At 59.2% G+C, this 119,570-nt stretch overlaps 2 protein-coding genes across 2 annotated transcripts; one reads left to right on the top strand and one right to left on the bottom strand.

The window, feature by feature from the left end:
* The first annotated feature begins 11,194 nt into the window (after positions 1 to 11,194).
* LOC107539817 (maestro heat-like repeat family member 5) lies at positions 11,195 to 29,895 on the top strand. The gene is made up of 24 exons (XM_087825196.1): positions 11,195 to 11,276; positions 12,748 to 12,896; positions 13,814 to 13,900; positions 14,621 to 14,737; positions 15,093 to 15,221; positions 15,332 to 15,472; positions 15,754 to 15,903; positions 16,035 to 16,157; positions 16,279 to 16,355; positions 16,917 to 17,052; positions 18,219 to 18,314; positions 18,936 to 19,040; positions 21,792 to 21,927; positions 22,089 to 22,183; positions 23,470 to 23,619; positions 24,262 to 24,416; positions 25,389 to 25,533; positions 25,833 to 26,017; positions 26,360 to 26,497; positions 26,703 to 26,814; positions 27,050 to 27,193; positions 27,703 to 27,876; positions 29,070 to 29,225; positions 29,767 to 29,895. Exons 1-24 carry the CDS (start codon positions 11,195 to 11,197, stop codon positions 29,893 to 29,895), a joined length of 3,111 nt encoding a protein of 1,036 aa, XP_087681322.1.
* Positions 29,896 to 46,415: 16,520 nt separating this feature from the next.
* ADGRB1 (adhesion G protein-coupled receptor B1) lies at positions 46,416 to 117,375 on the bottom strand. The gene is made up of 31 exons (XM_087825528.1): positions 117,278 to 117,375; positions 104,485 to 105,480; positions 94,194 to 94,355; positions 93,238 to 93,348; positions 92,626 to 92,790; positions 92,192 to 92,356; positions 91,659 to 91,823; positions 91,116 to 91,280; positions 90,811 to 90,912; positions 90,042 to 90,148; positions 89,627 to 89,821; positions 89,378 to 89,446; positions 88,603 to 88,711; positions 86,752 to 86,895; positions 86,186 to 86,261; positions 85,888 to 85,990; positions 84,804 to 84,847; positions 71,840 to 71,981; positions 66,540 to 66,643; positions 64,497 to 64,599; positions 63,679 to 63,829; positions 63,181 to 63,250; positions 61,795 to 61,861; positions 59,981 to 60,066; positions 54,875 to 55,046; positions 52,819 to 52,914; positions 51,064 to 51,118; positions 48,318 to 49,000; positions 47,677 to 47,712; positions 47,385 to 47,468; positions 46,416 to 46,878 (listed from the first exon to the last, which is right to left on the bottom strand). The coding sequence occupies exons 2-31, from the start codon at positions 105,251 to 105,253 to the stop codon at positions 46,681 to 46,683; spliced, it is 4,698 nt and encodes a 1,565-aa protein (XP_087681654.1). The 5' UTR covers positions 105,254 to 105,480; positions 117,278 to 117,375; the 3' UTR covers positions 46,416 to 46,680.
* Positions 117,376 to 119,570: the final 2,195 nt, after the last annotated feature.

The following is a 119,570-nucleotide window of genomic DNA, read 5'->3' as shown; positions in this document are numbered from 1 at the left end:
TGTGGCCTAGGCATCATCATCCCCACTCTCTCTTATCCCAGGCACTATCATGTCAGCTCCCCATGGGCCCTGCTTCCAGGAGGCTCCTTCCTGGAATAAAAAGATCTTTAAAAAAAATTTGCTGACCAGGCAGCTCCTACCTCTGGATAAAGCCCAAATTCTAAGCCAGCTTTCCAGGGCCCCACCCAGCCCCCTTGTCCCCGCCTCCTTGTGCTGTGCACGCCTCTGTCTCTACCTCCATCTCTTTCTTGCTCAGCCTCATCCTGCTAAGCACTGTCCTTCCAGAATCCCTCGAAAGCAAACCTCCGTCATCCTCTCCCAAGGGCCCTGCCTGCTGCCTGGCTCTCACCAGCTGTTTCCTGCCACCCACCTCTGTCCATGGGTCCTGCTCCAGACTGCCTCCTCCCTCTGACTTGCACTCCTTGCCAGAGCCCCAGACCTTGGACACAAGCCCCACCTCAGTGACCTCTGAGCACAGCCCCAGAAGAGGCTGGGGCTGCCACGTGTCCCTCTCTGAGTCCCTTCCCATGTCCATGGCTGGGCCCCAAGCTGGGCTCTGACTTGAGGGAGGAACCCCAAAGGCTTGGGGGGCTCAGCTGGAAAAGGCAGGGTCAATCCCGGCCACTTGGGCTCAGGGCACCCAAGGGAGGGAAGTCTTGCATAGAGGCTGTACCCCAATATAGCAGTTACCCAAAGAGGGAGTGAGTTCCTCATCCTGAGGGTAACCAAATGGCTCCGGAGGGATGGTCCATCAGGAACCTCTGAGACCTTTCCCGGACACCGCCTTTCCCTGCCTCTGGGAATCCCACTGGGGGTCACAAAGCTGCCTGTGATACTCCCACTTCTACCCCTTCCACAGGGAATGGCCGCCATCTGCCAAACTCCTATTCATCCTCCAAAGCTCTGCTCCTGTCCTCTCCTTGGACATCTTCGTGCACTGTGGTGTGACCTCTGTGGGCCCTCCCCTCCTCTCCCCTTCCTGGCACCTGTCTGGTGCTCCCTGAGGACAGAGACCCCCCCATGCCAGCTCTGGGCCCCCCTCCTCCTGCTGTGTGCTCACCTCGGTTCTTGGAGGGCCCTTGGTTCCTGGCTCCTGCTGCTGGCTTGTCTGGCATCTCCTGTGCCAGAAGTCTGAGTGTGAAGGAGGCTATTTTTAGCCTCTGTTATCCCCATAATTATCTTGTCTCTGTTTTGTCCTGGTGCTTGGTTCTGTTGGAAAATGTCCGCCTGTCTCTCTACACTCAGGGGAGATAGGGATGAGGGGATCCCACAGAACGGCCTCTGCTCACGGCCCCCGGGGGCTCTGCCTGTCCACTTAGCAGAGGCCAGGAGAACCTTACAGGAGGTTCTGACACCTCCCAGCCAGAGGGACTGGGCATGGGATAGTGGCTAGGGGCTCCAGACTGGGTCCCCCTAATGTCCCCACAGTCTCAGAAACGGGGCTGGGCTGGAGGAGGTGCCCTGGAACCAGCTGTGCAATGAATTCTTATGACAATTCAGACCAGGCCCTGGGGAGTGGAAACACTGCTTTCCCTGGATGAAGCAAGAGCTGTGGTCCACTTAGAGCCCTACATCTCCTGGAGTCCCGTCCTCAGTAAGGAGGGGCCCTGTGTGGAAACTGTGAGGAGACTCTAACTGTAGTTTGCTCCATTCAGCATGTGCAGTAGCCAGCCCATTGCCATGGGGCTTCCCCAGCAAGGACAAGATGGGCGTGGGTACCTGCACTGCAGGCTGAGCTTCTCAGTCTGTCATTTGCTGGAGGCAGGCATCTAAGGAATGGGGGGCCTGGAATGAGGCTTCTCAGCCAGGGGTGGACAGGTGATGTGCTTGAGGATCTGGGGCCAGGACCCACCCAGGACTCCAATTCCAGGCCCCCAGACCAGAGCACTTCCCTCAAATCTGCCTCGTGAAGCTGTCTGTTTTCCCTGCTCCCAAACCTCCTTTGGCTCTCCTTAGCCCGGCCTACAAGGCCCTTTGTCTGCTCCCCACCCACCCTGTGGCGGCCCACACAAGGGAATTCCAAAAGCTCTCCAAGCGGCTTTGCTTGGTCACACCTCCCCCTGACCAACCTCTTCCATTATCTGTAGATGGTTCATGGGCTGCCTCCTCCAAGAAGCCCCCGTTGATATATGCTGTCATCCGGGTGAGCCCTAGCCTGGACAAATTGCCTGCATCACAGCCCTGCTCCGATCCCTGTAAGTCTCCTCACCCCAAGAACAGGAGAAGGCCCCCCAGGCTGGCACTTGGACCCTTGGGACACTCCTCACAGATGCTGGCCTGGCCACCCCCACAATGGACTCAGTTACCCTGGATGGGCCTGTCCTTGGCCAGCAGTGCTGTTCTGCTGCGGGCACTGGCCAGTCCAGGGCTGGGCCAGGGCTGGGCCTTCCCTCTACCTTTACTTCACTTTGGATGCTCCTGTTTGAAGTGGTTGTTCTGTTTACTGCCTCCTTGCATTTTCACTCTTTTCCCTCCCCCTGCTATTCAGGTGTTGCTATGGGAACGAGGCTGTGGCACCCACAGCATCTTTGATGGGCAGGTTTCAGGGGCACCTGTGTGTCTCTGCTCTCGGACATGTGTGTGTCAGGATGTGTGTGTATGTGTTTGTGTGTGTGTGTGTGGGTGTGTGTATGTGTCAGGGTGTGTGTGTATGTGTGTTTGTGTGTGGCAGGATGGGTGGGAGCCCTGGGGTTTCATCATCGGGATCAGGAGGTCCAGAGAGGGAGGTGGTCATTAGAAAGCACATTCAAACATCCCCACTGGGGGCAGAGCCCTGTCACTGCCACCTCCCCTCTCTTCCTGGCTCCTGTTGACATCAGCCTGGTCATTGCTGTCCAGGAAGGCCACCGCAGCAGCCTCAGCCCAAGCCCCACCGACATAGCTGCTGCCCCTCCCCTTTGGCCTCTAGGGGGCTGGGCACCCCTCTTCCTTATGTAATTTCAGGAGCTCATTTCATGGCACTGGGGCTGGGCCTCAGTGTTCCCAGCAGTAAGAGGGTGAGCGTAGCTGCAGGCCATGGTCACTATCAGTCTCAGTGCAAATTCCCTGGCCCCTTGGTGCCCTTCCTCCCACCTCGGTCTCTCTATCTCTGCAGTGGCAGCACCCGGCCTTTTGTCAAATCGTCTGGGGACTGTGCAGAGGATGGGGGGAGCCAGGGAAGGGTCTCCCATGGTGGAAGGGAAAGGGCTCAGCTGCTCAGTGGTGGCTGCCCCAGGCTCCATGCCCCCACCTGTCTGCTGGCTTCCTGCCCATCTAGGAGCTCAGTGCCTGGAGTACCAATGAGCTGTGTGGGTGGGAAGGAAGTCTCAGGGAGGTTGGGCCTCCTGAAGCTGCCACACTCCTCCCTTCCCACCTCCCTGCACTTCCCAGCCCAGCCAGGAGGCAGGCCAGGGGACTGAGGGGCTCTGAAGAGGCAGAAAGTATAGGGGTCCCATCCACAACAGAGTCCTGGGCTCCACTAGATCAGGCTTCCAGGGCAGGGCCATGCCTCCCCTTAAACAGGGCAGGGTTGTGCCTCCCCCCCACAGATAGGGCAGGGCCATGTGTTCTTCACACCTGACAAGTGGCCATTCTGATCTCCTTGCCCAGAGGTTGGAATAATTCCTGTACTGGGTGATATTTTGGATATATTGGGTTAAATAAAATATATAACTAAAACCAATTTCATCTCTCTTTTTATTGTGGCCACTAAAAAGTTTAAGTTACATTCATTTTACTTCTGTTGTCTGATGCTGTCCACCATGCCCAGGGTAGAGAGGACAGGGCACCTCTGGGCTGAGCTTCCTTCCAAGGGTGGGGCTAGGGCCCTGAAGGGGAGGCCCAGGGAGGGCAGCAGCTGGTTTGCTGATCCTGACTACCCTAGGGGTTCTCTGGGGCTCTGGTTGCCCCAACTGTCAAACAGGAAACCATGGGGTCCCAGAGGGCTCTGTGGTCTGGAAAAGGCTCTGCCCAGGGTCCGAGATGGCCAGAGTCAGCACGGAGGTGCTGGTCCAGAGTTGAGGCCCAAGCAGTTATCGCCAGAGAGTGACTGAAGACACCCCAGGGAGGGGGGCCTGCAATCAAGTCCTGGCAGTGATGGCTTCTAGTGCCTGAGGCCAATTTCATGCTTATCCCCACACAGGATGACCCTCCAGAATCATGACTGGGCCTGTGCCCTGATTGGCCTCCTGGAGACACAGACCAGAGGCTGGGGCTTCCTCTTAAAGAGGCAGCAGGGAGAGGATCACCCCCACAGAGAGTGGTGACCCCAGGCGGGTGCCCTGGAGTGCGTGAACACCTGCACTCAGGCCAGGGAAGCCCCGCAGCCATGCACTTACTCGCATACCATCCCTGCGGGTCAGAGCCTTCTCTTTTGCTGTGGAACCTTTTCTTTCCTTACCAATTGGCCAACTCCTATGCATGCTTCAAGCCTGAAATCGAATGCCTCTTTCTCCGGGAGGCCTGCCCTGATTCTCTCAGGCAGAAATGGGCTGTTTCCATTGGGTACCAGCCTTTTTGAATGTCCATCTGATTGAGTGTGTGCCTACCAACTGTGTGCCTCCCAGGGGCACAGACTGCTTCTGTGACCTTTTTTCCCTTTCCCAAGCTCTGGTTGCTCAGTCACCATATTGTGACTAAATAATTGAGTCAGATGGTGACAGGCTGTCTTGGGGAGCCGTGGGCTACAATAAGACTTAGAAAAGCCTGTGTCATTCCCATCCTATCTCTCCCCTGCAAACAGGATCCATCAAAACTTGAGTTCTGGCCCGGCCGGGCGTGGCTCAGTGGTTGAGCATCCACCTAGGATCCAGGCGATCGGGGTTCGATTCCTGGTCAGGGCACATGCCCGGGTTGCAGGCTCGATCAATGACTCTCTCATCATCGATGTCTCTATCTCTCTCTCTCCCTCTCCTTTCCTCTCTCTGAAATCAATAAAGATATATTTAAAAAAACAACAAAACCCTTGAACTCTGTGCAGACTGTGGGCAAGGGAGCAAAGTTGTGGTGAAATGCACAACCCTGACCACAGCAGCGTGCAGAGAGCGGGTGGGACTCCCAGCAGCAGCATCTGTCAGACCAGGCTTGGTGACCGCTGCACCCAGGGAAAGATTTCTATGTACCCGATTCCAGGTCCCCTGACTCTAGTAATGACAGGTGCACACTGTGGGGTTAGGAAGAGTTCTGGGGACATAAGAACACCCAGTGGGCAGTGCCTCCTAGGCAGGAGCCCTTGAGAGATTCTCAGTGGGGAGTAGAGGTGGGGGTGGCCCTTCTTCAGGCCCCTCAACTCCTCCATCTTTGCCCCTTCCTATGGCTCTTGCTGCCCCAAGGGGTTGTTCCCTGGATGGAGCCTCTTCTCCGGTACACTTGGTCCACCCCACTTCTCCTTGGGGGGGGTGCCAGAGTCCCCCTCCCTGAGGTCCCTCTGCCTTGTTCACCCTGCCTTTCCCCCCACCAGGGCCTCTGGGTTCTACTAGTGCAGCAAAATCTCCCCATTCTGCCTGCTACCCCTACTCTTCTCTCCTTCCCTCTTATGTGAATTCCCCACCCCAACCCTCCTAATGCCCACCCCGCCCACCTTCAGCTCCCCCCGCCCATTCCTCTCACTTCACTTCCCCAGAGAACACTGGGTCCTCTGCCCCTTTCCAGCCTCCGGGAAGCCTTCCCAGGCTTTGCCCTGCTCTGTGCCCCACCCACCTCTATGGCAAGGGCTGTCACCAGCTTCCTCAGATCTCTGGATCACTTTTCCCTGGTCCCCAAACCAGAGTGAGTTGGCTACACCGTGGGCACCTGAGCTCCCTAAGACTTGCCCTTTAAGCTCTGGTCACCAACTAACATCTGAACTCAACCGTAATGGACCCTTTCATCTCCATCCCAGGGTCCCCTGAGCATTTGTCTCACACTGGGCCCTGTCTAGTACCTCCTCCTGGGACCCCTCCTTCCGGGCTGTGTTGATGACCTGGGGCAGAGCTTCTTCCCACCTCCCCTAATGGTCCGGACATGAAAAGGGCCATTCAGGGTCACATTGCCCAGTGTAGCCTGGGGAGGTCCTGTTCCATCCATTGGGATCTAGGGATGTTGTAGGTCTTCAACAAGTCCCCCATGATATTTCCTGGGGCCAATTCTGGCCCCTCTTCCAGGGCAAAGGGTCATGCTGCCAAGTCCAAGGGGTTTGTGGGGATTGGAAGAGCCCCTTGTGTCCCTATAGCACCTAGACCCTGGGCTGGGCTGCATGGGCACATCTGTCCCCATCTCATTTCACCCTCTCCCCAAATACCCTCTAGAGGTTAGAAGGCATCACGTCAGTCTTTGGGTGAGAGTGGAGAGCCCCCCACAGCCTCCAGGTGGGATCCTGCATCTTGTGACTTTTTCTCTGCACTCGGCTTTCTGGGGGCCTGGCCATAGCCACTGGCCACTGACCTGGCCTCAGGTGGCTGCCAGGTCCAGCCTTCCTGGCCTTCAGAGTCCTGGCTGCACCTTTCTGGGGCCCAGCATGGAGGCTCTTATGAGAGAAAGCACCAAAGTACCCTCTTGTGTGTGTCACCCCCTAGGTTCCTCGGGGACCAAATCCCTCACCCACCCCCTCCCTGGTGGCTGCAGTGGCCCCAAGGGTCCCCTTCATATTCTTCTCTGCTCCTTCCTTGCTCACCCCCCTCAAGCCTGAGCCCCCCTCCCCACTGTGCTAGGTTTAGCCTAGTCCAGTCTGTGTCCACTGGACGAAGGGACTTCTGCAACTCTGAGATCTTCTCTGCCTCAGGAATGGAAACCCACTGTGGGTCAGAGACTTGTTTCCTCGAAAGCATCCCCAATGCCAGTAAGGGCTCACAAGCCTCTCCCAACTGGTGGGCAGGAGTTTGTCAGAGGAGAAAATTCTTTAAAAACTAAGACTGGGCAGGGGAGTTACCTACCAACCCCAGCCTGTTATGAGGAAGATAGTGGGTCACAAACTTGGACAGATAGGAGTCTAAGGACCACCCCCAGCGACTTTGGCTCACGGAGCTCCCCTGTTGGGGTGAGTGTTGGATTTACAGCCGAGTTTTTAGACCCGTCCACCAGGGAGGGTGCAGTCCCCAGAGACCCCTATAGGTAAGGCTGGCAGTTGGCCCTTGCCCTCAGGGGAGCTGTGTCCCCTGGGTGTCCATACCCTGTTATGTTCTTGGGGCACTCAGGGGGGGAGTGGGGTGGGGTGGGGTCAGGAATACAAGGAACTGTGGTTCTGGAATGACCCAGTGAGCCCAAATCTGTAGAATGAACTGAGGCCAACAACACCCCAATGGTGGTGCTGGGGCCATGCCCTCTGAGGGTCTTCCTGGTGGCAGTTGGGAGCGCCTCAAAAGAGGAACCTCCAAACTGAGGCCTGGGTGGGGCCAAGGGAGCCTTAGGGGGGACAAGACCCATCTTCGGGGCCCTGCGACAGCCAAGGTGGCACCCCAGTCTGGGGCCCTGTCTGGTCAGGAGGCCATGTGGCAAACTGAAGACCATGCTCTTGAGAGGTCTCTCCTGCTGGCTTGTCCGTTGGAGGGCGGAACCCTGCGGCAGTGGCTGTTGGGACAGGGCCAGCTAGGCAGCCGGGATTTGTGGACTCGCTTTCTCAGGAGCCAAGTACCCAGGGAGCCCTGGGGATAGGACTCGCTCACAGAGGGGTCTCTCAGGAGGTACCCACCCCCATCTCCACCCCCACCTGCTGGCAGCTGAGCAACCCCCCGGGAGAGCTGGCACTGTGTTCCCAGTATTTCAGGGTCCCCTCCCACAAGCTGCCCTCCGCTCCTCCTTGACTGAGGACTGTGCTCAGGGAACGGCACCCTCCCCTCCCCTCAGGGGCCTCCCCAGCCAGCACTGGAGACTTTGACCATGGCCTCTAGTCCTGCTTGCTTTCTCCTCAGTCTCCCTGAAATTTACAGGCCTCTGGTGACCTCCAGACGACATTGAGAAAAACCCCATACAATTGGGCCTGTGGGGAGCCAGGCTGTCCTGGGTCCCACCCCTAAGAACTCATCCATGTCCTTAGAAGTCCCTCTGGCTGTGGCCATTCATTGCTGGGCTCAGAGAATAACTTTTTTGCTGTCCTGCATCCAGTGAGACTGTCCAGGGCCAGTGGGATCCAACCACCCTGCAGAGTTGCTGAGTGACCTTGGGGCCAGCACTGCCTCCTTGACCTCAGATGTCAAAAGGACACCCTCAAGTGTGCCCACAGGCCAGAGAGGCTAGTCCATAACCTCCCCCAACTTGAGCCCCTGCCAGGCCCCAAGGCCTGACCCCTTCCATCTTCCCCTGGGGTTCCCCAGGCAGCCAGGCCCTCTGGAGCTCAGAACTGGCAGGGCCCGCCACACCAGCTCCCCCCTCAAGGGTGTAAGGCAGGGCTCGCTGACTTCTTTTTTTCTTACCTTTCTTTTAAGCCTCATATCTTCTTTAATTTTAAATAAGGGACTTTTTTTCCCTGATAAGGGCAATCCATGCTCATTGCAGACAAGTTGGACATTTTTGAAAAGGGTACAGGAAGAAAAATCTCCTGGAACCCCAACACCTAGAGATTAGTCTTAATTTAAAATTAGAATCTCATGACCTTTCCATTCCCTGTAGGAGGGGCCCTGAGCAATGTCCACATCATTCAATAGTCTTCAGAAACAGCGTTCTTACCCTTCCTTCCTCTATTTTTGAATACCTATGGCTATTTTAAAGCCATGAAGAACCGTTGTGAATTTTTTATGCATTTCTCATTTTTTCCAAAGATTATATTTCTTGAAGTGGGATTCTTGGCCAACTAGTGTGCATTCCTGGGGGTCTGAGCCACATCCCCCAGAGGGAGACTGTTATCTTTATAACCTTTTCAAGGATCTTTTTAAAATGTTTTGGTTTTTTTTTAAATTATTGATTTTTAGAGAGGAAGAGAGAGGGAGAGATAGAAACATCGATGAGAGAGAAATATTGATTGGATGCCTTCCACATGGCCCCCACTGGAGACCAAGCCCACAATCAGGCCATGTGCCCTGACCAGGAATCAAACTGGCGACCTCTTGGTGCATGGTCAACACTCCACCACTGAGTAACACCAGCTGAGCTCAAAGATCTTGACATGAGTAATGCTTTTTGTGCAGGACTTCTGTGTGTAGCCTGGAGCTCCTTTTTGATTTGACTTAGGGCATATCTGAGTCATTCTCCAGGCACCTGGCCCTGTCTTTAGGAGGGCTCTCTTCCCTGGTGGAGCTTACAGTCCAGGGAACAGACAGCAGGCACTGCCAATACTGGGGCGTAAAGGGCACTCTAGGCAGGGGTGGGTGGGGAGGGCAGAGTGAGGTTAGGGGTGAAAAAGTGCAGGGGTGCAAGGGGCAGTGGGGAAGAGATGTCCAGGCAATAGGGCAGCTTGTCAAGGGTGGTGGAGGTGGTGGTGGGGGGGTCGGTGGAAGAACTGAAAAACCCTTGTGGCCCTGGGGTGGTGTTGGTGATGGCAGTGGACGAAGCTCCAGGGTCCTCGAGGCTGGGGCCAGGAGGGTGGGTCTCTCACCTGGTGGTGGTAGCAGGACAAGGGAGGTCATGGCAGGTAGAGGGACTGAGCATGCTGGGGACAGCGTCCAGTGAGAGAATAGCCCACACTTTCTATTCCCCCAGCAGCTTCCCCAGCTGGCGGCTGCTTTCTCTGGCCAAATTGTCCTCCATAGGGTCTGAGTACCCTGGGCCTCCTTAATGTCACCTCCTGGGGTTCTCTGTCCCTTTCTTTGACTTTGGATTTCCTGGAGTTTTACCTCACCTCCTCCAGGAAGTCCCCCTAGGCTTGTTCCTACTGTTATTTCCAACAGCCTGGCCTTATCCCAGGCTCAGAATGGATGACAATGACCTTTGCTTCTTCCATGAAAAGAGTTTTGGGGGGCTAGTTTGCAGAAGGGGTTCAACCTCCAGAGAAAACTGTCTCCTCCAAACACATCCACAGCCCCCCCAGCTGAAGCCAATAGCCAGAGTACAGGTCACGAGTGTCTCTGTGGAGGCAAATGCCCCTGCGTGGGTGCTGGGACGCTCTCAAGGAGGTGCTACCGAGGCACACAAGCCCTAGCTGGTTTTTCTTAGTGGTTAGTGCACCGGACGATGGACTGAAGGGTCCCAGATTCGATTCTGGCCAAGGGCATATACCTCAGTTGCAGGCTCCATGCTTGGCCCAGGTCGGGGCAGGTGCGGGAGGCAACCAATGTGTCTCTCACATTGATGTTTCTCCCTCCCTCCCTCCCTCCCTTCCTCCCTTCCGCTCTCTCTAAAAAGCAATGGAAAAAATATCCTTGAGGAGGGGGAGGGAAAAAAAAGTCACACAAGAGTGAGGCCACTGGGTGGGCAACAGGAAGCTGAGGGTGGAGCTCAGGAAAGAAGACTAGCGTGGTCAGGGCTGGCACGCGGTGGTGTGAGCCCTGAAGGGGCTGGATGGAGGGGAGACGGGGTTGGCCAAGCAGACAGCCTTGGGGAGTCGTTAGGACTTGGGTTCTGGGGGAAGGAGCAAGAGGGGTCACAGGGATGCCAGGACCCTGGTGCAGCTGATGGTTGAGGGGGTGCCATCCCCCAGGGAAGAAGCAGTGGGCTCAGGGACCTGAGGGGGCACACCTGCAAGCTGCCACCTGGCCCAGCCCCGAGAGGGGCCTGTGGCTTGTAAGAAGCACAGATCTGGCCTGTCTAATGGAAAGAGGCCCCACCATTCCCTCTGGTGAAAGCTGGGCAGGATGGAGGTTCTGGGAGTGCCGAGGGCAGTGGATGACCCAGGCTGCCCTGGTGTCAGCAACGGCCTCTCAGAGCACACAGCCTGCCCACTCTTTGACTGGTCCTCAGTGCCTCATGTGGCTGGCTGCCCCTCATGGTGGCCCTTTGCTTGAGTCGTGGATGTAGGGACAGTGGGAGGCAAGTGTGGTTGCTGCCATATGACTCAGGACAGGAAATCACAGATCTTCTGGGGCGGGGAGTCTGGAGGGATAGGCTGGGGCCGAGGGGATTTGGAGGTTGGCAATGCCTGAGGGGCCTCAAATGTGAACTCAAGTAAGGAGCCTTGTCCTTCCCTCCTTTCCTAGGTGACACAGAGAGCTCTTGGAGCTCGGTGACTTACCGTGGGGACTGGTAAGGTTTGGGGTGACTGACGGAGGTGGAGGGCCTGGTGTGGTCTGGCCCGTGCTTGAGCAGTGTGAGTGCTGCTGTCCTGGATCCCTGTCCCAGGAGGTGCCACTCTCCATGGTAGCCGAACACAGTGATGGCTTTCACCGTCCCTACTGGAAGTCTAACTGCTTGTCACCCCGAGGAGGAGGAGCTGGAGGAGGAAGAGCTAGACATCGGTGAGCGCCGTTGGGACCCCCACAGCCCATGGAGCGCCCTGGGCGGGCATGTCCCTGGCCCCTGGCTCTGAGATGAGCCTCCTCTCTGGCCTTTGTTTTCTGGTGGGAGGAAGGCACACCTTAAGTCTGCCTGGGCAGAGGGACAACTCCCCTCTGAGGTCTTCTCCTGATACTGTATGTGTGGGGCAGTGGGCAGACAGAAACTTCCAGAAGGGCTTCAATGAGAGAGAGACCGGTGGGGGGCGGAGGAGAGAATAAGCTGTCCCTCTGCAGCCTTACAAGACAGGTGAGGTTTGCTGCAGTGGCTCTCCCACACCCCACTTTCAGCACCATGAAGGTCACAGCCATCCCTGTACCCAAGAACTCAAGAACCAGAGCTGCCTGGGGTACCACCTGCACCACACATTGCCCATCCTGCTCTGGGGACGCAGGCCCCTCCTCGAGAATATTAACAACACAGGTGTTTTGTGGTATTTGGTCCCAGTGCTCAGTGCACAGTAGATCTTCTAAAAGTTTTGACCGAGTGATTGAGTAAATGAATGGCTCCAGCTGGTAACAAATGGGTCAGTGTCATCAGCGAGGTGGCCTGGCCTTGCACTCACTATGTGACGTGGCCCTGGCTGTGGATGTCAGCTGGGGGTTCCCAGAGCAGACACTCATCTCTGCTGTTGCTGGCTTGGGTGTAGGACATTCTAGGACATACAAGGCAGGCTCCTCTTTAAGACACCCACATACCCAAGGCAAGGGGCTGGACAGGGAGGGGCAGGGAGCGATAGGGTGGGGCCCACGCTGCTCCGGACACAATGGGATACTGGCTTCACAGTCTTTTTTTTTTTCTGATCAAAGGAGTATTGATTATTTTCACAAAGGTGTTGGAGAGTGTGGCACCCGTACTCACTGCTACCGTCATGAAGAGCCCGGGCTGGGCTCTGTGCAGCCCCGTTGCCGCCCTCAGCAGCATCTCGTTTGGTGCCCACCTTGTGCTGCATTCACAAAGCCCTTCCCTACCGGGGCTCACAGGCCGCAAAACCCACAGTTGGCTCGGGACGCTTCCAGTTGTTTGGAAATTCAAACATAACCACCTGGAATTTATTTGGGTGCAAGGAGTAGGTTAGGGACCCAGGTTGAGTTTTTGTCCCAAATGATTAGCAATTCCTTTGGCAGAGTTCTTGTGGGCTGAGGTTTCCCGTTGTCTTTCCTGGGCTACGTTCTGAGCTGTCCTGGGGCACTGCTCTGGCTGGTCACCATGCCTCTGGGCTCTCCAGCACCCCGTGAGGTGTCTGCCTTCTACATTTGCAGTTTCCTGGCTACTTTCACACCACTTTCCCTGCAAATGCCTTGTAAAAAAAAGCAGTTCAGGCTGGTGTGAATTAGGGGTCCAACTGCACTGGGAGCTGGGAGGTCTAGGGCTTCCCCTCGGCGCTCTCAGCACAGGCTGCAGGCCCTGCCTCTCTGCTTCTCTACTCTGCAGACCTCCCAGAAGGAGCGATCATGGGCGAGCCTCTGAGTGACAGCCCGCTTTGGGAGACAGTGCTTGTTGGCAAAATCAGGGCCATGTCAGTCATGGAGAAGAGCCTGGTGTTGGAGGCTGTCCATCAATGCCTCCAGGAGCAAAACCAGGTGGGACCTGGGGGACCCTCACCCCACTGCTCTCTGCTGCTCCAGGACTCACAGGGGGCTCCCACCAGCCTCTGAGTCCCTGAATCCCTGACCTTCAGCATGTGCGTGGAGGAGCCAGTGGGGCACACAGACCCTGACATTTGATGCTAAGACGCCACTGTCGGTGTCCATCAGCCAGGAGTGGGCCTGGTGCCACACGGAACCAGACACACCTTGCTCCTCCCTTGAGGCCTCCAGAGCTCCTGAGGACCTGGTGTGTCCAGCCCACTGCTGTGCCCCAGGAAGCCTGGACCCAAGAGGGACCTCCTGTGATTGCTCTATAACCAGCACTGGGGACCCAGCCCCGCTCCTCCCCAATGCCCCCCCTCTTACTGTGTGTTGTTCCCTCCCACTGTCCAGTGTGAAGGCGGCTGAGCTCCTGGGTGGGTCAGGGGCTGTATCGGCCCCTCTCCTCCACATTCCTGCCTCAGATTCTCTGGGAGTCTGAGGCTGACAGACAGGACTGAGGGGGAGAAATCACAGCAGAGCACGTGTGCTTACACAGGGAAATAGGCTTCAAGCAAATGCACACCTAGGCTCTGGGGGCCCTCTGCTGAGCCAGGCACAGGGAGAGCTGTCTAGTCAGTGGAGACAACCTGTGCAAAGGCCCTGAGGTCAACAAGACAGCAGCACAAAAGGGTGGGGATGCTTTCAGAGATGCTGGCAGGGCCAGTTGTCACCGGTTCACCAGACAGGTTAAGGGATTCAGCCTCTGTCTTACGGGTGGGCGGCTCCAGGGTCAAGCACAGGTGAGTGTGGCCAGAATTTCACCTAGAGTGAGCCCTGCAGGGCCCTGTCTGTCCTGTGCACTCTGGCTTAGACCCGCCAGCCGGGTGGAGCCCACAGGCTTGAGCACTATGCTCTCAGTCTGCCCGCAGTGCATCCTGGAGGAGGAGGTGTCAGATGCCGGCATCCGGGAGCTCCTGGCGTCCTTGAACCTGGACCTCCAGCAACCTTTGGAGAAAGTCAGTACCTGGGAGGGGCTGCCTGGGGCTGGAGAGCCTGGGGAGGCTGTGACTGCTCAGGTGCCACTCGTCCCCAAGTGACCGACATTACTTGAAGCTCCGTGTGCACGGAAAGTGCCAGAAAGGCATGAGGAGTGCCGTTGCCATGAAGAGGCTCTGCTCCTACCGTGGCTGCTTCAGGACACTCACCCCAATCAGATGGGCCAAGCTCAGTGGGAACAGTGGCCTTGGGGGCACCAGTTCCCTGTTCACCCACTTAGCACAGGTGTCCCGAGCACTGTCCACTAGCTGCTGGGCCCCAGGGATGTGGTAATGGCCAATGGCCAGGAGAGCAGTGCAGGCCCCACCCACGGGAGACCCATGAGAGGGTGACGTCAGCAAGGCAACTTGGGAAATGTGCCCCATCCGAGTTGTGTGGCCCAGTGTAGAAACTACACATTTTCATGAAGAGAAAATAAAGGGGAATTCTAGAATATTCTGAGTTGGCCTCCTGTACCCACGTGAAATGTGGTCATGGCCTGCCTCCTGGTGCCTGAAGGGAGTGGGCGGGAAGTCTGATGTGGCCAGAGGGCTCCATTCAGGCCAGGCTGCAGGCAGCACTTTGGGTGGCTTGAGTGGGCCTGGGGCCACAGGAGCAAGATGGGGCTCAGCCCCAGGGGCTGGGGGCTGGGGGCTGGGGAGGAAGACTGAGGCCCGGACAGCTGCTCCATCCCCCTCTAGACCTTCCTCTTCCACCTCTATGGGCTGATCCTCAGAGAGTGCTCCAGCGTGGACCTCGTGAAGAAGCACCTGGCCGGCCTCCTAGAGCTGTCCCACGAGTCCTCCAGCCAGAGGGCGGTAGGTCGGTGGACTTGGGTCCCCAGCCCCTAGGTCTAACACAGCCCCTCAGAAAGCAGCCATACTCTGTTTGTTGGCCCATGGACCTCCCACCCTTTGAGCCATAACTGCAACTCTCTCAGCACCCCTGCACTTTGTCCATAAACTGGGGCTGGTGCTGACCTACAGTGACCTGGGGACCTGCCTGTGCAGTGTCCCAGCTCCATCCTGCCTGGCAGCCCCTGGGTGCCTGCTTTTCAGGGCATGGTGGGCTCCCCTGCCTGCTTCTGCAGGGTCCTCAGGTAGGGTGGGCAAGAGAGAGCTGGCCACCTGGGGCATTGCTGCTCCAGATGCTCAGGGGTCCTCTGGCCCGCAGGGCATTGCGCTAGCTATCGGCATTACGGCCGCTTTGCACATGGAGGTGGTGTGGGCCATGCTGGAGCACTTGGGCCGCACCAGGTTCCTGAGGTCCTCCCACACAGCCCCAGACAGCCAGGTAGAACAGGTGAGCGGAGACAGGAGGGGCTGGAGACCTGGAGAGTGTGACTTGCCTGCTCTTAGCCTCAGTTTGCTCATTGGAAACAGGGTAGTCCTTGTCCAACCCCCCTCCTCGAGGGGCTGGAGTGTGGGACTCATACCTTCTCTGTTCTTGCCTTGGCCATGAAGACGTGGGCCTTGTCCCCAAGGCCCCAAGCCTATGGGCCAGAGCCTCCAGCTGGGCTAATGGTCCAGGCCATAGCCTTGTCCTTGAACCATGTATGTGGCCTGGGCCCCAGTTTCCCTACCTGTACACCTGGGATATGTTGAGTGGCTCCGTTTTGCCAGCCAGCCCATCCCAGGCCCCTTGCTGGGAAGAGCAGATAAGCTGCAGATGCTTAGAGGAGGGTGCTGCCTGGAGAAGCAGCGGTCAGCTAGAGGGCTGGGGATTGGGAGGAGAGGGCTTCCTGGAGGAGGGGCTGGCATTGGGCCTAGGACCACAGCCTGGGCCTAAGCGAAGGGCTGACACGCTCTGCTCCTCGCCACCCTCTTGCCCACAGCAGCTGGACCCCAACATGCACTGGAAATGGGTCAGCAGCACCTCCCTGCTCTGCTATGGGCAGATGGCCGTGCACGCTCGGGAGCAGATCCTGCCCTGGGTGGACAACATCGCCTCCAGGATGGTGTATTACTACTCGTGCAGCAGCTACGTGAGCCCTTCCCCGAGGAGTAGACATGTGTCTACTGTGCTGGGGTGGGCTCTGGGCTGTGTGGCAGGATGTCATGGAAGATCCATCTGCTCCTGCTGACTGTGTCCATTTGTCCATCTGTGCATGGACAGGACAACACCTTGAAGATGAGCTTCCTTTCGGCAGCATTCATGCTCATGAAAGCTCTCAAGGGGGAGAGCAGAGCCCAGAGCTACAAGTTTACTCAGATACCAGAGCTGATCCATTGTCTACTGGTGAGCGACCCCAGGGGCCCTGCCCACCCAGCAGGTGTTTGCAGGGACCACCAGGGGCACAGGAGGCTGAGCGGGCTGGGCCAGGCTCCACACCATGTTGGCTCCCACTCTGCCCTCCCAGTGCACCCTTCAGAAGGAGCCCAACTGCCTAGCCAACCTCTTCCGGCAGAAGACCATACTGGTCATCGCGGGACTCAGGTAACCCCTCTCGGGGTCCAGGAATGAAGACAGGCTAGGTCCTTTGAGTATGGTGTGAGGGTCAGTGTGTAAGGAGAGGATGTGCGTAAGGGTCATAGGGGGTGCGGCTGGCATCAGGGACTAAAACAGCACTGGGCAAGCTGAACCAGGGGCCACATTCTACAGGGACAGACTTACTTTATTTCTTGTCCAAGAAAGGTTAACGTTGCCACAGGCTGAGCCCTGACCCTGGCCACAGGCTGAGTCCTGATCTCATTCACAGCACTGACACTGACCCCAGAACTATCCTTAAAGTTTTCTCACAAATAAATATCAATGAACCCAAGAGAAGTGAGTGAATGAACTGGGTTGGCCCCTCCCAGCCCAAATGAGCTCTGTATCCCCCACCAGCATCCCGCCCTCACCTCAAGCCAGAGTCTAAGGTCTTTTTGTAATCCAGACCAGTGTCCCCATTTTAAGTTGTGCAAGCCTCTTCCTGCCGGGACTCTGCTTCAGCCAGGCCTTTCATTCCTAGGACACGGGCTGTGCAAAGATGTCCAGAGTCTTTCCTGTTTCTCCCAGCAGCCTGCGGCCCAGTCTCAAGCTCATGGTCAAGTCCAGGATCCTGAATACCTGCTTGCAGAGCCTGTACCAGCTCCCACCTACAGAGACACTGAAGAGATGCTTATCTCCACTGGAGTCAAACCCAGACGTCATGGTGACTGCCCTGTCCCTGGGACCATCCTGTCTTTCTGGGTGGTGGGTTCTGGGTGCTGGGCTAGTTTGTCAAGCCCTTGCCACATATGTGAGTGAGGGGAGCAAAGGATATAGCTCACAGAGACGTTCTCCTCTAGTTTAGAGTGTTAGGTTTCCCATGAGGCCCATCTTCTGCATTAAACCAGCCTAGTGGAATGAGTCCTCCAACCTTTCAAAATTAGGTCAGCTACTCTAGGTCCTTTGTGTTTCCATATGAACTGTGGAGTCAGCTGGTCAACTTCCACTCAACAGCACCCTGGGATTTCGATTGGGACCACGCTGACTCTATAGGTTGACTTGGGGATAATTGACAATGTACTATTGCTCTGGGCCCTGATCCGTGAACTCAGCATATGTGGCCAGGTACTTAGGCCTTCTTAGTCCCCTCAGCAGCGCTTCCCAGTTGTCTGGGTACATTCTTTACCCATCTCTTGTCAGACTCTTTCCTATGAATTTTGTATTTTTTATGATGTTGCCAACAATGTTAAACGTTTCAAGCCCCATCTGCTGCTGCTGGTGTGTGAGCACAACTGATTTTCCTACGTTGATCTCGCACCTTCCTGCACCTCACGAACCTCACTTAGCTTTTGTGCAGAGGGACTTATTCACGGTCCCTCCCACAATCTCCAGCACCACACAATTAACATATTTACTTATTCAACAGTCACTTAGTGACTCCTAGTGCCAAACGCTGTGCTGGTCTGCCACCTACCACCATGGTGAGTATGGGGCAGCAGGTCTGTGTGTGGCTTTGGGCCAGAATTCTGAATATCTGGGGACATCTGCCAAAAAATGTTCCTGGGAAGAACCAAGGTGAAAAGGAAAGAATGGAACTAACTAACCCTCAATGGAGGTGTTTAAGGCAAACAAAGCACATGAGCAGCAGAAGGGACCTGTGGGACAGAGGTGGCGGGAGAGACACGTGTCTAAGCAGCCTGACCTCCGCCCCCAGCACTGGGCCTGGGGGGTGCTATCATTAGCCACCCAGGGCCCTACAGGGAGGAGTGGCCAAGCCCTTACCTGGGACAGTTTCCCAGGCACCTAGTAAGGGATGAATGAGGTGTTGGCCACAGGACTGGCAGGCCAACCCCAGGCCATGCAACACCAGGCAGCTGTCTGCCCCAGTAGGTGCTGTACCAGAAGTCTATGCAGGCACTTAATCTGCTCCTCCAGACCTTCATCTCTCAGAACAAGAGCATGGATGAGGTCTGCTTCATCTTGCAGGTGAGGTCGGGGGTCAATGTGGGATGCAGAATCAGGGCTCCGAGTGCCTACTCAAGTCCTGGCTTTGGATTGTCCAGGGTCTGCTCAGGGTGGGTCCCAGGTTGGCAGGCTTGCCCTATACGCTGACCCAAGTGCCCTGGGACTCTCTCTTCTCCAAAGGGCTCTGCTGGATGTTTCAGAAGAGCCAAGGACCCTGCAAGGAGTAGGGTGGCCCACTGACCTTACCCTCCAATGCCCTTTAGGGCAAAAAGAGTCTCAGGAATGGTCTCAAATACCCTGGCTTCCCTCTCCACCCAGCCCCACAGCTGCCACAGTCCCAAGGCCACTGAGGCAAACCCAGAGATCCACCAGGCACTGCTTGTCTGCAGAGCTCCCCAAGCCCAGGGCAGTCTCCACATTCTGGAGGCTGTCACATGGCCCCAGACCCAGCCTCACCCGAGGGAGCTGAGCTGATGGACGGGGCAGGGAAGAGTAAAACATCTGGTGGGTCAGGACCAGCTATAGCCAGCCCTCCCATCGCTTATGTTCAAGCAGCCATACCCAGGGCCGAATCTGAGCTCAGTGGTGAGAGCAGGCCCGTGGGGCTGACCAGTACCTCGGGCTCTCCTCCCTCCTTTCCAGCACACAGAACCGTGGCTGAAGTCAGACAAGAGCCATGAGCGCAAGAGGGTGGTGCAGTCCATCTTCCTGTTTCTGAAGTGTGTGGTGGACTACATGAGACTCACTGTGAGTCCGCCGACAGCTCGCCGCTGGTGGGAGGGTGGCCAGGCCATGGGCCCAGGAAAAGGGAGGGGCAGGGAGGCCCCCACGACACTCTGCTTCTACTTGGGGTACACCTCCCAGCTGCAGTCAGTATTTACCGAGCATCTAGATGGCGATGTACAGTGCTGGAGATAAGACACAGGCCCCACCTGGGGAGCCCCTGGTCCTGGGGGGAAGGTCACAGTTCAGACAGGGTAGTCTGGGGAGAGCTTCGCGTGGCCACGTGGCCTGTGAATAAGACTTTAAGGGAGGAAGGGAGGGGAGCCAGATGGTTGGCGTTCAGCTGAGGCCCAGAGGTGAGCGCCACATGTGGAAGACCCAGAGCCACCAAAACCATCCTGAAAAAGGAACCAGTGAAGGACTGCTACTGCCAGACTTCAGGACTTAGGGGGAAGCTTTCGGAACCAAGACCATGTGGTGTTGAAAGAAAGATGGACAAATAGATTGACAGAAAAGAAGAGGGGTCAGAAACTAGGTCCCTCTGTGGGCAGTCCATTGATTTTCAGCAAAAGCAGTGAAGCTACTGAACAGGGAAAGGGAAGCACTTTCCACCAAGTACTGAAATGTGCAGAGGCCCAAGGGGAGAACCTCACCGGTCTCACCACTAACAAAACCATTCAGGATGGACCACAGAACTAAACGTGGAAGTGAAGACCATGAAGTTTCTAGAAGAAAACAGAATTTCTCTACAAATTTGGGGTAGGCAAAGATTTCCTAGACAGAATGTAGAAGGCAATAAATATAAATAAAATATGGATAACAGATTTCATCAAGATTAGAAATGTCTGTACCATCCAGACACTATTCAGGGAATCAAGAGCTGAGACACAGACTTGGCCAGCGTGGCTCAGCAGTTGAGCACTGTATGACCCAGGAAGTCAGGGTTCGAGTCCCGGTCAGGGCACAGGCCCGGCTGCGGGCTCGATCCCCAGTGGGGGGCGTGCAGGAGGCAGCCGACCAATGACTCTCATCATTGATGTTTCTCTCTCTCTCTCCCCCTCTCCCTTCCTCTCTCTGAAATAAAAAGGAAAAAAGAGAGTCGAGATGCAGATGGGAGACGATAACAAAAGATGTGTGTTAAGGATAAATAAATTTCTACAATGCAATCAAAGGATAAACAACCCAGTTAATTTATTTTTTTAATCCGCACCCGAGGATATTTTCTCCATTGCTTTTCAGAGAGAGTGGAAGGGGGGGAGAGAGACTTCAGTGAGAGAGACACATCGATTGGTTGCCTCCCGCTTGCCCACGGACCACCGGCCAGGACCAAGCCTGTGACTGAGGTACGTGCCCTTGGTCAGAATCGAACCTGGGACCCTTCAGTCCACATGTGATGCTCTAACTACTGAGCCAAACTGGCCAGGGCAACAACTCAGTTTTGTTTTGTTTTTTAAATATACCTGTATTGATTTCAAAGAGAGGAAGGGAGAGGGAGTTGAAACATCAATGATGGGAGTCATTGATCAGCTGCCTCCTGCATGCCCCCCACTGGGGACTGAGTCCTCAACCTGGGCATGTTCCCTGACCGGGAATTGAATCGTGATCTCCTGGATGCTCAGCCACTGAGCTACACCCAGCCAGGCTACAAGAACCCAGTTTTAAAACAGGTAAAAGCTAAACAAGCATTTTACAAAGCACATGAAAATGAATGTGCCCAACCTGATCTGTCCTAAGGTGATGCAGAGAAAGCCATGCTGGGGCATCACCACTTACCACTGGGAGGCTGAAATTAAAAGGACTGAGCAGACCAAAAGGGGATAGGAATGTGGGGCCACTAGGAATGTCACACATTGCTGGTGTGAGTTAGGAATGGTAAGGCCTCTTGGGACAACTTTCAGTAGTTCTTACCAAGCTAACCCCTGCCAATCCTGGCACCATGTGGTTCTATACCCAGCATTTACTCAAAAGAAAATTTTAAAAATCCATAAAAAATACTCTGAATGTGCCCTAACAAAAAACTTAAACCCAAGCTTCCAAAGGATCAATTAACTGCCTGTCAGAACAAAATTCAATAGAATACTCACAGTGTCCAGCATACAGTAAAAAATTATGTGATGTGGTGACGAAGCAGGAGTAGTCACCTGTGATTAGGAGAAAAGACAAAGATGATGGAATGAGACAAAACTTTAAGACAGCATTTATAAATATGTTCAAGAATTTAAAGGAAAATATGAATACAATAAAAGAATAGGCATGAAGTATCAAAAGATAAAAGGTAACTATAAAAAAACCAAATGGAAATTCTAGAAACTGCAAAATACAATATCTGAAATGAAAAATTCACTGCATTAATTTCACTGAAGCTCAAACACTGCAGAAGAAAGAACTTGATGGGACGATAGAACCTCTTGAAACTGAAGCATATAGAGAAAAAAGAAAGGTTAGAAGAAAAACAAAGTCTCCATGTCTTATGGAGCACTATCAGGTGTAACCAGAATCCCAGAAGGCGAGGTGAGAGGATTAGGACAGAAAGAAATAGTTGAAGATATAATGGCAGAAAATTTTCAGATTTGATGAAAAATATAAACCCATTTCTCCAAGAACTTCAATGAACCCAGAGAGATGAAGGGCTTTTCTAGGGCTGGAACAGGAGCCAGCGCCTTGCCCACCGGACCCTGAGCACAGGAATGGACTGAGAGAGTTGAAACACCGGGGGGAGAGTGGAAAGGGCGCCAAGAGGCCAGGCCTGGCTATGCTCGCTCCCACCCCCCGCAGGAGGAGGCCACACCCTCCGTGCTGGGCCATCAGCTGGGCCTGCTGATGCTGCTGTGGCAGGACGAGGACGAGGGCACCAGGAGCCGCTCCCGCCAGTGTGTCTGCCTCCTCCTGCAGCTTCTCACCCAGCGGAAGGGTGAGCTGTGAGCAGGCTGGGTGGGCGGCCGGCAGAGGCCCGTGCCCCACTCTTCCCTGGGAGCGGGCCAGGCTCCTGGTTTCTCAGGGCCTCACTGTGGTCTGTAGTGAGGGTGCCCCTTCCCAGGCTCCACAGGCCTCCTGACCGAGTGTCCCACACAGGGAGCATGATGGAGTTCATATATCTGAATAAAATGAAGAATTTTGAAGAGAGGGCCCACAGAGAATCAGATACGAAATTCTACCATTTGGTGCAGGTAGGGCCTATAAGAGCTGGGGGCTGGTTGCTCCCACAAAGCCCCGTAACTTCAAAAGCGTGGGATCTATCTGATCCACTCACCTCCCCCGCCCATTTTATGGCCAGGGCCAATGGAGGCCTCACACGACCTGGGCAAGGGAGCAAGTTAGGTATAGCCAAGACCCTGACACTCTTTCCAGGGAAAGTCTCTCTCCCCTTACAACCCTGTCCCTGCCTCACCCACCTCCAACTTGGAGGTGTGACTGGGTCCACTGGAAACTGCAGATTCCTTTCTCAGCACCCTCTCCCTTTCGGGCCTCTCCTTTGTAGTTCTTCACTAAGTGACAACTTGTCTTGGTTCGTCAGGACTGTCTTGATGGTAGCACTTCCCGTCAGTCCCAGGCACGCAGAGTAGCTGGCCTCCCATTCCTCTGCCCACCTTCCCCATGCATGCATGCTCTTCTCAGGCTCAGCCCTCCCTTCACGTTGCAGTAGGAGTTGAGGGTTTGGGTTTGAGTCTAAGCTCTGTGCCTAACTGACCAAGTAGCCTTGGATAGGTCAGTCAACCTATTTGTGCCTCAGTTTCCCCATTTTCCAAGTGAGGTCCCTGAGACTGACATCCAGCCCCGTGCTCAGGACAGGGTGTGATAGGAACGGCGACCCCTCAGAGCAGATGGACGTCCCCTGGGAGTACTTCCCAGGGAGCCTGGTTTTACAAGCCTGTTGTCTTAGGTGGCACCCCCAGAAACAGAACCTGGGACAAGAGCTCCAGTACAGTTGACCAAGGACAAGGACGTGTTCTCAGGAGGAGGGAGTGAGGGAAGCAGGACAGGGCAGGAGGAGCTGAGTAGGGCATGGGCTGAGTCTGACCATGGGGTGTGCTGTGGCATGAACGGCACCCCTGGGAGTTGGTCCCACCGTGAGGTTGGGGCTGGGCTTTTGTAGCCCGAGTCAGTCACTGGCTGTGCACTGCAGGCTGGGGGCAGAAGATGCTGGACTTGGGCAAAACTGCTTGCTCCCATCATCCCCAGAGCAATACTCCAGAGAAGGGGCAGCTGAGTCTGTAGTAGCTACACCTGTAGCCCCCAGGCAGTGGTCCGTGGCCTGCTGAGGCAAGCTAGGCAGGGCACCAACAGCCTGTTGGGGGTAGGGGTCCCTGCAAGGCTGTGACCTGGCATTTGTCCTACCTCTGGGTTAGGGCAGAGCCTCCAGTCCTGTCTCCAAGCCCACATGCAGGAGAGCCTGGATGGCTGCTGACCAGGGAGAGTCTCCTGCTGGCCGCTCAGCCCAGGCCTTTTGGCACAGGCCTTGGATGAGAACCTGACCGTGGCCCAGCACACGAAGCTCATCCTCACGCTCCTGCATGGGCTCTGTAACCATAACCACCTGTACTGCGAACTGGCCTCTCACCTCCTCCTGATGGTCTTCGAGGACCACAGCATCAAGCCAGAGCAGGTGGGTACTGGGCGCCAAGGCCTGGCAGGCATCCCCCTCCCCTCTGGCCAAGTGCCGTGGTGGGTCCCTGCAGGTACTGGACCTGTTATGGAAGGCATGGGGTTTCGGGGAGCAGGATTGCCACACGTCCAGGGCTGCCCATGTGTATGTGGGAGCGTACCCCGCCTCTTTCTGGAGACCCCCCTGAATCTGGGAAGCAGTAAGTCCTGCTCCTGACCATTGGCAGCAGATGCCCTACCTGCCAGCAGGGCCAAGCCTCAGAGATGCCTCAGGGGCTCTGTTCCACCCTCCTGTCCCACTGGACCGCAGGGTCCCTGGGCCCTCCTCACTCTCAGTCTTGTTCAGAAGGAGAGAGAAATTGGCCCCACCTGGGATTTCACTTTCCTCAGCCTGGCTTGGCCAACCTAGTCCCAGGCCCACAGGACATTAATGTTCCCCAGGGGCTGCCAGGTCCTGTCAATATCCCTGGCCCGTTGAGGTTGATTCCCATTTCAGCAGCTGTGAGATACAAGCTGCTCCCACCACCATGCCCATCGGGCCCTGCACATGCTGTGGAGATCGCACAGGGCCAGCTGTACAGAGGCCCACACGCAGCTGGAGGGGCTGCTCTGAGGCCCTTTCCTGCCACCCCTCCCTGGGTAGGTGGCCGAGGTCCTGCAGGGCTTGTTCTGGGAGATGCCTGGCATCATCTTCAAGAATACCCTACAGACTGTGATGAAGGCCGTGACCGTGCTGGGGACCCAGCACACGCAGGAGACAGTCGACGTGATGCTGTCCCTGTGCCACCCCTCAGAGAGGTAGGTCACCTGCATGCAGGACTCAAAGGCAAACACCTGGCCACCATCCATGGTCCACTCTCCAAGTCCATGGTCGCTGCCTGGACAGACTCTTGCTGGAAAGACGGACGTGCACACAGCTTCAGCCTGACAATACCCCCTTTCCTAGACTCCACAACCAGAGGTCCCCGAAGGTGTCCGGGGCCAAGGGGGCCATGGGGGCTGAGAGGGCTGAGGGGGAGACTCCAGCAGCATGGAAGTGTCCCTCAGACTCAGGGAGCCCCAGACACCAACCTGCAGAGGGGCCAGATGTTAGCTGGGTGACATGAGGATACTAGCCGGCCCCCAAACAGCCCCCACCAGCTACCCCGGGCCCCAAGCACATATGGTCCCAGCTGCCCCTCTGTGCTGGTGGGTTTCCAAGCTGCACGGTCTATGGACTGAGGACCAGCAACAGCATGGAGCAGGCTAGAAACGTGGTCTTGGCTGGCCAGCCCTGCTGAGTCAGAAGCGCATCCTAACCAGTCCCAAGTGGTGTGTGTATACTATTAAGGTTAGGAGGCGTGGGGACCTCGGTGCCTCTGGAAGCGTCTCAGGGGGCACCGGCTGTCTTGCACCACAGGGTGTTCTCAGGTTTGCAGACCCAGGAGCGCCTCTCAGGCTGCCTGAGGGGTGAGCTCTGCTGGGGTCCAAGTCCACTTTTGGAGTGAAGAGACAGCATGTAAAGGATGGATTTGCTCAAGTCGGGGTCGCATGGTGAGGGGGTGTGAGAGGGAGTGAGGCTCACGTCTGGGGAAGCTAGCCTGCACTCAGAGCTTTGATGAGGGGCCCAGCCCAGCTGGTCAGCTTCCTAGACCCCCAGATGGAGGACTCACCATGCCTGAGGGGCCTGGCCACTTCCCTTTAACATCCTGCTTACCTGGGGTCGTGTCCCGCTGGCCACTCTGCCCAGTGTGGCAGCCGGCTGGGGGAATGGACTCCCTGCTTCTCCAGGCAGGTGGCACCCCTGTGGAAGGCCCTGGCCACCAACAACCAGCTGGCCCGCAAGGTCGTTACCCTGCTCTACATAAAGCTGAAGCTGCGGCCGCCCCAGCTGCTGGTCAGGCTGTCGGAGCAGGCAGAGCTTGTTTCCATGCTGGTGAGAGGCCCCATCTGTGCCTGCACTGCTGCAACCGCCTCCTCACCCAAGGGCCCTGTGGGAGGCCAGGGTAACCCGGCTGAGGGTCTCATAAGTAGCCAAGGTCTCTTGATGCTGAGTCCCAGGGTGGGACCAGAGCCACTGGGACTCTCCCAGCCCAGCCAGGTGTAGGTAGCGGGGTCTGGGGACAGGACAGCACTGTGGCTGCTGCTCCCAGCTCCTCTCCTCACTGGTGCTAGGCCCCATGAGGGGACCAAGGCTCGTGCCCTGCCAGGGCCCTGCTCTGTCTCCCCCTGCAGGCCCTGGGCACTATTTACGAACTCCTCTACATCCAAGAGTATAAGGCCATAGTGCACTGGGCCTTTGCGGGGATTCTCCTGGGCCTGCTCACACAGCTGCACTACCTGTTTGAGCTGGGTGTGGTTGAGGACATCATAGACTCCCAGGAGGACATCCTGGAGATGAAGCCCCTTGGCCCCTGCAGGTGAGATGTGTGAAGGGCCTTGGCACCCAGCCCCCTCTCAGGACTCCAGCCCACCCTCACTCTCTGGTTCCTCCCACACATACACAGAATGCCTGGTGGGTACCAGGCCCTGGGCTAAGTGCTGGGAACCCAGAAAGGAATGAACTCTAGGGGCTTGCAGTCCAGAGTGGGGAGCAGGGGGCAGAGCCGTCTACAACTGTCAGGAGGGAAGATCCTGAGAGAGGGGGAGCTTAGAACGTGAAAGCTTGCCAGGCCCAGATGTGAGAGGGCAGGTTGAGGAAGCTGGTGCCACCCTATGCTCCAGGTGGAGAACTGAGCTCAAACACCCCCACTTGCCCCTAGCACATGCCTAGAGGCCCTAAAGGGTCTCTTCTGGACCACCAACCACTGGGAGGTGTTTGCCTACCTCAAGCTGCTGAGAGGCTGGGAGCTCTTTGAGCACCTGGAAACCTACACAGAGGGGGTGACCCTGTTGGCCAGGTAAGCACTAAGTCTGGGAGGGGCTTTGCCCCAGACTGCACCCCTGATGGGGTCCCCTCCTACACCCCACAATTGGGACTCTGCACTTCAGACTCAGTTGCCTGGGCCATCTCCCTGAGTGAGCAAGGTCTGTGGGGAGAGGAGGGTCCCCCTGGCCAAGGACAGAGCCCTCAGGGCTCCTGTGTTGGTCTCTTCCATCTGACAGGGCCATGGCCCACTATGACTGTGAGGTCAAGGCTGTTTTGGGACAGGCGGTCATCTCCCTGAAGAGCTCTGAGGAACGAGACAACATCGTGGCCATCCTCCTCATCACAGAGGTCAGCCCTCCCTCTGCTCCTCACAGTGCCCTCTGGCCCATAGGAAGAAGGCCAGAGAACTGGACTTCCATTCCTACCCTCCAACATAGAGGCAGCCTAGCCATGCCTTCCACGTCAGACCTACTGAAAGGTCATCTTACATCTCACCCCACTACCTCATGCTGTGCTGTATGCAGGCTGACTTGCCCTGGCAGCTGTAATTAACTTGTGGGCTGACTGTACCGACCCTACTCAGTTTCTCAACAGTCAAGAGCTCACCCAGTACATGTCTCGGAAAACCATGGACAACTTACTGAGCCTGGGCCTGAGCAACCCCAACAAGCTGGTGCGGGCCGCGAGCCTGACAGGGCTCAGCAGTGTCCTGATGCAGCCTAAGAAGGTGAGAGGAGGAGATGCCCACTCCCTTCCCGGGAAGGTTTCTGAAAGGAGGAGGCATTTGAAAAAAGCCTCCATGACAGGTGGGGTTGGAAGGGGTGGATGGGGAAGTCAGGCTGGGGGCAGGAGAGGGTTGAAGTGTTTGGGGGACCCTGCTGCACTGCACAGGGCTGGAGATCCTAGAATTTGAGTGGGAGGGAGCTCTGAGGTCACCGACTTTGGCCTCCTTTCCAGGTAGGAATCCCTTACCTGCGTCGTTCACGCTCCACCCAGTACAGGAAAGACTCAGAACTCTCTGGATGGGGCGTCCTTTCTTCGCCTGCCCCCGGGCCTCCCACTGTATGTTCTGCCCCAGGATGCTGCCCGAGGGCTGGGGCCGACGCCTCCTGTTGAGCATGAAGGGGAGGCGGCGGGCGGCGGCGAGGGAGCCTCAGCCAGAGGAAGCGGTGCTGGCGGGCGCGGGAGGGCGCTAGGAGGAAGGGCGCGCAGGCCAGGCGGCGCGTCTCCCCGCAGGTGGCCCTGCTGCGGCGCCGGCTGGCCGCGCTCCTGGACAGCTTCCTGCAGCCCGAGCCGGAGCACCTCCTGGGCCTGATGGAGGTCGCAGGCGACGTCCTGCACCGCCTGGGCCCGCGCGGCGGCGCCTCCAGCCTCAGGATCGCCCAGCACCTGCGGCTGCTGTTCGAGGCCGTGAGACCCCGCGCGCCTGCGCAGCAGCTCGCCCCAGCCGGCCAATCAGAGCAGCCAGATCTGCCCCCCCCCCCCCCCCCCCGGGATTGTGGGCAAAGTCTCCGGGGCAAAAGGCGTCAGTGGGAACCTGCGCGGGAAGGAAGGCTCTGCGAGGGCCCAGGCCGGCGCAAGCCATCCCGAGCCGCGTGCGCCCCTGGCGGAGGCCGTGGGCCGGCGAGGGGCAGCCGTGTCTTTAGAAAGACGTTTGGGAAGCTACGTGGACAGTGGGGGGATGGTGGCAAGTCAGAGGCTGGAGAAATGATTTCAGGGGCTCTGAGCAAATCAGGTGAGGTCAGGGTGGAGAAGCTTAAACCAAGGCAGGCAGGCAGGCTTCGAGATGGACCTCAGGGATTGCTGGCTCATTGTGGGGAGGGGGGGGACCTCATTTGGGGTGGCAGATGGGGGACTGATGCTGCCCTTCCTGGAGGTGAGGAAGAGGGAGGTGCGTCCTGGTGGGGGGCAGATGGTGCTGCCCTTCATGAAAGGGTCCTGGAGACCTGCGGTGCTGCTGTCCCCAAGGCTGTCTATCCATAAGGCTGAGGAGGTGGGGCCCGGAGTAGGACAGCCACACACAGTCTTCACCACAACCCAAGGACAGACACTGCTGGTGGCCCCTTTTTACAAAAGGTGAAACTGAGCCACACACTGAGGGAGCCTTGCCCAGGATCACAGAGCTAGAAAGTGACGGATCAGGCACCAGGGTCTGTGCTCTAACCCCCATGCTGGCTTGCCCCGAAGTGGCGGCGAGGCTGCTGTCAGCCTGAGGCCCCCAGAGAAATTGCAGAGGAGAGAAGCCAGGGAGAAGGGGCCAATCCTGGAGAAGGCCACAGCCATTGGAGGGGTTGGTGAGGGGAGCAGGGACAACCAGGAGAAAAGGCAGCCCGGCTGGTGTGACTGGCTGTGGTGTCAGGTGCTGGGGGTGTGACCTGGGCAGCAGGGTCCATGGGATAGAGGGGTGGAATCTGTTGGCCCTGAGATGAACAGGGGTGGATGTGAGGGCGAGTACTGGCCACTGCAGGTCACTGGGCCAGAAAGGAAGGGGAGAGATGAGGTGGTGGCTGGCAGGGCGTGTGGCCAGTGCCGGTGGGGCTGTTTTGGGGCTGAGGGCTCCAGTTTGCGACTTGGCTGAGGGGAGGCCTGTCTGTCTTCTGCAGGAGCAGGAAGATGTGCGCGGAGGAGCCATCCTCCTGTACGGAGATGTCATCTACAGCGGTGGCAGGAAGTATCAGCAGGCGCTCAAGAACCATGCCTTCCAGTCCCTGGTGCCGTTGCTCTTCCACCTGACCGACTCCTGTCCCGAAGTGGTCATGGTGAGTGGACAGCATCCTCCAGACAGTCCTGGGGTGGCCTGGGGCATGGCAGGCAGCTCTGAAGAACTCAGCCTCAGTAAGTGGAGACCAGGGTGAGGCTGTCATCCTGGAGAACCCGAGTTGCCTGACCTTGCAGGCAACCAACTGTGCAGGTGGAGAATGGGAGAGGACCTATCCAGGGCGGCAGTTTCCTTGGCTCCGCCTGCCTCCAGCTTCTCCTCTACCCATCCAGGACTCCGTGAATCTCCCCACTACACATATAAAATCAGCCTCAGGAGCCTGGCGTTCAGGGCTGGGGTGCACACCATGTTCTGCTGCAGGGTCCCCACCCCAGGGAGAGGCGCTGTTCAATTCCTGCAAAGATTTATGGGCGGCCCTGTTGCTACCAGCCACTTCCCAGGCCCCCAGGCCTCCTGGGCCATGTGTTTGTGAGGCGCCTGTTACCTGCTGGGATACCCCTTCCAGGTGCTCCTCTTGAGGGAAGCTTTACAGGGGGGCAGTGGCAATGGGGAGGGTGACCTACCTCTCTGGGCACCCACAGAAGACCAAGTTCACCTTCCTGCGCTGTGCCATCTTGCTCAAGTGGGAGTTTCGGAAGCAGCTGTTCAGCAAGTTGGCATGGGGCCATGGCCTGAGTGCCGAAAACGACATTTTTATGTGCATGGTATGAGGCTGAACCCTCCCAGAAGGGCAGGGGTGCTGCAAAGGTGGAGATGGGCTGTGTGCAGTCAGGGTCCTCTGGTTATCAGCTCACCCCCACGCTGGGGAGGGAAGCCCAGATGGGGGTGGAGCGATGCAGGCCTCCTTGGTGATGTCAGCTTGGGCCCTGCTCCATGCCTCTGGGAGGATGATCTCTCAGCAATGGGCTCAGGACTCCCAGGTGGACCACGTCGGAGATCACCCCCACTGTGCATCTTGGATGGGGAGTCCCACTTGGCTACTGGGCTTGTCTGGGGAGGCTGGGTGCCCACTGATGTCCCAATGCAGACATGGGGAAGGCCCTTAAGTTCCCGGAACCCCAAGTGGTCGAACCTCAACCCCACAGAGTCGTGGGCTCTCATCCCTGATGACGGGATGTGTGTGGAGGTGGAGTGAACAGCATGGGGAGAGTAAGACACACCACAGCTCTGTTTTCTGGCAGCCAATTGATTTCATCCCTGAGTGGAAAAGCAAGCTGACCCTCTACCCTTCCGTCAGAGCTCTTGGGGACTGCTGGGGACTTGGCCAGCACACCTGGTTCATACAGATCTCAGTGGGGGTTCTGAGGGCTTGGGGACCCCTGCTGAGGCTGGGAGGCTGCAGATGTTCCTTGAGAGGTAGGGAGGGTGTTCTCAAAGGTGGAGGGGGCACAGGTGCCCAGGGAGAGAGAGGCTAGCTTCTCAGGAACCCTGAGAGCTGATCTCATGGGACCCACCTTCCTGGGGGTCAGGAGCCAGCCAGCCAGGGCACCTTCTCAGACTCTCCCGGGGGTGCTTGGGTAGTTGGCATCAGCCTAAAACTGTATATGGATTAAGAGCTCCATTTGCGCTCTGCATGTGGGTCCTTGGCCAGTTTTTTGTATTGAGTTATTTTTGCCCCATTTGTGACTTGTCCTTTTACTTTGCTAATGGGGTCTTTGGCTGTGAAGAAGCTTTGGATTTTAATGTAGCCAAATGTATTACTTTCCCCTGGTTTGTGCTTTCGGGTCTGATGAAGAAACGCCTTCCTAGGAGCAGTACCTGCAGAGGTGGGACAGGGGGTCAATTCTTTTGAGCTCTCTGCCCATGGAAGTGGAATGCTGGTGACCCATGCACTGGTGGCACTGCAGGGAATCCAGCTGCCACTGGAGTTGATGACAGTGCTTCATCTGGAACTGACTGTGCACACGCTGTGACTGTGCAGTGTGTTGTCAGGATCTACCAGGAGACAGACAGATAGTGACTTGAGCGGGGAGGGGTTACTGTGAAGAAGTCACTGCAGCGGGATCGGAGGGAGCAGGGATAGGCCAACAGGAAGTAGAGAGAACTCTGGAGGTCACAGGAACAACAGGAATGACACGTGTACATGCTACAACAACAAGTGAGATGGGACGTACTGTCCTGGATTTATAGTAGCCACCACCTGAGGGTTGAGCAGTGCCCAGAACCCCTCTCCCCGGGCGACAGCAGGCCTTGAGAAGGCAGGGCCCTGACTCGCTCAGCAGCAGAGTAGTCTGTGGGGAGCAGAAATTGCTGGAAATGAGCTCCTCCCTGAGATGCCAGGAAGAGTGGCTCACAGGGAGGTGTTGCAGGAGATCCCATTGAAAAACTGTCCTGGGGGTCCAGGGGAAAGCTGCTGCCCACCTCCTGGGGCTGGCTACTGACCCTACAGGGTCTGGGTGCTTTTCAGAGAGAGTGGAAGAGAGGGAGGGAGGGGGAGGGACATCCACTGGTTGCCTCCTGCACTCAACGTGACTGGGAATTGAACCCTCAACCCTTTGGTGTGTGGGCTAGCGCTCTAACCACTGAGCAACACCAGCCAGGGCTCTAATTTGCTCTTAAAACACCTGCTGATCTTTTTCTATCGATGGCTATCATTTTCATCTGGTTCCTCTCTCTCATGTCTTTCACAAGCCTGCTTGTTGTCCCCCCTAGTGTCTTGTTCTCTTCTGACACATTCCCTTCATCCACAAATGTAAGTGAGAAAAAAAATCCTTTGTTCTCTCTAGCAGGTGGCCTGCTTATCTGAAATTCCTGAGGACCCAGCCTGGGTCCTATTGGTTAGGTTTTCTGATGCCTGGTCATGGTGGGCTTCCTGTCACTTACCTGGTCATTCTGGATTACAAGCTTTCTCTGTGTTTGTCTACACTAACTTCTTGGCTCTCAGGTAGCACAGGATTCGGGCAGTGTAAATTCAACTCCAGGTCCTCACGTTGCTCTGGGCCATGGTCACCGTGCCTCAAGAGACATTTCTGTTCTCTTGTTCTGTGGCCTCTCTCTGCCTGCTCTTGGCGTCTTTCCAGTCCAGGTTCTTGAGGTCCCTCCTTCCACCTCTGCCTTCCTGGGCCTGAGGGGTTGACCTTCTTCCTGACAGTGGTCCTTTGGGCGGCCAAAGTGGACACTTACCTCAACTTGGGGAGCTGGCCAGCACATCAGCTCACATGCTTGGGTCTGGTCTCATCCTATGCATGTCTGCCTTCGGTGATCTCCCCTAGGCTAGTTCAGGTAAAGACTTTAAAAACGGTGTTGTAAATCGATACTTTCATCTCAGAATATTTCTGTGCATGGAGAGGTACCTCTTCTACCACTTTATTTAATATCCAGTTTATTAATCTTGTTAGTTTATTAAACAGTCCACCTAGTAAAACATTAAATAGTCAACATTACTAACATCACATTTGCCCATTACTAAGGCAATTCATGGATTTAACAAAGTAAATTTCCCTGGGCATTTATTTACATATCACTTCCAAGCTTATTGAAACACCTCTGAACGCTTAATTAAAACCCTAAATTTAGCTGCGGGAGCCTCCCGGGCTGTGAATAAGATGGGCCTTGGTGCCGCCAGGCGGAGAAGGATGCCTGAGCGTTTCTGTTCCTGTTTCCTTCCCTCTCCTCTGGTTCTTCCTTCCCCACTGCAATTGCAAGTGGCAGACGAGCCAGTTCAAACAGGTGTGGACAGTGAAATAAACTGATTATAAGCCTGAAAACGCTTAGAGGACATAGTCATAGGAAAGCTTACCCCAGAAGTTCAAGTGAGGCAGCCAGCCCGCCCCTCCATACCCCTGTTCCCCTCCATAGTGCAGCTTTATCTAGGCCTCGAGGCTGTCCCTCTCCTGGATTGGCTCTCCCCTCTTAGAAATGGTAGTCACAGGTTCCCCGTTGCTGCGGATATGCACCCAGGAGAGTGAGCAAGGCGGGCAGTGGTGGTCCAGTCCTGCATGCTGAGAGCCCAGGGACCTTCCCTGCATCCTGGTGGCTCTGGACCTGTAGCTGAAACTGTGGGTGGAATGGGAACCAGCTGTGTGGGGGAGGGGCAGAGGCAGCTTCCTGGAGGACATTTGGGACAGTGTATGTGTGTGTGTGTATGGGGGTGAGGGTGACATATGAAAGGTCCTGGATCCCTTCGCCCAGGCCCCCACCCAGGATGGGGCAGAAGAAAGGACCAGTTCTGCAGAGTTCTCCCTACCTCACCCCTGCCAGAACCCCAGCTTCCAGGCCTTGGACCTAGACCCCTGTCATGGCTTTCCTCCTTTCAGGCCTTGGGACTGCTGGGCTGCAGTGGGGGCCTCAGGCAGAGCTGGGTCACAGAGGCCAGGAACTATGGGGGCTCCAGGCTGGCCACTGACTGCGTCTCCCCCTCCCCAGGTGGAGAGCAACTTTGGCAGGTGCCACCAGTTTCTCCTGCAGGCCTCCATCTACCTGAGGAGCCCCCACAAGAACCTGAAGCGAACGGCCATGAAGTTCATTGGTAGGTGCCTCTTCAGCGGACTTGCTCCCACCCAAGATGCCCATCAGGCCCCACCCACTCCCCAGTGGGCTGGCCTTCAGGGTGGCCCATGGGTTCCATCAGCCAGGCTCCGGTCTCCTGTCATCTCCCACCGCCTCCTGTGCAGGGGGCATTCTGCAGGACTACTTCACCAACCTCTGCTTCTACCTGAAGAAGGGCGACTTGAAACTCTTCAGGAAACGTGAGCGCAAGTCTGGCCTGTCTGGCCTGGGTTCTTCTTGTACCTACATGGGCTGCCCTGCCCCGGCCCCCCCCTTGTCCCCACCCCCTGCCCAAGCCTTGGCTGGAGTGGCGGTGCATTCAGACCCTTGATATCCGTTACAGATTTTGAGATCCTCAAGCAAGAGCAGGACTCTGTCAGCCGAAAATTCTACCAGAACTTCTTGAATGATGTCATTGAACTGTCCCAGTATGTGAGCCAGTGAGTCTGGCTCCCACCTGTGCTAGATGTTGTGTTATATTGTGTAATTCTCTCTCTATTAAACACGAAAGAGTTCCCCTAGCTCTCTGGGGTCTCCCTGCCCTGAGCCCTCCTGCTGTCCCCTCCATGGGAAGCCTGGGAGGCCTTCCCTCCTGACACAGACTCTAACCAGTCGCGGACCTGAAGGGTATCTCCTAACGCCAGCATGAGCCAAAAACTCACCCGCTGGCTGCAGCCCAGAGCCTTGTAGGACCTTGATGCCCTTCCCCCTCTCCCTGGCCTTACCAGATCTTGCAATCCCTCCTCCCCAGCATCTAGAACCTCCCATGTGCCTGCCCTAGTCCCGGGCCCCCAGCCTCCCCTCCTGTGCCCTCCCCTCTCTACCCCCTAGCCCAGAGCCCGAGCAGAGCTTTCTATCCCAGCCCACTCTGTCCCATCCTCAGATCATATTCAAATCTGGAACATGGCCCTGAGTCCCTCAGGGATCTGTCCTTGCCTTCCTCTGCCCCCCGCCCTGATGTCTCCTCTCCTCTAGGATGCCCAGCTGTGCAGTGCCCGGGCCTTTCCTGCCGAGGGCCCTCAGCCCCCTTGCTCCCTGTGGCTGTAAAGGGGATGGCATTTGTGGCCACGAGGAATGTTGGGGCATGTGGTAATCACTGTACACATGAACCAAGTGGAGGCTGATGGTGAGGCCCTGGCGCCGTTCTCGCCCTCACAAGGACCACTGGCCTCTCAGACTAAGAAGTGAGGTGCACCCACACAGCTATCCAGGGCATGTGTGATGGGCCATGTCAGAGGCCCAGAAGTCACCTGACTTTTGCCTCCAGCCAGGAGAAGGATATGCTGGAGCCCAGCCTGATGGGCATCACTGGGTGTGGGTCAGGATGGGCAGAGCTACAAGCCTGGCTGGGCAGAAGGTGCCATTTGAATGAAGGCGAGAGGCCTGATGCCTAGGGGTCCAAGAGGACAGATGAGGGGAGGGCTAGCTGGAAGGGTGGGGGTGCGGGGGGTCAGGCTGGGAGGCTGAGAATGCCTGCCTGGGTCTGGGCCTGTGTCTGCCCAGGACACAGAGCTAGTGGGGGTGCTGGGCAGGAGAGGAGCCCATGCTATCCTCAGGGGCCTCTCCCTGCAGGTGGTTGGGATGGGTGGGGGCAATCTGAGCTGTGGTGGGGCATCTACCACATAGGTGCAGCCGGCCAGGGGGAGAGGCAGGAGGGCTGCACTTGGGAGTCCCAGCAGAGGACACTCAGACTAAGCAGCTGGAGGGAGAGAGGGAAATGGGGGCTGCCTGGGAGGTTACAGGAGCCAAGAACAGAGTGGTAGTCAGAAAGAAGGGGTGGACAGCTGTGTGGGGCACTCTCCAGGTTGGGGTAATGAAGGTGGAAAGGATCAAATGTCTTTGCTAGAACACTTTGGGGGTTGGCAGGTGGGAACAGAGCCATCATGGAAGTTTGCCACCTCTGCAGGGGCAGACTGGATGCTCCCAGGTGCCTCCCACTAAAACACAACCAGATCTCCTGATGGTCGAGGAAGGAAAAGAAGCTGAAACTGTGAATATACATTTGTTTCATAATCACTAACTGCAAACCAGTAGTTCTTCAATTTATGGGCCTTCTTGATAAGACATATTGTGCAGTGCCTTGTCGTTATATCGACTGAGCTAGAAACACAGAATGTAGTTTCACGTTTTTAAATGCACTGCTGTGCTGGAATTTGAAAAAATTATTGACACTTCAAATAATAAAGTAAGCTTTGTTTATTAATAATTTAAAAGAAAATACAACTAGACCTGGGGAAAATTGCAATAAATGTGCTTTTTAAAAATAATTAAAAAAAAATTCCTCACCTGAGGATATTTTTTCCATTGCTTTTCAGAGAGAGAGAAAGGGGGGAGAGAGGGACTGCACATTGATGTGAGAGAAACACATCGATTGGTTGCCTCCTGTACTCACCCCCACTGGGGCTGGGGATCGAGCCTGCAGCCGAGGCATGTGACCCTAGCTGAAATGAGGACCTTTCAGTCTGTGGGCTGACATGCTAACCACTGAGCCAAACCAGCCAGGGTGTAAATGTGCTTTTTAATGCATTGCTGGCATGAGAAACAGTAGGCAATCTCCATAGTCTTAAAAACAAAAACAAAAAAATTAACCCAGAGTGATGAGCAGAAAACAACAGAGAAGCCCAGGGCCACCCAGGGTTGATGATGGAGCTGGGGCTGGTGTAGGGGTTAGGTTTGGGGTAGGGGCTGGGGTTGGGGTTGAGGCTGAGGTTGGGGTTGGGGTTGGGCATGGGGTAGGGGTTAGGTTTGGGGTAGGGGCTGGGGTTGGGGTTGAGGCTGAGGTTGGGGTTGGGGTTGGGCATGGGGTAGGGGTTAGGTTTGGGGTAGGGGTTGAGGTTGAGGCTGGGGCTGGGTTTGGGGCTGGGCATCAGGCCTTGCTCTCCCAATCCAGGGAGGAGGGAGTGTGGAAAAACCACTCCACTTCCAATGCCCAGCCTCTGCAGTGGACTCTGTTGACAGCATTCCCTTGACCTTTCCTCTCCTTTGTCCTCTGGCCTTGTGTGTGGTACCTACCTATTAGACCACATGTTCCGAACAGCAATTCTTTGCTGTTCCTGAATAAACCCATTTTGTTGGAGAAATATCTGGCTGTCTATTGGTTTAAGGTTCAACAGGGAAAAGGGGATTAAAAATAAATATTTAAAAAATGTAATCACTTAAAAAGATCAGGAAAGGATTTTTAAAAACTACAGTAGAAGCAAAAAGCAAGGAGAAACAAGATGGCGGCGTAGGTACCAGCTGCTCCCGCCGCCTCCCGCAACCACATCAAAATCACAACTAAAATACAGAACCACCAGCACTCAGAGCCTCCTGAGATCTGGCTGCACAGAAGCCCCACAACCAGGGAGCTGAAGCAGCCCCGAGACCGGGAGGAGAGGGGGAGACGCGGGCAGATCGGGGCTGAATGGAGACGTGCCTCGACCCACACCTGGTGCCCGCGGTTGAAACCTGGGAGGGAATCTCGGCGGGGGAGGTTTCCCAGAGGACTGAGGGTCCCAGCCCCACAGCAGGCCCCCTGCCCAGGGCTCCAAGGCTGGGAAGAGACGTCCCACACCTTCGGGCTGTGAAGCCAGCGGGGACTGTCCCTGAGAGCTGCGGAGGCTGCAGGAGCCGCAGCAGCTCCTCTTAAAGGGCCCGGCACGGACTCACTCGGACGTGCTCTCTCCGAGCCCAGCGCTGGGCAGCAGCCTGAAAGGACCTGGGACGCTCAGGGAGGAACTAACCTGCCTGGGACCCGGGACACTCGGGGAGGAACTAACCTGCCTGAGATCCGGCGAGAGCTGGAGGGGCGGCTTCCTCCCAGGCAGAAGGGCTGGTGGAGGCCATGGCTCCTGTGGCGAGTCCTCCCCGCACACAGCCGGCAGGCAGGCGCCATGTTTGAATCGCCAGCACCTGACTCACACCCTTGGCCCCGCCCCGTGACTCCCGGAGGCCCCGCCCCTCCCCACCTGCAGCTCATCCAGGCCATTTCCAGGGGCTTTTCTGTGCAAGTGGCCTCTCCAGCCTCATGCTTAGGACTTTCCTAAAATCTCTCAAACAAGCAGCAGCTGCCCCATACGGCTTGATAAGCGGCCCCAGGCCTGGCACTAGCCGCAGCCTGCATTGGTTGATAGCTTGGCCTCTCCTGGACACCCCAAAGCCCAGCACAAGTAGCAGCCAACTATGGTTTGCTGTGTAGCTCATGCTGGGTGGCCCTGGGCAAAAAACTGGCAGAGGCTGACTTTGCACCTCCCTGGAGGCCCCAGAGACAATGCACCTGGTAGTCAGACCTGACCATGCTGGATTACAACCCTACCACATCCACGAGTGACACACTCAAGGAGCGCACTTGGTAAACACCAAAGCTCCACTGAAGTAAATCCTGCTCCATAGGGGTGTCTCCAGCACAGCAGCTCTTTGGCTGTAGTTGCAGCTGGTCCTCACAGCTGATTGGCCTGGGGGGTGAATTCCTCCCAGGGACGCCAACAGCAACCAAGGCTCAACTACAACAGGACAGTGCACACAGCCCACACAGGGGAGCACCTACCTAGAAGGCCCAGCTCAGGTGACTGGGGAGGCTGAGCCTCTGGACCCTACAGGACACCTACTACACAAAGCCACTCTACAAATTCCAGGAGACATAGCAGCTCTACCTAATACATAGAAACAAACACCTGGAAGCAGCCAAAATGCAGAGGCAAAGAAACATGTCACAAAGGAAAGAACAGAAGAAATCTCAAGAAGAGGAACTAAATGAAATAGATCCAAGCAAACTAACAGATAGAGAGTTCAGAATTTTGTTTATAAGGATGTTTAAGCAGACTGTTAGAGAAATAACTGAGAAAATTGATAACATAATAAAGTACCAATTTGAAATGAAGGCTACAGGAACTGAAATGAAGACACTGAGAATCAAATCAGCAATTTGGAACATGAGGAAACAAAAAACACCCAACCAGAAGAGCAAAAAGAAAAAAGAATCCAGAAATATGAAGATAGTATAAGGAGCCTCTGGGACAACTTCAAGAGGCCCAACATTCATATTATTGGAGTGCCAGAAGGGGAAGAAAGAGACCAAGGAATTGAAAACCTATTTGAAAAAATAATGACAGAAAACTTCCCCGACCTGGGGAAAGAAATAGACTTACAAGTCCAGGAAGCACAGAGGGTCCCAAAGAAGAGGAAGCCAAAGAGGCCCACAGCAAGACACATCATAATTAAAATGCCAAAGGTTAAAGACAAAGAGAGAATCTTAAAAGCAGCAAGAGAAAAGCAATTAGCTACCTACAAGGGAGCACCCATATGACTGTCAGCTGATTTCTCAACAGAAACCTTGCAGGCCAGAAGAGAGTGGCAAGAAATATTGAAAGTGATGAAAAACATGGAACTACAACCAAGATTGCTCTACCTAGCAAAGCTATCAATTAGAATTGAAGGTCAAATAAAGAGCTTCACAGATAAGAAAAAACTAAAGGAGTTCATCACCACCAGACCAGCACTACAGGAAATGTTGAAGGGTCTTCTTTAAGAAGAAACTAATGGACAAAAGAATCTGACGAACTAAATAGATCCAGAGACACTGACGCATGCAACAGACGATCATATTTCAGAGGAAAGAGGGAAAGGGGGTGGAGGGTGGGAAGAGATTAACCAAAGAAGTTATATGCATATATGCATAACCCATGGGCACAGTCAATAACGGGGTGAAGGCCTGGGAAGGGGGTGGGGGCGAAGTGGAGGGGACCAATTGGGGGAAAAAATGGGACACCTGTAATACTCTCAACAATAAAGATAAATTAAAAAAACAAAACAAAAAACTACAGTAGAAGCAGAACAAATGTAGAGCACAAAGTAAGACAAGATGGAGAAACAGCACAAGGCTCTCAGAAATACAAACAGATACAGTGGTGCCTCGGTTTTCAAACCTCTCCGTTGACAAACATTTTGGTTTACCACCGCCGCAAACCCCGAAGGAAATGCTCGGGTTTGGAACACGCCTCGGAAGTCGCACATGCACAAGGCTTCCGCTGAGGGCACGATCCCGAGGCCCAGCTGTCCGCTGTGGACCCCTCAGTTTTCGAACGTTTCAGAACTCGAACGGTCTTCTGGAACGGATCCCATTAAAAACCGAGGCACCATTGTTATTAAAACCTGAGATTTTCTGATTGGAGTCAGGAAGCCCAGTTGTAGGGTTACATGAGACACACCTGAAATCTGAGAAGAGAACCATGGAAATGCTGTCTAAGGCTAGTTAGGGTGTTTACATTGATATCAAACAAGATAGGCACTCTGCTGTCCCCTCCACCGGTGACCTTGCCCCCTGACATACACCTGGAGGCAGGTGCGGCCAGTCTATGACTCTCCCAGCATGCTCTGGTGGATCTGCTTCCCCAGCGTCCCTCTCAGCCCACCCAGCTGTCAAAAGAGCAGACTCACGTGCGTGCCTGTCCTGAGCCAAGCCTGATGCAAGCCACGGTGACTCTGGACTCAGAGCCAGGAGAAGGGCAGGGTCAGGAGGTCAAGCAAGCCTGGAGCCAGCACAGACAGCATCTGGCAGCCATGGGGTGGGGGCTGGGAATCGGGGGGGGAGTGTCTCTAAGGCTGGCCCCACATCTCCTTCCTGGAGACTCGCTGGTGACTTAGGGTGGGCCAGAGCCTTCTCTGGGTCCAGAATTGCCTGCGTTTCTTTAGGGGTGGGGCTTGAGCAGAGCCTCCCCTCCTGCCAGCAGGGAGGCCTCCGCCAGCACTCTGCTGCACTGTTGCCCTCCCCAGCCCGCACGCATGCCAGCAGCAGCCGCCTCCAGCCTGTGCTCAGGCTGCCCGCCTGGCGCTCACATCCAGGGGAGCCCAGGCCTCTCCTCAGGAAGCCTTGGCGGACACGCTTCTACTCTGGCGCCCTGCCAGTTCTCAGTCCCATCACCAGGCCATGTCTCCTCCTCTCCTCCAAGGAAGCAGCCCCCAGCACCTCCTCTCTCCTCTCTCCTGTCCTGGTGTCACAGGCCCACACGCTCATCCACCCAACAGCCCCTCAGCTGCTCCCCCTCCAAGGAGCTCCCCCTCTGAGCCTGGGAAGGGTCTGGGAGGACAGAGGCGGCACCGGTCAGTGGAGGAGGAAACCATTGCGGGGACAGGGCCCCAGACGTCACAGGCAGCTGAGCTGTCCCAGAACCCCTACTTACAGGCCACCCCCACCACCATCTGCTTCTCAAGAAAGTCTGGGTGATGGAGTGGAGGGAGGGGATGCGGGTGCTGCCTCCTGCCTCCCGACCCCCTTCCTGGGCGGGATCCATATGGTGTTCCCAGGGAGCCATATTGAGCCCAGCAACACCTCCTCCGCCTTCCCGGATGGCTGGGATCCGCCCTCGCCACGCGGCTGGCTCCCACTCCCAGTCGGGTCCCTGCTCACTGGGAGACCAGGCTCAGGGTGCCAAGAGAGGGCATGCAGGAAGCTCACCCTTCCCTCCTGGGGAGGCCCTGCCCACATGTCCCCTGGGATTTGGGGAGGAGTCTGAAATTATCCTAAATTGCCACACATTAATCCAAGTTTCTAGGCTAATAAATCTTAGGTTTTATCATTCTAAATTCTGGGACCCTAGGTGCTCTTTGTCCAGGACCTGCTGTCCCCAGGTGGGCTCTGGGCATCTAGCCTGGGTCTGACTTACCAGGACTCTGACTTACCAGGACCCCGCCCCCGCCCCCACCCCAGGCTAGTGGCCCTCTGGGGGAGGCACAGCCCCCACCAAGAGGGAAGGTTCTGGAGCCACAGCTGGGCGGCTGGCATGAGCGGGATTGTCTCCTCGGAGCACTAGCTTCTGGCTCTGCCCAGGCCTTATTTGAGCCTGTTCCACTTGCGTGGGGCAGTGACTGGCACATTCACCCAATGCTCACAGACACCCCTCCCCTCCTGGTTATTTTTAGGACCTGAAAGAATACTCCTGGATCCTGCTGCTCCCCACACTTGGAGAAGTGTGGAGTCACTGCTGGCCCTGGAGGGGTCTCAGTCACCCAGTCCTGCTCCCACAGAGGGAAATTGAGGCCCAGAGGGGAGGGGCCTGACCAAGGTCAAGGACTTCTGCTTCCGGCCAGTCCCGCTGCCAAAAAAGTAGGGCCCAGAGGCCACAATCAGTTTGCCCTGTGCCAGAGTCTCACCTACCTTTGGGCCTCTCTGTGGCTACTCTGAACAGACCTGGCCATGGACACAGGGACAGCACAGTGGGCGCCTTGTACCAGGGGTCCTGCAGGGGCCAGAAACACCCCCACACCTCCACGGATCTGCAGGCAGGGGCCTGAGGGACCCCCACCATGTAAGGGGCCTGAGTCCTGCCTGGACCACTGTCAGGGAGTGTAGTAGGAATGTGGTGGGGGCCTGTGTGACCCCTGCCTGTGAACTGTGAGCTCCAGGTTTGGGGGCAGCTCCAGGCAGGGCCTTGGCACCCTCCCAGGGCCCGATGGTGGGGCCTTCTCAGAAGCATGCCTGCAGCGAAGATGAGGGCAGGGGTGAAGGGCCAGGGCCCCACACACTACATCTGTCAGAAAGAACTGCTTGGTCACCTTCCCGGGCAGGCGGATGGCTGAGGAGGGGTGGGGGCAGTTTCTGGGCTTTTTAGGAGGGACATCAGCTGCTCTGTCACCTCAGTGGAGCCACATGGGGAGCCCTCATTGGAGGACACTCAGGAAGCTATAGGAAGGTGGCAGACTCCAGGCCCGTGTGCCCTAGGCACAGCCCTGGTTTCAGGAGGTTACAGCAAGCTGGGGCTGGGTGGAGCCAGGCTGGGAAGAGCACGCCCAGCAATGGAAGTTTCTGGAACAAGCCCTGGAACAGGAAATATACTGTGGATTTGCTCTTCTCTGGGAAGAAGCCCCTGTGGGAAGCAGGGCTTGAGGAGCTAGGGGGAGCCTGGAGGTTCTGTCCAACATCTTGAATGAGGCCAGGAGAAGCCAGCAGAAGTGTGTGTGTGGGGTCACTGGGTGGTATGGAGCAGCCCAGGTGGCACTAGAAGAGTGGTCCTTCGGATGCAGGGGCCCGCACAGGCCTGAGAACAGTCTGCTGATTGGTCAGGAACCCCTCATACTGCAGCAGGAGGTGAGACTGGATGAGAGACTTCCTGACAGCAGCTGTATTTGCTGTTGGATGGGGCCAAGAAGTGGGGTCAACACAGCAGTGCAAAGGCCTTGCCAGAAAGAACCTCTGCCTGCCTAGAGGCAGGGCTGCTCCAGGCCGGGACTGGGGGACTTCCTGGGCCTCCCTTGTTTTTTGGCACTCTTTGCGTTGGTGACAAGAAAGGGAAAGAGCAGATGGAAGTCAGGTTAGGAGGAGCTGCCATCTCAGGACTGTGGATGCTGACAAAATGCATGGTACTGTCAGCTCCAACCCCCAGGTGACTCAGAGATTCTAGTCATCATCCTTATGCATCTTTCCTTCCTCCATCCATCGAGTCATCCACCCATCCTCCAGATGCTCCCAGTCTGTGGGAGTGAGGGACAGGGCGACCTGGTGAGATCCTCATTTTCAATCCAGAAGCACCACCGTCAGCAATGTAGATCGTGGTGGCTGCCGTTGTGGGCATCAAAAGGACCAAAATCATCACTACCACCATCTCTAGCTCTATCACCACCACCACCACCACCACCACCACCACCACCACCACCACCACCACCATCACTATCACCATCACCATCATATCATGATCATCACTACCATCATCATCATCACCATCATTATAGCATCACAATCACCATCATCATCACCATCACCACCATCACCATCATCATCACCATCACCATCATATCATCATCATCATCATCATCATCACCACCACCAAGATCTGCAGCTTCAGCTCCATCCACAAAACCATCACCACCACCTTTGGCCGCACATCTTTCTGCCCAGCATGGTGACCACCACCATCCCTCAGCCCCACACCTCTCAGTAGGGCATGGTGGTATTACTGATGGCAGATGAAGGTGGCAGAAGAGGTGGTCTTAGCGCCATTGGTCACAGGTTGCCAAGGAGGATGGCCATCTGTGACTTGTACAAAGATGCCAAGACAATTAAGGGAACGCAAGGTTGAGGAACATCTCTCTGGTGGTCTCGCCAGCTCCGGAAAGGAGTGGCTTCTGGTGGAGGGAACAGCAGATGGGGATGCCACATCTGCCCTTGGGTAACTTACCCACTGAGGGGAGGATCCAGGAATTAGAGCCAAGAGGGCTGGGTTCAGACTCACTACATGTGGGACACTGGCAGCATCATTTAACCTCTCTGTCTTGGTTTCCTCGACTGGATGGCATCAGGATCCCTGCTGGTCCAGCTGTCTGAACAGCTGGATGAATACAGAGGCAAACTTGCAGAACTCCTGCCATTGTTCTGAGCATCTCATGGCCTCTGGACCAAAGCACTGCCCTGAACAGGGCTCACCACAGGAAGGTGATGGAGGGCAGGCCCAGCCAGACAGGGCTTAAGGGTGCTGATGAATCTTGTGGGAACCTTGCTGGTAGGCTTCCTGTGCTGTGAGCTAGGGAGGAGACAGCATTTTCTGTAACTAGTCACTGAGCCGGGCAACCAGGGAGCACTGAACAGCTGTGAGCACAGGGCCCAGACAGGACAAAGGATTTGGTCTCTCGTGGAAAGACAGAGCCTTCTTGGAGGGAAGGACAAGGATCGAGGGGAAACTGGAGTCTGGTCACATTCTGAGCTCTAGCCCTGGTCACTCACACTCAGCCCTGACCCTGTTCAGATGCTGAGCCCTGACCCTGGTCACCCCTGCAGAAGCCCAGTCTCCCAGACGCTGGCCAGGAGCTCTGTGCTGCCTCCAGCAGGACTTGCTCCACCTGGCCCTCCTGTTCCTGGTGCCCTCCAGCTTTGGTCTGTAAGGGCTGGCGGGCGAGGAAGCCAGCACAGGCCACTGCCCTCACCAGGAACCCCGGGGCTAGAGCTAGAACAGAGCGTGTGTGAGACTGAACATCCCAGGAGGGCCACAGGAAATGTGCACACGTCACAGTGATTCAGATGAACCATAGCAAGCCTCAGCTGGGTCAGGGCTTGCTGGCAAATATCACCAACTATCATGGTTTTTTGACGTGTTCAGAATGGTGGCTTGAGACTGCTCCCTCGGAAAGCGCTAGTTCCTGGAGCTCCTCCTGCTGTGGCTGGAGGGCTTTGCACCAGCTCCTCTTGGCTGCTGCATGGCCACACTCCCCTCCCTCTCTATTGACATCTCATCTATGGTCACTGCCCTCACTCAGGCAGGAGGCAGCGCCCACCCCATCCCAGCTCCATCTGCTGGTGAAAACTCTAGGCAAGGTTCCCAGGAGCTGAATGCTGAACAGGGAGTGATGGGTAGGTCATCGTGGGAACCCCATGCCAGGTAGCCCCTTTCAGCTTGGCTTCATTGTTTTCATTCTGAATGAAATGGGGGGTGGGGCATAATCTCCAGGCACTGGGGCCTTCAAATGACCCACCTGCACACTCCTTCTTTGGCTTGGGGCTTTTGTCCACTGCCCTTGGCTGCCTGAGGCCGTGGGGGAGGGGCCTGACCAACCCTCTCTTCCAGCCTCTGGGCTCCCTGGCTGGGCTCCCTGCAGCAGCTCAGGCTACCCCCTGCTGGAAGCACGGAGAAGAGGCAGGACCAGTGTGCGTTTCTGCTCCCTGGCTGCTTTTGCTCAGAAACGGAGAGATCATGGGCTGTGAGCCAAGGTGGGATGCGGCAAAGGAACGAAGGATGGGTGGGACGGTGAAGGGGGTCTGGCATGTACCCTGCACCCAGGTGTAGGAGAGCAGCTCTGGGTGTGTTCACATTTGTCCCTCACACCTGCCTCTTTGACAGTGGGGACCACCAAGGCCTGGAGGCAGGAACCTCAATGATAGGGGGTGTCCTGGGACCTAAGAATGTGGCCCAAGTCCAGCCTGTCCTGGCCCTGCCCCAGGAACAAAGGAGGTGGTGGGGGGACCGCAGTGACACAGAGGAGGGCAGGGGCTCTGGAGAAGATGGTAGCGCCCCAAGGCCAGCCAAAAGGAGTCATCGTCCCAGGGCTCTGAGGATCCCTCCCTCTCCCCATGTCTGCCATTCTGCATTTCTTTTATTGTCTCAGATTGCCCTCCTGCAATGACTCAGGGCCCAGGGAGTCAAATGCCTGCCGCTTCGAGTCTTGAAGACTGAAGAGGGAGGTGTAGGGGGCCCCTCAGCACCCTAGATCCCCCATCAGGTTCCCTCACAGCCCTTCTAGGAGACTAGAGGCTGCCATGGCCCATGGGGGAGAGAGTGAGTCCTGACACTCAAGCAGGGTGCAGGGCAGAGTAAAGCTGAGGTGCCAACCAGGCCTCCCCAGCCCTCTCTACTGGCGGAGGGACCAAGGCTGGTAAGCAAAGCCCAGCCCCAGCCTGAGGGGCCCTGGCCTGCGTGCTGCCCAGAGGAAGGCCACACAGAGAGGACGTGGGTTTTTAATTCTTTTTATTGAAGAAAAGAAAAGGAGAGAAAAAATAGATTCCCTGCCCCTGCTTCACCCCGGGGTGGGCCTCTAGTCCTGGCCCTGGGGCAGGCAGAGAGAGGGCTATGCCCCCTGCCTGGGACCAGGAGGCCCAGGCCCTGGGAGGGAGTGGGGGCTGGCTGTTTCCCAAGGGATGGGGGTTTCTAAAAAATGGTGCCAGGCCGGCCAGGCCAAGCAGGCTGATCCTCTGTTGCAGAGGCTCAGGTGGGCATCCCGGGGGTGCTGGCCACATCCAGCCTGGCCATTGTCTGTGGCTGCCCATTCGACCACCAGACATTCGACCACCAGGCTGGGTCCGAGGAGGGCACAGTCTGAGGCACCTTCTGGCCTCTGGGGCCCTGTGCCACAGGGGCCACCGCTTCCTGTCCCGTCTGTGGTCCCAGCACTGCGAATCTCCGCCTGGCCACTGTCTGAGTGCCCTGAGGCGGGGCGCGGGCCTGGCCTGCTGCCCTTGAGTGTGTCTGTGCCCGTCCTGCGTCCTGCGGCAGAAGTGGGCAGAGCAGCATCCCTCCTCTGTGCCTGGTGTGTGGCCACCGCCTGCCCACTCAGACCTCAGTCTGGAGGTCGATGATGTCCTGGCCCACCAGTGGGATGGTGGCGCCTGACTTCTCCCACTCCACGCTCCGCAGCTCCAGTGGCGATGGTGGCAGTGGCTCCAGCTCCTTTTTCACCCACGCGGGTGGCCCATGGGCTTTCCGGAGGCTCTCCCAGGGCCGCTTGTTGGGCGTCTGCTGCTTTTCTGGCTGTCGGCCAGCAGGCAGTGGACGGGGTGGGGTGGAGAGAGATGGGGAGGGAGAAAAGCATGCAGACAGGAGTCGGAACCACAAGGAGGGACCAGAGAGGCATGGGCGGGGCAGCAGGAGGCCCAGCACTGGCGGGAAGGCCAGAGCAGAGCCTTCCCCAGGCTGCACAGGGGCTGTGGCACCGCTACCACGTTAGGGTCCGGGGCAGCCTGCAGGGAAGGGCAGCTGGAGGCCCTTGTCTGCTCAGCACCCCTGGCTTGGCTGTCCCCTCCTTTGAGAGGCAACGTTGCCCAGGCTGCCCCGGCTCCCCCTTCTAGATGAGCCTCAGTCCCTCCTGGGTGCATCGTGGGCTGGGCCAGGCCAGGCTAGCCAGGGAAAGTTTGGACGAATGGACAAATGAATGAAATGGGGTCAGACGAAGGAAGGAAAAGGGCTCTCTCTTGGCTGCCCTGCCCCACACCCACGGTCTCATTCCAGTGCCCCAAGACCCCACTGCCCCCAGACACCTCCTTGTCCTTGTCCGAATGCTGCAGCTTCCGGTTCAGGTCCTGGAACATGTCCTGGTGCCGCTTCCGCGTGTGCATGATTTTCTGCAGGGGGAGGAGGGCCAGAGAGTCCTGAGCCTGGAGGGGGCTGCCATGCCCCACCCCCGCCCACCTGTGCGCAGACTCCTGGTCCAGATGAGGGAGGGTCCTCTTCCCCCCCACTCCCGGCCTGCTGGACCAGCCTGAGCTGCCTGGTCAGGGACTCAGAACACACCTGCCCCAGGTGTTTGGGGGAAGGAACATGAGGACCCACCTCGAAGTCCAGTTCTGCATACCGCGATTTCCGCCTCTAAGGGGAGAAGGGGTTTGTGTGCATTTGTAATCAGTTCCCTAAAATCTCCCCAATTTCAAGTCCTGGCCTCTCTTTGCCTGAGGATGGGGTAGCAGGAACCTCCCTCATCCCATGCATATCCCTGGGGTGCTGCACCTGGCTGCTCCCCACCCCCCAGTCTCTGAGTACATGTCCTACAGGCTGAGAGAGGCTTGGGGGTCAACTTCAGGTTTCAGGCTGATCTAAGGAGCGACTTGCAGTGAACATCCAACCACAGAAGGGGCTAGACCCGAGCAGGTTCAAGTGCAGGCTGTGGGTCCTTGAGCCTCTCGCAAGGAGTGAGACCACTCTCTGGGGACCACCTGACCAGAGGTTGTAACACAGGCAGCAAACTCCCCATCACGAGGGTGCAGCAGGGCCAGGGGGTTTGCTGGGCAGCAGATGCCATTCCCTCTGGGCAGAGTAAGGACACCTTGGTTCTAGGCCAAGCCAATGGGACTCTTCCAGCAGGTGACGTCAGGATGCTGGCCCCCCTGATACTGGCTGCCAGCCCAAACCTGAGGAGCCCAGGATGTCACCCCACCTTTGCTGGCTACAGCCCCCAACCACCTGGCAGCCCTCACCTCCAGGGAGCTCACGGACAAGGTGGAGACGCTCTCATTCTTGGTCCCAGCCCCTGTGCCGGGCCCCAGGTGGGTGGTGGGCTCCCCCAGGCTGGAGGGCACCGGCTCCAAGGTGGGCGGTGGGGGCAGAGGCTGCTGGGGGGGTGGAGGGGGTGGAGGGGGTGGCGGTGGGGGCTGGGCAGGGGGTGCCTCAGGGGGCTGGCGGGAGGGTGGGCTGCGGGCAGGGAGGCTGGCGTCGGTTGCCATGCTGAGGTGGATGAGGCGCGTTTGTGGCATCTGGTCGATGTGGATGCTGTACTTGGGTTCTTCCTGGGGCTTGGGCCGCAGTGTGGCTGTGGCCGTGGGCAGGATCACGTAGCTTGTGTCCAGGGCCTTCTCCTGGGCCCGGCTCAGCTCCGAGTCCAGCTTCCTGAAGATGTCCCCATCACCCACGAAGGAGGACTTGGGTGCGCGGCCCTTCTTGAGGGTCAGTGAGTGGTTGGGGAAGTCTGGCAGGGGGCCGCCGGGGCAGCGGGGGGAGCTGTGTGTGTGTAGCTTGGACACGTTGGCTGGTAGGCTGTTGAAGTTGGGGGGTGGCACCTTGGTGTGGGCCAGCTTCAGCTTCTCCTCCTCGGGCAGTGAGGGCCGCTTGAGTGTGCCCGTGATGGTGGCTGTGCGGCAAGCTGCGATGTCCTTGTTCAGCACTGAGGGACAGGTGGGGGGTAAGAGTGGCCTGGCCAGGACCCCACTGGGCACATCCCCTCCTGTGTCTGGTGCTGCAGTAGCCAGGGTTCCTTTTGTACTTTCAAACAAGGCCGGGACACAGGGTGCCAGTGTGAACCCCCACAGCAAGACAGATGACCACCACCCACACACTGCTCTTCTAGGAGCTGGGTGGCCTCTGATGGTCCTGAGGTGACTAATGCTGCCCAGATGTGCAGGGACACAGCTCCTCAATGTGGGCAGGACAGCCTGTTCCAGGGGGCCCAGCGCCCCAATCTTCTGTTCAGCTGCAGGGGGGCCAGGCTGCCATGACCTCTGACCTGGGCTCTGGCATGCCCCCCCCCCCCCCTTTGATCCTACCAATCACTTCAGCCTTGGCTGGCCCTTGGAGAGCCCAAAGTTGCCAGGTCCGGCTGCCCACCCAGTCCCACTCAGGCCCATCCTCAGGAAGCCTCTCAGACCGCAGCCCTCCCCACTGACCAGGTGGCCTGGTTCCCATGCCACACCTCTAACCAGCCCCAGGACCAGAGCTTGTCAGCAGCCTCCCACATCCCATCTCATCAGCACACAGCCTCCGAATTGCAGGACAACGGTCACGCTCCTGCTACAAGTCCGAGCTTCTCAGGCCACCCTCCCTGCCCCTTCTCTTCTCCACACGCTGGACACCAACACTCTGCCCCCTCGCCTGCAGCCCTAACCTCCACTCCATGTGGCCCAACAGGGGACCTGCCATCTTCTCAGCCAAACCTGTGCCCCACCAGGGTCAGAAAGGGCCCCATGTTTGCTGCCTCCCTTGCTCCCCCCTCCCATCAAAGTCTCAAGCGCTGTGTACCAGGCTATGTGCCGCCCATGAACTCAGCATACAACCTAAACTCCTTCAGGGCGTGGCCCCTTGTTGGGATGCCTACCCCACCCTGTGCCTGCCCACACAAGGACCCTGCCTCCCACACGCTCAATGCTTGGTTCTGTTTGTGACACCCCTTCCTAACCATTCCCAACCTCACAGCCAATAGTCACTTGTTGTTCAGGAGACCTTGGGTCAGGCTGGGCTATCTTCCTAATGAGGAAGGAGATGGAAGCTCGGAGAGGCCAGTACCACCCAAACAAGGCCAGGCCAGGCCCCCAAAGCTCCCAAGTCTTGAGGCCACCTCTCAGGGAGGTTGGCTAGATAACATGACCTTAAGAGGGAGCGGCTGCTGTTCTTATTCAGTCCAATCCAGAGATCACCTCCTCCAGGAAGCCCTCCTGGGTTTATCTGGCAACAGCTGACACATCCCACCTGGGGCTGTCCCAGCAGCTCTCCAGGGCTGTCTCTAGAGACGGTGTTTCTCAAATATCTGACAGACAGAGGGTCACCCCCCAGAACAACTGCCAGTCAGTGCCTTAGACCCTTGGCTCACAGAACAATGGCACTTGGGTAGCTTCCTTTCACTGGGCAATTAATTCCCTTCTTGCCCTTCCTTCCAGGAAGCTCAGCACTAGCCTAGGGCTTAGCAGTGGGTCCTTCCTCTTTTCCTGTGCTCCCACTGATTTCCCACCACATGAAGATTCACCTTGCTCCTTCTCCACGGCTGGACTAACAATGAATGAAAGCAACACAGGACACGAACCCTCAAGGGAGAGCGGGCAGGGGTGAGAGAGGGGGAAGGTGGGGCGGGGGACAGAGCTTGCTCAGCCTCACTGCCACTACGAGGAGGAGGGTGGAGGCGGAGATGGGCAGTGTCTGGGGGTGCTGAGGACTGGGGCACAATGGGAAGAGGGTGGGGCTGGGCAGGGAGGCCCCAAGCGGTCCTCTCCAGGGCTGAGAACTCTACCAGCACAGATGTCCCCTGCCCCACAGACTGCCTGCAAACCAAGGTCTGTGTTAGGCCCAGACCCTGGGGAGGGCCCATGTCTGCCTGCTCAGGCCAGGGCTCCCAGGGCAGCATCTCCTTGGTCTGGGTGGGCTGCGGGAGGCAGGGGTAGGATGAGGACAGATGAATGAACAGATAAACGAAGAAAGAAAAAGAAGTGGGCCCAGGCGAGGGCCACCTGTCGCTCTCACCTGTCAGGCGCTCACCTGATCTACAGGCCAGATCCACATCCTTCTCAAAGTCCGTCTGCAAGACAGAGACAAGGCAGGTGAGGGCCTGTGGGCCAGTGGGCAGGGCTGGGCTGCTGCCCTGAGCACCACAATGCCTGATGGCTGGTGGGGAAGGGTCACACTGGAGCTTCAGCAACACCTTGGAGGAGCATGTGTGCCCGCGCGTGTCTGTGTGCACACTCCTGAGGGCTAAGGGGGTCCACACATTCAAGGGTGCCCATGTGTTGATGTGTTCACACAAAGTGAACTCCTGGAGAGTGGCCACGCCCTGAATGCTCGCACCATGTGTGCATGTTCACGTGTATACATGAGTGCACACGTGCATGCACAGGCATTATGATGTGTGCATACGTCTGCGCACATGTGCAAATGTATGCATGTGTAAGCAAGTGAGTGCATGTGTGCACACACACATGTGAACACATTCTCCCTCCAGGGTGTTCATGGATTGGCTGGGAAGTGGGAGGCCAGTCCCACCATAGCTCAAGCATGTTCTTGCCCCTCTGGCCTCAGTCTTCCTTGCCCCATTTCCCTGGACCTCCAGTACAAGAACCCCTTTGCTGTCCCTTACATCCCTCCAATGGGGCACATATGGCCCCCCACTAGAGGCCCCTGCTGCCCAGGTCACCACTTGCTAAGGTGTGGTGCCTAGGGACCTGCCCCATGTCACCCCTTCAGTCCTTGCCACAGCCCTGGGGAATGAGGAAACTGAGGCACAGCAGGGCTGTGATGCAGATGTCCAGTGCTGGGAAGGGCACCAGCTGCCCTTTGAGCAGTGGCCATGGTCCCTACCATTTACAGCACCTGCCCCACCCCAAACTAGGAGCTGGGGAATCCGACTGGGGCCACCCCCAGGCTGATGTGTGGCCTCCAGTGGGGGTAAGGACCCTTAATCTCAAACCTGCAAGTTCTTTCCCTGAAAATGCAGAGGCCAGGTTAGCAGGAAGACCACAAAGTCTGAGGTCAGAGGTCAGGCCAGGAGCAGTGTCAGGGGTCGAGGACGGGACTCCTCCACCTCAGGCTCCGCCCTTACCCCAAAGGTGGCCAGTAGCCTACCCAGGCTGCGGCCAGCATCTGCTGAGGCCCTGCCTGTGACCCTAACCACCACCACAAGGTGGCCAAGCACCCCAAAGACCGAATGAGCACCTCCTGCCTGCTAAGCTCACTGCCTACCGGGTGTGCACTGGTGGGCAGCAACCTTGAAATGACAGTGTAGAGAATTCACCTAGGGCACTGCTGGGGCCGGAACAGGCAATCTGACGGGGAGTCAGGGAGAGCTCCCTAGAGAAGGTGGCGTCTCAGTGAACACCTGCAAGGTGAGCAGCAGGAGACGGCGGGGTGTGCAGGACGGCATCTGGGGCTGGAGGATCTAAGGTCAGGCCTAAGGGGATCTGGCTGAGGACAGAACCACAGCAGGGTGGGGGGTGAGTGGACAAGGGAGAAGCCGAAGAGGACAAGGCTGAGACAAGGGCAGGGACACCCATAGGGTGGTGTCTGACCAAAGTACACTGCTGGTACTAGGGGGTGGACACGGGCTGGATACCAGCCCCACCCAGACTCTCATCAACTCTACCTGCCCATCCCCAAACCCTAGACCAGAGATTTTGCCCTGGGGAGCCCGTTTCCTCAACCTCAATCTGGGCTCAGAGTTCCTCCTGGAGGGGTTTTGAGGTCTAGAGAGCTCAGGCAGCCTGGGCCCCCAGCTCCGAGCCCTACCATGAGCTGGGCGTGGCCGTTCTGGAAGGAGCCCCCTGAATCCCCGTTGCCCTCTTCCTGGCGATCCACCACTCGGCACTTCACAGCATCCTGGACCTGGAGAGGGAGAGCACAGGCGGTCAGTGACAGCTCCTGCCCAACAAGGGCTAGACCTCTGGTGTGGTGCCCAGAGGGAAGTTGATTCACACAGGCCCAGAGCCTGGGCGCAGCCTCCGCCTGTCTGAGAGGCTCTGTGCCCTTTGTGGTGAGAACTCTAAACGTGGCATTCTGGGCCCCTGAGCACAAGCTGTGGGTGCTTCTGGTCAGACCTGCCCTCAGGCTGAGGAGGGTCACCTGGTGTCCAGACCTGTCCTTCACACCACGGCCTCCTGGCCCTCACTGACTCGGGGGATACCCAGCCTGAGTGTCCACAAGTGTCTTTGGCAAGACCATATGTCTGTGGGGGGTAAGGCTCCTGCTCCGGAGGACAGTCGTATGATCCATCCAAGGGGATGTGACCCACACTGGCCATACTCTTCAGAAGGGGACAGTCACCTTCTAATCGTTTTCCAATTTCCTCCTTCTCCTTGGTGGGCCACAGCCTTGAGGAACTGGCCACAACTTCTCAGTTCCTGCTCTCATGTTTTTAATTCCTACGAGCTCTCTTTCTGTTCTGTGATGTTCCTTTTCATGGCTTACTGTTCTTGTTGTACACAAGTCAAGCCACCGAGGGCCATGAGCATGGCCTTACAGCCTGGTCGGTGTGTGACCACCTGGGCTGATATCATCTGAGGCAATGCTCCCAGCTGCCAGTCTGCAGAAGGGACTGTTGTGAGATCAAGGGTATGAGCCAGCTGGGATCAGGATGTGGCACATGTGGGCCTTTCCTCTCTGAGGATGTCACTGTGGGGTCTGTGATGTTTCTTTCCACTGGGCCGTCTCTGTGGCCCACTAGGTAGATCTGTGGCTTTCCGTTGCAAGCTGTCTTCAGGTCCTTGGGTTTCAGGACCCACTGGAGCCACTTTGATGGCAGAAACTTCAGGTCTTCATCCTCTTGCTTTTCCCTGTGGTTGGAGCCTGAGGAGGGGGGGGTCCACATCTCCCCAGGCTGTATTATGAGCTTGTGAGGGGCCTCGGCTGGCAGGGTGACCGAGGTCGGCACACGTTTTCCCACATACGTTCTCAGTACAGCATCTGTATCTTCAGCTGCACAGGTGCCTCCAGGCCTGTGTGCAACCCCAGACAGTGAAGTTCCAGGAGGGGCTGCCAGTTCAGGGGGGATCAAAGCTGCTCCCTAAACAGAGAAACAGCAGCCCCACTCCTGGCCTTCCCTAGGCATCCAGAGGGCCCTGGTGGCCCCACCGCCTGAAGCTCTCTGGGTCTCAGTGGCGTGAGCCGGCAGCTCCCGTGTCTCCTGCTGCAGCTTCGAGCTGGGCTGAGTTCTGCTTCCCAGCCTCCCAGGTTTTGTCACTGTTGCCTCCTCTCCCTTTCTTTATCCGTTCACATCTGTGTGCTTTAACAAATCCCTCTGCCATCCTTCGAGGGGGTCCCAAGGGGGAGCGTAATCTGCCTGCCCACTCCCGCCCCTTCAGCCCCCGCTGACGTCCTGGTCCTGGGACTTGGTGCCCTGCCGTCAATGCTCTCATAAGACCCTGTGCCAGGCCTCACTGCTCTCCACGAGACCTTGAAGAAGCACAGAGTCCATCAATGTCACGAAGCATGTTTTTTCACATTTCAACTATTCCAAGAATGGGGACATCACCTTAACCGTTGCTACCAGTCAGGTGGCAATTGGGATGTCACTGGGTGAAAACCTTCTCTAGCTACCTCTGAAGAGATGCAGAAAATGCCAGAATAGGAGTCTCAGATGCCATGAAATCTGCTCACATCTCTGGTGGCTCCCACGGGCCCCAGGAGGACAGAGTACCTGCCCACCCCCGCACCCGGGGACTGAGCCAGCTCGGGGCACAGGAATGTCTTAGTTCCAGGGCCAGGCTGGCTGCTCAGCAGCCTGGGGTACCTGCAGGCCCACCGTGCCCACCACGATTGCTGACACCACCGTGCCCACCGCGCCCACCTCTCTCCGTAGGATGCAGTGCACCATCACTATGACGAAACCCTCCAGCGAGTCAAAGACGGCAAAGAGGATCTGGAAGAGGGTGGAGCGGCGGTCGGTGACGGCGAGCACGGCCGACATCCAGGTCAGTGCCAGCAGCGGCAGCACCACGCAGGAGCTCCACAGTGAGGCCCTGCAGACAGGGCCACGTCATGGCTGCCTGGCCTGAAGCCCAGGCCACACCTGGGAGGGGACACCCAGGCCCGGACCTGGCCTCAGCCCCCATCTCCCTCCCCCGGTCTGGGCTGTGTCTGCTCTTCCAGGGGCTCATCACCCCTCCCTGTCATCTGTAGGGACCCTTTCCCTGACCAATCTGGCCGAGTTCTGCCAGCAATAAGGGCTCCCAGGGGAGCCAGGGACTCAGGAGGTTGGTGCCCAGTGAGGGAGGGAGCTCTCTGGGACACCTGGCTTCCTGACTGTCCAGGAAGCCACAAGGAAGGGTGCTTGGTCAGGCCTCTGAGCTCTGGACAGAGAGGGAGGGAGAGAGGAGAGAGTCTGGGAGAGGAGATGACAGGACAGACAAGGCTAGGCAGGTAGGGGCAGAGACAGACAGGAACAGACGGACAGGCGCTTCCTCCTCTTGGTGAGCCCTTCTCTGTCCGTCCCAGGGAAGGGGCTGCCTCTGCCCCACAGCCCTCAGCTCCTCATCCAGGGAGTCCTCCAGGAGCACAGCCCCTTTAGTCATTGCCCTCCTTGCCCAGGCCCCTCCCTGCAACATTACAGGCTACTTGTGTGCCCACTCTGAGCCTGTCTCCTGGATCATGCAGTGGGGACACTATGCCACCTCAAGGGGCTGTTCTGAGTACAGAAAGTGTTAGCAGGGCACCTGGCATGCAACTAGTGCTTAGGAAACATGGCCCATCCTGGTCACTATTATGCTTCTCAGGGCCACTGCGGCCTGAGGACCCAACCAGGGTGAGCTCTGCCCTCATGGGTGAGTGACTGCCTGCAGGGATTTTGAGGGGTTGCTGGGGGCACTGTCACAATCACAAAGGGACCTGGCCTCGACCCCTTGCTCCCTCCTCCCTCACAGGACAAGCAGAGCAGGTGGGGCAGGAGATTAGAAGAGGGATCTAGGGCAGGGCCACCAGGAAGGAACTGGGGACTCAGGGCTGGGGGGAGAGAGGCTGAGAGGGCCTGGGGTCCAGCCGGGACAAGGTCCCCCAAACCAGAGGGCCTTGGGGGCCAGGGGGTCAGGGGCAGGACCTCTCCCAGGTTGCACACTCTGCCCTACGGCCCAGGACCTGCAAGGGGACCAACTGCAAAGGCTGGGGCATGTCCGTACTCACCTCCAGGCCTCCCTGAGACGGCAGAGTGGCCACGCCTGCCTCCTGGCCCCCCGTGGCCCTCCTTTACCCCCTCTTCCTCATTCTCTTCCACCCCCCGGCCAGTCGCTAAGACCAAGGTCCCCAATCCCAGGCCTAGTCCCGTTTCTTCTCCAGGATGGAGCTCCTGGTCCTGCCCCGACCCAAGGCCTTCCCAGCTCAAGGACAGCTCCTTGGCCACCCACCTGGTGGTTCAGGCCAGAGCCAGGGGTCCTCTGCTGTCTGCCCCTCCTGTCCAGGCACAGCATGCGCTCCAGGACTGGACGTCATGGATCCCAGTCTTCCCCTCCCCTCCCTAGACAACCTTGGCGTCTCCTTGCAGGACCCCCTCCCATGGGCCCTTCTCAAACAGCAGCCCTGACCACGGCACAAGACCCAAACCCATGGAGGTCCTTGGCTAACGAGCACATGGGGGAGCAGCAGGCTGGCGGGCCCCTGCTGGGGCTGCACCCACAGGCATTCCCTCCTCCTGGGATGGCCAGCCTGTGCCTCCTCCCACGCCTGCTGTGGCTGCACCTGGCACAGAGCCTGAACAAGTGGGCCCTCTGTGAAGACACACACAGCTGGTGATGTCTTTGCCCCTTCCTGGCTCTGGGCCTCAGCTTCCCCATCCTGGTGGGCAGGGCCCAGTAGTCTCTTTCCTCAGTTCAAAGCAGATCTTCCCTGGCCAGGACCCCTGGATGTGCCCTGCCCTCACGTTGGGAAAAGCACTGCCCAACTCCTCACCCTCTTTCCTCGGCCCAAGGCCTCACAGTCATCGCTGCTGCTTCTGTGCTGGCAGGTGGCTGAGCTTGGGGACCTGAAACCACTAATTCCCGTAGCCTCTGCAGAGGCCTCATGGAGCAGCAAGTTCCAGCGTGATCAGCGGAGAGGAGCCAGGGAGAGAGGCCCTCGGGCAGTCACCCCATCCACCCCCTTTGCAGTCAGGGTGGACTGGTACTGGGAGGGCCACTAGCTGCGTGACCTCACAGGTCACGGCCCCCCAGGCTTTTGGTATCGTTCCCCGCATCTCAGGGTGAGGTGCTGCCCTCCATGGAGATTGGCGTGTGAAACAGAAAGAGGGCCGTGCCTGAACCCAAAGGGCAGTGTATCCCCAAGTGTGGCCTACGCTTGCCACTGTGGGTCAGGCATGAAGGAGCAGCCCTCTCCCTCAAGCCCTGCGCCTTAAGAGGCTTCCGGCCCACCCAGACCCGTGCCCTGCACTGCGACCACGCCTGCTCCACTTCCCCAGCCGAGCCAGCACTGCCCTCTGCAGGGGCTCATCACATCCTGGGTCCCAGCGTGCAGCTCAGGGAGTGACCACAGGAGAGTCCAACGGTAGGGACGTGTGTGCCTGGTCAACTGAGCCACACTCCCTCCAGATTTAGCAGGCCCATGCCGTCTTCCCTGCTCATAGCCCTTGGTGGTGCAGGGCACAGTAAACCAGCCTGCTGGCCCTGAGCCTGCCCACCCACTTCCACTGCCATGACTGCCTGTCATGTTCACATACGGTCACACACTTCAACGCATGTACGCACATACTGGCCCAGGCACAGCACACCCACGGCCACCCTGTACACAGTACTCTGCCCAAGGGGAATCCCTGCTCTCTGGTCTCTCTGGCTCACGAGGCCTGGGGAGAGGGGAGGGGATGGTGGTGGTGGTAGTGGGGGAGGGCAGGCAGGGACTGCCTAGAACCCCAGCGAGCGGCAGAAATGATAAGAAAAGCTTAAAATAAGAAAAATGTGACTCAGAAGAGAGCAGAGCCTGGTGGGGCAGGTGGGCACTGAGAGGCACTAACACAGTATTACTGGTGGCTTTGGAGGTGCACTTGGCACATGTGGGGGTGCGCCCCAGGGAAGCATGGAGCAGCTACTACAAGTGGAATAGAAGGCTGAAACAGAGCAGACACGGTTCTTGCAGAAACCAATTGGAGAGCAGTGCAGCCCAAGCCTCCTGGAGTGGGGACAGGGTCCCGGGTGAGCAGAAGCACAGAGTTCTATGAGGATAGGGGGATGGGGTCCTGGGGAGGCAGAGGGACAGGGTCCTGGGACTGGAGGACTGAGGGATAAAAAGGATGGGGCCTGGGGGGCAGTGGGGATGGGTCCCAGAAGATGCGGGAAAGGGGTCTTGTGGGGATGAGGTCCTGGGAGGGAGTAGGGATAGGATACTGTGGGGACAAAGGGACAGGGCTCTGTGGGGGTGGGGTCCTGGGGGGACAGTAAGAATGGGTCTGAGGGGCAATGGGGATGAGGTCCTGGGGGGCAGGGGAGGAGAGGTGTCTTTGGGGCCTTTTTCCACCTGACACACCCAGAGCCTGGGAGCGGGAGGGCATGGCTGGTTCCTCTGTGCATAGGTGTTCAGTTATCCACCCACAATTGCACAAAAGCAGAACTCTTGGATGGAGGCTACTGCTACCTTCTTCTGGTCCCCCCATGTCTGGTCTATGTGCTGCTCCAGCTTGGAAGCAAGGGATCCATCTGATGGGGTGTCTGAGAGCTACTTGGGCGACGACCCTGTGGGTGTGCCCTGACCGTGTGTGAGTGGACGCAGGGGTGTGCAGGCTGCCTCCTCTGCACAGCCTGTGGCAAGTCTGGAGTGCTCCCAAGCCTAGAACCCAGTGCACAGGGGGAAGGGCCTCAAAAGGCAGGCAGCTGTCAGACATGCTGGGCTCTAGCATCCACCTGACTGGGCTCCAATCCCGCTCCACTCGCCACTCACCCTGCCTGAGTCTCAGTCTGCTCAGCTGCAAGATGGGAACATGACAGAGCCTGCCTGAAGACTGGCTGCAGGACGCCAACAGACAGTGCCCTGCACAGGGTGGGCGTGTTCGAGTTCCTCAGCCAGGCGGTGTGCAGCCTTGTGGCCTCCTTGCTGTGTGGTGCTATCCGGGGGGCACGTGTGAGTGGCTGTGCTGTGGGGATGGGCCTGAGCAGGCCTGCCAGCCTCCCCTTCCCAGGCCGCAGACCATGAGGCCAGGCTCCCTGGCTGGAGTGAGGTACTACAGGGTCACAGGCTTCCCCAAAGGCAGGTTCCTAACCAGGACCAGAACACACCAGGGACCCAAGGGGTTGGTTTCCTGAAGATTTTGTTCACCAGGGAGAGCAGGAGGAGCAGGAAGAGGGAGAAAGAGGAAGAGAGGAGACAGACAGACCAAACAAGAATAGCATGGAGTGGAGGGGGAGAGGGGATGGGTCTCCGACATAGACACCAGCCAGGGTGAGGGGCAGAGAGCAGATACAGGCAAGGTGAGAAGGGCTCAGAGGGCTGGGGCAGGACAGAGAGGGGGCCTGTCCCGGCCCGCTGTTGGCCCTGGCCATGACCGTGCTTCCGTGCCCTGGAGCTCCCAGGACTTGGGGGTCCTGTTCCCTGGCAGACTGGAGGGGCAGCACCCTCCCAAGCACACTCTCTCCCACTGTTGGGCATGGCCACCTGCAGTGCTGTGTGCCCTCTGGCCAGGCACCACCCTTTCTGGGCTTGTTTCCCAGGTAGGAGGACATCCGGGCCCATCCACTGCCCCTTTCTCCCATGTCAAGGGCACTATAGGATGGACACCCAACCCCAAGATGGGGAAGGGGAGGCCTGGCAAAGGTGAGGTCTCCAAAAGCAATCAGTTTCACTATTTTTTAGGACCTTATAGGACCCCCACCCTGTCATAGGCCAGATGGAGAAAATGGGCCAGAGCAAGGCAGGGGTTGGCTGTGGGCCTGCACAGATTGCTGTGCCTCAATTTCCCCAGCTGTGCTGGAGCTCAGGGTCCTACCCTGCCCGCTCTTTCAGCTTCTTGTCTGTGATGCCGTCCTTGGACACAAGCTTGTTGAATACCAGGATCCCGATGGCCATGTTCACCTGCAGGCAGAGGTGGGGTGTGGGGTGTCTGCGTGTGCATAGGTCAGCGCGGCACCGGCTCCACACGGGGACCTAACGTATGCTCTGCCCATGGCTGTGCTCCCCACGCCCCAGTCAGGGGACGGAGCTCCAGGAAGAGGCAAAGCCACCAGAGTGTACTCTGCCAACCTGGCCCCTACTTGTGCCCCCTTCACCCCGCTGTCTCCTCCTGCTGTTAGGTGGGGCCCTCCCTGCCTCACGGACCCTCCCGCCCGACTGGGTTGGGCACTGAAGCTCGAGCCTCCCACCTGACATGTTCTGCTACGACCTGGGAGCCCTGTCAGGTGGGGTGGACATGAGGAAGGAAAGGCTGACCCAGCTGGGGCTCAGGAGACGAAAGTCTTCCCACAAGCGGGGTGGGGTGGGCGCCCTGGGCTGGGGCTGGGGGTGGGCTGAGCTAATCAGCCCAGAGGCCTATCTGCCATCACCATGACCGGTTGCAGTGTGGGAAGTGGGGGTGAGTGGGGCTGACCGGGTGAGCATGGGAGCAGGCCGGCCCCCTGCACTGCCAGGGCACTTGCCTTGCTCAGAGCACAGAAGGTACCTTCAGTGACCTCCAGTCCAGCTGTCACCATGCCCAGACTTGCCCTGTGCTTCTCCACCTCTCAGCATCCCTGCTTTCGTAGCCCACCTACGATGGGGACCTCATCCCCACCCAAGGCCTCGGTCTGCCTCTGCCTGGGGCCATGCTGCTCCTGCACTCTGCCTGGGAGCTCGTCACAGACCTCAGTTCAGGACCACCCCAGCCACCAGGCGTCTCCCTGACTGCCCAGGGCTGGCACCTGCCCCCTAGAAAGTCTCTCATGCTGCTGCTTATCTACCTGAGACTACGAAAGTGTCCCCAGGGCGCCCCCTCAGACACCTCCATGGCCTTGGAGCTCCTGGGTCTCCCCTCTCCCCTGGTCTCTTGCTGGTGGAGGGTGGAGGTCCCAGCTCACATGCTTCCCCTGAATGCCTTCCTCTCTGCTCCCATCCTGCAGAGAGGTTGCCTGACCCTGGCTGAGTTCCTGTGGCCTGGGGACCCTCGGCCTCCGTAGATCTCTGGACCTGGGCCCCTGGGCCCAGAGGTCTGGGGAGGCTTATCCACACTCAGTGGGTGCCCAGGCCCTGTCTTCCACCATCCTGTGAACAGAAGGTCCCAGGCATGGCCACCAAATGCTCTGCAGTCTGGCTGGATGGAGGTGACTCTCCTGGGTGACCTCCTTCCTGCCATGGCCAGGACAGGAGGGCAAGACACCGGCTGCCACCAACCTGTCCAGCCTTTTACCTACATGTCCCCATGTCCAGAGGGACCCTGGGGCAGGGGTTCCACAGTGGGTCAGGATCAGCCCCTCCCCTCCAGATGCATCCTGAGAAGGGACATGGGTGGGAAGAGGCTCCTGCTTCCACCACCCACCCTTCCCACCCCTCCTGGGTGCCTGCCCTTAACAGCCTGCCATGGAATCGCTGCATTGGCAGGCCTGGCATGCAGCCTCTCCCTGCCCGTACCTTCAGGAATAAAGGAGCTGGTCCCCGAGAACTGGGCAAACTGATCACAGAAGTGAAAAACGGTTATCCTAGCCCAGGCTCTGCACCCCCAGGAGCCCAAGGGCAGGGCAGGGGATTGTGGACAAGGCCTACTCCCCAGTGACGGAGAGCAGCATGCGCAGTCCAAGGCCTGAGCCTGGGACCATGGGGCGGGATCCGTACCAGCACAACGGCGGCAGCTGGTCCCACGAAGGCATACAGCAGTCCCCCCTCCAGGGAGAGCCAGCAGCTGGGGAGGGAGACAGGCTGCTTATCCACCAGGCCTGGGCCCTGCGCTGTCACAGGGGGGACACCACAGCTTCCCAGGGGGGACACTTGAAATGCTGAGAGGGGCAGGAGGAACCCAGCAAGGCTGACGGGCCCCCTGAATGAAGGACTCACACTCATTCTCTAGCTTCAGCGCCCTTGGAAGCCCCAGGTGGCACCATAATCTCCCAGTTTACGAATGGAGGAGCAGGCCCAGAGCAGGGGCACACAGCAGAGGGCCACGTGCCCTGACTGACTCCCTTCCCCAACCTATCACCTCTCCCATCTCCTTGACCCTCCCTAATCTCACACGCAGACTCTCCTTTCTGACATGATGCCCAAATGCTGGGCTGGGTCCCTACCGGCCATTGCCTGCACATCTGGCCTGGCCCTTCCTCACCCCACACTGTCATGAGCCCATTTCCCCAAAGCTCCTGGATATCATCCAATGTGGTGCACAGGAGCCTGGAGCTCAGGGAAGGCACTGTATTTTTCATGTACTTTTTCCTCTGCTCCAAGCACTCTGCCCTATGCTGTCTGTCAAACAAACTCCTCTTCATCCTTCAGAATCCCACTTCAATGTCCCCATCTTCTCCTGATCCACCCCTGACCCCAGCAAGCTGGGTTTTCCTTCCTCTCAGCACTTACCCCACTGGAGCTTCCAGTAACTGGGTCCTCATTCATGTCCAATGCCCCCCACTGCCCAGATGGGGCTTTGTTCCAGGGACCGGCCACATTCTGTCCCCCTGGGCTCCTCCTGCCTCTTGCCATTCTCTTCTTTCCCATCCCTGCAGCCATGGCCCCTGCAGGCCTCAGTTCCTATCCCCCCACCCTGGGAAGCCACACTGGTTCTAGAGTAATCCCAAGCTTCCTGACTTGGCTTTCAAGGCCCCTGGACCTCACCCAGCTGATTCTTCAGGACCTCAATGACATCTTCTGTGAAACAGGCCCCCCACTGCCTACTCTGTCCTATCTAGGGCCTCCCTACAGTCCCACTGGTGCAGGGGTGGACGCCCCACCAGATGGTGAAACTGGGGTCAGAGAGGCTAATGGACCTGTTCAAGGAGGAGGCAGGAGGCCCCAATTGCTCCAGCACTATTTTTCTCGATCCTGCTGCCCACTGCTGGGGAGGAGCTGGCTGATGGAAGGAAGGCCTCCAGCTCCTGGGGCCCTCACTCTCTCTTAGTCTTGGCATTCTCATTTGTGAGATGGGGGTCCAGCCAGCCATTGCCTTCTAGGGCAGTGGGAGGGCCTGGGGGTGCTGTGTGGCCTCGCGCACATCCCCACCCTGCCCCGACTCACTAGTTCATGGTGCTGTACCCTCTGGCCTTGGTAAATCCCACGGAAATGGCCACGACCAGCGCAGGGAGCCCTGGAAAAGGACCAGAAAGAGGGAGTGGGTCCCCTGCCATCTAAGCTGTGCCGGCGGAGAGCAGGGCGCCAGGACTGTGACGGAAACCTCTGAGCAGAGGGTGACACTAAGCATGTGAGAGACAGGACAGGAGTGGACAGGGATGAGGGCCTGCAGCACTAGGGGGCAGGGCTGCCAGATTACCAACACAGGACACCTAGTCACGTTTGAGTGTCAGACGTAAAAGGAATCATTTTTTGGTGTAAGTATGTTTCAAATATTGAATGGGATATACTTATGCCAAAAAGTTATTTATTACCTGAAATTCAAGTTCAACTTGGTGTTAGTAATTTACCTGACGATTCTACGGCAGGGTGGATGTCTGGAAGGGGTCCATTTGGGGGAGCACTGGGACCGGGGAAGCTGGGGGGAGGGGACTGGTTACTCACCCCAACCCACACAGAGGAAGCGCTTGCGAATGAGGCGGTTTCGGAGGCGGCCTGTCACGGCCAGGTAGGACTGCCAGGCCTCGGTGAGCACCCAGCAGAAGGATGACAGGAAGAAGAAGTGCAGGAAGGCGGCCACCAGTGTGCAGGCCACCTGGGCGGGCAGGTGTGCGGGTGGGAGGCAGGGCTGGGCCTCATTCCCAGGCCCACACCCGCCTGGGTGGCCAGGGACCACATCGGTGACCAGGTCAAATCCCCAGGCAGGAAGTCATGGAGGGGTTGCCTGGTCAACCGCCCTGAGGTGGGCTGTGGAGCTCCTAAGCCCCCTGGGGGGTGACTGCAGGACCCTGCCCACAAACTGCCCCTCCCACCCTGTTTTCCTCCCCCACCCATTTGCAGATGCACCAAACGCTGGCCAGGTGCCCACTCAAGATCCCCGGTCCAAACCCATCTGTTCAGTAGGTGGTGACCCCAAGGCCCAGGGAGGGCAGGTAACCCAGGGCCACAGGACAAAGCACACACAAGCTCAGACAGAGCCTGATGCCCAGCAGTGAACTGGGGACAGGGCTTGGGCTGGCTCATCACAAAGCACCTGACCAGCTGGAGACTCTGGACACCAGGTCTCCATGCCCATCCTGGCCAGGTGACATCGACTCCCCACCCCCCGGGCCTGAGCCACATAGCTGCCGTGGCCAGAGGCAAGTAAGGACTCCAAGTGGCTCTGGTCCCCTCCTCCCTAAGCTTCCATTACCTACTGTCACCGCATCACCTATCTCATCTGGGGACACTGGGGTGTGCGTGGCAGAGCCGAGGCCACCTACCTTGTTGCGAGTCTGGGTCTGCCCGATGAGGATGAGGGCGTTGGAGGAGATGATGGACAGGCAGAAGTTGATGAGGATGACGGACCGCTCCGAGCGGATGTACCTGCGGGAGAGGATGGGAGCCTGTGGTCAGTGCCCAACAGGGCCTCATGTCGCGAGAACTGAGGTCCCGTAGCTGCACCAAGACCAGGCGTCACTTCCTTCCTACAAACGCTGCTGCTACCATTACCGTCACCACCCCGACCACCACCGTCACCACCACCATCACTCCCACTCCCATCATCACCATCACCACCATCACCACCATCACCACCACCATCACCCCACCATCACCATCACCACCATCCCCATCACCCCCATCACCACCACAACCATCACCCCCAACATCACCACCCCCACCCTCACTCCCACCTCCACAACTACGATCATTCCCACCACCATGACCACAACCACCATGACCACAACTGTGACCACCATCACTCCTATCACCACCACCGCCATCACTATCACTACCATCACCACCATACCCACCACCACCATCATAACTGCCACACCCACCACCATCACCATCACCACCACCACCACCACCACCACTTCCACTGTACCACATACTAAATTCCAGCACAGTCTGGTGTCAGGGAGAGCTGTGGGGAGCCAGGAGCACAGCTGCCCTCTCTGGCTGCAGATGGCTCATCCTTAAAAATGCTTCTCTTTGTCATGGAGGATTTCCTCCCTGTCACTCCATCCCTCAGAACAGCTCACTCTTAGGATCTGTCTGCCTGCTCCCAGTTTTCACCCGGGCAGCACCCCTATTCCCTCATCCCCACCCTGTCTGATCCTGACTTTGAGGCAAGAAGGTGGAGTGGCTCCTAGTGGGGGATGTGGAGCCCATGCCTACAGTGGCTGTGTAACCCTGGGCAAGTGATCCAACCTGTCTGTGCCTCAGTCTCTCCCTCTGTGAGATGGGCTATGAGTAATAGCACCCACTGCTCAAGGCTGTGGCCAAAATTAAAGAGGAAGGACACAAAGTTCAGGCCACCATCACTTCTGCTCCCATTTCCCAGCCCAGCTCCCTCAGCAGCCTGAGGCAAGCTGAGGGTACAGGGCAGAGCCTCAGGGGCCATGACATGGCCTGATGTGATACGTGACCTTGGGTGGGTCACGTTCCCTTGCTAAATCTCCACTTCCTGACAGACCATCAGGATGGGGCCTGGCTGTGGCTCACCAAGGCGGTGATGGCCAGCAGAGCTCAGGAGGAGGTACTTGGAAAGCCATGGGTACTTCAGAACTGCAGTGTGGCTGCCCCATGCCCCTTCCCCAGAGTCTGGAGAAACTGATACCTCAGGGGAGGGGCTGGGCAAAGCATGTCCACAGGGGATTCGGGGCCTGTGGGCCTGGTGGAAGAGCACTGGACGCTGACCCCCCTGGTGCCTCCTCCTTCACACACATCCCTCACCCCAGGCTGGTGACCAGCTCAGACAACAGTCCTCATGGCACACCTCTCCCCCCCACTGCCTGCATCCATGGGCCCAAACCGGACAGACAGCTCCAGGGCTTGGGGACTGTGAGGACCCCAGTGGTCAAGAGGCAGGGTGTTCAGCTGGGGAGCAGGTTCAGCTGGCACCAGCCATGAAAAGTGATCAGAAGGCAGGAGGAAGTGTGGGCCCAGGATGAGGCAGGAACAAGAAGGCATATCCAGGTCCTTCCCTGGCCTGAGCCTGGGTTTCCCCACCTGCCACGCTCCTGTCAGTGTCCCTGGAGCAGTGGCCAGTCAGGAACCTGATCAGGCACAGGTGGGGGGATGGGGCAGATGGAGGGGTGAGGGGTGCAGAGGTAGAGGTGGGGGTGCTATCCATCCATGATGGCAGTGGGCAGGGGAGGGGGTGGAGGTGATGGGTGCTGCTGGCTGGGAAGGAGAGGAGGGGGGCTCTGGGCCACCCCCACCCCATGGCTGTGCTCGAAGGAGAAGAAATGAGATGTGACCCTGGCGGAGCCCTTCCCAGGACCCCTGGCCACCCTAGCCCAGCGCCATGGGGACACCACCTCCACACGGAGACATAAATGATGATCAGCATGAGCAGGGTCAGGGACGACACGCCGCAGCCCACGATGAGCGTCACAGACGGCACCACCACCTTCTCCATGTTCTGGGGATTTGGGGAGAGAACAGAGTGAGGGGCAGGGGCTGGGCAGATATGCAGGTGGGCCCCGGCAGGGCCTCTGCCCTCCACCCCCTTATCTCGCCCCCTCAAGCTCTTCTCCAAGCAACAGCCAGAGTAGTTTATAAAAGGCCACTAGAGGCCCTCCCTGGGTCCCCGCCCCCGGGTCCCTCTGGCTCTGAAGGCCCTGGGCTGACCTGCCTTCTCATTCCCCCTGGGCCTGGCTTGTGCTCACCCACGTGCTCACCCCGTGTGACTGCATCACCTACAGCCCATGTCACGGGCCACACCATCCTGCAGTGCCCAGGGCCGGGGGCACACAGCAGGGCAGCGTGTACTAACACGGGAGATCAAGGCCTGAAGCGTCCAGAACCCAAACACTCAGGGACTGCAGACTGCTGTGGCCCTTCCCGGCTCTGGGAAAGATGGGGGGGCACCACATGGCTGGGAGTGGAAGGGCTTCCTAGGGTCCCCCACCCAGAAGCTGACACCTTTCTATCTGTAGGAACATGGCCCAGGGTGCAGCTCCAACACAAATGTCTGCACACAGGTTGCTGGTGGGCCCAGGGAAGGGGGCTCAGGACCACGGCCAGCACCCCTGGCTCTGGGCTTAGCTGGCCCTGAACTTTCAGGGTAACCTAGGAGGCCCACCCTCTGGGCCCACTGGCTGTCCTAGCTGCCACTTCCCCAGGCAGGGAGCAGCAGGATACGGAGGGCAGGCAGAGCTCCTGAGGCACTCTGGTCAGTAGGTTCTGCCTTCCAGCACACCTGTCTCCTCTACCTCTGGCCCATTACAAGGCTGAGCCCTGGCCTCCCATGAGGCCTGGGCACCTGCTGGCCTCACAGCTGCTCCCAGCCTGTTGGGAGGCCTCAGGCCCTGGCCACCCTGGATGGGGCATGGGTGTGACTTCTGGGCACATCTGCTCCCACTGTCCTTCGGGGGAATGCCACAACTGCGGGCAGCGCTGCCCACCTATCAGGCTCAACCAGGAAGCCTCCTCCAAGCAAGCCTGATTACCTCTCGCACCTCAGCCATCCCCAACTGTATGCACTCTGCACCACCACAAAGCTCCCCTAAAGAGCTCAGACTCCAAAGTGGGGGTCCGAGGGACCAGAATCCCATTACCCCATAATTTACCCACGGATACCCTGAGGCCCACAGCTGGGAGGAGGCCAGTGGGGGGCAAGGTGACCCTAGCAAATGTTTCTAGGACACTGGGCTGGTCCACAGCCAGCCACATGGGTCACGGGTGGCCAAGTGGTTCATGCCTACTCCGTGGCTCGCTCCAGCTCCAACTTTTGTGGCCATCTGCTTCCACCTGTCCTCATTAGGTCTGGCAGCCACACACCCACCAGCTCGCTCACCTGCTCGCCTACTCCCTCCTCCTCTCTGCCTGGCTCATTTGTCACTCCTGAAAGCCCTGGCCTGGCAGGTTCTAGACCCTATAGAGAGGGGACAGGTGACAGAATGGGTGTGCAGGGGTATCAGGAAACTCCAGGCTTTATTGGGAGGGCTGGACTGGAGACCTCAAGGGTGAGAGGCTGACACAGAGAGCAGGCAGGAGCAAGTGGCCGTGTGCCGGAGACCAGCTCCCCAGGCAAGCTCGAGCTGCTCCAGGCCCTTTGCACATGCTGGGCCCTCTGCCTAGTGCTCTTCCCCTGACCTTCACATGGGTGGTTTCTCTTAGCTGAGCTGTCACCACCTCACAGGTGATATCTCAATACTCAATGTGAACAGCCCCTGGTCTCTCTACCCCATCACCTCGTACTGAGTCTCTTCAGGGTCCCCCCACCCAGGGCTTCTCTTTGTTCACATGGTTAGGTCAGTTCTACCACACAAACTCCCACTTCTGTTCTCCCAATGCTCTGCACTGATTTCCTTCCTCCAGCACCAGTTCTGCCTGTCCAGCACCATCCACTGCTAGCAACTTCCCTCACAAATAAGCCCTGACCACAGCATAGGCTGGGCCCTGACCCTGTCATGCACTGAACCCGGAGCTGGTCACTCACTGAGCCCAGACCCTGATCACTAGCTGAGCTCGACCCTGGTCACTCACTGAGCCTCAACCCTGGTCACTTGCTGAGCCCCAACCCTGATCACTCGCTGACCCTGACCCTGGTCAGATGGATAACACAGTTTATCACAGAAACAGCAACACCAACAATTGTGCTTACAGATGGTTTCCTACCCGCCAGGCTGTGTCGGGTGCTGTAAACACCTCACCTCATTCAACCTCCACCACAGCTCTGAAACAAGTGGCACCGTCCCCCTCACATATGTGACTCAGAGCAAGCTGGCAGCGTCACAGCTGGGATCTGAAGCTGGCTCCTCCGTCCTGTCCCCTACACTCCACTCCCTGCCTGGGATCTCATCCCTTTCTTGCTCCTGGGGTATGACTGCAGCACCCGCCTCCACCGTCATCTCTGGGGCCTTGCTCTGGACTGCAATCCCTCAGGCCACTTCATACCCTAGGATGCCTGTAGCCTCCGCCCTCCCGGACCTGAATCCCATGCCCAACGTATCCATCCAGCCCTTGTCGGAGGCAGGCAGCACCCCACCCCTCCCCACCCGGCTCGGCTCATCTCTGCCGCCAGCCCACCTGCTGCTGGGCTACTTTGCCTTCACTCTTACTGGGATCTCTCCAGGATCCCGATCCCACCAACATCCTCTCTCATCTCCCAGCCACCTAGCTTCTCACTGTCCTTGGGGTGCAAATCAAGCTCTCCTGGACTCCAGCCTAGCCACAGCAACTGCACCCCTGTCTTGTCCTGCCGTCCAAACCCCACCCTGTCTCCCACTTGCTTCCTGACTTTCTCACCCTCCCTGGGTGACCATCACTCCTCCCCACTAAGCTCGGCTGGTGAACTCCTGTTTACCTCTCAGGGCCCCACTCCAAATCTCCTCCTCCTGCACATCTCTCAAACTACCCCTAAGAGGAACAGGTGATCTGGGAGCACAGCAACTCCCTCCTCCTCAGCAGGGGCTGCCCCAGGCCTATCTGTGCTCAGATCAGTCTCCTCCATCATAGAATGAGGAGGGCTGACTATGATCCCATCTAACAGATGAGGGAACTGAGGCTCAGAGCGGCCAGGCAGCTTGCCCTCAGTTCCATGGCTTGTGGGTGGCCCTGAGGCCACTGGAAGCTCCTGTACCCTTGGCTTCGGCTGCCTCTTCTGGGGTTTGGGGATGGGGTGCCCGACCCACAGCCTGTATCCCATCTCCCTGTACACTGACAAGCCCCCTAAATGTGGCTGCTGACTCCCCTGCCAAACAAAGCTTCTCACCCCTCACCGAGCAGGCTCTGCATCTGCCCGCCCCTCTCCTGCGCAGCCAGGTCTTGCTGCGAACCCTTGCAGGCACCTGGCATAGGTTGGCTTTTCCTAGAAAGGCCCCCTTGGCATCAAGCCCCTTCACCCCCAGAGTTTCACAAGCACAACCACCCACACACCCGTCACCACCCTCACTGAGCCCACGCTCCATGCCAGGCCTGCCTGAACTCAGCCCTCGCCCCGAAGGAGGAAGGTGCTGCCTAAGGATGTTCAGGCCCTGCTCTAGGAGCTCCCCACCAGCTGGTTTACTGTTCACTGCCACCCTGAGTAGCAAGGACCACCTTCACTCTACAGGTGAGGAAACTGAGGCCAGTCCAGGGACACCATGTGTAAGGGAAAAGCTTGTTTTTCAAGATTCGACCAACAGTGACCTCTGAGCCAGGCCCTGGGCTAGGGGAGGGGGATATGGGGCACACATCCCACTGCAGAGCCCTCCCCTGCCCTGGGTCTTCCTTACACCCAGGGACCCATGGCTGGGCCCTGCCCTGTTTGCTCTGGCCTCTGAAGGGACCTAGGAAGCCCTTGGCCCCATTGGTTGCTCTCCTGTGCAGCGCAGCCTGCTGCTTTATTGCTGATGACCATCTATGCAGAAAGCCGCCTCTTCCAGGAAGGTCCCAGGGATGGCCCTTGGTGCTACCTCCAGGGACCTGCTCCCAGAACCAGCAAGACCAGCAGGGACATCCTCTCACAAGAATAGCCTGATGGGGGAGGGTGCACCTGGATCAGGGCCAAGACCACAGATTCCTGTCCATCCAGACTTGCCCTGAAACCTTGGGCAAAGAGGCCCCCTTTCCAGACCTCAGTTTCCTTGCCTATCATCAGAGGGGTTTAGTGGCAATGACCTCTAAGGTTCTGTCCAACTCTGACCCTGTGGAGGATGCCGGCTGACAACATTGACTTCCTTACCCATGTCCCAGAGGAGAAAGGGGTGGGTGGAACATTCTCAGAGAGGTCTGGAGCCACCTTTCACATTGAACCTGTGGTTCCATGAGGGGAGAGCTGTTCCACCCAGAGCATAAGCACCAGCCACCCCAAATACCCAGGAAAGCCATGTCCCCCTCCCTAGTCTGCCCTCCGTATCTGCTGCCTACACCAGGCCTGGGCCAAGGGGCTCAGTGAGCAAATACCCTGCCCCTTCCATCCTTGCGGTGCCCAGTGATCTGGGCTGGGCTTCCTGGGACCAATGATTGCAGCCTGGACCCGGTGAGAGCCCAGCAGCCCCAGCGGGATGGACTCAGCACCCAGGGCTCCAGCCAGCAAGCTGGCCCCAGATGCCGTTTCCATAGAAACTGGCAGCCCCCACAAGAATCTCAGAACAAAAAGGAGGCCCCTGAGAGGACGGGCCTTCCCGGGGAGGCTGTGGATCTGGGCCAGGTTCAGCATCCAGCCACCCCAGGACCCCTACCTGGGACCCAGCCTCCTGCACAGACCAGGTTTCATTTGGGTTGGGGGGTGGGGAAGGGCTCAGGAAAAGGTGGCAGTTTCTCTCTCCAGCTCCCAGACAGGGTGGGAACCCGCCCCGGCTGAAGGGACCCTGACAAAGTGAAGGGGTCTGCCCAGCTCCGCCAAGCCCTGCCCTCCCCCAGCCCGAGAGCCTGGGGCCAGTCCGCCCCTCCGAGGACAGGCCCCCAGAGAGCGGGGGAGACTCGCCACCAGTCACTCCCGGGGCCCAGCCCTGCTCCGCCCGCATCCCAGCCCCGCACTGCCCCCGCTCCGCTCCCACCACCCCCTCCGGGGCCCAGGCCGCGCCCCGCGCGCCCCCAGCCCGCCTCCGCCCGCCCGCCCGCGGCGCCCGCCCGGCGGAAGCCCCGCGCCCCGGCCCCGGCCCCGCCCGCCCGCCCGCCCGGGTCTCACCGCGTCGGCGCTGAGCTGGGCTAAGATGGCGAAGGTGGAGAGCCGGTCACAGAGGCAGCGCGTCCGGAGGGCGTCGAGGGGCACCGTGCGGCAGCCGCGCCACGACCAGGGCCCGAGCTGCGGGGGGGCGGGGGAGGAGGGTCTGGGGGAGACAGGGCGGCGTGAGCGGCGGCCCCGGCCCCCGCGCCCCGCGCCCGCGCGCGCGCCCCGCCGCCGGCCCCCGGAGCCCCGCGCCCCATGGCCGCCGCCGCGGAGCCGCGGGAGAGCGACTCGCGGGAGCGCGGGCCGAGCGAGCGCGCCCGCCCGCCGCAGCCGAGGGGGCGGCCGGCCGGCCGGCGGCGGGAGGGCGGGGGCCGGGCGCGGGGGCCGAGCGGGCGGGGCCGCCCCTGCCCCGCGCCCGGCGCTCGCTCCGGCGACCTTGGGCCGCCCCGGGCCCGGCCGCGAGCGGAGCCTCTTCCAGGCCCGGAGGGAGCGGGCGGCCAGCGCCCCTCCGCCTGGCCCCGGCGCCCGCTGTCCGCAGCGCGGCCGCCCCGTTTCCAGCCAGACGCCGGGGCCTCTGCGCGCCCCGCTCGCTGCCCCAAGGCCCGCGCACGGCCCGCCCGCACACCCCGGGCCTCGGCGTCTGTCCAGCCCTGGGCTGAGCCTGCCTTTCCCTGCAGAAGGTGCCCACGAAGGGTCCAGGCCCGTGGGCTGTGGGAGGCTCCAGGCTGCCTGGAGAGACAGGACTGAGGCGCAGCCATCAGGACCCGGGCGGGAGCCTACCGGAGGAGCCCGGCCCGCCCTCTCAGACCTCACGAAGCTCCCAGCACCGCGCCCGCTGTGTGTGGCGCATCTTTACGGATGGAGGTTTGGGCGTGAGCTCCAGGTATCCAGAGCCCCAGCATGGTCTCTGCTGAATTGGAGATGTTACACTCTTGGCTCTGAGCTCCCCCGCCCCCCCCGAAGGGACACGCTGGGTTGGGCCAGACACCCACACCTCTGCTTTTCTCCTTTGATTCTCCGGGGGAAGGACTTGCTCCCGTTTCACAGAGGAAAAAACTGAGGTCCAAGGGGGGCAAGACACACCCAAGGTGACAGCAAGGCAGAGCTGCACCAAGGCCCCGGGAGCCCCTCCACCCGCCAGAGTGTCTGCTCATTCCTGAAGGGCAGTGAGTAGGGGACTTCCCTCTTATGGGCACTGTTCCCTTAGTCCAAGGGACCAGGGTTTGGAGGGTTCAAAGCTCACTTATTTTAGGGACCCTCCATAAAAAAGAATGCAGAAGTAGGCACTGGCCATCGAGGGGCCCTGGAGTTTCCACCTCTGGCTCCCAGGGATGCCTGTCTGAGCCTTCCAGCCTCGGCTCACCTGCACCTCTGCTGGCCCAGGAGAAGACAAGGTGTGCCAGCTACACAGCTCAGCAGAGCCCAGCAGGGCCACTGGGATGGAGGCCAGGAACTCAGCTGCCTGTGTGGCCCCAGCTCCCCATTTGCCACCTGCAGGCTGCATGTACCCAGCACAGAGTGCAGTAAAGGTCAGAGCTTAGTAAGGTCCCAGCAGAGACCCCCTTCTCCCCATCCTTCCTCCTTTCCCTTCCTTCATTCCTCAGAAGGGGAAAACCCCACTAACCATAGAACCAGAAATGAGACCTGTGCGATGGAAGGAACAGGAAAGGAGTGTGGGGTCCTGGTGAGTCCTGGCATGCCCTCCCAGCGACAGCTCTCCAGCAGGGTCCTCCCACACCCTCAGCCAAAGTTTATCAAAGCCTCACCTGGCTGCCATCTCCATCCCCCAGCACCACACAGGGCACGAAGCACAAAACACTAAGCCCTGACTGACCCCAGCTCCCACCACCACCCTCAGTCCCTGACTCCCACTGGGAGTGCCCTGTCTTCACACCTGGGTGTGTCACCTGCAGCCCTGCAGGTGCAAGCCACTGACCAGACACCAAGACAGCCAGGAGACAGCAAAAACAGTGCGTTTCAAGAAAGAGTCCTTCTGGCCATTCCCGTCTGGAGACAGAGCACCTCCCTCTCTCAAGCTGACCAGCCTGTCGATGGCATTAGCTGTGTGGCTGCTCTTAAGAGCAGGACTCTATGGCCAGCCAGTCCTGGGTTCAAATACCAGCTCTGCTCACGACTTGACCCAGTCACTGACAGGTCAGGCCTCCACCACCCTCCTCTGAGTGGAGGGAGGAACCAAACCCAGGTCTGCCGGCTGCCTGAGGGCTGCTGGGAGGACCAGGAGGGGATAACAGCCTGAGGCCTGTGGTGAGGGGAGCAGGCTGGCTGGGACCAACAGCCTGGCAGGTTCCCAGCCGGTGTTGGCGGGTCTGCAGGGCGCCAGGCAGACAGCTGCCTGCCACCTCCTGGGAGAACGCCAGCCCAGGCTGGTGGCTGACCCTGCAGGACTCCTGCTGTGGGCACTAATTAGTTTATCAGCCTCCTAGAGGAAAGGAGAGAGAGGGGTGGTGCCCACTGCGCTGAGACGTGGGGCCAGGGTCTGCTTCTGCAGCCTCCAGCCAGGGAGGGCACGGGGACATGCCTGTCCCTATACCACAGAACAAGCTGGCCACTGGCAGCCCAGGAGGTGGGCAGCTGCTGGTCCCTCTGTAAGCTGCCTGGACCTGGAGGACTGCAGGGCAGACTCCCTGGCCTTGCGTCTCCCGACTCCAGCGTCCCTTGTTGGCCTGTATCAGAGAGCTGGCTTGGCTCTGGATATGCAGCACAGGCACAGGGACCCTCTTCTTGCCCCCTTCCCTACTTCGATATTAATGGCTTCTTTTGCATTTTATCAGCTTCTGCCATAACCCTCAGCTCAGCTGTGTGGATAAAGAAGCAGAGTCTCAGAGAGGTGGTACACGTGCCCAAGGTCACACAGCAAAACAGCAGGAGGACCAGGTTCCAGTTTTCATCTACTCCCAGATCCACAACATCTGAACCACTGGACTGAAGAACAGAACAGGGTAAGCTAACACCAGCCCAGATAGAGGGGTGGCCCCCTTTAGGTCCCTTCCCAAGCCTAAGGGGGGGCACTCAGTCAGCGGAGGTTTCCTGGGGAGTCACTGGCCTGAGGACCCTCACTTGCGTCAAGGCGCACCCTAACCTGGGAGAGGCCAGGAAATTCTCAGCTGTGTCCAACAAGACCTGTAGAATGCATCCTCTCCTACTCACAACAGCTGGAAGTTCTTCCTCATGTCTGACCATAGTTCTTCCTGCTTCAGGGACACCTGTTCCCATCTCTGTAGCACAGGCAGGTTGTTTCCTCCTTTTGCCCACAGCGACCACTCCGCACATGGGAGACCATTTGCCATCTCTTGTCTGAGCTTCACAAACTTGAACTATCTGGGTCACAGAGCAGCCCTCCCCTCCAGGCCTGAAGAATCTGGGTCAGTGACACCTGCTTCTCCCTTGCTAGGTCCAGGGTGAGAGAAGGAGCTAGGGTACTAGCACCTCCAGGGCCAGAAGGTCAGGGAGCCGGGGGTTAGACCAGGAGTCCCTTCTTGCCTGAGTTTAGGGGCGATTGAAGGGGGCCCTGGGCCCCTCAGACCAGGGCCCTAAGGGCAGGGCCATGCCTCCCCTGTCAGACCAGCTGACCTGCTGGGCCTGGCCTGGCTGGCTCCACCTCCACAGCCACAGGCATGGCTAGCTCCTAGACTCTTGCAGTGAGGCCTGTCCCTGACACACACCTCCATCCCGCAAAGAGCACTCCCACCTCCTGCGTGGTTCTCCCATGACAGTCAGGCTCTGCTCATGGCTTCCAGGTCTTCCCCTGGGAGGAAAGGACTGGGCTGGTCTTGCTCAACCTGCTGCCAGCACACCAGTGGGAGTAGGTGCCCAGGCAGGACTGAGCAGCAGCCCCTCTGCCCCTCTAACCTCCCACTGCCCACCAACAACCCTAAAGCCTCTGCCCCTCTAACCTCTCACTGCCCACCAGCAACCCCGAAGCCTCCTCTGTCCCACCCTGTCCTACCTACAGTGGGCCCATTGGCAAATTGACTGGCCTTCCTTTCTAAATGCACTGAGAGTCCAATCACTGCTCACCTATCCGAGGCCACCGTCATGGTGGGACCCTCTGCTGGTACTTCCCTGGCTACTGAGGCCGCTGCCCCGTTGGCCATCACTCATCCTTGACCTAGGCCAGCACCGTCACTGGCAAATGTCAGGCCATGTCATCTGCTCAAAACCCTCACACAGCTCCTCACTCAGAGCAAAGGCTACTCTGCCCTCAGGGACCCACAGGGTCCCTGGGGATTGGCCCATCCTCCCTCGCTCAACCTCCACACTCTCCCCAAGAGTGTTCCCTTCTGGTCACACACAGGCTATAAACTCCACCTCTCTGCAGCTCTCCTGCTCCCCCAACCTGGCAGGCCCCATCCTGTGCAGACCACCACCTCATTTCACCCTTGTCACCCACTGCAGGACCACAGCCTTGTCCCTATGTCCCAGGTGAGGGTGGCTCTGAGAAGGCAAGCTAGCTGTAGTCACTGGCTGGCCAGAGTGGAGTAGGCCTGGGCCCCCCTATCTCAGCAGCCCCGCCCCCCACCGAGGCACTGCCCAGAGGCCCAGGAAGGTGGGAGCCGAGGAGTGTTGGAGGCCCTGGAAAGAGGCTCAACCTGTGGCACCCCTGCCTTCCTGCCCCCTGGCCAGTGCCCAGATAATGCTTGTCCAGCCCAGCCCAGCCCAAGAAGGGGGAAGTGGACAGCCGAAGCCTGTACCACTCTTGGGAAAATACCTCCTGGCAACTCGGAGCTGAGCTGCCTCCCTGGTGTAGTAGACGCGAATGCTTGCTCCTCATGCTGGTCAGGGAGATCACAGGGACACAGTGCCCATTGCAGGGCCTGGCACACTCACGGGACATCGAGGCAGTAACACAGAAGGCCCACCAAAAGCCCTTGCCCCCCACCGAGCCAGGGCCTTCACTGTACTCATGATGCCTCCCACCAGCCCACGAGGCAGGTGCTCTGACTGGACTATGCCCATCAGGGTGCCCTGCAGTTTGAAGGCTAATTCACACTGGAGTGCGAGTGACTCAGAGGTGTCCTCCCACACAGCAGAAAGAAGCTGGAGTGGGCACAGCACCCTGCAGTGGGAGAACAGGGAGTGGGCAAGGAGTCTCTGTAGGCAGGGGCTGCTGGGAGGCCCTCCAAATATCTCAGGCTGGCCTTCAAGATCCTCAAGGGGTTGTGCTCCCTAAACCAACCATCCCAGGCCCAAGCCCTGCTAAATCATGCTTTCTTATCCGCAGTACCCACCTCTCACCTATTGCCTATTGCCTTCTGAGCTGTAGATCAAGACTTGTGCTGGTCTCCTCTTCCAGGGAGCCTGCCCAGAGAACCTGTGAATCCCTGAGCAATGCACCTGACCCATCTATCAGCTCATACCCTGTTGTTGCACTGGGCTCCCCACTCGGGGTCCTACCTTATGCAGCAGCCAGAGCTCATCATGACCCCCCAGCCCCTTTGGCCCTGGTGGCCCTGCCAGCACAGGCGAGCCCAGATGGAACCATAGGTGACCCAGAACATAGGTGCCTCTCCTGCTTCCAGGCCTTGATCTCTGGCCACATGCCCTCCTGTCCATCGGCTGACTCAGTCTCATCCTTCAGGGCTCCCCAGTCATTGCTACCTCCAGGAAGCCTCCTCAGCCTCCCCCTCCATGCCCAGCCCCATCTGGCCGCCAGCTCTTGAGAACCCTCAGAACAGGCCATGTCTGCTTCCCCAGGGCCTTGCCCAAATCAGCTCCATCTCCTCCTGGTTCAGGTTCTGGGAGCAATGCCTGTGACCAGGAATCTCTGGGGGGTGGGTACCTGCCTGGCCTGGGTCTTGCTGAGCGAGCTGCCAGGCAGGTACCCACCCAGAGACCCATGGCCTTTCAAGTCTGTGACTCTCTTGGAATTGACAGTGTCTGAACCTTGCTCAGCAACTCTGGGTCTGTGACCAGGACCTCCAGGGTTTCTCATGTCCCCACAATCCAAGATGCCAATCTCCTTGCTCCCGGCACCACCACACTCTGAGTCAGGGCTTCCAGCCTCAGGCCTGCCCCGGGCTGGAAACTGGGCCCTCCCTAGGGTCCAGCTCTTCTCCTGTCTCAGCCTGCTCAGCTGGGCAGGGCCACAGAGGCCCAGGGCAGCCTGCCAGGTAGACCAGGCTGCTGGAGAGGGTGGGACCCTGGGTTCCCCAGCCCCACAAGGAAGGGATGGGCCAGGGAGGGCTCGGGTCCTGCCGACACCACTCCATCTTCTGACTCCTCCAGTTCAGAGGCCCAGACCCAGGGATCTTACCTTAGCCCTTTGCCCTTGCTCAGAACGTCACCTGGCGCACCTCCAGCCCAGGTCTGCCTGGCCTGTCACTCACCCCTGCTAACTGAGAGGCCACTGCCCCAATACCCACACCCCTCACACTCCAGCCACTGGTACAGCTGGGGATCAAGCTGCTATGCTCACTCATTCATTCAGCAAGTGCCTCCCTGGCCTGCCTGTGCCAGCCCCTGTGCTGGGCACTGGGCACCCCTATGGGCACTGCACTAACTAGCAGATCCCCAAGCTCACCACCCATGACACCCAGCCCAGCCTTGCCTCCTCCAAGATCGCTGTGGGCTCTCCCCAGGTCCTCTCTGGCTCAGTGTGTGGTCTGGCTCATTGTCAGTGCCATGGGTGCATCCTGGTTCCCATGGGGAGGGACCTGAAACTCTCCTAAGAGCTGAGCCCACCACCTTAACTGTCACCACACCTCCACCTTCACTGCTATCACTGAAACTACCACCAACATCAAAACACCACCATCAACAACAATAATACAATCACTGCCATCACCATCATCACCACCACCACACAGTACCACCAGCATGACCACCAGCACCATCACGTCACACTACCAACAACATCGTTGACATCACCACCACCATTACACTATCAAGAGCACCACAGCATCACTACTATCATTAAGAATGACAGACATGTCCTACCACCATCACCACTGTCACCACCAACACTGCCGCTACCCCCACAACACACCCATTAATACCACCATCGCCGTCACCATCACATCATCATCGCCAATACCAGTATCACATCACCATCACTGCTGCCAACTCACCACACCAATACCTTCACATTATCAACACCACCACCACTACCACCCTCTTCATCAACAATCACAGCAGCAGCAGCACTGCCACCGTCACCATCGCCACTGCCATCAACATCACTGTCAACAGCATCGTCACCAGTGCTGTCACTCTCACCACCCCACCCATCAACAGCACCGACAGCACCATGCCCACTGCCGCTGTCACCATCACTCCTGTGTCTTGTGATCACCGGTATCACCTCCCCTATCAGCAGCATCACCATCACCACGACTGCCATCACCTCCTCAGAACCAGCACTGTGACTGTCACTAGGACCAACACTAGCTGGCAACCTTTATCACCAACATTCAAAAAGCATTTACTCGGCACCTGCCACATCTGGGAGACACTGTGTAGGCAGAGCAGGTCTCACCACCGTCCCCATCAACCATGAGATGGAGCTCGGGCAGCTAATCATCTTCGTTCATCACACCCCTGACCACCAGCCCACTCCCCAGGCATTTCCCAGTTCACCTGACTCCCAAATGCCCAGTCACCTCAAGGGCATTCCACCATCCCCCTGCTTCTGGATGCCCTTGCACCAAGGCCAAGAAAGGAGACTGGACACCCACAATCACTCTCCTTCCTGTCAACTTTGAAGTCCTTCCTGTGTCTACCCCATATGCAACCCTCCCACATCCAGAGTCGGCTCCCTATAGTTGAAGACAGCTAGTCACTGTCCTCCCAATACCACCAGCAAGGATGCAGACCTGGGGAGCTGGGTCTTGAAGCCCTTTCCACCACGCAGAACAAGTAATACGGAGTAGAGGGCAGCAAGTGTCAGGAGTGAGGAGGGCCACCCGCATGCCGCACAGGATTGTCCCTATGACACGGACCCTGCTGCCAACCCTGCCCTCCCAGGCCTCTTCGAGGTCACTGGGGCATCTATGTGAAGGAGTCTGGTGGGCACTGCAGGATCAAGACCCATAAGACCTCCTCTTGGGAGGATGAATGGGGAGTGGCTGAATGCTCAACGTGGTAGGCCTTTGTTACAAACTCACAGAACTCTAGCACATTGCAAATGGATGGACAGGTGAATGGATGGATGAAACCCCTGCCAGGAGCACCCTGAAGCACCTCTGTGTGCCGGTCAGGCTCAGGCCCTTCCCAAGTGTCCCCTCTTCTGTCCCCACATCAATCCCTTCCTGCATCAAAGTGGTCCTGGCGGACCCCTTCACCCCCCCTTCCTGGCACTGCCCCGTGAACTCAGCACAGACCCACTCACCCACTGGAGCACCTAGATGTGAGGGGCACAGAAGTTGGGAGGCCCAGGGGCCAGACAGCTGGAAGTGGCCCTGTGGGAAGATCATGTGCCTTGACCCCCTACACCAAGATGCCCCCTGCCACACTAACATGCCTAGACCTCAAGCACACTTCCGTGGCATTCCCACTGTGTTCCCGGCACAGGACCCCCTTTCACTGCTGAAGCCCCTCTGCAGACATGCCTCCCAGGCCAAGCAGCAGCTCTTCCCAGCAGCAAGAGCACAGGCAGGCGAGGGCTGGGCAGAGCTGGGCAGCCTCTCCCTCTGCCAGTGCCTGGGAGTTGCCTGGTGGGGGCCGGGTGAGGGTCAGGGCTGGGTGGCACCTTTCTGTACTGGGAGGTGGTGGACACTCATCTTGCCCATCACAGTCGAGGAAACTGAGGCTGGGGCTTCCACAGCCTCAGGTGAGGCCCCCACATTACTGGAAGTGGGGAATAGGGAGCAGAGACACGAATATATGGACTCCCCGAAAATGGGGTCTCACCTGAGAAGTGAATGAGTGGGGACGCAGGAAAATGGGCAGGACGGCCTCCCCGAGCAGGCGATGTTTGGGGCCGGAGAAGACTGAGGGCACAGGGACAGGCAGGGCTGAGACTGCCAGCTGGCACTGAGGAGGGGAGCAGCGAGGGCGCCGTGGGGTGGAGGGCAGGGCAGGGATGTTCACTGCCCCATCCCGGGTACAGAGCGCAGTGGTACCGTGACCTTGTGTCATGACCTGTGCTCCCTCCAGCTCCCAACCCTGCAAGGAGGCAGGTGGGCTGCCTCAGAAGCCCCTTGAGGAGAGCAGGCTCCTAGTGGGCCCCTGCCAGGCCCTGCTGCCCCCAGGGACAAAATGGGGGGAGAGAGAAGGGCGGAGGCTAGGCGGTTAGGTGACTTTGCCTAGAGCAGCACATTGCCCCTCTTCCACCCCAGCCCCCCCCTCAGGTGGGGGGAAGCAGAGCACATCCCCCACACTCACTGAAGGGGCTTCTGTGTTGGGCCTGTCCCCCTCCTGGTCCCTGCCTCCGTCAGGAGCCAGCTGGCCTGGGAGAAATTGGGCTGGGAACCGGCCGCTGACAACAACTTGAGGACCCTGCCAAGTCTCCCTTCCGCTCTCCAGCCTTGGCCGGCCCCCTCACTGCCCTCTCCAAGGAAACCAAGGATGGGGGGCAAGGTTCTTAAAGGGACCAGGACATGCACTTAGGCAGGGTCTACAGGGAGGGTTCCAGGGTTGGGTCCAGAGTATCCCCAGGATAGCTGCACCAGTCTGGGCCCTCTGTGCGCCCTGCAGTTCTGGGAGCCTGCGGCTGGGAAACAGCACAGACCACAGTGACCCACGGAGCACCCTTGGGCTTACTGGAGAGCACTCAGCCTCCGTCTCCTCAGCCAGGCTGAGAAGGCTTGTGGGAGCAAAGTAGGCGGATCTGGAGGTGCCTGGTGAGGGTGAGGCTTCTGGAAACGGGTCCACAGAGTGTGTGGGAACGTCATCCTTTATACATCACACCTTCTGTCCCAGTCTTAGAGAGTAAGGGTGCTGAAAGCCCCTTAGTCAGGGAAACCCCTAACCTGGTTGAACATGAGCCTGTTGCAGGACTTCTCAGAGCCTTTATGGTTGATGCGTGTGTGTGTGTGTGTGTGTGTGTGTGTGTGAACCAGGAGTACATGGTGTGCTGGATATGGAACCCTGTCCTTCTGAGATTCCTCATGGGGTTGGCCTCTGGCAGAATATCCACCCCCTGCAACCCTGTAAACCCTGGCAGAGCAGAGCACTGTAGAGGGCATCTGGCCTACACCAACATCCTTAGGCTAGGCCTCAGTTGCACCATGTTCAAGTGAGGCAGAGCAATGACTACTGAAGGTCATGCCAGCTCAGATTCTACATTCTACGTAACTGTGGATGACTTGTTTTTAAAAAGGAGGTTTGCAGTGCAAAGCGTCTGGGACTTCCTATAGTGCACGACTCAGGGAGCTGTCCTTTCAGGACCACAGACCTTAACTTCCAGGCTGTGCTCCTGAACTTCCTCACCCCCACCGTCACTCACCAGTCCACCCTTTCACCACCCATCCTCCACCCTCCCACCCTCCCCCACCCACCCATTCTCCACCTATTCACCTATCCATTCACTGACCATCCTTTATCCATCCATCACCCACCCATCCACTCTGCAAGGACTCCGCTTTCTCCCACTAATACCCGTGCTCCCCAGACCCTCACTGCACTGCCATGCTGGTTGGCAGTGTTGAGAGGCCCTGAGCCATGCTGTCAGCTAGGTTAAGGTGTGGGTGGCCTCAGTCTTCGGACTGAGAGGGTGGTATTTGATTACATAACACGGCTCCTGGGGCAAGGGGTCTCCAGGGGTCTGTCAGGGCCTGGTGTTTACAGAGCATGAGATGATGTCTCCAGTGTGGATGCAGAGTCCACGCGTGTGTGTGTGTGTGCGTGCGTGTGTGTGCGCCTGGGTGAGGCAGGTGCAGGGCCTGAACTGTGGGTGGAGTCCTCTGACTCATCCTTTCCAAGACGAGTGTGTCACATACTCAACTATCCCATGTGGTTGGGAGAGGAGACAGCCCTACAAGCTTATGACACACGTGTAATTATGTATGAACATGCAAAGTTTGTTCCAGATGAGACACAGGACCAAAACTCATGTGTGCCCAGGGTCAGGGCTCAATGTGTGCCCAGGTTTAGGACTCAGTGTGTGCCCAGGGCTAGGGCTCATGTGTGACCAGGATCAGGGCTCAGCATGTGAACAGGGTCAGACTCTGTCCATGTCTAGGGTCAGGGCTCAGCCTGTGACCTGGGTCAAGGTCAGTGAGATTGAGATCAAGGCTCCGTCTGTGATTAAGGTTCAGCTACAGGGGACAGTTGTGGATTAGGAGATCACTATTTCACCTGACGGGTACTGATGGATCTCACCCCCCACCCCACACACGTGACCCTGCAGACATGTGAGGCCTCTTCTCTCCTAAGCACATGCAAATACAGCTCTACTCCAGCACAGACCTGACTCCTGGGAGCACCAGGGGAAGCCAGGTCCTCCGATCACACTGGGTCACCCAGGAAGCCCTTGGTTTCCTGAGGAGCCAAGGGTGAGGAGTGGTCCCATCCAGCCATGGAAGGATGCGCGGTCCAGCATAGTGCCGGGGGTGGGGTGGGCTGAGTAGCTCTCCCTGTCCCTTACCCATTAGCCTCCCTCCCTTGTGGGCCTTGAGCTGCCCAGCTCTGGATCGGATGCCTCAGCCCCACTCCTGAGCTTGCAGCTGGACCACAGGCCTCTGAGAGCCTCACGGGCAACAGGCACAGTGCTATGTCACCTCTGCTCACACATCAGCTCCTCAGAGGCGCTTCCATGGGCCCCTCCTGCCACCAGGCCCACATGGCTCCTCTTGTGGCACATGGCATGACCTGACATTTTCACACGGCTCTATGTATACGTTCCTGCTTGATGTCCTTCCTCACTGAGGGCAGAGGAGGCCGAGGACCAGGGCTTCCTCAGCAGTGATCACTGAGGGGGGGACGGGTGAATGGGTGGGTGGATGATGGCCCCTGACAACTTCCAGAGCTCCTGACACAGCTCCCACAAAGCGCCCACACCCTTCAGCCTGCCTTCTGTATCCACCCCACCTGCTCTCTAGTTATCGTTCAGGCTCTGCCTCTGCCTCTGCCTCTGCCCTCCTCAATGCTGGCCACGCCCGGAGCCTTCCCCGACCTCCCAGGACACACTCGTCACTGTGCTGCCCAAAGCACAAGGAGGGACTCAGTGAACATACCCTAGGCCCAGGCCCAGCTGAACACACTCACCCTCCTGGCTTGGGACGGTGCCAGGGCTGAGTGGGGGTGGCAGTGACAATGACTCCTAGTTTCCCACTGACCACACCTCCCCAATGCACACCAAACCCCTTGGGGGGCAGAACCAACCCCCGCCACGCCCACCTGGCCCATCAGGATCTAGCACCAAGTTACTCCTGTACTTTCTCCCAAAATTCCGACCCTTTTCCACTCTAGTGGCTGCTCCCGCTTGGGGGTCTTTGCACAAACTTCCCTGTGGCTAAGTGAGGCTTCCCACCTCCCCCTTTGCCTCGCCATGTCTGGGGGGACATCGTGCTCTGGGGTGCCCACACAGGGCCCCGCGATCCCACCTCAAGCCCAGCCAGTCCAGCCCCATCCCTGCAGGGCACGGAGCAGGCACCCGGCTTGTTCTCTGTGCTGCAGCCCATGACACGGGAGGCATCAGTAGGGGCTGGACGGGGACCTGGGCCGGTGATCCGAGGAGCCCCTGCTGCTGCTTCTCATCTGATCACCTCAGATCTCTGATCCCACACCAGCTTCCCAGGGGTCTGCCCACTGCAGGTGGGTGGGCAGGCTTGTCACCTGGCCCAGGGCTGGAGCTTCACAGCCCTCTCCTTCCCGACTGTGGACATCCCTGGGAGGGGTAGGAGAGAGGCTAGTGGGTGCTGTGAGGCTTCAGAGCCAGACTTGGGCATGGACAAATCGTGGGAGACACAGATAGACCGGGGGACAGTGGCCAGAAGAGGAAGCTGCACTCCTGTTCCCGCTGGATCAGTTTCCCCAAAAGCCCACCCCGGGGCCCTGAGGTCACCAACCCAGATGAACTTACACGTCCGTTTCATCCCACAAGATACACGTCTGGTTGGTGGTGCCCTGGAGAGAGGGGGTAGGAGTCAGGGCCATCTGCCTGCCCCCTCAAGCCCCGCCCCAGGGTCACTGCAGGGTCCACCCACAGGTGGGCCAGTGTTCTGCTTACACTGTCCCTCCAACAGACCGGCATTCAAGGAGGAAACTGAGGCCCAGAGCAGGGAAGAGATCGGTGCAGACCCCTCACCCCACCCCCACTGTGGGCAGCGCCTGTCCCCTCTGAGCAGGGCTGGACAGCAGTGGCAGAAACCCATCTCTGGATGCCCAGGTGGCCAGTCAGCTTAATACAAAATGGGGTAGCAGAGAGGCCTCTCCTGGGGAGCCCTGAGGGGCGAGTAAGTGAAGGTCAGGCTGGCACAGGGAGGGCCTCAGCGAACACCCCCGTCCCGTGGGTCACAGCATACCCGCCCTGGGATGATAGGGGCGCGAAAGGTGGGATGTTCCAGGCATTTAGGGGGCAGCTGCTCTAAACACTGGTGGGAATTACTCAGTCCTCACCCAACACTGTCGTTCACAGTTGATAAAGGAGGGAGCCATGGCACAGAGAGGGTGAGCAACTCGCCCAGGGCACACAGCAGGAAGAGGCACAGCTGGTTCTTCCTACAACCCTAGCCTAGGGTTCGAGGTCTGGTGCTGCCCTGTCCTGGCTGGGTGACCCTTGGGCTCCTGGGCATCTCAGCCTAGCCTGATAGAGAGCTCCAAGGAACAGGGCATGGAGGAGCCTGAGACCGGGACAGACTGGCCTCGGAATGGGATGGCTCTCTCTCCTCCATGGGAGCAACCAGGTGGACAGGGACTGGGCTGCAGGGGCTGGGCTTAGGCAGAGGCGTCAGAGGTGGGTTAGACTTTGGCTCCCACATCACCCTGCTCTATGACCCTGAGCAAGTCATGCCACTCCCCGAGTCTCCGTTTCCCCACTCATTATTTGGGGACGAAAGCAGCTCTCTTATAAGGCTGAGGGTGACATCCCCACCCCCCACCCCACACACAGGGTCAGGGAGGAGGAGTCGCCCCCACGCAACCATGCACACACGGAGGGCACTCACGTTGTACATGTGGGCAAACTCAATCTCTAGGGGTGTGAGCAGGGAACGAGGGGGCGGCTTCACTGTTACAGAGATGACCTTGGAATTCAGGATGGTTGTGTTCCTGGGGAGAGTCAGCAAGCAGAGTCAGGGTGGCAGGGAACCCCCTTTGTTAGGGCCGTGGCCCCAACTGTGGAACCAGGCCCACTTCTGGCCCCCTTTCCTGAACGCCCACCCACGCCCCCCAGTCCCACCACCTTAGCTTCTCCTGGCTGGCCTCCCCCACACCTCAACCTCCCATGTGCCCCTTGGTGCCTACCTCTGAAGGGCCAGGAGGCTGCCCAGGTTCCGGTAGAGCACAGTGCCCACCACAAACACAGATGAGTCATCAGCCTCTGGAAGAAAGCGTGCCAGTCACCCTCCTCCCAACTGTCCCCAAGGCTGGACCCCAGGAGACCCAAGCCCCGTGGTTGGGTCCACTCCCACCATGGATAGTGCTGCGGTCAAAGAACTGGGGTGACTGCCTAAGTCGCCCTAAGTGACCCTGAGAGCTGAGGACAGGCAGAGCACATCTTCCCTTCCTGGGAACCAGAGTTGACTGCTGTGTCACTTCAGCTAAAACCCTGTCTCTGCCTACAATGAGGAGGTTCCTTCATCCATTCACCAAAGATTGCCTGGAGTGTCCCAACACAAGGAGGGCAAGGAGGGCAAGGAGGGCTTCCTGGAAGAAGGGGAGACCTTGGGAATACTGAGAAGAAACATGGATGCCACCCTGGACCTAGAGGCAACAGGCCAGATTCCAGAAAGACCTTCCCAGAGGCTGGATCCTCAGGCACTGGGGCCCAAGTCTCCAATGAGGGTCCTTCCGCATCATGGGGCCCTCACCTGCCAGCCCCGTGGAGAAGACACTCTTAGACACAGTGACCCTGTCCTCCGGCACCTTGGCCCAGTCGCCTGTGGCCCGCCAGCCCTTCATGGGGAAGCTGATGTCCGTGGCTCCACTGGCGGGGAGCTTATGGATGCTGAGGACTGTGGTGAGAGACAGGTGACAAGAAGCAACAGAGACAGAGGCAGGGAAACAGAGACAGGGAAGCAGTTACGTGACAAGGAGCCTTGGCCCTGAGGAGCTGGGAAGTGGGCCTGGGTGCTTAGGATCATCACACAGGCTCAGGGGGGGCATAGGGTACGTGGGGCCACCCAGCCAGGCTCCTGCCCATCGCCATCTCCCTGGGAAGCCCAGGGCCGGGGCACCTTCCCGGCCTCTCACCAAGGCTCCTGGTCCCAAGCTGCAGAGTGAGTCCCTCCCCATATGCACTGTCCCTACACAAGCTCCCTGGGTTGGCCGTGTCCGGAGCCAGTGGGGTTCACTTTGCCTTCCCAATGCTGGAGCCCAGATTCCCCTCCACAGTGGCTCTGGAAAAGGGACAGAGACAGACTCCACCTCCTGAGGACACTAAGGAGACAACAGATGGGCTTGTGGGAGGGGTAATGCATAGAAAGGTGTGGGGAGTGTGGAAGGCTCCTCTGTCAGGTGTAGGGAGACGTGCTGATGGAGACGCAGCAGTGTGGGGAGGCCCAGAGTGTCAAGAGCTGGTGGTGTCAGCAGTGGGAGTCTGGCCCCAGGGCCTGGCCAGCCTCTTGAAGACCTTTGGCCCCACCCGGGTCCAGCCAAGCTCACACCTAAAGACTCCAGTCCCATCAGGCTGTCTAGCCTTCTGATCCAGGAGTCCCAAGTGAGTGGCAGACACAGGCCTGGGAGGAGAGGACTGGGGGTGGGGGTGGCCTCACGAGGTCCCTTTATTCTCAGCCCACCCACCTGGGAAGACACTGTGCTTCCTTTACCCAGCCCCCCATGTGGTTTGCACCTGGCCTTTGCCCATCTCTGGGACCTCTCCCTAGGAGAAGCTGCCCACACTGGCCAAGGCCACTTCCCTGCACCTGTGATCAGCTCTGGGACCACAGCATCTTCCCTAGTAGAGGGCCTGGGGACAGGGACAGGCCCCTCCTCTCTGAGTGTCCAGCCCTTTGTGGTGAGTGCTCCACCAGTGAGGGAACCACGAGTAGTCATTCACTCCACAGGCACAGGGCACCTGCTGTACACCAGGGAGCTCTCATGCTGGGGGTGCGGCAGGGGACAAACGAAACCCCTTCTGGCCTTGACAATTTGATGGAGGAGACAGGCAGGCAGTGGTAATCCTGGGCAGGGGCAGGGAGGTTGGGGGTGCCGCACTTCCAAACAGGGTGGTCTGGGGTCCTCCTTGAGGAGGTGACTTTGGGTAAAGACCTGAAGGAGGTTGGGCTGCTTGGATCCCTAGTGTAAGTGTCCAGGAACAGAGTGTGTGGGTGTGGGGTGTGCAGTGTAGGAGGGGTGTGCAGAGAAGGGGGTGGCCGCACAGTCCTGCCTTCAAGTCCCCAAGACCATCCCAGCACAGAAAGGGCACTGGGGTGACCAAAGTGGGCCCTGGCCCTGGGGAGCTGTGGACTGGGGGTCCCGGTGTGTCCCTGGATATGAGGTCTCTAGGACCTTGTCTGGGCCTGAGACGCCCCAAGCTGACCCCTCCTAGGTCGTGTCAGGTTTGTGCACCTGAACACACAGGATTGACCTTAAATACTGGCCTAGAGGGAATGTGGCCCCGCCTGTGTACACAGATGAGGAAACTGAGGCAGGAAGGCGTGGCCCAGGGCTGCAGAGCAGGGGCATGGAGGGGGGATCAGTGGAGCATGGGGTGCGCTCACCCAGGTTGTCTGTCACTTGGTATGCATCCCGCAAGTCCTTCATGCGGAACCCTATGACATCCACGAAGTCCTCTACCAGCCGGAACAGCTCCTTGGCATTGGGGCCCATCTGGAGAGGGGGTGAGGTTAGGCAGCTTTGGAGATGATGGGAGCAGCCCCACCCAGAACACCAACCACTAGAGCTAAATGAGGGCATCATGGAGGGCCCCACACCCCCAGCCAGGGACACATCTTCTTGTTCCTCCGCCCCTCCCACCTCCTTTCCTCTGTCCCTTTGTTTCTGGGTCCTGTGGGTCACTCCCTAGCACCACAGGCTCCGTGACTTGGGAAGCAGTTAGGACCTTTGAGTGTCCATAGCCATTTGTAGACAAGCACACTGAGCCCCATGGCCAGGGATCCAGGCTGGGGAGGACAGCAGGGTCTCTGGGTCCTGCCGTCCTCATACTGGGTACTGCCCTGGGCACAGGTCCATTTGGGAGGAAGGGAGGCTGACCACTCTTTCCAGAAGAAAAAGAATCACCACATCCTAGTCACCTCATGAGCACCACACTGCCAACACATCCCGCCCCTCCTCATTGAGCCCCACGAGGGGAGCTGCTGTCCTCTGATGGATGGGGAAACTGAGGCTCAGAAAGTTAAGCAACTTCCTCAAAGTCACACGGCTGGCAGAGGCCGAGCTGGGGTTGGAACCCAGGTCCCATGCTAGGCTAGCCTGGGACTTAAGGAGGCACCAGCAATGCCTGGCCCATCCTGCTGCTCTGACCAGTGTCCTTACCAGCTGGGCCTCCTCCCACTTGTCCCGGTTGTCCTCCGCCAGCAGGTTGCTGATGATCTGGACAAAATTCTGGAAGGAAGAGGAAGAAGGGCCAGTAAGCAGAGAACAAGGCGCCAGAATCAGGGCTGAGCGCGTGACCAGGGTCAGGATCAGTGTGTGACCAGGGTCAGGGCTCAGCCTAGGCCCAGGGTGTGCTCCCCACCCACTTTCCCAGGTGCACTCTCCTGGGTGGCCCTTGGGGAAGCGCACCTGCACATCCCCAGGGGTGGGGCTGTAGTATGCTCTCCGGAAGATCTCGGTCATGTTCCGCAGGACGTCGATGGTAGAGAGCAGGTCCCCACTATAGCTGGTCCCATCCTGGGAGATCTCCACCAGCGTCTGGATGACTTCGGACACCCCCTCCCCGGGCAGCCCTCGCTGAGCCTTTGCCAGGTGCTCACGGGTCTGGAGAGATGGAGAGGATTGGGTGCCATGATTCTGCAGGACACATCAAGGCCAAGGACCTCCTATGCCTAGAGGACCCTCTGCAGCCCCCAGCCAGTGGCCATAACTGATGTGTATACATAGGGTGTGCCACTGGGGACACAGGGTTGTCTGAGGACACAGGGCAGAGGAGCGCCCTGGACTGGTGGGCAGGGCAGGAGACCCCAGCCCCGGCCCTCACCATCATCTGGATGTTTCGGTAGTCGATGGAGACGCAGCGGATGTAGGTAGGGGGCTCCCAGTAAGCAATGCCTTCTTCATCCAGCTCACAGCGCCGCAAGATGAGGCCTGGGGAGGTGGTGGGTCAACTCTGCCTCCCACTTTCAGCTAGGTGCCCACCTCCGGTGCAGCAAACCCACCCACAGCTCCTAGGCCCGGGCCCTCTCATTGGGACCCTTGGCTCCAGAAGCAGGGAGTCTCTGAGAGCAGAGCCAGCATGGGGGCCAGGCTACCTCGCTTTCTTTCATTCACAGAATTTCTGAGCAGCTGCTGCAGGGATCAGCAGGAGCTAAACTTTCAGGGACCCCACCTGCATGGGGCAGAGCCCTCAGCTGAGTGTGGGGGGGGGTTCAAGTTCATCCCAGGGTCACTCCTGTAGCTCCTCCCAATCCAGAGCCTGTAGCCCAGGCCCACTGCCCAGCTCCACACAAGAGGCAGACACTGGGAGCCTGTGGAGGTGTTTGGTGTCAGGAAGTGACAGCCTTAAACACGGGCACACTTGTGACCCAATGCCTAATGCCAGAAAACGGTCAAGGAACCAGGTACAGCTGTCTGCACACACTGGGGATGACCCTAGAGAACTACTGCAACCCTGTCACCCACTGGAGCCACGTGCTGCTCTGAGACCCCCTTGGCCAGGCCTGTAGGGCCACCTCACTGCTCCCCACACAGCCCTGTGAGGACAGAACAGGAGTCCCTCACACCCGCACCCGCTGCCTGCCAGCCCTCACCCGTGGCATTTCGGGGACACCGAACCGCAGCCACTTCTCCCGCTGGGGTCTCCTTCCAGATCACAGTGCCAGAGTTGTCCTCGTCACAGATCTCATGGGGCTCTGCAGGAGCCAGAGGCATGAGCGGGGGAAGGATATGGGAAGGAGTGCTGAGTGCTGGCAGCAGGGGCAGGGGGCCAGAGCCCTCCAGGACATCCACCATCACAAAGGGGAGTTAGTCCCCAGAGAGCCCAGCTCCAAGCCCACCTGGTCACTCAGGGTCTCCTCCCGGGGCCCAGCTGTGGGGGTGGTGAGGGGACACTCACCAGGACACCGCTGGGCACTGCATTGCCGGTGCTCCTCCTGCGGGCCCTGGCACATTGCTCCCCCGAAGAAGGGCCCTGAGCAGACACGCTCCCGTTGCTGTGTGCCGCCCCCACAGGTGACACTGCAGCCACCCCATGATGCCCAGGCTTCCCACTTCCCATCCACTGCAAGGCACGCCAGGCATGGAGACACAGGCCCAGGATGAGGAGGGCGCAGGTCCAGGAGTCACAGTGGTCAGAGACACAGGGCCATGGGGACAGGGAAAACGGGGAGGGCCAGACAACACAGGGATGGGAACAAAAGGAGGGCCAGACACGCAGACACCAGGTTGAGACCAGGAGAGGAGAAACCAGAGCTCAACTTGATAAAGAAAAAACAAGTGCCTCATCTGCACTGGTCCCCCTCCACCCCCCTCACTTCCCACTGTCCCCCCACGTCCCTATGGCCACATTCCAGCCCCACAGTTAGCCCCCAAGGGTCTCGCCCCTCCTCATGGTTCATGTCTGCATGCCGCCACCCGCAAGCCCTGGCCCGGCCCTGACCTGGGCACTGCTGCAGGAAGCAGTCTCTGGTCTCCACCCAGTGGCCCTGGCACTCGGCGCCCCCATAGGAAGGCCCGTTGCACTCCCGTGTGCGCTGCTGCCGGCCCTGGGAGCAGCTGGCGGAGCACGTGCTCCAGCTTGACCATTCGTTCCAGTTTCCATCCACTGCCCGGCCCGGGGGAGGAAGGGGACAGGAACCGTGTGAACACCCAGGATCCCATGACCCCAACACTGGGTCTGGGTCACAGGTGTAAACACCCCAGGGCCCACCCCAGGGCCCACCCGCCACCATGCAGCCTGGGACACAAGTGTGAACGCTTCCGAGGGCCACCACCCCAACACCAAGGGTACACGGATGAGAATGCCCCAGGGTCTCCAACCTCCAGCCTGATCACCACCTGAGGTTCCAACCTCTGAGCACCGGAGCAGGGGGGTCTGGGGTGGGCAAAGTCGGGCTCCTGGGGCTGGCCAGTGACTCACTGGGCCCTTCCCTCCCGCTCTCTGTCCCTCCCAGCGCCCTCCCTCTCACCTACCAGGGCACAGGGCAATGTTGCAGAACTTGGTTTGCTTCTCGGGTCCCTCACAGGGGTTGCCTCCAAATTGCGGAGGCCTGCAGGTGCGTGTGCGGTCCCGGAAGCCACGGCCACAAGTGCTGGAGCACAGGCTCCAGGGTGACCACTCATCCCAGGCGCCATGCACTGCAGAGAAACCCGAGGGCACTGCTGAGCTTTGCGACCACTGACCACTGCCGCCCCTACACCCCGCCACCCAGCTGTCAAGCCCTGAATCCCGATGACCACTTACCCTCCCCCACCCGGGCACCCGGCTGCCCCAACCCTGGACCCTGACGCCCCGCCCCCTGTCCGGTCCCCCAGTCACCCAGGCCTCAGATGCCCGGCCCTGCTCCTGCGGCGCGGTGCCCGGTGCCCGACCCCGTCCCTCGCGCGGCCGCCCGGCGCCCGCCCACCTGGACACACGGCCGAGTTGTTGCACAGCCGCTGCTCGCGCAGGGGCCCGCTGCACTGCGTGCTGTAGGAGGACGACACGCAGAAGCGCGTCCGTGTCTGCCAGCCCTCGCCGCACGTGCTGGAGCACACGCTCCACGGGGACCACTCCTCAGCCGCGGGGTCACCTGCGGGCCCGGGCCCAGGCATTACCCGCCTGCCGCTGCCCCTGTGCCAGGACTGCGTCAGAGCCTCAGGAGGAACCCGAAGGAGCAGGACCGCGCTGGGCAGCCGGCGGTGGTGCCGAGGCCTTTTAGCCCGAGGTGTTTGAAGCGGGCTGATTCCCCTGCAAGTCCGTGGGCTGGGCTTGTGCTATCTCCAGGTCCCTGGGGTCTGGGCTGGATGGGCCCGTTTGAACTGCACTAGCGCCCCCAAAGCCAGCTGGCCTGGAGAGGACAGCCTGGCACCTAAGAGGGTAGTCTAATTATGGTGACTATTTAAAGTTATGTCTTACAACTAGCAGCAGTTAATAACTTAAAATATTTGTACAAAGACCTAGTACCATGAAACCAACCTTCCCCGCTTTACAGCGTTTTTGTCTTCACATGGCCGCCCTAACCACCCCTGCAGCTCACCCGTGTGTGGCGATGAGAACCCGAACTGCTGCAGCTCATCCCCCAGCTCCTCCCGCCGTCGGGCATCCGTGGACCTTAGTGACTGGCTCCGGGAGTTGGTGCGCCCGGCTGCTGCAGGACGGGCTCAGGTAAGCATCCAGGCGGTGGCCCTCAGGAGCCTTGCTCTGGCCCTGGGTCCCTCAGTCCTCAGCCAGAGTGGGACTAGGCTTGGCAGCACCAGGTTGCTCGGCCTCCCTGGGCAGCTGGGAAACCTGGGACCAGGGCACCCAGGCCTGGCACCAACTCCTGTGGGTCTCATCTCCCCCGCCCTGCGTCCCTCCCTCCGTTCCTCCAAAGCCCCCAGGAGTCACCTGCAGGACAGCACGTTTGAGTGGCTGCTGCCCTTCCCTGCTCAGCATCCCACCAGCACCCCTGCTTCCTGTGGCCTGGACCCTGTCCCCCCCCCCCCCGCCCCGGGCCCTCTCCAGGCTTCTGAGATGAGCTTCTCTTCCCAGCAAAGTTCATCGAGGAAAAACCAACTCGAAGAATGACAGTCTCATTATAACTTGATTTAACTTTATGGAAGCAGCTAAAATATGTATGAGGTCATTAGATACTCTTATTAGAGACTTATGTTCTAGAGGCTGGATGAAACTGGGGCAGACAGGTCTGCCCAGGGCTGGGTGGCAGAGGGAGGCAGCACCCAAGCTCCCAGTCGACAGGTGAGAAGAGAGCCCCACCTAGTCCCAGCTACACCCCCCTCCTCCGGAGCCGCCCTTCTACTGGTGCCCTCTCCCCGCATCCACCTGGCTCCAGGCCAGGCTCCACACCTACGGCTCCGCCCCTTCCCTGCCTGGCCTGGTCCCAGGGCCCTCCTTCCTTTCTGCCTTCACCCTCCACCTGGCCTGGCCCAGCGCAGGGAGGGGGTGAGGGCACCAGTAGAAGTAAGCCCCTGGTTGGCCCCTCTATGCACTCACCCCCACAGGCTTTGCGGTTGCACAGGCGGCCCTCTTCCAGCACCCCCTCGCAGCCACCACCCTCGATGCCCCGGGAAGGCAGGCAGGTGCGTGTTCGAGTCTGCAGGCCTCCCCCGCAGTCCCGCGTGCACTCGCCCCACAGGGACCACAGCTTCCAGCCACCTGGAGAAAACCAGAGAGCAGGGATCATGTCTTTCAGAGAGTGACTTCTGGAGGTCACTCCAGACTTCAGGCACAGCAGCCAGTGGGGTGAGATCCACATGTGTGAGGCTCTGGTGTGGGAACCCACACAGCACCATGGAGGGTCAGCTAGGAGGCCTAGTGCAGGCCTGGATAAGGTGAGACACGGGGGTGTGAGGCAGGGGTGTCGGGGAAGGGTTGTCCCAGGGAGGGTCTTTGGGACAAGGTACATGCACACTCCCTGGGCACCCCCTTGGGGTCACAGTGCTCTCAGCTCTCTGTCTATAGGCACCTGTGCTAGGGCCTTCCCTGGCTCTGAATCTGGCCCTAGTGTGCGGTGGACAAAGCTGGAGTCCCATGGCGGTCTGAGGAATGAATGAATCACACCCCAGGCCATCCCAGCCGCTGTGTTATAAGGTCCTGGTGCTGGGGTGAGGGCAGGGGGGACCCTTTGACAAGGCTCTCAGTCCTGTGCACAGATCCTCCAGCCCTGCTGGAACCCCCTTCCCATGGTCCTCAGTCCGTTTCCTCTGAGCCTCAGTGTCCTCATTACCCCCCACTCACAGTCATGACCTGTGTGCTCTTTCCCCCACCCTCGCCGGAATGCCAGAGGTGACCAGTGTCCCACCCCTGATGGCCCCACACCCAGGGCCCAGGCAGACTGAGCCTCCCTCAGACCTGGCAAAACTGGCCACCTGCTGCTGAGAGAGCCGGAGAACACAGGCCTCCACCTGGGCCTCTGGGCCCCTCCAGCTGCCCCTGCTCTGACCCCAGCCATGTCCTTTTAGCCCCTCCTGGGTCTTCCTCCATCCTGGCCCTATCCTCCCTCAGTGGCTGTAGTTTTAGGACCCTGAACAGGACAGCCTTGAGGTACTGGGGAGCTGCTGAGGGAAGAGGAGCAGGGGCGTCACCCCCGTCTTGGGCCAGGGTCTGGAGGATGCACTGATGGGCTGAGGCTTGTCCAGGCCTTCTGTTCAAAATCCATGCTTGAGGCCACCCAGATGGCTCCACTGCAAAGAACTCCGGCTGCTGCCATCCTGTTTGTCCTCAGGGATGCCAGGGCCCCTGCACTGTCAGCAAAGCAGGCCAGGGTGGACTCAATCAGATCAGGGTGAGCAGCCTCCCCAGAGCCTAGGACGAGCCAGGTGCAGGCCAGGCGGGCACCCCGCACCAGCACCCTCACACTGCACCCACTTGTGAGGTGGCCAGGAGACAGCGGATGGCATTACTGAAGTCCAGCACGGAGACCTGTCCTGGAGCTGGGCCACTGCCCCGCAAGGCCTGCCCACCCAAGGCTGGAGCAGGGGAGCCAGGCTAGCCAAGGGCAGGTAATAGAGTGCCCATCAGAAGTGTCCCCTGTGCCTCTCAGAGCTCTGGCTTGTCTGTGGCCTGGGGGAATGGACCTCAACTCAGGGGGTGAGAATGAGGACTGCGAGAGATCCCAGAGGGTGCGCCCAAGAACAGGGCTTGGCCCGTTTGGCTCAGTGGCTAGAGCATCGGCCTCTGGACTGAAGGGTCTGGGGTTCAATTCTGACCAAGGCACAGGCACGTACCTCAGCTGCAGGCTTGATCCCTGGCCCTGGTTGGGGCGTGTGCGGGCAACCAATTGATGTGTCTCTCTCATATCGATTCTCTCTCTCCGTTTCTCCCTTCCACTCTCTCTGAAAAGCAACGTTAAAAATATCCTTGGGGGGGGGAACAGGGGCCGTGGTGGCCCACCACCCATGGGCCATCCTGCCTCAAGCCCCTCATCTGAAGATAATGGGGGCACTACTCCCCACTACTGACACATGAGGATAAATTGCAGGAAAGGGCTGGGAAAGGATGGGTGTGGGTGTTGTCATTGGGGTCAGAGTTGATGCCAGAGAACCAACTTTGATTTGCAGCAATATCAGTGTCCACGTGACTGGTCAGGCACAGTTCTGTTCTGTACGGGCCACTCAAAGGTGCCGGAGCCCCTTCTCACCGCTCCTGCGCCAGTTCTGGGAACCAGCCAGCAGGGGGCACCAGGGGCAAAAGAACGGGAGGCGAGGTTGGGAAGGAACCTCTCCAGCCAGTGTGGGCAGCGGGGCCTCATTCTCCATGCTGGGAACACAGGCGGGAAGGGGAGCCTTCTACCCCTCAAACCTACTGCAGAAGCCTTGTCTCCCTCCTCTCACAGAGCCTACCCTTCCCCTGGGCCCAGAGAGGCAGGGTACTTCTGCCGAGGGCACACAGCAGCCAGGCTTCCTGTCCTCTGTGTCCAGCCAGGTGGGACACAGCAGGAGGATGGGGCAGGTGGGCAGGCTTACACACCTAGAAATGACCAGGGAGGAGGGGCTTGGACCTTAGTGGCTGCTCCTTGGTGGGTGGGCATAGACCCTGCTCAGCCCTTCTTTGCACAGTCACGGGCAGCTCCCTGGTGTGTGACAAGGCCCAGGGAGGGGCTTGCCAGCACCACAATGAGGGCTCAAGGCTGAGCTTTGCATGGACCCTTGCTCTGGGAACAGAGGGACCTGGTTCTAAGCCCCTTCCTGGGTCTGGGTGTGATGCTCTCACCCATCAGCCACTGTGCAGGGAGGCCTCTCTGCTCCCATTGAGCAGGCCGAGGCAGCCCAAGTGAAGGGTTACCTGTGTTCCCTGAGCTAGGAAGAGTCTCAGCAGAATCACACCAGGCTGTTGGCCCAGCCCCGCACCCTCCAAGGAAGGTTGCTCCTCCTGTGGCCAGCTCTCCTAGGGTACCCTGGGCAGGTTCCTTCCACTTCCAGTGGGCTCTGCTTTGTGCCAGGCACCTCAGTACACAGGAAACTTAAGTCCCATCCACCTTAAAGAGGCAGCATTTTCACCCCATTTGCAGCAGAGGAAACAGGCTCAAAGAGGGATGGTCTGGACACCCAGGAGGACCTGCCCTGGAGTTGGCACAGAGGGGTGCAGTCAGAACTACCAACCTGGAGTATACTACACAAATGTCACTTTGTCTTACACCACAGTTATCTCGGAAGCACCCCAGGGAGGCGAGCAGACCAGGGCCCCTGCTACACCTCCGAGTGTCCACATGCATGGGGCAGGGAACTGTGACGACTGAGGCTGCCCAGAGAGGGGCCTTTGCTGCTCCCACTTCAGGTGCCCTCACTCGGGTGACTCAGCCCAGAACCACAGCTGCTTGTCAAATGCAGATGGGAGCCCAAGTTATCCACTGGGCTGACAGGGAGAGGAGCAGGGACTGGAACCACAGTCAGATTCCAGATGCCCGTCCCTCCAGACGAAGGCCACCTGCTATGACCAACCACAGGCCCCAGTCCGGTGTTCCAGGCCATCCCATCCTGTGACACTGAGACAAAGGAGCAGAGAGAGTCAGAGTCCAGGGAGATGGGCCTGGCAGTGGGGTCAGGCTGGGCACGTCCTGCCAGTTACCCCTTGCTGCCCCAGCCCAGCCCCCACATGGGAGCCTGTGTGACGTGAAAACCAGCAGTTGGTGGGAGAGAGAGGGTGTCCAAGCCAAGCTAATCAGAGGATGCCACTTGGTTCCCATGGCAACTGCTGCAGAGCTCGTCTTTCAGGATAGACTCAGGTTAGGCCTCAGCTGCCAAAACACCCACTATTTCAGGGCTGGTTACCTTGGTGACCCAGGTGGCAAGGATGTGGTGGGGGAAGGGGGAAGAGGGTGCCCAAGGCTCAGAGGACAGACAGGCCCCTGGTCACACCCTGGCCTAGATGCTGGTCCCAGGCTGAGTCCCCTTGATCACATACTGAGCCTGGATCCTCACCATAGACTGTCTTCTGATCCTGGGCACAGGATTCCTCGTCCCCCATCATATATTGAGCCCTGATCCCAGTCACAGACTGATCTCTGACCTTGGCCACACTCCTGCTTCTGATGAACACTCAGGAAATGAAAACAACTATTTTTGTTGGTGGTTTTCTTTTCCAAGTGTGTCCCCACACATAGCTGACACTTGATAAATGTGTCTACGACAGGGGGGTCGCCCACAATGCTGGTGTAGAGGCACTCAAGCCGCCCTTTGCTGGGTGGCTAAGGTGCTCCTGGGCTGAGTGAGCTTCCAGGGGCAGCAGAGGAGTGGGCAAGGCTGGGGGGCGGTCTGCCCCTCCAGGCCTAGAAAGAGGAGCCATTCTTCCCCAGCTCAATGCCCCCTCTGTCTGGAAGCCTCATTTCCATCTCATTACAGGATGAATAGGACCAATTAATGGCCTCTAGGCAGCATGGCCACCCAGGAGAGAAGGCACCGAAAAGGGGGCTTCGGGCCTTCTTCCTGCCCTGGCGTTCCAGCCTCAAGGCTGTGACCTCCCTGTTCCTACGTCCCAAGTTGGCTGGGGTGGGGGCCATGGGGGAGGCCTTCTCCCTGCTGGGCCTTCTGGGTGCGTGGGGTGTCTCCCTTTGGAGAAAGGGAACTGTACACTTCCCTTCTCCTCCAGCAGAGGTCTCCCCAGTCCAGCAGGTTGTGCAGCACCTGCCCACTCACTCCCACCTGCCAGGCTGTGTCCCCAGACACCCACGGCCTAGTCCAGCTCCCACAAAGACCCTGCCCCACCCCACCCCACGTTAGGGTCTATCCTGGGGCACCCAAGCTTCTCTGAGCTCCCTGCATGGATGTGCCAAAGGGGATATCAGGGGATAGGGCAGCTCCCTGAAACTCCTCCTCAACCGGCCCCCCAGTGCACAGCCCCCACCCCCCCCAAGACATTGCCACAGTTTATTCTCCGTGAGGCCTGCAGCTCCTGCTCTCAGGGCCCGAGTGGCCAGCAGCCTGCCCAGCTGCAGCAGGTACCGCGGGACCTCAGTATGGGGCCAAGAGAGCCATGCTCCCTGCCAGGCCCATTTCCAGGTAAGAAGGACCAGAAGGGCTCCTCCAAGCACCTGTGTTAGAGGTGCCGCCTCCTTCAGCCTCACACAGACCCTGTGAGCAGGCCTGTCCTGTCCCCATTTCACAGAAAAGGAACCGACACTTGCTGAGCTGACCAACCTGGCCCAGTCTGCAGGGTCACTGCTTTCTAGCCTCTACTTTCCCTCAGCAGCAGTCCTAAGAAAGCCTGCTTCCACCAGCTCTGCCCTTGGGCCCTGGGTGACCCAGGCAAATCCCTTCCCTCCCTGGGCTTTGGGCTGTACGGCTGACAGCCCTCCTTCCATCTTTCTGGGACATGGAACCCAAGCAGGGCCACTGGTAGCTGGCACACAGGGTCTCTGACCTCACGTGGGAACTTCTCCATGGGTGACGGCACACATGCGTGCGTTGTGGTCATGCCCCCCTCCCCCCATCGGGAGTGGGCCTTGTCTCCAGAGGAGACTGAACCTTGTTTTCCAAAGTTTTCTAACTTGGTCTCTGTGAAAGAGCAGTGTCTTGGCCGAGATGAAGTCTCCGCAGAGACGCCCTCAGGTCTTCCCATGCCCTTCACCTTCTCCTGGTGCCCCCTCAACCGGCTCAGTGACACCTGGAAACCCCCCACACCCACACCCACTCTAGGCTCAGCCTCTCTCCACAGCCCACAGACCTGAGAGGAGAGGGGCTCCAGGCGTTCTTCCTGAGGGAAGCTGGGGGACTTGGCCGGTTGGGCCTTGTCCAAAGCCCTGCAGGGGGTGTTTCAGGGCAGGAGCCCCCCACCACTTGGTGACAGGCCTGGAGGCAGGGGCGGGACTCAGCCCCTCCCTCTGTCTGGGTGGTCCTGGGTGGGTCTTGGTCCCTCAGCCCAGCATCACAGAGTCACAGCCCTCCAGACCCGCATGACCAGACGTTACGCACACACCCCGTGCAGGCACAGGGGACACACACACAGGGACAGGGACACATACACAGGGACACATACAGGGACACATACACACAGGGACACATTCACACAGGGACAAGGACACATACACAGGGACACATACAGGGACACACATAGGGACACAAACACACAGGGATAGAGACACATACACACAAAGACAGGGACACACACAGAATCACGGTCACACATAGACACACACTCCCAGCCCCCAGGACACTGCTTTTTCATTGTCTTACATGTTGCTTCTGCAATAAAATTCTTTAATTAAAACATGAATATTTAAAACAACCCTTGAGAGAAATGGCTCCATCTCACCAGAGGCAGAACATAGAGAGAGACTGTGGGGGAGAGACAGAGGGACCAGGGACACATGAGAGACCCCTGGTGGGAGTGTGCCTCAGAGGCGGCGGCCAGGTGGGAGGCGAGCGGAGAGGGAACATTTGCTGTGGCCGGAGGACCACCGGCCGAGTCAGACACGTGACGTGGCCATGTGGTATCTGGACAGGCTGGGCGGGGGGCAGGGCTGAAAATGGGCCACTGGCTGGCCTGGGCTGCCTGTCCGCTCCCTGGCTGCGCACAGCCTTCTCTGGGAGATAAAGGACGTGCCTGTCCCAGCCTCCCCCAGCCTGCATGAGGGGGCGAAGCTCCCTGAGCACGGGGCTCAGGGGACAGATCTGGGGTCTGGCACCTGGCCTGGCTCAGCTGTGTGTCTTCGGAATGATTGCGGGACCACTCTGGTCCACGTGCCACCCCAACCCCACACACACATGAGCACCCACACGCACCTGACTCTCCCAGCAGAGCTCCGCGCAGCAGAAGCCCAGGAGCCCGGGACCACCCAGAGGCTAAGAGCTGGCTCTGCCGTCAGTGGGCCCTTCCCAGCTGCGTGACGCTGCCACCGCCTAATCCCTGTGCCTCGTTCCACTCAGCAAGCATTTATGAGCAAGCGCCTGCCGTATGCCAGGTACTGTCCAGGTAGCTACCTGTATACCAGGAAGCTCACTGGGAGCTACGTCAGTGAGCGAGCAAACACCCCTGCCCTGGGGTGCTTACATGCTAGCAGGGGTGGAGAATAAGGGGGGGACCCCACAAACATGGGTAATTATCCAGGACGCTCACAGGTCACATTTGGGTGGAACTGCGACGGAATTCAGGGTAGAGACTGGGTCTGGGGCTGCTGCCATTTTAAACAGCACGGCTGGGTAGGCCTCGCTGAGAAGAAATGACTGAGCAAGGACTCGAGGGAGGGAGCCTTCTGGGTGCCTGGGGAAAAGCCTTTCTTGGTGAGGGTGGGGGTGGGGAACAGCCCAAGCAAAGGCCCTGTGGAAAGAGGGTGCCTCGGTGGGGAGCCAATTTCATGGGCTGCTGGGAAGAGTAAACTAGTTCAAATGTGGATACTCCAGGCACAAAATTCAGAACATGGCTGCGGTCACGACCGCTAAGACCATGTCTGTCTCCAGCTCCTAGACGCATTCTTGGTCCAGGGGGTGGGCACTGGACACCATGTTCCACCCCCTCCGCCCAGGACAGATCAGCTTCCCCTTCATTGCCTCTATACTGTGCTTTGTCCAAATCGCCGAAAATGGCCCTGCACAGAGCCCAGCCTCAAAGCATACGTGTTAATGCATGTGTGCACACTATGCACACTCATATGCACATGCTCACACAGGAACACTATGTACTGTACACATACACACAGATGTGCACACATGTACATACCACCATGGACATGTGCACATAATGGCACATATGAACACACATACACACTCTCAGCACATGGATACATGGACACACATGCACCCACACACACCTGCCTACCCTCCTCCAAGCATGGCCGCCAGCCATTCCCCTCAGAACCTCCATGGGAGCCCCGCCTGCCCACCCCCGCCTCCAGCACCCCTCATCCTCTGCCCCTGCCCCAGACCTCTAGCTCCTGTGCCTCTTAGTAAACAGGCATTAATGGGCTCTCACTGACATCACTTCTGTTCAGAAACACTTTCACCCCAGTTCTCACTCCCCATGGCAACCCAGGAAAGAAGGTGCTTTTATTCTTTCCATTTTCAAGGTGAGGGGCCTGAGGGGATAAAGGAGCGGATGGATTGGCTGGGGGTGGGGGAGGGTAGGGCCTGGGGGGGCACGAGTGCAGTCCTGCCCTGGCACTCCACGCCCCAGAGCACCCTGCTCACAGGACACCCTGCTTGCATGAACCATGAGCATCTCACACTCGAGTCCCACTCTGACCTCCAGACCTTCCTCCCCACCCTGGGAGTGGTCTGGCCACCTCCTCCCTCTGCACCCACATCCTTTGCGTCAGCAAGTCCATCAGCTCCACCCCCTTCCACCGCCAGACCCTCTTCCCCAGTCCAGATGCTGCTGAGTCCCAAGCAGGCCAACATCGGGTCACTCTTGAACGACTGCAGTGGCCCTTCCCTGTCGGGGACCCCACTCTGGGCTGGGACACTCACAGCTTGAGCATCGAGAGTGTCAGCCCCTGTCGCTCTTCTGCTGAAAGCCCTCCTGTAACCCTTCTGTTTTCACGATAACAAGTCAACCCACTGCACCCCTACTCCTGCCTCAGAACACAAAGTAGGTGCTCAGTGAGAAGTAGAGCTCTGGCTGCCTCCAGCACACAAACTCCTGCCACTGGTCCTCATGCTTGGACCACACCAGCCCAGCCTCTTGACCTCCTCCTCAGGACACCTCCATGCAGCTCTGAGCAGCACTGGACAGTTCCCAGCAGTCAGAGTCTCCAGCTCCTGTGTATCTGGGCCTGTGGGCCAGGCCCTGGGCCATCATCTCTTGCATGACCCCGCAGTCCTGCATAGCAGTCACCACTTTGCAGATGAAGAAACTAAGGCTCAGAAGGCAGGTGGCTGCAGGGGAGTGGCCGAGCGACGACTGCTCCGTGCTCTCCTCCCCCCAACCGGCGCCCTCCACGTCTCTGCTCCTTAGCAGCTGCCCAAGCCAAGGTCACAGTGTCTTCCATCTTGCCCAGCCTCAAGGTCAGTCCTCCCAGCCTCCTACCCCACTGCTGGGGAGCTGCATGAAGCAGCTGATGTATACCCCCATCTTGATGGAGCATTTTCTGCTGGTTTCCTGGATACCCCCCCCTTCCTTGGGGCTCTGCCCACCTCTCCCTTTCTCACCTGCTCCTCTCCAGCTACCTTCACAGCTCATGGAGGTGTCTAATCTAGGATCCAGGGCCCAGGGGGCCATGAACAGAGTCGGGTGCCAGAACAACTGGGGTCTTTTGTGCCCCACATGCTTATTTTATGCCTTTAAAAACTATTCTGAGAAGCAGTCCATTGGCCTCACTGGCTCAGGGGGAGCTAAGAGCCCTGGACAGTGTCACCCACCTAGCATGAAACACCTAGCCTGGCCTGGCCCCTGGATGCCCAGCACCCGTGTTCAGCTGCCTGCCTGGCATCTCAAACTCAAGAGTATGAGATAAGCTGTCCCCTGCCCCCCTCCCCATCCCAGCCACCACCCCAGCCTCCCAGATGCTCTCAGGAAATCCTGGGCATCCTGTAAGGAAGACTCTGACTCCTGCCCTGCGTCCTGTCCCATCCACTAACCATACCTCTTTCACTGGCTCTCGTCACCAAGCAGGACCAGCCCAGCCTCTCTCTGCTGGGCAGACGAGCATGTGCCCGGCCTTCGCCCAGCTCTTGGCCTGCAGTGCTATTCCTAACACCCCCCAGGGCTCACCCGCATGTCTCTAAAAACCCTGAACTTGGCCCCTGGACCAGGAGACCCCTGACCTCGCACCAGCAACCTTTCCCCATGTTGTACTTAAGATGCTGTGGTAGGGGCCCTGGCTGTGCTCGTCTGGCCTTCCTTCCCGCCACCCTCATGAGGGTGGGGCTGGGCTGTGGGTTGTCTCTGTGTGTCCCTGATGCCTGGAACACCTCGAAGGCACTCAGTAACTGACTGCAGTGTAAGTGATTTGTTCAGCCACACCACACTGCCCCCAGATCTCACCTCCTGACCACATCTCCAAACAGTCTGCTCTGGTCATTTTCTCCACGCAGCCCACATCCCAAGAGGCCCCTGCAGACCCCGGCCACCAGCCACAGCAGCCTGCTGGCCCATTAGACCATCTTGCTCTCAAAAAAGGAAGGATATTCCCAGTCAGAAATTTAAAACTCTCTCAGCTGGAGAAATCAGACCCGCTGTTCCTTCCTTCACTCATTCACTGAACTCAGCGAGCATCTCCCTTGCACCAGGCACTGTGTGCTGGCTTCCCTGAGCCTCTGCTAAGAGGGTGGGCAGGCAGGACAACTCTGCAGAAAAGACCTGATGCCCTCTGCCCAGGGATCCACCCCGGGTCCTCTCCTGTCTGGTCACTCACCTGGAGCACCATCCCTGCCCCGGTCCTGGGTCAGGCTGGTGAGGCAGTTCTCAGGGCCACCAGCCACTCCATCCCTCAGGCAGACGTCACCGCGGGGAACCAAGGGGCCAGAGGCAGGGTCACCGGTGTCCCCACCCAGGCAGGCACAAGGGGTCTGCATGATGCCGCAGGGGTGTGAGCTGCGGCTGCCAGCCAGACAGGCGTCTAGCCAGCGGCACAGCATCTGGCAGGCAGCCCGGCTGGGGTTTCGGTTGCCCACGACCAGGTACTCCACTGAGAAGTCATTGCCCGGGGGCCCGGGGTCATCATTAGGAGGTGGCTGCTGGCGCTGCATCTGCAGGAACTGCTTGCCAGCCTGCAGGAAGGCCAGGGGTGCCGAGGGGTCACAGAGCCGCAGCACCTCGTCGAAGCTCTCCATTCCCAGGTAGGTGCGCGTGGACTCCAGGAAGGAGTCGAACTGGTAGGTGCGGATGCGGCCAGGGCCGCTGCAGGATGCGGGAGCCTTGGCCACCTTCATGTAGAGTGTGTAGCGCCGCGGGTCCGGGTTGCGCAGGGTCCAAGAGCAGCGTGAGGCATTGGCTGGGAACACTGCAGCCCCTGAGAAGTACCCGAAGAACTTGCCCTGCACTAGAGTGGTGCATGGCTCAGGCCCTGGCCCCACATTGGCCCCCATGGCTGCCCTAGCCTGGCGCCCCAGGAACAGCAGAAGCAGCAGCAGCCGGGGGCCAAGGATCCAGCAGGGGCCTGGGGCGGTGGCCTGGCCCCTCATCCTAGCTCACGGGGCCACTGGGGTTCCTCGGGCTGGGCAGGCAGGCGCGGGCCAGGCCTGAACATGCCAGGGTCCAGCAGCAAGCAGACCAGGCCAGGGGCCAGGGCCAGGGCTGGGGCCAGGGGCTCCAAGCGAGGGCAGGAGGAGAGGCCTTCAGGTGATGGAGAGGGCTGTAGTGGCTCCTAACACACAGGGTCCTGCTGCCTGCCTGTGGCTGTAGGCAGCACCTGGAAGAGAAGGAGCAGAATGGGGGTTGCTGTGAGCCCCCTGGGGAGACTGAGGCTGAGGGCATGGTGGGGTCAGTGCCCACCTGAGCTTTAGGCAGCTGACACAGGTCTGGTGCTGCTGCCAGGCACCTGATCGGTCCACCTATCTATCTGCCACTCACCAGTGTGTCCATCTGCAGGGGGAGGGGCCTAGCCAGGGGCACAGGAGACCTCGTTCACCCAGGTCTAAGCAGAACATGGTGGGCAGTGCCAGGCCAGGGCTGAGTGCCACAGGGGCCCTGGCTGTGTCCATCTGGCCAGCAGCCTGGTGCGGCTCCCAAGGGCTCTGGGCCTGCTGCCTGCCCACTCATCCCGTCACGGCCACAGTGGCCATCCATCCACCTGGGCCTCCACGGAGACCCTGGCAAATTCCTTCTGTCTCCAAACATCAGTTTCCTCACAGTCCCCAAAGCCCCTGGCTGGGCTATTGGTCCCACACAGCAGCTGAGAGAGTGTCGGCCAGCCTCCCAGAGTCTGCCTGGCCTGGTGCCGGTGCCTCCACTCTGCTGAGCGTGCACAGGCCGGCAGCCTGCCCACAGGGACTTGCCACTTCCTTCTGCCTGGGCCCAGTTGGCCGGTGACACAAGGTCAGTCACTGCTCAGCAGTCCCCTCCTGGTGTCCTTCCTGCATGGGCCTTGGAGACAGAGCAGGCAGCGGGCACAGGCCTGCAGTCTGGCTGCCCCCTCATGCCTGCATGGTCTCGGGCAAGTCCCGTGCCTCCCAGCCTCAGTTTCCCCATCTGTAAAATGGGGGGTGAAGCCTCACTCTCGGCGGGGGGGTAAGCACTGGACCTGGGGTTTACCCAGAGATGCGTCAGGACTCCAGCAGGAAGGAGGCGGGGCAGGGTTCTGGGTCACCGTAGGCAGTGTGGCCCGACCTGGCCCTCTGGTGGCTCTTTAGTGGCAAAGTTTCGGGTCCCTTGATAAGGGAACTTGCAAACATCTCATCCTGGAGTGTCTGGGCAGAGCTGGGAAGACTCTGCACTTGGCTCCTACCTCTGGGAAGCACCTTGTCCCTTCTATCTCTAGACCACTCAAGGGGCAACCTTGGACATTGTTGTAGCAAAGAGGCCTACCCTGGGTGCCCACTCCCATGGTATGGGGATCACGAGGCCTTGGCCAGAGTCCCACAGCCCATCCCAGACCCGAGAGGCTGCCGCCCAGCCTCTCCACAGAGGTAGTAATGCGTTCCGAACCTCACCTGAGCCAGTATGGCTGCAGTGCCCTCCCTTAGTCCAGGCTGGGATCCAGCATGCCATGAGACCCCCCCGGAGCCCCAGCTCCAGGGTAGGCTCTCCCCAATGCCCCAGAGGGGTCCACAGACTCCACCCAGTCCCAGGTGGATATCAGCCCAGCCCAGTGGAGACTGATCACAACTAGATCCTGCTGAACCGGACACACCTCCGGGAACCAAGGCTCTGGAGTGACCCTTCAACAGACTCCTGGGGCCAGAAGACAGCCTAAAAGTGTCCACTCATGGGTTCTCATACAGGGTTCCTTGGAGCCCTGGGGTCCCACAGAGGGACCACCCAGACCACTAGGAAGCCAGGATGGGGATGGAAGCAGCAGGGCTGAAGTCACTTACTGAGGTCACTTCCTGGCACCCTGACGTCGTCTGGGACATTTCTGACTTGAGCGGTTACACGCCCTGACTTCTGGCCAGTGGCTGGCCAAGCCATGAGTCTGAGTATTTGGCCTGGCCCTATGTCCTCTCCTGGCTGGGTCACAGGGCAGAGCTGGGCAAGAGGCCCAGGCTGCCAGTACGGATGGCTCCTGTACCTGCCAGCGGTCACTCAACCTCCACTTGCCCACCACCCACCTTCCCTGTCCCCAACACAACCACGGTCCTCTCCAGTGGGCTGAGGCATCTTCATCTACAGCAACCACCTGCCTGATACCCTCCAGCAAGGCTTGGGATCAGCGGCTCAGGGCCCCTCTGAGCCTTCTCGCCTCCAAAGCAGCCCAGGTCGGCAGAGAGCTGGGTGGGTGGGGGGCATCTCAGTGTCAGGCCCCAGGTCATGTAGCCCTGGGGCAGACCAGCCAGTCGAGTCCATCCCACGTCTAGGCAGTAGAATCTGAGATAGGGGAGGGGCATGCTGGGGAGGTCCTGACCCAGGGTGGTGTCCTGGAGGGGGCAGTGTGTGGGCGGGGCCCTGGGATAAATGGGGTCAGGGTCTCTCTGACTACGGGGGGTGCGAGCAGGCAGAGCAGGGGTGGTGGTGTCTGGGCCAGGAGGGGAGACGGGGTGGGAGGGGAGACGGGGTCAGGGAGATGGCTAGGCTTCCAGCTTGGACAAGGGGGTGGTGGGAGCCCTCACTGATGGGCGGAGCAGATGTGTGCACATGTACAAGCACTTATATGTTGATGCATGTGCCTTTGTGTATGCACATGCATGTGTGGGCACACATGTCTGGGTGTGCATACATGTGCCCATGTGCATGTGTGTGTGAATGCATGCAGCATGCTTGTCCATGGTCACGAGGCAGGAAGGAGAGCTGAGCTCAGTGTGGGCTGGGATGTGTGGGCAGTAGGATGGAGACCAGGGCTGGACGGGAGGTCCTATCAGAGGGGACCTGTAATGGAGAGCCCAGTGGCCAGGCTGGAGCCCTGAGGAGCCCAAAGTAGGGCCCCATAAGAGGAGGTCCGCCGAGCAGAAGGAAGGTTGGCTCCACACCAAGAGCCTCCTGTGCTGGGCTCCCAGGCTGGCTCACACCCCTCCCCTTGGCCACACCCAGTGCCCAGGTCCCCACTGGGGTCAGAGCTCTCCAAGCCTGCTGGATAAAGGTGAAGGGCTGGAAGACGTTGGAGGGTGCTGACCCCAGTGCTGGGGGTTCATGTGGTCACTGGTCACTTCTCTCTGTAGTTCTCACATGGTGACTGTCTCCTCCCCGAACCACAGGCCGCTTGTTGGTGACTGGTTCCCCACATCCCAGCCTGGATCTCTGAGGCCTGCAGCAGCACTCCCCTCCTAGAGTCCCAAGGACAGTGCTCAATTAGCCCTCAAGCTGTGGGGACCCCACCTCTCCCGTCACCTTCTCAGGGCCAAACTGCCCTCACTGCCAGGAAGTTCTTCCTGGTGTCCAGCCTCCATCCCTTTGGCCAGCTCGGCCCCGTCCCTGTTGCACGGCCTCCCAGGGCCTGCAAGGTATCTTGGGTGGAGAGAGGAGAGCACTGGGCAGGGAGCTGTGGGGAGGCCACCAGAGACAGAGAAGGGATGACAGTGGAGGTGGCGACTTGAGAGAGCAGCCACACCAGGTGGGGACAAGGAGCTGGAACTGAAATCAAGGAGAAAGAATGACGATGATGCCGTTTACCGAGCGCCAACCATACGCCAGGTCTGAGATCTTTCGGGATTCTCCCTCCCTTGTTAATCTTACGGCCTCATCTCAAGGTAGGAGTTGACCCCACATCAAGGCTCTCGGGGTCACCATCAGCCAAGGGACTCTGTGACCACCTCCCACCCTGACCTGGCGTATCCCCACATGTGCGAAGAGCTGCAACCCACGCCCCACAGTTAGAAGCCCTGGTGCCTCGGTTTTCCTGACGACAAGGGCAGGGGCTGGGTGCCGCCCCTCGTGCTCTAGCCTCACCTCATCCATCCCGTCCGACCCTCCTCCCCAGGCCCAGCCTCCACTTCTCCTCCCCACCCACCCCAGGCTGCCAATGGCATCCCCAGACACCAGCCCACAAAAGGCGCTCTGTCGTCCTGCCTGGCCTCCGAACAGTGCCTGCCTGTGTGTCCTGGGAAGAGGCTGTGCTGGGGGAGGGGCGGGGTGGGCACCAAGGCATCAAGGACAGTTCAGGGGCTGGTGGTGGGCAGGGGCTGGGAGAGCAAGCAGGAGGGGCCACCTAGGGGCGCTCAACCACCCCAGCCCAGGGCAGCCTCTCCTCCACGCCCCTGTTTGAGGTGCCCCATAGGCCACACTGATACCTCCCGGGCCGTGGCAGGTCAGGCAGCCTGGTCACCTGGGAGGCAGAGGCAGGCCCAGGACTACCAGTCTGAGTGTCTCAGGGGCTTGGGGCCACAAGGAGGGATCAGGAGATCCCTGCAGGCCTCCTTCCATAAGCACAGAGCCAGGTGGGCCCTGGAAGAGACTGCCTCCCCTCCCCAAGGCCACTACTGCCCCACCTTCAGCCCGTGCCAACAAGGCCCCAGTGACCACCCTGGCTGACCTAAGGGGAGTCCTGAGCTAGCCTTAAGGAGTCCACTCACAGTAAAGACATGGGCAGACCAGTGAGGCATCCCCCAGAGCTGGGAGGGGATGCCAGGGCTGGGCTGGGTTGCCATCAGGGCCCAGCTTGCGCACCACATCTGCCAGGCCTAGCCCCATGGGAGGTCTCCTTTGCCTGCCTGCCTGGGCTCAGGGGCCACTGGGGGAATCTGTCAGAACTGCCCAGGAGGAGACCCCTGGAAGGCCCACTCCTGGGGCTGCCCATACACACCTTCACCTGCCCCCCGACCCAGGGAGGCCCAGATGGGCATTGCCTCCATTTTACAAGGAGGCAGACAGATCCCAGGTAACGGTGGAGTGACACTGTCACCCTTCATCCCACCTTACTGCCCCGGGCCACCTAGCCCTGGAGTCAATGGTTAGCTCTTTGATGGGCCTTGGAGGCCTCAGGCCTCGTTATACTTCCTCTCCCTCAGGACCCTGTCACCCCAAACCAGCTGTAGGCCTTGAAGACACTCCGTGAACTCAAGCTCCTGAGCCTTGGCGCATACCACGCCCCCATCTTAGGCTGCCCCTGCCCCTGCCCCCGCCCGGTGCTCCTCCTTCAACACACGGGGTAAGGTGACTGCCTGAGAAAGTCTTACTTGAGCCTGCAGAGCCTCCCAAGAGTGAACGTGACCCCTCCCTGTGCTCCCACTGCACCCTCCAAGCATGCACACACATGCACAAGCGCGTGAATGCATGTCCATACGTGCATACACATGCAAAAGCACAAATAAGCATGTGTACATAGACATGCTCTCCTGGAGAGAGCCCAAGCGAGGATGGTGACAGCATCTGTCCCATGGGCTGGGGCCTCCTCGCAGGGTGGAGGTGGGGGACTCTTATGAGGAGGGGAGGCTCCTAGAACCTGGGCGTGACATGCCATTGTCCTCTCCTCTCACTGTGCCCCTGCTCGGTACCTAGAGTAAGCCCCTAAGCCCTGAGGCAGAGGCTCTGCTGCTGTGCCTGCCCAGCTGTTGCCCCACAACTACACCCCCACCCACACTCCATGCCATGCCAGGATCTGAGGTCCCCAGCAGAAGGGGCTCACCCAAGGTCACCTGCCCAAGGTCACAGCGTCAAGATCGGAAGAGGCAGTTAGGATGGGCAGGCTGCACAGCCAGGTCCTGGGGCTGCCCAGGGCAGGAGGCGCTGAGATCCCAGGGGTGTGCTGTGCAGGCCTGGCACGTGCAGGGATGGGAGTAGACACGCACTTACATAGGCCAGGTCCCTGGCTCCCAATGACTCCCAACCTGCCTCTACACGGCTATAGCAGGACTGGCCTGTCCAAGAAGGAGGCAGGGTAGGCATGCTGTCCCAGTGGTCAGAGGAGCCAGGCTCCTCAGCTGGAGGCTGCACCCAGGGGAGCAGGTCCTAACCTGGGCCCAATGCCCATTGGGTGCCTGCTGCCCTCTGTCAGGGACAGCTGAAGCGAAGGGGATCAACAGAGGGCACCTCTCAGCTCTGGGCCAGGTGTAGATGGGATGAGTGACCTGCAACCCAGAGCTGGACTGTAGGGCCCTCAGCAGGGACAGCCGGGTACTGAGGACCATGTGTGTGCACGTGTGAGTGCCCCAGTATGTGTGTGGGGTGTGGGTGAGTGCGTGGTGCAGAGGAAGGCAGGGTGGGCCTGGTCAGAGTGGCCTTGCAAGGTGGGAGGCGGTTCTTGTTATGACTCCCTGGGGCTCAGGGCCCTGGAGAGTGAGGGGGGGGGCACAGACTCTAGGGGGTGGGCCTGGGCTTTGTGCTCCCTCCATCCCCACTTGGGTTTGGATTAGTGACAGGCCAGGCCACCTCTGTGTCACCCTCCAGACCTCCGAGGCCCTGCTCACCAGCACCTGGGGTGTCAACCTCCTCGCCACTCCTTTGCCTCCTCACCATTTCAGGGACCCTTAGCCCACGTCCAGCCATGTCAGCATCCCCAAATCTGCCTGTGAGTGCCCAGGGAACTGCCTGGGCTCGAGCCTGACTCTGGCCACTTGCCCTGGGGGCCTCTCCCGGTCTCTGGCGGTGCTGTGGCTGGGATCCCACAGTCAATGAGCAGGGCCCAGGGGCCTCAGGGTCCCTGTCTGCATCCCTCTGAGCCAGCCCTCAAGGATGCCCATAGACTTCCAAGGCCAGGAAGATGGTGGTGGGACCAGCATGAAAATGAAGATGACAGAGGTGCCAAAAGGGCAGGGAGGGTTCTGGGGGCTGTAGGGAGTGGGGTGAGATGGGGTGGGGGCAATGGTGGGGGTGTGGGAAAGATGACAGGGGTGGGTGGGCTGAGGGTGGGTGAGCCAGGTGTGCCTGGGAACACAGAACACTTCCATCTGTTGAAACCATTCATGGGACAGACGCACAGGGCTGGGCTTGTGGAGGCACAGAACATTCTGGAAGGACAATGGAGCCATTAACAGAGTTCCACAGGATGGGAGGACCTGGGGTCTGGGGTGGAAGGAGACTCGATTTGCACTCTAGTCCTTTGGTGCTGTTCCCACCACTTGCCACTTGTCACTAGAAATTGAGTTAACATGAGAAAGGAGGGTGGGGACACACAGCAGGACATATGGAGCCCCTCCTAGCGTTCTGTGTGCTATCCCAGGGCTCTGGTCCTGACTCATCCCGAGACAGGAGACTGTGACCCTACCATACAGCCTAGGAGACTGAGCTGCAGGGGAAGCCACGGAGGGATCCGGATCTAGCTTCAGTCCTGGGTCTCCTGGGCGGAGGATGGTTCCTGCCCCTGTCACCTGCACTGTGGAGGCGGGGGTGTCATACTTCCAACTGAAGCTCTTGCCCTCTCAGGCCTCACTTTCCCCGGTAACTGTCATGGGCAGCGGTGGGAGGAGGGGCTCTCCTGTGCCCTGCCAGCCTTGATGTCCCCACAATGGGAACATTCTCAGGGGGGCCAGATTCCAGACAGTGGAGCCTGGATGCTGTGCCTCCCTTTTCTATGGGATGGTGTGCTGCACTGTGTTTGCTTACAGGCTATGCTGATGGGGTGGGGGTAGGGGCGGGGTATCAAGACGGTGACCATTGGTTGGGATGAATGAAGTGTGTGTGGGCGAAAAGGGGCCACATGCTAATCAGACAGGCTCAGGGAGGCCTGAATGGCAACCTTGCAAACTCAGAGACCTAAAGTAACCATAAAAGATGGTCTGAAATTAAAACTTTTTAAACTGAAAGCAGTTTACGGTGGGTAGTCGTGTCCCAGGTTGTTATCTTCCCTGACAAAGGTCAATCTTTACCTTAACTGAGCCTGTCTGTTCGTCTTTTGCATCTTCGATATCGTACCCGATTAACATGCCTTTGCAAAACAAAGTAATTTTCCTTCAAAGCACAAGCTCCGCAAATCCCCTCCTTGTTATTGAGTTAATTGCTGACTGTTAACTGTCCTGCACCCGCCTAAGTCAAAGACCTGTGTGTCCATCATTTTACTTCCTATCCAATCCCAGAGCTTCCCCCCTTCTCCTTCTCCCACCTCCCTGATCTTTCACCCATGGATTTCACGTAACCCATTTAGGTCTCCTCTTTTGATTATAATGTATAAAACTGCAAAACTGCCATTCTCCAGAGCATCATCTCAAACTGTTGAGATACTGCTTCCTGGCATGTGTCGACAGTTTGACTCAATAAACTCACAATTCTTCACAGGTTTAAGTGTTTCTTAGGTTAACATGTGCATACAGTGTAGGGGTGGGCGGGGCGGACCCCTGTGTATTCTGCCTCCCCTGACACTGCTGCTCCTGAGAGCCATCTCTTTGGCATGTCCATCTGGCCAAATTACCATCCCTGTTTAAGACCCTCCCAGGTCACCTGCCCCCAGGACATAGCCTGAGGCCTACAGGGCTCTGAGTTCTGGTCCTGCTTCCTCTGAAGCTCCCCCACTCTCACCCCCATCCCCTTCCTGCCAGTCACTCTCTTCTCAAACTCCTGTCTGGTCCTCACACCTGCACACTCACCTTCCACAGGCCCTTTGCGTGACTCTTCCCTCCATGGAGAACCTTCTGACCCTTTACCACCACTCGCCCACCCCTCTGTGGAAGCCTCTTGGGGAGCTCCACCTCTGGACTCCTGCATGTGGCTGTCCTCCACCCTAGAACCCACTCATGGAGCTTGTCAGGGCCTCTGTCCTCCCATATTCCCACCAGCCTTGTGGCGGGAGACCATGCCCTTAGCCTTGTACGCGGTTCACCCCCAGTGTGAGTGTGTATATGTGGGCACCCACACATTTAGTATGTGTGTGCATGTGGTCTCTGCACGATGCTCCTGGGGCCCTCTGTGTTCACCCAGAAAACAGGGCTCTGCCCACAGCACAGCTGCAGCAGGGAGGCTGGGGCTGGGCGTCCAGAGGACAGTGGGAAAGTGGGTTTGCTGGCACTTAGGAGGTTAACAACCCTCCAGGCTCCGGGTGAGAGCTTTACTCCCAGGGCTTCCAGACACAGGACCTACCACAGGGAGAACAGGGTTCCACTGAACATTGCCATCCAGGGGACACACAAGACCCGCACTGCTCAAGGCACACGTGGCAGCTTCATGTCTACACACATGCCGCGGGACAAGCACGTGCGCGAGCGGCACACACGTGCCCATGCACCCATCTACACGCACACGCCGCTCCCGCCTGTGCACAGCTGCACCGGGCCAGGCGAGTTTGGGGAGAGAGGAGTGACTGGGGCCCGGGCTGAGCCGCGAGCGAGCCGCCTTAGCGGGAGAGGGAGGCGCGAGCGAGCCCGGGGGCTGCCCAGGATGTGGCCGGCGCCCCCCGCGGCCGAGGAGGCGGAAGGGGCGGGCAAGGCGCCGGGTGGGAGCGTGCGCCCTCTCCCGGCCGTCGGAGGCAGCGCGCCGCCCTCTTCTGTCCGCTACCGCAGCCCGGCGCCCGGCGCCCGGGGCCCGGGGCCCAGAGCCCGAGGGATCCCCAGGGAGCGAGCTCAGGGCCAGGAGGCGGGCCGGCCCATGCTGGCCAGCTAGGGGGCAAGAGAGCCCGAGAGGCTGCCGCGCCGCAGCCACGCGCCCGGCCCTGCCGGGGCCGCCTCCCTCCAGGCCCGAGGCCGTGTCCGCAAGCGCCGACCTGCCTCCCACCCGGCCGGCCAGAGCGCTGCAGACCCAGCACATTGCGGGCCCGGCACGTTGGATCCCGGGTCGGGGCCTGGGCCGGAAGGGCTCCCAGAGCATAACCTGAACCCCCATTTCACAGACGCGACCGCCGAGGCCCGCGAGGGAGCAGAGCCTGCGGACAAGGGAAGGGCCCGGCAACTTGGCTGCTTCCCCTCCCGGGCCCATGATTCGGGGGAGTTCGGCATGATGCCCAGGGCGACGAATCGCATTTTCCACCCCCGCGCAGGAGCGCGAAGGGGACAAACACCTTTCTCTAGAATAGGAGGCGTCAAACTCCCCGCTCGAGACCCCAGCGCCGCGCCCGCCCGCGCAGCCGCGCGCTGCCTGGGCGCATCCCGCGGGCCTCGAGGCCCGGCCCGCGTCCCCGGGTTCCGGGGCGCCCCGGCCGGCACCCGCCTCTCAGCCCCGCGCGCAACAAGTCTGAAAGCGGCAGGGAGGCGCTGCGGGCGAGGGGGCGGGAGGGAGCCGGGTCTGGGCACCGCGCTCCGGGACTGCCGAACGCGCGCCGTCCGCCTCCCGGGACCCGCGCGGTGGCGGGAGCTGGGAGCCGTCCCGGGGGCCGCTCGCACTGGCTCCCGAGGCTCCGGCCCAACGCGACAGGACGTGCCCGGGAGCCCCCGCCCCCTCCTTTGCTTGCTTGACCTTGCTAGGGTCCTCAAAGGCGGACCCGGCGGCACCCGGGCGTCCGGGCTCGGAGTTTCGCCGCCGCGCGCGGCTGGGAGGGGGCGGCTCCCTCCCTCCACCCGCCTCGCCGCCCCCGCGGCTGCGGAGATCGCAGAAGAATGTGAAGGCTTCGGGGTCCTAGAAGACATAGCTATGGCCACCTCCCCAGACCTCACACACCTCGGAGGTGTTCAAAGGGGCCGCAACTTCGCACCCGCTCCCCCCACCCCCGCCTCTCAACCGCCCGGCCGCTGCCCATCCCCCTCAGGGGCTCCTGCTCCGAGGGGGGAGGGTTTGAGTCGGTGGGGGAGGGCGCCAGGGGTCCCCTAGGGTCCCGAGGGAGCGTGGACCTCCCAGCACCCTCCCCAACACGCATGCCCAGGGGGCTCCTCGGAGATGGGGGTGCTCGCCCCTTGCCCACCTACACCCCTTCACGCCTTTCAGCTCGCCAGGAGTTGCCGCTAAGGAATCCTCCCCCGAAGCTCGGGGGAATGGGACGCGGTGGGGAGCGCGCAGGGGGAAGGGGTGCTGGGGGACGGGTGGGTTCGGGCCTGCCCGTCCCAGCCTGGGTCCCTGTGCTCCTGGAAACTTGGAAGCCCAGAATGAAAGTGAAAAGGGCTAGGTGCCCGCAGCCCGGGGTCTGGGCTCCGGGCTGCCTGCGAAGCGACCCAGCAGGAGCCGCCGCGGCCGGCGGAGGGGCCCCGCTCAGAGCCGCAGCCGCGGACCCGCAATTTCCAGCTACGCCGCCCCCTCGCGAGGCTCAAGACCCGCTCTGCGCGGCCCGGGGGCGGCGGAACCAGGGGAGAGGGCGCCTTCCAGACCCGAGCCCGGCTTCCCCGGGAGGCGCGGGGCCATGCCCGCTCCTCCAGGCGGCTCCGGGCCGCTCCGAGCCAGCGCGGTGGCCTCGGGGGCCGGCGGGCGCTGCCCGCCGAGGACGGGCCCGCTGACGCCGGCGCCTGGCCTCGCGCACCGCGCGCGGAGGGCGCAGCGCCGACCCAAAGTTCGAAGCGGCTTACCCGTGCGGCCTGTCCGACCGAGTGGAAGGAGAAGACAAGGTAACAGCCAGGGCGATTGTGCGTGTTTGGGGCTGGGGGCGCTATTCGGGGGAGAACCCCGGGGAGTCTCCGCCGTCAATGTCGGGTCTAGCGGTGAGGGCTTCGAGGGAGACCCGGAGCTTCTTGCGCAAGCCCCCAGGCTCTGCGAGTGGGGGAAAGACATTTCGGGCCCCAAAATGTCTGTAGGGGTCTCCGGGTATGATTAGGAGAAGGGGGGCAGCCTGGGCTATCTCTCCCCAGCCTACCTGGGTCTAAGTGTGGCTGTGCGGCTCACATTTGGGGCTCTCAAAGGTCCCATACTGCTAGCGTCTGTTGGTGCTGGGGACACAACGGGAACGCCTTCCCCAGCCTGCCCTGGGTTGTGCATGTGATGGGAGGGGGCACCTCCCCCAGCCCAGCTAGCCAGCACGACCAGTCTTCGTGCGTGCGGACTGGGGGGTGGTGAGCAGCTCGGAAAGGCTCTCCCACGCCCGGGGTCGCCCCCTCCTCAGCTGGCCCGGTGCGGGAGCTCGGAAACCTGCCAGATTCCGTCGCTGCCGTTGGAGGAGGCAAGGGGGTAGGGGGTGGGGGTGGGGGTCCAAACTCGCGAGCTCTCAAGGCAAACCTAGGAGCTTTGAAGCCCCAAACGCGGCGAAGTTAGGAAGTCCGGGCTCCTGCCCCTCCCCCGCCCCCCTCGCTGCGCCCCTTCTCGCCGCGCCCCCAGCCCGCAGCCCGCACCTTCCTTACCTTCCCCAGCAGCGGCGGACCCGCTGGCGAAGACTTGATCCGGCGAGTTGCAAATCCCCAGGAGCGCCCTGGTCGCCGGCGGCCGAGGCGCGCGCCCGACCGGAGGGGGTGCTCCTCCCGCCGCCGCCGCCCCCGGCCGGCTCCGGGCCTAGCCGGACGCTCCCCGGAGCGCGCGGGCCGGCGCGCGCGGGTCCCTCCCCTCCCCTCCCCTCCCCTCCCCCCGCCTGCGGGAGCCCCGCGGACGCCGGGAGGTCCGGATGCCCGGGCTGCAGGCGACGCGGGGCGCGCGGGCCCGGGCCCGGTCAGGACGCAGCGCAGCCTCTGCGCTCCCGGCTCGCCGGTTCCGCGCTTGCTCGCCCGGCCGCCGCCAACGCCGCGCCCGCCGCCGCTGCCGCCTTCGCCCGCCGCTCCCTCTCCGGCCGCCGCCGCCGCTCCTGTCGCCGGCCCCGCTCTTCTCGCCTTTTTCCCCCTTCCTGGGGCGGGGGAGCAGAGCCGAGCCGGGGGCGGGGCGGCGCGGGCAGGAGGAGGCCGCGGAGCAGGAGGAGGGAGGAGAGAGGCGAGCCGCTTCCCCCACCGGGCTGCCGGCGCTCCCCAATCTCTCGCTCTCTGAAACTGGATCCCGAATTGGGAGCTAGAGACCGCATTACGGATTACATCAGGCTTTATAGAGCTTCCAGATCACACGTTAGAGGGGAGCGCGAGCAGGGGGGCGGGGTGTGGGGGAGGGGAGCGAGATAACGGGGGGGGGGGGCAAATAAAATGCACACACGAGCGCACGGGGAGGAAAGCCCGGCCCCTGCCCCAGGCAGCAGGAGAGCCAGGAGTTGGGGCTCTGCTCTCTGCGTCTTCCAGGAGCCAAGGAGAGGCCGGCTGCTGGCTGGATGGTGGATGGTGGACTGACGGAGGAATGGGTGGGTGGATGGGTGGACGGACAAACAGCAGATGAATGGAGGGAAGTTACAAGGGGTTGTGCTTAAGCAATATAGGTGCAGGGGAGGATGGGATGCGTGGAAGGATGAGTGAGGTAAGTGGTTGTGGACGGAAGAGCTGTGTGGGAGGACGGATGGACAGATGGGTGGAGCACTGGATGGAGGGTGGGAGGATGGAAGGATGGACAGTCGGATGGATGGGTGGAGCATTGGATGGAGGGTGGGAGGACCGATGGAGGAATGAGGCAGTGAGGATGGACAGGGTAGGTGGCTGTGTAAATGGATGGGTGGCGTACGAGTGGAGGGCTGAGGACACCGGTGGGCTGTGCAGATGGAAGGATGGTGCCTGGATAGGTGGATGAGTGGGCTGAAGGTGGAATGGGTGATGGGCAGGTGAGTCAGAGGCACAGACTGCAGAACTCATCCAAGAGGGTCGGGTTGGTGGGGGTGGGGAGGGCCAGTCTGAGCTACCCAGGTTGCCTTTGTCCAGTCTTGCTTCAGGGGGACTCCTGAGAGATGCTGAGGGAGGAGCTTGGCAGAGGAGTCACAAGGAGGTGGGTCTGAAAGTGAGGTGTAGCCCACCATTTGCCCTGTGTGACTGTCCTCAGCCACCCTCTCCCCATTCTCACCCTCTGGCTACCCTGTTTACTTGGGGACAGTGGGGACATCCATTCCCATGTTTGGATTTGATTTTCCATAAGCTACTTCATCCCCCATCTTAAAGATCCATAGCCCCTCTTCTGAGAGACTCTAGAGTGAAATTCCAAATCTTGGAGGAATGGCCTCAGGGAGGTTACTTCAGATCCCTCTCTACTAGGATGCTTCTGCCTCCAGCCTCTTGCTCTTTTCATAACTTGTGGTCCACTCTGAATGTGAAATCCCCCTTCCTCTGCCTGAATATCCAATACCTTACACACTCATCATGTTAGCAGTCCACCAATCCCTTTGCTGCCCAAGCCCAACATCTGGTCCAACTGTCGGCTTTTCTCAGCAGACCCAGCAGGAAGCTCCATCCGGGTGTCATCAGCGTCACCATCAAACATTAATTCACATTATTGTCACCATCCTCAGCCTGAATGTCAGTACTCATCCCCATTCTGTTCTTCTCATGACCATCACCATAACCCGCAACCAGTGGCACTCCACCACCATCACGGTCACCACCATCACCATCAGCAGCAGCCCCACCACCAGCACCAACCACCTTGGGGGTGGGGCAGGGGGAGGGCAACTCAAATCAACCCAGCGCCCAGGCACATGGGTCATCAGGTGGAGTTCTGTCCAAACCAGTCCCTCTTGCAAGCCAACTTGTGGCCCGTACCTCTGGGGGTGTCCTGAGGGGCTGGTCAGAAGGGCCACAGAGG

The sequence above is a fragment of the Miniopterus natalensis genome, chromosome 16 (assembly GCF_054644295.1).
Source record: "Miniopterus natalensis isolate mMinNat1 chromosome 16, mMinNat1.hap1, whole genome shotgun sequence".
Classification (NCBI taxonomy): domain Eukaryota; kingdom Metazoa; phylum Chordata; class Mammalia; order Chiroptera; family Miniopteridae; genus Miniopterus; species Miniopterus natalensis.
Note: the sequence above shows the minus strand (reverse complement) of the source record. Positions and strands in the feature narration are given on the sequence as shown.

What these genes read in the sequence shown, in the direction of transcription:
- LOC107539817 (XM_087825196.1), top strand. Translation starts at nt 11,195, where the DNA reads ATGGCTTTCACCGTCCCTACTGGAAGTCTAACTGCTTGTCACCCCGAG. An exon ending in GCCTCCAGGAGCAAAACCAG is followed by an intron (nt 12,897 to 13,813) that starts GTGGGACCTGGG and finishes GTCTGCCCGCAG; the next exon opens with TGCATCCTGGAGGAGGAGGT. An exon ending in ACTACTCGTGCAGCAGCTAC is followed by an intron (nt 15,904 to 16,034) that starts GTGAGCCCTTCC and finishes GTGCATGGACAG; the next exon opens with GACAACACCTTGAAGATGAG.
- ADGRB1 (XM_087825528.1), bottom strand. Translation starts at nt 105,253, where the DNA reads ATGAGGGGCCAGGCCACCGCCCCAGGCCCCTGCTGGATCCTTGGCCCC. An exon ending in CAACCGCAAAGCCTGTGGGG is followed by an intron (nt 93,349 to 94,193) that starts GTGAGTGCATAG and finishes CCCGTCCTGCAG; the next exon opens with CAGCCGGGCGCACCAACTCC. An exon ending in AGTTTGCCCACATGTACAAC is followed by an intron (nt 84,848 to 85,887) that starts GTGAGTGCCCTC and finishes CCCTCTCTCCAG; the next exon opens with GGCACCACCAACCAGACGTG.